Source organism: Triplophysa dalaica, chromosome 24, assembly GCF_015846415.1.
Source record: "Triplophysa dalaica isolate WHDGS20190420 chromosome 24, ASM1584641v1, whole genome shotgun sequence".
Lineage (NCBI taxonomy): Eukaryota > Metazoa > Chordata > Actinopteri > Cypriniformes > Nemacheilidae > Triplophysa > Triplophysa dalaica.
Window position 1 is genome coordinate 13,500,430 of NC_079565.1, and position 131,425 is coordinate 13,631,854.

Below are 131,425 nucleotides of genomic sequence, written 5' to 3' on the forward strand. Positions count from 1 at the left end.
CGCAGCTCTCTGTCTCTCCCTCAGTCACTCAGGTTCGCGCGTCTTTTCCGTTAACGGTTAGGTCTCTTCAGCTTCAGGTTTGTTTATTACTTCGGTTTGTAGCACTTACTTATTAAACAGTAGAGTTTTGATAAACGTGGGGTTTGTTCAGACGTGGCGCTTGGTAGAATGCGACTCACGTTGCGTCTCTGCCTGTGGGAGTTTTTTTTTCTTTTTTAAACACTCAGCTGGCTCTAACCAGTTTTTTTTACTTCACGCAAACTCTTTGTGGAAAGGGGGGCGTGGTCTAGCACGGTCTGCGGCAGAGGGGCGTGTCGGGAGTATGACGGTGAGTAAGCAGATCAAGGCTAGAGTGAAATCACCTGCTTCTTGTTCTAGTAATTGGCGAGGAGACACATTTAAGGCACGACAAAAGAGAAGAGAAGAGAGAGAAACCAGGCTGGGAAAGCGCGCATCGACGGACGGAGAGAGACAAGGTGTCTAGGAGTGTCCGATCCAAAGGAAAGATTCGTCACAACCAAAGAGATTGTGTTATTGAGTGAGCGGGTCTACAACCCGGAAGTATTGTAGTAAATAAAGAGATTATTACGCTTTCCCAGCCACGCCGACTCCGCCTCCTTTCTTCCTCAAGCCTGAACCTTTTTACACTCTTGTTCATTACATTTTACTTCATAATTGCAACCGCATGTGTTGTATTCATTGTTGCAAAACTTGTTCTGTATATAGTTAGTTTGTTATCGTGATCAAAACCATTGATCCTAAGCTCAATGCTGATGCTGTCATGTAAATATTTTTTTTAATCAGCAATAAATATAACAATTTCTGATCAACACATATCAATTGCATGCTTAAAATAACATACCGGTTAAAGCCCCGCCCATCTCTAGACAACCCGACCCATTTTCCGGGTTAAATCCCGCCCACTTCTGGGTTAGGCCCCGCCCAGTCCGAGTACAGATACGGATACAGATAATTCATATGGTTAACAGATACAGATACAGATAATGCTGTACTCGCTCATCCCTACTCATAATGTTGCATTCGTGAGAGTTTCCCTTATTTATCACGCAACCGTTCTCCGCAATTTACAGAGTGCATTAGTTTTTTCCGGTTTTTGTTATACGAAATTACAGCTTTTACAGCGCCATAAACAAGCATTAGTGTTATGCCTGATCATTATTGTCAATCAATATTGACAAAGTCGTTGACCAAAGCACGAAAATGATCTTTTCTCATCCAAAAGCAAACTCCTGAATCTTCAGTTGCTGCACATTAATGGAACTTTACAATAAACTGGGCTCTATGTTTAGATGAAACTACAAAATCAGCTTCTTTGAGGAAAATTCAGAATAGTTAATCCAAAAATTATGATTCTATCATAATTTACTAATTGTCCCAAACCTGTGTTAATGTTTTTGTTCTGCTGTACACAAAGGGAGAAATTTTGAATAAGGTTTGTGACATGGCCACGATTGCAGTGGATTTGAGAAAATGAAAACTTGATCTTAAACAAAGTTCATTTCAAATTTCAAAACCAATGCCTTCCTTCTGCAACAAGTACATTTTGATGCCATTGAAGAAAAAGATCATTGGATGAGAAGGTTCTTCACTGCACATCTCATTGAAAAAAAGGGAAACAGGTAAGATTTTTAATCTCATATTTAATAATTATAAATGTTTTCGTTTGCTTAAGGAAATCTATTTTTATTTAAAGTCATATCTATAAAATGAACATAAGACAATTATACAGCCGGGCAAAGGACTCATTGAGTCCATTTACAATACCACAATATTTTTCAAGAAATGTATGTGATAAAAACTAAACATTATTTACTGAATGTTAAAAAATACATAATTTAAAATGTATTAAGTAAAATTATATCTAGCCTAGTCAGATGATAAAAAGTACACTTACATTATGTATTAATAGTGCTCTCCTTTTGTACACTAATTTTATACTTTTTAGTAATTATACAATTTTTATTAAATGTATTACTACTTGAGATAATCTTAAAAACATAAGTGTACTCAGCCAATCTAAAATCTTGTCTAGGGCACCAACACAGGCTGGGCCGGCCCTGTTTTAAGACACCACGAATATGAAAATGTGATAAAACTGTATTTAGTTAGAGATTTTACTTTCTGTACTAGATCCCATTCTTCTTTCACCCCCCACTGACAGGTTGCAGAATAACAGCTAATAATAATGGATCGTTCTATTCAGGAGAAAGAAGACTGGAACTTTGATATCCTGATACCAAGCTTAAAAGTAAACTTTGTTTAGGTAATATATTAATGTACTTCTTTACATGTTTATTATAATCCATTGTGCTCTGATCAGGCCAGATTCCTTACATTCTTCTCTGGTCTCTTTTCTTGTCTCTTTTTCTCTTTATAGATGAAGAAATTGATAAAGAAACCCTCCTGCTGGACATCCACTTCCAAAAGTGCACACCACACTGTTGTCTACAAACTCCCAGGAAAAGAATCATCTCAGTAAGACTGCTCCGTGGATATGTCAGGTTAAGCAGTACCGAAAGAACTAAAGCTTTTCAAAAAAAATTGTGAGTTTATATGAAGAGGAAAGTTCTCGGACTAATACATTCCTTGCAAATGTCAACCAATACCATGAAAAAAGTTTTTACCAAAGGTTTTACTGTACTAACTGCACATTATCTACATTTGGTGGTTCAATTACCTGTGTGAGGTCACTCTTCAAGTTAAGGCATTATTGCTTCAGGTTTGTACATTTTAGTTCACACTAATCCTACAAAGTTTGTTGCCTCCTGAATACGATGGCCCACTTTCACATCCATAACGCTTATTTATTTCCTTTCTTTAAAATAGAAAACTTCTGCATAGACTGATATTTTATCATATTAGTGCAGTTCTATCAACAAGGGTTTAGTAAAATATAAATAAATGGTTCAGTATATTGGTACATTCTCTGAGTTTTTTTGTCACATCCATAATGCTGGAATTGCCCTAAAGCATTTTACCTATGCAACTTTGTTAATTGTATTTTGTAAACAGTTATGAGTTTCAAAGTGGAAAGTTGTCAAACTATTTATATTTTCTTGTGCGACTTTATGTATATGTTAAAATCTAAACTTATGTAATTTATTGATTTTTTTTTAATATGTATAAACATAAATTGCATCGAAGTGTTTTATATGCCGTTTTATTGTTCATTGAGCATTAAAATATTGCAAGTTTTTGGGAATTCTTTTTGTCTTGCATTTCGATCCTTAATAAAACTTCAACTTTTGATTCATTGACACATCCAAATTGGGTTGTTTTAACACAGCTTTTTTTTAGAGTGTACTTAGACAAGGGAAAAAAATTAATAAGTTTCACATCCTCATCTAACAAGTAAACAAATTTGCTCATTAATTATGTAACCTATATTCAAACATTCACTATAGGTGTAAAGTAAAATTTTATACTTTTAACTTTTAGATGTTTTTTACTTTTCATTGAAATGTTCAAATTGTGTTTTTCTTTTACATAACGAGGAAGAACTGTGTCTCTGCTAAATGAATTTAACATTGTGAAATGCTTTTACTCGTTTTGTCATTAAACTTATTAAAATTTGTATGTAAAATATTGTCTAAATGTGAGAAATATGTCAAGAACTTGCCTTTATATTTAAACAAACAAAACCATAAGACATACATTAGCCTATTTTATCTCTTTCCAAATTATGGGAAATTGTGCTCTGCTCATCTACTTTGTACTGATTGACATGATGATCAGGTATAATAGTAATGCTTTGCAAAGCAAATACTTTGATTTTTATAGTCACACGTGCGTCTTCCATGTCTGGAATGGATGTATTCTTAATGTAACAATAATATAATAAGATAACATTGTTTGAAATGGGTTTGGCTGGAACGACATTTTGGTTTCGTCTATACTACTAGGTGCTATTACTATATTGACAGGGTTAATTATAATTGCATTACTAAAAAGATACTAAAATAACATTTTCATTGTCTAAAACTATACTAAAATGTCATCAGATTTCGTCCATTTAAACTAGACGAAAATAGTTAGCGATAATTCTGACTAAATTAAGACTGAAATGCTTAGACTTTTGGTCGACTGAATATTGACTAGACTAAAAAGAGTATGAACATGACTAAAACAAATAAAAACTAAAATGACAGCTTGCCACAAAGACTAGACTAAAACCAGCAATTTACCTGTAAGTAGTAAGGTTCTTGTAAATGGTAAAGGGAATATACAAAAAACAAAACACTGTTCATAAATACATATTGGCCAAGGGGTAATGATAATCAGGCTAAATGATAAACCAGGATTTTATCTCAACTATACATATGTATTCTAAACATATAAAGCTCTTAAAGGAGTGGCTCACTTCAAAATGTGTCCCGATTGACTTTCCATAGTATGAATAAAAATTACTCAAATTTAAATTTGCTAAATTAACACAGGTAGTTTTTAAAAACTGAAAGTTCTTCTGAACCAGCGTTGTTTACATCTTCTGAAGGGTCGACTGATACAAAGCTGTAACGTTATATTTAAAATCACATGAGTTAGAGCGATGAAGACGGAGAAGTAAGACTTTGGTAGTGCACCTGTTCTAAAGGTGAAACCCCATCGAACTCTGACTGCTGAAGACAATGAAGTAAACCCCTATTTAAGTAGATATGATGACATAGCCACTCGCGGCGTACATTCTGTCTCAAAAATGTGTTCCTAACCGCATGGTACTAAAATGTGTATGTCATTCAATATCTACCCCTGGTGGGAGTATGTTTTTTTCTGAATACGACGGTAACTACATCCCTGAAGCGTTGGACACTTCGGGATATCAGCCCTAATGTGATTTCAGGTCACCTCGGCTTTCAGGGGTGGGCTTCATCTAAGCTTTGGACACTAATGAAAGGTTGATGGACCTAAATCAGTGGCGGTTTTAGGCACGGGAGAACCGGGCAGCCGCCCGGGGCGCCAACTTTACACGACACGTGGGGGGCGGCAAAAGCACTTGAAGAAGAAAAATAATCTTCGCCGCGGGTTTCTATTATCTATAATATAACTGTATGTGTGGGGAATTGGCAAATTGCCGCCCCTGCGTGCTGAGAAGCGCAGAAGCTGTGTAAAAAGTGGAAAGGGGAGGGGCCGCGCCCGCGGTGGACAGTTCGCCTCTCCCAAATGGAGCGGACAAGGAGGGGGATCCACTTAGTGGGCTAAAATCAGTCACACCTTGACTTTCTTCCAAATAACGCACATTTCATTCATAATATTAAAGCACTAACCTATAATTTGCATGTTTTTTTCTGAATTATGTGTGTGAAATGTCTAATAAAAAAAGGTAATCCAAAACGATTATGTGGAGGTGAAGTGGTTTAGTATGGACTTCTGGTCGTGAGTGACAGTATTGGGGCGGGGGGTGAAATGTGTTGATTGTCGAGTGCCAGATAAACACAGAGACAGCGATGGAGAGAAAAAGATTGAAGCCGTCAGATGCCCAAAATAGGAAAAAATAAAAGGAGAAAAGAGCAAAAGATAAAGGTATGCAACTATGTTCTCTCTGTATGATCATGGTAACGTTATCCATGTCATCAGTGAAGGGCTAATGTTAATTGGTGGTATAACGTTAACTCTGACGTTTGTTAGCCGTCTTGCTATGATGCTTGCTATGCTTATACAATAATAATTCGGTTTTAACTCAACAAACACGAGATCTAATTTCAACATTAGATTGTGCATTGCAACAAAACTGTAAAGTTAATATTTATTTCCATCATTGGTGTTAATGTTGGGACCTGTAATTAGCCAACGAAATGAACATATGTGTAGGAAGTTTCAAAGACGAACATTTGCTATAACTTTGTTGCGTGACAAAGAATATAATTCGAGGCAGTAACCAAGGAGCCTTTAGATTAGATTATTATAGCGTCTAATGAGTCATGACAGACATTTGGCATGTAAGGGCATGTTTATTTAAATTTGCAATTCATAAGAGTTATACTGTAGCCTACTGTCTTTTCATGTCAATTTCAATTGCAAATTCAGGGGCAATTCTAAAGTATTTTGGAGAATCCTCTGCCACTGGTCAGCCATCAAAAACCATCAACCTCCTTGAATTTATCACTTTTATGCATGATAAGGATCTATCGGAGATCTACTCCCAACTTTTGGACTGCTCTCAGGATTACACTTACTCTGCCAGTCACTGTGGCTCAATCAGAGGGAAGCTTTTCAAAAGCTGATTAAGTCGTAACTGAGGTCAACCATGTCTCAGGAACAACTCACTGGCCTTGTTATCGACAGTATCAATCACTCAATAGGGGGCAGATTTCGTATGATGACATTATTGATGATTTTGCATCCAGAAAGGTCAGGTTTTAGTTTGTGTTTTCTGTTAGTGCAATAGTGTAATAATTAGATTTGCTTTTGTGTGATTTGTGTGATGAAGGATTTGTGCTATTTAGAATATTTATTCTATATTTTATTTGTATATTATTCTTAATATTTTATATTGTTGTTGTTCTCCGCTCGTGTTATATCATGATTGTACATACGTTGCCACTTTTATGTACATAGAGTATATTTAAGTTCTGATAACTTATACTGTTTTGTGCAGAATTGTGTTTTTAAAATGTTCTGTTGAAGGATTTGTGCAATTTAGAAACATTAGGTTTGTCTTACACTTATATAGTTATGGTAAAACATACCTTTTTTTTCTCGGATGTGTGGGAGTAGGTGGGGGGGCACCCAGAGGGGATCTCGTCCGGAGAGTGATTCAATGTAGAACCGCCACTGACCTAAATACACAGCTTTTATCTTGTTACTGACTAAATTCCATCGAAATCCATGGTGGAGAAAGTATTTAACTAAATCGCGGAAATTGGGTTGTTTTTCTTGACATTATTACCGATGCTGTGTAGTTTAATATGTATATCATGTTTTTTCTGACATACGTGTCAAAATGGTAACATAGTTTACATCACTTCGAGTTAGATTACTGAGGACTAGCCTGTTACTCTGTCTAAAATTAATAGACTGAGAACACTTGATATGACAGTAGGCCTGGGCAAGTGCAATGTGGATATGACAAAGTAAACAAGTATAATATTATTTCGGTCTTTTTTGCATTTTTTCATGTAACCTCAAGCTGAATATAGCAAATCTATGCACATAATTTAAAAGTGGCATTGGATGAATGTGATCAAAAAGTCGTGCTTGTTGTCGGTTAATTTTGTTTACTCTTTCATCCAAAGTATCCTGCAACACATAGCCATGTTGATTAGAACATTTTATGTCAGACTTTCTTTAATCATGTAGATTCTAGACTTACAAACATGTAAGATGATTCTCCATGTTTATTAGGCTTCTGGTGCTGCTTATGATAGAGAAATCCAGTGTTAATCAATGTATGTACAGTTGAGGGGCCTAATAATTGATGTTATGTCTTAACAGCTAATTATGAAAAGGTGAAAGGGGCCCAACACACAGCCAGGTCTAGCCAGACAGCACCTCCTGGAGAGAATGAAAATTTGTTGTGTACTTATGAATATGAATTAACAATTAATATTGATGTGTTTTGCTGCTTTCTCTTGTATTCTGAAAATAAATGTTTATGAATATGAATGAACGCTTATTAATTATAATTGTTTTCAGTGAGGTACCATGGGTCTGATGCCCATTCCACCTAAAACAGTACATTTTCATGATTTCATTTGAAAGAATGAACACAATTCTACCTTCCATTCAAATTTCATGCAAATATCTGATAAAATAAGGAAGTTACAAGCAAAAACGTGTGAATAATAAGCATTTTCGGTCACACGACTTCTATTGTAGTTAATGTTTACTATTTGACTATATTCCTCGGTATTATAAATATCATAGCTTTCGCAATCCTCAACTGATTTTCACAATTCAGGTGTCGTCGTAAAGGGAATTTTCAGCTCTGTCTAGTCATGTGATCCATTTTGAGCTTAGGGGTGTTTGGAAATTTTGTCATCGTACCTAATTTAAGCAACCATTTCAGCTTCAAAACAGGATTATGGATGCTGTGCAAACTAGCATTTTATAAAAATCTTTATGTGCAAGAATGAAGAGGTTAAAACAAATAATATTTGTACCACTAATGCTTGTACCCTTGTTGCATTGGTAACTTATAAGAAGTTTGGACAGTTTAGTAAAAGTCAAAACAACATTGGTGCATAATGCTGTATTTTAACTGTTTAATCCCGTTTTGTAGACACACGGTTCACTAATGTTCTGCTTCTGAAGAAATGTATATTGATTTAATAATTGTTAAGTTAATATTTCTGCTATATGATTCTGCAAAACAAGACAAACAATTCTTTATTTGTTGCATTGCACTTGTTACTTGTTTTCATATATAAAATTAGCCACCATGATTACTATTGCTGGTGTTGCACAAAGAAGGAGAGGTCCCCACCCGCTTTTAAAAAGTAACAAAGTAACTTTCACTTTGATGAAATTGTACTTGAGTACAAGTAAAATTACCAGTTAAAATATTTACTCAAAGTAGTAATATTTTTTAGGGTCCTAGGGCTGAAGTTCTGAAATGATGGGCCATTTTGCCATGGCATCATTGACATTTTTTATGCAGTATACGAGAATAACAAAGCATCACCCAAATTCTAACCTATCAAGTTAATATATTTGAACAATGCAAACCTCAATTAAACAACCATTTATTTCATATGTAAATTACATCTCATGTAAACAAGAGTATACAAAATGTTAAGATTTTAAGAGTATCTATATAGAAAACAAAATCCACTGTATCAAACCAATGAAACTATTTTTTACATGTTTTGAGCAGGAAGCATAAACAGGAAGCTTTACATGCCGTCAAGAAACATGAACTTCATGTAGACATGACTCATCCTGAATACATGTATGACGAGTTGAGGTCAACGAGCCATGAGTTTGTGTCTGCTGCTCTGCTCCACCAACCTGTGATACTCTGCTAGTTTATCTTTGAGATTCTTGTACATCTGTGAACAGAGAAGCCAGAGAATATTAAAAAGATGTCATCAGAACATTTTTCCAAACAGACCCGCCTGACTTTATAACTGTTTAAACAAGAAGCTGATATCATCGACCATTTCAATGTTTTACTTTAGACATTGTCCGATGCCAATTTGGCAGACATCATCCAAACCTAATGTACATCGTTAAAATATTTGTAACATTTGAAAATTCTACAGTTGCATGAACTTTGTTAATTATGTTTTTTACTGAATGACCACAATAAAATAGTGTTTTTCTATAAAAAAATTATTGAAATTGTGAAATTATCAAAGCTGCAGCTTAGCATCAGAGTGTCATTTACAGTGATGGCTGACACAGAAAGCCTCCAAAGAGCACCACCATCTACCACAAACAATGAGCTTTTGTCTTAATAATATACATTCATAAATACCTGCAGACTGTGTGCTGATGCATAATGGCATAGTGTTAGTACGAATGTTTAACACGACTAGGGATGCAGCAATTAGCGAATTTTACAATTTCATTTAGGAAAATATTTATTTGATCCCCTGCTGATTTTGTAAGTTTGCCTGCTTACAAAGAAATGAAGACACTATCAATTTTATGGTAGGTTTATTTTAACTGATAGAGAGAGAATATATTAAAAAATCAGGGGGGAAAATGCTATATAAAGATTATAAATTGATTTGCATTTCATTCGGTGAAATAAGTATTTGATCCCCTACCAACTAGCAAGAATTCTGGCTCCACAGATTGGTTATGTGCCTTTATGGACAGCAGATTAGTCCTGTCACTTTAAGAAAGTACCCCTAAGTCAGCTTGTTATCTATATAAAAGATGCCTGCCAACAGAATCTGTATCTTCCATTTCAACATCTCCACCACCATGGTCAAGACCAAATAGGTTTTAAAGGATGTCAGGGACAAGATTGTAGACCTGCACAAACCTTGAATAGGCTACAGACAGAAGCTTGGTGAGAAGGAGACAATTGTTGGTGCAATTATTTGGAAATAGAAGGAATACAGAATAACTATCACATACCCTTGGTCTGGAGCTTCCTGCTAGATTTCCCGAATGGAGTAAAGATGATCATGAGAAAGGTTAAAGATCAGCCCAGAACTACATGGAAGAAGCTTGATAATGATTTCAAGACAGTTGGGACCATTGGTAGACTATGCCACAATAGATTGAAATCCTGAAGCACCCGCAAGGTCCTCCTGCCCAAGACGGCCCGTCTGGCTTGTCTGAAGTTTGATAATGAACATCAAAATGATTCAGGTAAGGCTTTGGCCAAAGTGCTGGCACTGCTGGGAGACCAAAATTGACTCCTGTTTCTGGAGGGAGAGAAATGCTGACTATGTGCTTCTCTGTAGGACTAGTGTTCTTGGTGTCAGTGTTGGAAACATAATGCTTTAGGGCTTTTTATCTCTGATACGTTTACAGGAAGACTTCACCGCATTGAGGGGGTGAGGGACAGGCCTGTAAAATCTTGAACAAGAACCTCCTCCCCTTAACTAGATCACTGTCATGTTAAAGGCACATCCTAAACCTATCTTACCTAAAACCTAAAACATATTTTCTGGATTTCTTGACGAACAGGCCCCAACTTGTTAGGTTAGGCCACATCTGCTCCACCACCATCACCCTCAACACTGGTGTACCACAGGGCTGCGTACTGAGCCCCTTTCTTTACTCCCTTTTCACACTCGACTGCAGACCTGTGAACGGACCTAACTCCATCAAGTTTGAAGACGATACAACAGTGATTGGTCTCATCAGCAACAACGATGAGACTGCTTACAGGGAGGAGGTCCGGCACCTGGCCACATCGTGCTCAAACAACAACCTGCTCCTTAACACCTCCAAGACAAAGGAGATCATCGTGGACTTCAGGAAAGCGAAAGGAGGCACACACAACCCCATCCACATTAATTAAAATGTGCACTAATGGACTACTTTCAAACCTGCATTAACTCATCTACTGCACTGTAACTTCAGTAACTGCACTAACTTATCTACTGCACTGTAACTCTATTAACTGCATCTACTCATCTATTGCACTATAACTTCAATAACTGCATTAACTCATCTACTGCACTGTAACTTCAGTAACTGCACTAACTTATCTACTGCACTGTAACTCTATTAACGGCATTTACTCATCTATTGCACTATAACTTCAATAACTGCATTAACTCATCTACTGCACTGTAACCTTAATAACCGCATTAACTCATATACTGTACCGTACCTTTAATAACCGCATTAACTCATATATTGCACTGCAACTTCAATAGCTATGTCTATAATTAATGCACACTTAAGTCACTTGCACTATTGTATAGTCTAAATTGTTATCGGTTAATAACCGCCTGTACATTAATGTTCACAGTATATAGCCTTCTGTATATATTGTTCATAGTACATACCGACTCACATATTTTCATAGAACATTCCTTCTGTAAAGTTTTCTCGTAGTACATGCCCATTGTATAGTATTTCCCTAATATTGTATTGTGTATTTATTAACACTGTATATCCTGCACTTGCTAATTGCACTTCTGGTTAGACCTAAACTACATTTCGTTACACTGTACTTGTATATGTGTAATGACAAAGTTGAATCTAATCTTATCATCTAATATTGCCAAGACAACTAAAGAGTGGCTTAAGGAGAAGCACATTAAATGTCCTAGCCAGTCTCTAGACCCTAGTTCTATAGAAAATCTGTGAAGGAGGCTAAAACTTGTTGAGCGACAACCAAGACACCTTAAAGATTGACAGAGGAGTGGACTAAAATGTATCCTGACAAATGTGCAAACCTGGTGACCAACTATCAGAAATGTCTTACCTCTGTGCTTTCAAGGGTTTCTCCACCAAGTGCAAAGTTATTGCTTCTAGGGGATCAAATACTTATTTCACTGACTGAAATGCAAATCAATTTATAAACTTTTTATAAAATTTCCCCTGATTTTATTTTCATATTGTTTCTCAATCGGTTAAAATAAACCCACCATAACAATCATAGTCCCATCATTTCTTTGTAAACAGGCAAATTTACAGAATCAGCAGGGGATCAAATAATTCATTCCCTCACTGTAAGTGCACTGAAAAACCGTCCCGGTTCATAAATCGCAAAGTCTCCGTAACACCATTTAGGATGTATAGAACTTAATAGTCCTGCATGCAGGTGACCCATCAATATTTGTATAACGGGTGAAATAATATTTACGTGTCCGGTGTGGTGTAGGCACGGGTAGGATGCGGGTACAACAGCGAAGACTTTTTTGACTCAGTCCTATGGGAAGCCAAACACACCAAATGTGGAACGAAACGAAGCAGTGTGTGAAAAGCTCGCGCAGCGCTGACATGTTATCTGTGGGGCCCAATGGACCGAGGCATGCGACCGCACAGGGAAGATGAGTTGTTTAGAGCCACCGAATGGACGGTGCGGTGTTCCATTTGGCATTTGGTGTGTTTGGCTTCCAATTTAAAATGGCTTCTTGAATGACAGCCATAGTGGATAGATATCAAAGGGAGCAAGTTATGCTTTTTGTCTGTAGCTGTCCGTTTGCTCAAATTCGTTCACATTTTGAATAAAACTTTTAGTCTTTATTCAGTTCTTGTACCTGGTAAAATGAAACATGTTCATTTCATTTGTATGTTTGCTATATTATATTTGTTTGTGCTTTTGCTCATACTGTACTAATTTTGTTACCTTAGTGATTAACATATTGGACCATATATGAAATGAAGTTTTATGGTATCATTTGGTATCATGGTTGCATCCCTAAGACGTCATACTATGCTATAGCATTAGCCTGTAACTTACAGGGACACAAAATAACAACACAGCTGTGAAACTTATGGTGTGTTTGTGAAATATGAAACATGAACTTCATGTTACACAAAATACAAACAGTTTGAATTTCACCCCCTTTTACCGGAGAAACACCGCGCTGACCGCATTTTTTGTAGGAAAACGATGACGACAAGAAATCCAGTGTAAAGATTGGGAAAAATATAATATTTCTCTGATGCATTACGTTTGTGGACTAAAAGAGTAATGGGTGTTATATTGCAGACATGGCGGATTTAGCATTGCAAGCTGCTCTGATTTAAACTCTTTGTGCAAATTATTGTACATTACATATATATTTTATGAAACAGTGTATGGATATCAATGTAAAACCCTTTGTAATGATATGAAGTATAGGTAATGTATTTGATGTTTAATGAAGTTCTCAAGCAAAAAATCTTAAAATACAGTTTAAACGCAATAAGACGCGACATAAACGAGAACTTTAACACTTCTGCTGGGTTACAGATGGTGTCTTTGACAGGATTTCCAGAGGAGAACACCTGCCATCATCAACACATATTCATACAGACAAAGCATATTGACGTAATTTTCCATTTCGGGCCGATGCTGATATTTAATGCCGACAATACTGTGCATTCCCAAAATCTTTGTTTTATGACATCATTTATTATAGTTGTTTGTTGTATAAGTGATTAAATGTATTAATCAAGAAAGAAATGTGTCACCTTTTCATTGATCTGACTTTCACTGAGACTCCTTAAGAGCTGATCAATAGATGTGTAGGGTAGCCACACAAGAGATGCTGTAGCAGAGAGCGGACGCTGTCAGGAGAAAAATTTGCCCATGAAATCATCTCACACAGGATCAACAACAACAAAAAAACTCTAAAACAGTTAAAACATTATACCTCTATGCCAAAATACTGATATCCCTTCCCAAGCATAGCGTCGACATACTCCAGCACAAGCTCAGATGCTGACTGAAGTTGGTCATAGTTCAGATAGAGACGCAGGAGAGCCGCGGCATCTATGACCTGAAGAAAAGCACAACTCAATCTTACAAATCAGCAGGGATGCAAACTCATCGGGGTGAAAACAATGGTGACATTGATGCGATCCATCAACCCCATTTTCAAAAACTTATCTAGACAAATCACAATAGTGACCCATTCTGGAATGGCAAATTTCGCCGAAAGGTGACAAGTGTGAATCACTTCCTCTGGCATTATAAAGTGAACTATTTGAGGGAACCGCAATTAGCATAATGTAGTGGAAATACAAAACACAGGAAGTGTCACTTATGTATTTTTTGTCTTTGCATCTCATGTTAGGAAAAATCAAAAACTGTCTTTCTCACCTTGTGAGCATTAACCAGCCAGTCAGGCGGTGGTACACTGTGGGACAGTAGCTTGCTGATAACACAACGATGATATTCCGCATTTTGTGAGGGATGATGCTCCAAATAATAGGCTAAAAGTCGCCAAGCTTCATCTGTCGCACTGTGTGGTGATTTAAACAGCCGAGTTTATTCGAACAGCAGAGTTTATAAGAAAGAACAATTGCACAGAGTCAGATTTAACAAACCTGCATTCTTTGGTAGTGATGACAGATGGCAGCTGATTGGCCGCAAGCCAGTTCCACGCCTCCGTCTGGTCCTGATCTCCTTTATACTGTAGGTTAATACACCTACAAAAACACCCACACAAGGACACATCAGGTCTGCTTCAAAGATCTGGAGAAAAATGGTAGTTCTGAACGGAGAAATCTAAACGTACTTAAAGGTGAGTCCCTCAAAGACTGGTGTCAGAGATAAGTTAAAGGTCTGACACAGCATGAGAGCTGTGTCAAAAAGTCCTGTTTGGACCAGCAGAGTCACCATCTCTACTGAAGATGCCCCTCCTGTGAGAGAAAATAAGTTTTACTATTAACAGTAAACAAGCTTTTTCAAAATTGAGAAAACATGCTCTAGCATGTGCAAGACTAGGAGAATGAAAGCATTTACTAAAATAATTTTACACAATTTATATTTCCATGGTACCACAATAATATGTAGGGGTGCAGAGGTCGCGTTAACTGAAAATTCTCCGTCATTGACAGATTTTTTCTTCCAGTGACGGAAAGATCTGATGGCCGTCCGTAATTTTGACCGATTACAATGAGGGCTGTTTGAAATGCCCCTTTTTGTCGAGTTGGTTGCATCCAATCATTTCCTTTCATCAGAACATGATCGTAGGAACGCGTACACTTCCAATTCATTAGGCTACTCAAAATCGCCTCATCCATTCAGGAAAACCCACGCGGGATCAGCGGAGACTTGCGGTGTGGAGCCAGGGGCGTGTATAAACAAGGCGACCATGATGGCCCGTCCCCGTCTAATTTGTTTCGCCATAGTTCCAAAACAAACTGAAAATCTTATTGCACTTTTTATAACAACACGGCGATCTCGAACGTTGTTTGTGGATCTGATTCCGCAAAGCTCGCATCTGTCATGCAACCCGTCTCATCAATCTGAAAATGAATAACACAAGTTTACGCTTTATGACTGCATATAATCCGACCCTCTCGTCGCGGGCTCTCATACACAAACAGGCACGCACAAACAAGTGGTGCGATGTTTACAGGTTTTTTTCCTTCAGAGAGCAATAGCGACCAGCCTCATTTAGGATGAACCTTAACTTTAAGTGGGTGGAAAAATGTCTCTCTTCGTCTTATTTAATGACCTAACAGCAGCTTAAAATTACTTGTGAGTGAATGAATGATTACAAAACAGTGAGTACAAGCACCTGTCATTGTTACTGTCTGGACATATGAACATTTGTCTGTAATTCCTATTTTATTCATTCACCAAACTTCTACAGATGATCCAAAATGCATCAGCAAGAGTTGTCTTCAATGAACCAAAGAGAGCACACGTCACTCCTCTCTTCATTAAGTTACATTGGCTCCCTGTAGTTGCTCGCATCACATTCAAGACTCTGCTCCTGGCCTACAAGACCACCACTGGTTCGGCACCACCTTATCTTCATTCACTTATGCAGACTTATGTACCCGCCAGATACTTACGCTCTGCAAACGAACCACGTTCGAACCATCAAAGAAAACCATCAAAAAAACACGTTCGAACCATCAAAAAAAGATTGACAGATTTTTTATATGCCTTTCCATCAAAATGACAGACAATGGAAAAAGTCTAGCGCAACCTCTGTAGGGGTGAGCGAGGCACATACTAACGCAGGGTTAATACACACAGCTGAAAAGTGTATCATCGATATACAGGTGAAAAAAATAGAATAACATGAACAAGTTCTTTTTCTTTTGTAATTTAATTCCAAAAAGGAGACTTTCTAATATTCTAGATTCATTATGCACAAAGTGAAATATTTCTAGAGTTTTTTTATACCGATGGCTACAATTTCCAGCTCAATATTTATTTTTAATCCACATTCTCAATCATTCATTATGATTGTGTACATAGTGCATTATCAAGTCCAAAGTCAATGCAACTCTCATCTAGAAGGAGATTTTGAAATCCTTGTAGTTTCCGTCTGCTGACTGCCCACAGTGCCAAATCTACTTCTAACTGGTTTGCTGACCATGACATTACTGTGCTTTATTGGCCAACCAATTCATCTGACCTGACCCTCATAGAGATACTATAGGGGATGGTCAAGAGGAAGTTGAGAAACATCCAATCAAATAAAACAAGACGAGCTAAAGGCCACTATTTAAGCAACCTGGGCTTCAATAAGCCCTAAGCAGTGCCACAGGCTGATTACATGTCACTCAGCATTGAAGCAGTAACTCATGCAAAAGGAGCCCCAACCAAGTATAGAGTGCATCATTTAACATACTTTAAAGATCTTGAACATTTCTGTTCTGTACATTATGTTTTGATTCATCTTTTGAGAAACTGGATTTTATGGTGTTCTAGTAGTAGCCACCAGAATTAAAACAAAAAACTATTTCACTTTGTGCCTAATGAATCTAGAATATAAGAAAGTTCGTTTTTTTATTAAATTCCAAAAGGAAAAGAACACATTTTTAAGATGCACCTGTAATGTTTCATACCATTCGATATTGATAATTATTGACACACTTAAAAAGCCTTTATTAAGACCAGTAGAAAATGAAGTTTGAAATTTACCACTTTTAAATGTATAACTGTCAAGTGTTTTGGTAATAATTAGACTTATTATAACTGAGACGGCAACAGGTTTATTACGTTACTGTCACTTTAAGAGCTAAATGCTACACACATCCTCACTGACACACATCCACTGTTAACATTCACCTTTAACAAAAGCCACTGTTTATGTGAACCTTGTGTGTTTTTCACATAATCTTGTTTGCACTTTACAGCTGAATAGCTAAAAAGACGCAAAAGAGAACTTTCTTATGTACCTGCGCAGTTAGCACTGCTTGTCTTTGTGGGCCAGGCACTCATATGTCAGAAGAAACGAGTCAAATCGCTTTAAAGTTTAAACAGTCAAAACTTTAAAATGCATGGTAATAATAAACTTACGTAAGGATGAATAACTGCAATGTATGTGAGATAGATATAAACCAAGTTAAATGTTGAACTTGAATGTGAGTCGCGCTGCATGCACTCATGGAATGAACACTGTATCGCGGTTAATGATCTCCCTGTAAAAGCAAAATCCAAACTTGCAAATCTAATCCTAAAGGTCTTTGCACATACAGTCCGAATGCGTTTTCTGTTGTTACGTCTCTGAATTGTTAAAATGGCCACTCAAAATACTTGACGGATGAGAAAAAAAATTTTTTTTACGTGCAAAAATTTCTGACGCAAATTTTGGACTCAATGTGCAATGGGCTTTGATATGAAAAATTCTTGCACTTATTAAGAAAATAAAAGGCTGATTACGATCCATGGGTTGTTATTAAACAAAACTTCTTGTCTATACATGTTAAGTTTGCAGTGTTATTTCAAACATTTTCGATCGTTATTGATAAGGGTGCATCGTCGATTCATATTGTTATTGTTCAATAGCCCAGCCCTAGTCAAGCGATTTGTGCTTTCAATCTTTTTCTTTCATTTTTCAGATGACAGACATATTACGATACGATTTGATGTGATGTGTTTTCAGGAAGATATTGAAAAATTTGTGTTTTGGCAGGATGAAAGTAAATGTCTTTATCGAATGTTAGTGTTTTTAAGCATTTTTGAAGTAAGCAAATCCAACCTTATATTATCTTAATCACTATCCTGTTGCCTAAACCATAATATCTAAACAGAGACTCCTAGCAACTGTTACCTAGGCTTTATTTTAATTTTAACCTCACTTGACCTCAAGACAATGAGATGAAATAACTGACAATTATGTTTGTTTTGTAACTGTGCATTCACACTGCTAGTGACTCTGCCGCTAGTCTCTTGCTACGAGGTCGTAAGAAGGCTTCCCTAGATTTGGTTGCTCTAGTAACATTTATAAACACTCTGCAGTAACTGATGAGAGACGGATGACGTGAGCTCTACTGCTTTACTAGTCTGCTGTAATTGTACAGGAATGGTAGGTTCTAGAATCAAATGTTAAGTGTTGATTTTGTAGCAGAAACATGTATGGTGTGTACAAATATGATTAATCAATCTCAAATTTTTTGGAGTGAGTTTTTTAAAAGGGGTTATATGGCACCAAAACTTGTCTTTCTGTGTCTTTAGTATGTTATAATTTGCCCATGCATGTATTAGATGAGTACAATTGCATAAATTAAAGTGTGGGAACAAAATATGCATTTTATCTAAAAGCGAATGCCTGCCTGAAATGCCTCGTGTTGCCAAACCCCACAAATCTACAATAGTTTGTGGTATGATTTGACTATGACCGACCAAGTGTATACACAAATGTATATATATGCTTTGGAACCTGATGTTCCAAATATGGTAAGAGGCATTACATTTCTGTCATATGCTTTCAGTATTCCACCAATCACTACTCGCTGGTTAACTAGCCAATGATAGCACACCTCGCTTTTCAGAGCGATGAGCTTTGTAAAAAATCTGTGCGTTTCAGAGAGGCGGGGCAAAGAGGAGATACAAACATGCATGGGATGTGGAAAATACAGCGTTTCTGAACCTTAAATTGTGTATACACATTACATTACATCTGAAACAAACGATAATATTTCTTTAAGTCATGTCATATGCCCCTTTAATGCCATGTCAGCTTCTATGGCTATATTCATGGCGAGTGACGCATTTAATAATAAAAACAAAACAAAAATGAAGTTATTCAGTAAATATTCATTTTTTCTATGCTTAATGGTTTGTCACAAGATTAACATTTTGGGTGTTTTCTGCTAGTGATAATAAAAATGTGTGTAAGGTTTATGTTGTGTAATTGAGGTAAAAGCAAAAAGCATTGTGCCCCCCCAACTATCCAACACCACATACATATCAAATGTTCTTAGCAAGCAGGCCATTTTGGAGCCTGTACAGCAACGTTTCCCAACAGGTGGGTCCCGGCCCACAAGGGGGCCTCAGCGAGCTCTGTGGGGGGGGTCGCGTCATATTTTAAAAAGTGTTGAGCAGTGTGAATTAAGCCTTAATGATTAAAGAGAGCGATCATATTACATTAGATCATTTTATCTACGATCCCCTGTCTGACCAAATATGGACACATTTGTAATTCGTCCTCCACAAAAATGACAGAGTCCCACTGATTCGCCTACAGCGGCTGACAGTAATGACCGAGGCATATTGGACCCAGGTGAGGAAGCTTCCAGCAATTTGGGTCGCAGTGCTAGCAAAACTGAAAACACGAAATGTAGGAAATACCAAGATGGTTAACTTTTTTCTCCCCTTGCCGTTTCAACACAATACATTCTCCAAAGAGAGGCGCATGCTACAAAAGAAATGGAACCCAGTCTTCGTGGAGTTTAAAAGGTGGCCTTAAATAACGTGAACTTTGTGAAAGCAAGAGCCAGAAACTCTCGGTTATTCACTACTCTCTGCGAAGAGGTAGGTGCTGATTTCCATACCCTGCTGATGCACACTGATGTAAGGTGGCTGTCCGAAGGGCTTGTGCTGATGCGGCTGTTCAGGCTGAGAGATAAGGGTATACAGAGCAATGCAAAGGGCAAACATAAACACTGTGGTTCCGCTTGAACGAGTAGAGGCTTTCAAAAGAAAACTGCAGATATGGAAAACCTGTGTCTCCTTAAAACCAAATACAGGGCCAGACTGACATTTGAGGATGATATGCATCTTGTCCTGTCAAAGATCTCTCCATGCATTGACAAAATTATTACTCAATGCCAGCAGCAATCCTCAAACTCATTGATAAAGCCTCACAAATGACTAGAGATGCCTGACAGAAGTCATTTTGAAAGAGCCTACATTCAGTCTTTTTTACCCACTACAGTGTGAATATTGATATTTTTGCTATTGCATTTAAAAAAAGGCCAATTTATAGGCTACTCCTAGGCTTACATTTTTAAATTTCAAAAGGCCTACTGATGGTTTTGTTGTATTTATATATAGGCTATTATTTATGCTTCCATCTATCTTGTTATAGTAATAAACATATTGTTTGTTTGAAAACAACATTTTGGTCATCCTTACTGCAATATTACAACAGTGTTTATATTGTTAAGTGAAGGGGGGCCCTAAAATATTTTCTTATGAAAAAGGGGGTATCAGACGAAATAAGGTTTGGAACCATTGCTGTACACTACTGCGAGCCATTTGAGATAAATGTATAATGTGTCTTTACCTGCAATGGCTGCTGAGGAGGGGTCCTGCTGGGCCAAAGTCAGACGACTGCGAGCTAAAATATAGTCCCTCTCTAAATCCTTCAGCTCCAATATGTCAATCTGCTGATTTACTGTGAAAAAAGTTTAAAATGTTAAAAAAAAATTACAACATATACATAGAATTTATCATTGCTGTCTTAGTGGCAATAGTTTAGGGTGGCTTGTTTACCTGGACCACCAGACATTTCACCATCATAGTTTCTCTTCGGTGATGCACCTGCTCGCTCATACTAGATTTACGAAAAAAAGTATCCTTCTGAGCTCATGATTCATTCAATACAAATTCAAGAAATAGTTTTAGTCATTTTTTCTCACCATCAATATCCAACCCTGATAAGTTTTTCCATAAAACACAAATAAAGATGCAAATAAACATTTGTAATACAAATATAGCTGCGGGGAAATTATAAGACCATTTTAAAGACAATATCAGTTTTCCTGAATTTACTATTTATGTGTATGAGCTTAGGTAAAATTGTTGTTTTTGTATTAATAACTAACAATATGTGTTTCAGAAAATGAAAACTGGTGAAAAAGGTTAAAAAATAAGAAAAAATAATGTTTTAAAAAATTAAAATATGTTTGTGCTATGAATGTAATCTAATATGTTTAAATCTCACAAGGGAGGTTTGCACATTTTTTTTTTTCAATTAAATGAAAATTCTTGCAATATTTAAAATGTTTTTCCAATTTATTATGGCAAAATGTTAAAATTGTCGTCAGAATGTGATCGTCAAAAGCTGCTGATAGAGCTTCTGTTTAAATGTGATTTTATTCTTATTGTCTTGATATTTAAGCAGCAACAACATGATGCAACATCTGACAATATAATGACATTATTATTTGCATTGTTGGAATGACACATTGTGTTTCAGAGAAAAGTCATATAGGCGTATGAATGAATGAGTATTTTATATATGAATCAATTAATGATAAATACTCACAACTGCTCCAGATGAGGGCTGTACAATCCAAGCATAGTCCTGACGAACAAGCCTCAGACAATTGAGGGCTGCCAGGTAACAGTTCACCTGTTTCTGCAGGCCAAGCAAAGTACGAACCTCCCGTCCCAGACGCATCCCATACTCGAACATAACTGTACCCGCTGAAACAGACATCATCTTTCTGTTAGTTCATGTCCCAAATTTTTGTGAAGAAAGCAATGGGCTAGTTGCACAAGATTGTGGCGGTGAGCTTTTGCGACGCCAGGGTCAGCAGACTAATTTCCGTTCGTATAACATCGAGTAGTTTTGGGTTAGCAATGTAAAGAGAATTTGTCATTACTTTCTTGTTTTTTAGGACAAAACGGCAGGTGTAAAAGCGCCATTTTTAAAAAGCACAGGGGTGCAAATTTTAAACAAGTAAAGGCAGCTTGCTGCCAATGTCTGTATAAAGGTTCTGTATCAAAGCCTTAAGCGTAATTTATGGTCGTGCGTAGCACCTACGCCGTAGGCTGTGCGTTACTCTGCGTAGCCTAAAGTGCACCTCTCGAAAAGTGTAACAACGCGACAACTCAATGCTGACCCTACGCAAGCGCTGTTTTGGTCTGTCTGAACCCCTCCCTCAGGTAAAAAACAACTCTGTGACAGCGTCATGTTCACTCAAATGCATTTCCGATGGAATTATCTAAGTAAATTTGTTATTCTGTATTTATAATCTCAAGCTGCAACAAAAGTTTACTTGCCGAGACACAAGCAACAATTCAGTGTCTTAGGTTTTTTTACAGCAATTGGCCACTTGAAAAACTTTGGTGCAGGTGGATTAAAAAACTACTGGGATCATTCGTACCTTTCCTATAGTTATGACGATTGATATGAAAGGCATAGAGCAGCTCATAGTAGTTATGAGTCATGAGGTCAACCGCTCTTGCACGAGACTCAATGATCCCCACCACCTGAAACAAAGCAGAAATTAGAACAAAATGCATTGATTTTATAATGTAGAATATTTAGACACATAAACGTTATCAGGAAGTTTAAAAGCAGGGCTCAACAATGAGGATGACCCACGGCCAGGTAAGCTTCTGGTCACAAACAAGAAAATCTCATTTGCTGGCCAGGGGAATAAAAACACTTATTGTTGAGCCCTGGAGGATGGTGTACTGATGTAAAGATACCTCATCGTGTAAATTAACAAAGGAGAACTGGATGAGATCTCTGAGCTGAGCACGTTCACACAGAACCACCACCAGCTGCCGGAGACAGTCCAGCTGCCTGCAGACACACACATAAAGAGCTCAACACATGTGTGTTACTTTATTAGGGCTGAGATGATGATGATGTCATAGCTCAGTACCTGCTAGAATCCGGGTTCTGGGTCAGAGCTTCATATGCCTGAGTGTTATGACCCAGATCCAGATGATGTTTAAATATACGAGTCCACAGTGCAGCCTACAATACAGTTTATTATTCACATCAAACAGAGATAGTAGAGATAAGCAACACTTTTAACTAGTAGTGTAAAAATGAAAATCTAACATATCACCTAAACATACAGTTATGTTGGTTGTAAGCCTGTGAAAATGTTTACACAGCTTTTTTCATTTATCAATGTCTTTCAGAAGCAATAAAAATACATAAACTGTATTGTTCTCAGGAAATTAAATAAATAATTAACACCAAAATAATTTTCAGGTTAACACCAACCTTACTTTAAAGGAATCGTGTTGCCTTCACGAGCTTAACTGAAGGATCTATCTATTGTAAGAATTGGGAGTCTCTTGATTGTCCTCAAATGTAAACAGATGAATCTCAACATCATACAGTTACTGCTGGACATGAGTCAATTATACAGAAATACTGCAAAGCAAAGATTGGGGAGGACCTAGATCATTTTTCTTAAGATCGGTGGACAGTTTTATGACTCATGACAAACAAGAAACCCTTAAACAACTAGGACAAATCATAAAAACTGTTATTGATTGTGCAGGTAACATCATACAGTATGAATATTCAGGGGAATTCAAACTTTTAACCTAGGTTATTTCTAGAAATTCTGTTATTCTTTGGTGTGAACTTTATGTTAACATTTCTTTTGCAAAATAACTTGTTCAGAGCAGCATTAAATTTAAAATAAACCTTATTTTTTAAATTTCACTTATTTTTCCGAAAAAAATCAGCATTTTCCAGAGTCTGCAAGGGGGATGTTTATATGAAGAGTTTGGTTCCAAAATGAGGTAACATTTGAATAAAAAAAAACATGTTTGTTTGTACAGTTTGATTGATATTAATTGGAATGCACAATAAAAGAAAGAGTTTAGATTTTCTCGTTCTAGAGTTCTCATTTTGGAAATCAACTCTTCATATATATATCACACAAATGTATATCATACAAATATATATGTATATATATATATACACACACACACACTCTCACACACACACACACACACTCTCTCACACACACACACACACACACACACACACAAACACACACACACTCTCTCTCTCTCACACACACACACACACACACACACACACACACACACACACACACACACACACACACACACACACACTCTCTCACACTCTCTCACACTCTCACACACTCTCACACACTCTCACACACTCTCACACACTCTCACACACTCTCACACACACTCTCACTATGGTGGTTTTTCTATTATAGTGTTGAGTTTTCTTATATAAAATAATACATTTAGTTAGTTATAGGTTTCATGTATTCTTAGGAAACAATACTGGGCCTCGTGTATAAGTATGAGCTCATGAACACCTGCATGAACAACAAGCATCTTATCTTAGCTGCACGTACACCACAAATAAGTTTTAATAAGGAAGTTTGGTTTGTCGCACAGAGTCAAGGACGCTGGTATCTCTAAACAGTGAGCTCATTTTAACAAAGCTAATGTTATGAGAGTGAACACTTGAACATCTGCACACACACCAAATATCTTTTAACACTATGATGAACTCCCTACACACTTTTGTAGAGAAGTTTAATTAAATTGCATTCAACCAAGGACACTGGGAGCTCATTATCGCTAAACAATGAGCTCATTTTTAATAAAAACAAGTGTAAATCATCGTCCAAAACCCCCGGAAAAGTGTCAAGATAAAGGGGCACTTTTTTTTGAGAGGCTCACGCTACGTTTAAATCCTAATATGGTAGGCCGGAACTATGAGCGCAGAGAGACGGGCTGATGAAAAAGTGATGTCATATGAAACCTGATTGGAAGAAGACGATGTCATGCACACATGATTGGTTTAAACTGTGATAATAACTTGAAAACGATGTATAAATGATGGAGTCAGATATGTATTCGTTGGATCCCTTCAGATAAACTCTGAATATCCCACTTTGTTTGTCCGGGCAAATAAAGTTTAAACTCTTGGCACCTGGAACCCTTGTCTCTGAGATTTCTTTCTGCGATGGAAGGACGATTCGCCACAACATCTCTCACACACACACACTCTCACACACACACACTCTCACACACACACACTCTCACACACACACACACACACACACACTCTCACACACACACACACACACACACACACACACACACACACACACACACACACACACACACACTCTCACACACACACACACACACACACACACACACAAATGAAGGTAAAAACAACAAAGACAGTTTTTTTTATGTGTTTCTCACAATGAATTGTTACACTGAAACAGATTGACATCACATGCTAATTTGCATCTTCATGAGGTTATTACATTATCACATTTGTATTTAGACTAGTGTTGGCACTTCAGATCCAGAGTCTAAGAGTCAACTGTAAATGAGTCATATCCGCATAACTAAAGACACTAGGTGGAAAGCCTGCAACATTAAGTCAAAAATCACGGCGTCACCGGAATGCAGGAACGGAGACTAGAGGCTGTTATATGATTGGCTAAGGTGCCACACTTGACCCATGTTACAGATACGCTTTCTCCAATTGCAAGGCTCTATAGTGCGAGCAATTTGGTCACAAATGCGACCTTATTTTTCAATGGTGCGACTAAAAATAATCAGAGGTCCCACCGGTGCGACCAGCCGTTCGAGAAAAAAAAAAAAAAGTCTCCGCAACTCTGAATGTCTCCCTGTGATCCAACGACAGACACTCCCTTTGATCTAAACCAATCATAGATAGTGAAGGGCGGACCCCCCTCTGATTGGCCGTGGTCCAGATATTTCTTTACGTGTGTGTACCAGAGGTCGCGTTAAACGAAAATTCTCTATCATTGACAAAAAAAATTACCAGTGACGGAAATATTTGAAGGGCGACCGTCATTATGGCGGATTAAAATGAGGGCAATTTGTAAATCCCCTTTTCCCTTCAGCGTGATATTGCAACCTGTCATTGTTACTGACTAGACATATGTGATGTGATCTGGGAAAACCCGTCGGATGTAGCGCTGAGACGCGGGAAAGACAGTTCACCTATCAAAATAAACCACATAACAGGAAGAATGGAGCTCCCAGTCTGCAGCACCAGGAGTTATCCCCGCTCCGCTGCTCACGCGAGCCGGACCGCGATTGCAAAACATACAAGTGATGATCAAAAGTCAAGAGACTATGCACATGATAAACAACGTAAAACTTGCTTCACTGCTTAGTAGTTGTTGTCCGTAATGTTTGTTAGTTTCCTTGTGTGGTGATAATTGCAGAACTCTCCTTCTGTAAGTGTGCCCTGCACCATTTTCATTACTTTCGTTTTATTCAAACGGTTTTGTACAGTATTTTTATAGACTTCAACACTAGGAAATGTTTTATTTTACTAAATTGTTATAAGAGTAAGTGACTTACCACTGTAAAGTGACGTTTACTTGTGATACTGGACTGTTGTGCTTTTATTTTCATAACTTTAAACACATTTTTCTCCAAATTCCGTTCCTAAAAATCATAGCGCTTCAGCCGACATCAGCCATAACTTTAGTTACATACACAAGATATGAGCAAAATATAAATTGATTTGGAAAGGGCTTGAACATGGTATCAATACTGTAATAGCCTATACAAATTTGCACCATGTGTTGGGTTTTCCCAGATCTAATCGCATATTAACATTAAAAGATTAAATATATAAATGAATATAAACAACAACGGCTTTATTGGGCATGCGGTTTTATTAAAATACAACAAAGTTCCGAGACGCAAGTACAGCGTGATGACGTCACGAACATACTAATTACCACCTAACGCCACCTTGCACCATAGTGACGGGTAATAATAGATTATGATGGATTTTTTACCAGCCTGTCAGTCAAAATGACGGACAATAAAAAAGTGTAGCCAGATTGTTAGTTAATCATTTACAAGTAAATTTTGCCTATATGGACATTTAAAAAAAAAAGTGAACTGGTAAAACCAGTTAAATGTTAAATGCGTTAAATTCGATGCGGTCGAAGATTTGGGTGCACCTAGGCGCAACAGTTCAAGCAGTGCAAAAGTTAGTGTAGAGCCCTGAATTGTAAGTATTACAGAATTAAGAGAAATAAGAAGATATAAACAAGAGATAAAACTAAGATCAATATTGATGACACATTTTCTAGATGGAGAGAGATAAAATGTTTGTTGTCTGTTTAAGCACATGTTTAAAGAGGTAAGTCACAAGTTCTGCCTTTTCAATGACAAATGACATCAAGCGCATCTTAGAAGACCTCAGCAATGATTGGTTGGGGAGGCAACGTCCAAGTCACAAGAATTTAGAAGTCAAAATGACATAATCTGACAGTGGCTAAAAAAAATATTGTGTGGTCTGATCTTAGCATAAGTGACAGCACTAAAAACCAGAATGCGGTTACTAAATAAATCTTAGTAGCTCTAAGTAAAGCTCGGAAGTAGGTGTACAAGTAGTCCATCTAACTGTACATTACTGAAAACAATGATTCACTTACCTGACTTCTCTCATCATTTACAGCTTCAGATATGGCCAGTGTGGCTGAATGAATCACAAGCTCTGGCAAACCAATATCTTCCAATAACCGCAGAACCTTAACAAATGAAAAATCAGAAATATTATATCTTAAAGTAACCCCATTATGTTTTTCTCTTTTTTAGTGAGTAACGTGTGAAATGCCTGAGCCCCGGGGTATATTTACTTCCATGTTTCCTAACTCCGTATAAACAGCTTCTAAATCTCTATTCGGTGTACTGTAAGAGTAAACGAAAAGCTGCTAAATACAGAACATACACATTGAAATTTAATTTGGAACTGAAGATTTTAAGATTTTAGGGGATGATAACTATCATTGGCAGTTAGATGACCTGCCGCTGTTGCTTAAAGTTTTTATTCGCTGATGTCGGACTGCAAATTTGATGCTCTCTCTAAAGGTGCGCTAGTGGCCAGGATTAAAAGCATATATTTCGCCGGATTGATTAGACTACAATATATATTCTGATAAGAACAGAAAACAGTCCATTAATATAGCAAATCATTCAGAGGCTGCTCAGTACCGCAGTGTATTTTTGTCTGCAAACCCCAGAAACTCATTTTAGCCATTCCAGTTCTATAGCACCAAATGCCAATGGGTTTTTAATGGGTTTTTGGTTAAATGCCTAAAATAAGGTCTGTTTTTAACAAAACATCTAAATATTTTTTACATTTTATTCTATGACATAAAACACACCAGTTATAACCTGTTTGTGTTTTTTAAAGCTTTATAGTGTTTTTAAAACAGTTGCTAAAAGCAACTGCATCCTTTTGCGGGGACACAGCATCACACATAAAATCTCACCAAAAATGAACACAGATTAGGGCTGAAACGATTAGTCGACATTGTCGACACAAAAAATTGTTGACAAATATTCTTGTTGTCGAGTAGTCGTTTGATTACGTGACTTAATTTAAGGGCCTGCAATATCACAATTTGACCGCTGCGGCACTGTAGCGCTAGAGTGTAATGCTGCCTTCCCGAATGCTATCGCAGTAGAAGGACACACAGCGAGAATTATAGCAGAGTACAAACAAATGCGAACTAAAGTGTGGGAAAGCTTTACCAAATTGAAAACAAAAAATGCAGTTGTGTGCAATGCATGCAAGGCGGAACTTGCCTTTCATGGCAGTACATCCTGCATGCTGGAGCATTTAAAAAGGAAACATCCCGGAGCAGGAGAGAGGCGAGAGTTCTCCATCTAGAGCTAAATAACTAACTTTGCGGTAAATCTTTTTATGATAGAATGCAATAATAATAGTAATGATAATAGCAACAATAATCAAATAATTACAGTAATGTTATTATTTGTTTTGCAAAGTATACAGCTTTGATCGAGCATAGGAGTCAAGCCTGTTTTGATTATTATAACACTATAAGGTATTACATGAGAGGAAAATGATTATAAGAGAGGGACGTAAAGTTATAGGAGTCTTATATCTTGCCTTTATTTTTTAAATATTCTCTTCTTCTGCTTTTTTTCACTAACTCTTTCACCCCCATTGACGAGTTATCTCATACAGCAGGTGGCGCTGTTACACACCTTTGGGGAAAAGTACAAAATCCCAGAACCTAGAACGTATATTTCTTATTGGTTTTTAATGATGGTTCGGAGTGTAATCTCGGAATCTTTGACAAAAAAATGTTAATTATCTCAGATGTTTAATTAAAGTGATGCATTTTTGAAGAAACCTACCCACAACTAAGGAGTGATAAAAAAAGAACAAATGAAGATAGAAGAATATGGTTTCCTTTGTTTAAAAGCAGAGACTGTTCTTTCATTGGACATATTGATTGTCTATATATTCTTTACAGAAAATGTACTGTGAGTCATTAAAGTTTGGTTAAAATGTTAAAAAACGCTGCCGTAGGCTGGCAACTTAAAAAAAAGGCTGTCGGGGAAAGAGTTAAACTGAACTGTTGTCATAGAAATGCTGCTTAATGCTTCTGTCAAGAGATTTGATTGCATTTAAAAAAAAAATTTGGTCTGTAATGTAACTGATTTATTTTTTTATTTGTATTTAAATGTTTGTAGAGAGCTTTTTGTGTGATTCAAGTTGGACAGATTCAGCAACCAGTTGGTTCAAGTTCAAATTTCAAAAGCTGAATTGATCTTATTCATTACGTAAATGATGTATAATTCAATTTTTTAACTAGTTGCAAAAGCTGAATAATCATTAAAAACGTACCGATTTGTCATCGGAATAATAGACGATTAGTCTATTAATCGGTCGAAAAATCGTTTGATGCAGCCCTAACACAGATATCTAAAAACCTGGATTGAGATTCATTCACGGAGGAACTACTAGAGTAACACAGCAGAATCTGTCAGCGGTTGTGGTGGGCAGGGTGTAAGCCGTGTGACGCCAGTATGCTCGGAGAATGCCAACAGCCTGTTCAATGGGACTGTTGAGGGTTAAATGCGGATATAAATGGGTGGATTTTTATTGATATAGGGTGGTTCTGTGCTCATATTGCCAACACACATTTATGTGTGTTATGCAAATTTAAGTAAAAGTGAATTTTTCACAGTGCTCCCCTTTAAGTGTGCCATTATATAAGTAGGAATAACGTATTTTCTGTATGACTTCTGTACGCTCACATTTTTCTGGAGGAATTTTGGCACACTGTTCTTTACAGTGGTGCTTCCATTCATTGAGGATTGTGGGCATTTGCTTATGCACAGCTCTACTTAGGTTTCGCTATAGACTGTATAAGACATGGAGGTAGTGCCCTTGATGTCACGCATAGGTTTGGAAAGAGTATTTTGAAGAGTGGGCTGAGCCAACAGTCACCATCTAGACAGTGCGTCAACTAAATTTAAGGCTTAATATAATTTAAATGAATGAGTTACAGTATAAAACAATCACCCCGTCACAGTTGTCATGAAGGGTAAATTAGCTACTGTATATAGACCAAAACCACTTTTTGTGACAGGCTATAAACATATTTTTTTCTGCTGTAAAGTTGGGCATTTTTACATGAGAGGCTATTGAATTGACCCCCTTCTGGAACCTGTATCTAGCGGCCAGTCGATGAATTGAAGTTTAAGTTACTTCCTTATTGATTTAATGTGAGAGATCAGAAGGTTGCCACTCAGGCTTTGCCACAGTATTTCACCCAAGATGAGGTCTGGACTTGACAGGGCCGTTATTCTGGATTTGCCATTATTCTTTGCTTTTTAGCCATTCTGTCATAGATTATAGTCCTGTTGCATGCCAAACACTGGCCAAGCTTTATCTGTTGGGACTTATGTGCACAAATTGAGCGATAAGGGTCCTTTCCTTTTAACCAATGGCCTTTTCGTTTTGGCATATTTTTTGTTAAATAAATAATGACCTGGTGTTGTTGTTCATCCAGGTTGTTTTTTCCTCATTTTAAGGCCTGCAATGGACCAGATGTTTTTACTATGTCCTGATGCAGAACAATATAAAATGAAATAGGGCGTCATTTCCTTTTAACATGACTGTAGGTGGTACTCAGTGTTGGGTGTAACTAGATACTAAGTAATTAGTTACTGTAATTTAATTACTTTTCCCTTGAAAAAGTAAAGTAAGGGATTACTCATATGTTTTCTGTAATTTAAATACAGTTACTTTTGATGTTATTAAACTAAATACTTTGTTAAATTTATGCGTGTGCAATAGCGTAATTGACTTCAAAATTCAAAGTCTTACTTTAAAATCCGTGCTTTAATGTATAATTCTCACATTTGTAATACTTTGGTCAGTTAATAATATTATTTGAATGAATTAAATAAGCCGTTTCATGTATATTCTTGAATCACTTAACTAATCAAGGTTGATGTAGGATATAGAAAGTAATTAGTAATGAGTAACTAAATACTTTTTGGACAGAGTAATTCGGACAGTAATCTACATTACACTATTGAATATCTAATGAGTAACTAGTAATTAATTACTTTTTCACAGTAACTTACCCAACACTGGTGGTACTGTATAAATCCATGAACATGTACAGAATCAGAGGGACAGAGAGTCCCTAAAAATCATCAGTGTTATGGATTTTCATCCCACCATTTAAAACATCTTGAAAGGACATTTAAAATGTATTACTTTTAATATGTTTAATCTACAAGCATTTCTCCTGTCGGCATGAAACTAAACTCTTTCCAAACCTTTTTTTTTTAAGTTGCCAGCCAGAGCCAGCGTTTTTTAACATTTTCAACACAATCAAAATGTTCTGGCCGACAGCTGTGACTGGTCATGTGTACATTTTCAGCCAACGTATTTTGAATACCACTGCGCACCCTGTTCTCGCAGATGGAGACAGGGTATGAAAGACGATACCATGGTTGCTCTCTTTCTTTTGGACAAGGTATGTACATGCTTAGAGAGGAATTTAATGGATATAGTTTGTAATTTGTTGCATGGATTTACGAAATACATTCAAGTGTTTGGAGTAGTCGTGACATTGGATAGCAAATTGCATAGAGGGTGGGATTATAATTTCAGTGCTAGCAGGCTAAAATTAGCACCTTTCCAAATCAACCACCCCACCTTTAAGATGCGATCGCTTTCTGTGAAATGTAGGGCTGGGATTGATTTTTTTCCATCTGGGAATTGCTTAAATCATTGAAAGTTAGAAGCCTGTCCACTGGACAGTCAGAATAGTACCACTCCCAGGTCTAGGGACAGTGGAGGTTTTTGATGAAAGATTATGAGGACACATTGAATAAAAAATTGACCTGCATTGACAGATCATTCATAAAAAAAAACATAAAAGAATTGAGTTTGATTTCATGGTGGTTTTATAAACGCACTGGCTGCCCGACTACATCCCCTTAATCATCTAACAGTCCTCACCTTGTTATAATAGAGTAATCGCGGGGCGGTGGTGGCTGTTTCATCATCCGATCCCGCAAGTTTCATTAAAAACTCTTCTTTTTCCACCTCAGCCGCTGCTTCCTGGAAACAGTGCAATGCCTGAAACCACAACAAGCATATATTACACATCTGAAGGTTATACAACTGGGCTCACAATTATTCAACCTCGAGGTAAATATAATCAAGGAAGGCTGTAAAAGTAAATCTGCTTGAAAATCTTTTGGATCTTTTCTTGAAAATTTTTACAAAATTCTAACCTTTCATTGGAGAATAAGAATTTTAAATGAGGGGATGTCATTATGAAATAAATGTTTTTTTTGTCTTCTTTAACAAACCTCTTAACAACTCTGACTAACAACTCTGAGTCTTAACCTATACTGTCTAATGAGTTTGGGGAACACATGACAAGAGAATGCCATTAATAATGGCATTTTGCCAACCAAGACAGAAAATTAGTCCCAAAACATTAAATATACAGTATAAGATTTAATTTTACACATGGGGTACTTTTGGTCCCTTTGTGAACCAAACCCATCTTGAGTGATTGCTGTAAAGAAAACCCTCATTTTTTAAATTCATATGACCAAAGAACCTGTCCTGTTTCAAGTTCCATTAGTGTCAGTTAATTTTCAAATGCTCTATGAATGTCAGATGATTTAAAAAAATAATATTTACTTAGGGGATGAATCATATTGAGCCCAAATGTAGTATATAACACATAGACTCCTTAGCAACAGATAAACAACACTGATTCAGAAGCTCTTCCTGTTTAAGTTGAGTATTTAACGTATATAATTAGGATTTTTCAATGATGCTTGTTTAAAATTTCAATTTAATTTAGTTGGTTGTATATAAAAAAAAACAGAGAAACTGGTCCAAGGGTGCATCAGGTCCTCAAAAGACAATGCTCGACAACCTATAAGTGTGCTCCAGAAGGTGAAAATTCAGTTCAGAAAAATGAATTCTTCCCAGTGAATAACAAGATGTCCAGGCTCTCGCATAAAAATGTAGCTATTGAAAAAGCCTTTATTTACAGGGCTACATGTTTAAAACATCCACGCGTATAAGCCCTTTGTCAGGGTGTAGAAAGAGAGCAATCAGGAACAGGAAGTATTTCAATAGAATCATATATGCCTTAACCTTATTTTTTTTGCTGACCACTTGATGTCTCTTAAAAATTAAAAAGAGAAAAAGGGAGGGAAAAAAAGGTATAAAATGTAAAACTTTCAAAGAAAAAAAATGAATCGTTAAATATTTTTTTTTTCGTTGCTGTGACAATAAAGTACGAATATAACCCAAATAGTAACTCAAGTAACATCAAAATTCCACAAAATTACAAAAATTTAAAATAAATCACTATCTTCATTAAATCCAGGATGTGAAACATTTCACACATCAATCTGTGAATCCAATAACTTTCTTGTTGTTTTATCCTTCTCAATCTGTCTCCACCTGCAGCATTTAGTGACATCTCTTCTTTACCAATTACATTCAAGGAGCTATCTTCCATGTTTAGCCTGTGTGTAATGTTTTGCAATAGGATAACGCATATATTTTTATTTTACTAATGTTAAGATACGTGATTCTGAACTATTTCCAGGTCTTGATTGCTCTTGTTTGAAACCCTGACAAAGTCCTGCTATGGCCAATGCACATCTGTGTTTTTAAATAAAGGCTTTTTCAAGAGTTTTCAACAACCATTTTTCTCAGTTGGTTGTTTTTGGCTTCATGTTTGTGTAGTGGTAAAGAAATGAAACAGGAAGTGCTTCTGGACTAGTGTTGTTTACATCTTGCAAAATGGTCTATATACAGCGGGAAATATTAGGCCAAACCCCATTTGCTTACAGTAGACCGTCGTAAAGACATTTCTGCTTCAGGATATTGGTGTTAATCAATTACAGGATATTTTGTAAAACCACAACAGTTTTTGTCATTTTCTATCTGAGCGGTGTCCATACATTTTAAAAGTGAACATACTGTTGACAGACCACAGGTAGCAAACCACTGTTTATACAGGGAAATTCTTACCTTCTGACCCTCGCCATTAGCCAGATAACACTGACCCAAAACAAAGCGACAGGATCCCACATTCACCTGGCACCACGGCCCAACTAATCGAACATATTCCTACAGAAAGACAGGACATGGTTAGATGTTTTTATTACGTAGGAATGATCCAAACCAAATATATATCATAAGGCATACATATTTAGGCATTTGACAAACAGACCTCAGCGCCAGTGCTTGGGTATCAGATAAAATGGCATTGTGCCTAAGACTTAAATGCATCGGTTATCATCTAAACAGCATCAGGACTAAGCTCTCGCACAATCAGGCATCAGACCAAACAGCCTAAGATTAATTTGAATCATAGACAAAGCTGCTTGCAACCGTCACAATAATGGCAAGGTTACATTATTGCATGTATACATTAGGTTATTTATACATTTATGAGCAAAACCACAAAAATAAGATTATTTTACTGATGTATTATACGACTATGGTTTTGGTTATTTTTTCGTATACTTCATTTGTTGTTGCCTGCGTGTACTGGTTTTCTGAAAGATGATTGAAATAATGATTAATTTAGGAGAGATTGAGATTGTTTCCCCTATGCAGTATTTGACCTATGAATGAATACAGAGCATAATTTCTGTTATTTTGATATGTATCTCCAGTTTGCATTTCCTGCCAAAAAACATAATTTTTATCAGAAATTTTAGAAAAACTTTGTCAGAAGTTCACTGAATATGAACAAAAATGCTAATTTTACCTAAACACAAACCTATAAATAGTTAGTTTTAAAATCAGGAAAAACAGTCTCTGAAATGGTCTCTTAATTTTTTCCACGTCTGTATATTGTAGTAGAGTAGGCGGGGCGAGACCGTGGTTCGAGTCCGGTGAGTAATTGTGAATTAGCGCCAGCTGTGCGCACACCGGGCTCGAATCACGTAGGAGATGGGAGCATAAAAGGAACGAGCGACCGGACCGTCGAAGAGAGAGGACCGGGCCCGAACTTGTGTTTGTATTTATGTTTATGTTATTTCGCCGGCGGTCGTCCGTGAGGGGCCGCCGGCTGTCTTTATTTCTGTTAATAAATGTTTAATGTCTGCCGGTTCCCGCCTCCTTCCTTCCCTTTTATTGAGATTTGTTACATATATATATATAGTAATAAAAACATACAGATATATCCCAAAACATAAAATTACAACGAAAAAAGAAGTCACTTACAGATCCTCTTATAAATGCACTTTGTTATAAACTTAAGCAAAAACAGACATGAAAAGTACTTTGTTCATCCAGCGAAGGTGAGGCTAATCATACATTTATTGAAAAACAACACATATCCGGACAGTTTTTATTATTTGAATGAAAAATTGTATTGACATGCATCCAATTTGTGGTCAATATATAAATTATAAATGAAATCTATGGAGGACAAGAAATGACTTAAGTATAAATACATAAATTAATATATTAATACACGCATAAATAAACAAATATATACATTCATAAATAAATATATTAATTCATGCATAAATGTATAAATAATTAAATAAATGAATCAATAAATATATAAATGCGTAAATACATGTCAAAAATATGAAGTACATTTTTGTAATACTACATTTATTTCTGCATTTCTACATTTATTTCTGTATTTCAACATTTATTTCTACATTGATTTATGCATTTCTACATTGATTCATGCATTTTTAAATTTATTTATGCATTTCTAAATGTATTTATTTTTGTTTTTCCGTTTCCGTATGTTAATAAGGTAGGCTTTCCACTCTCAAAACATGATTGGTCAGCTCTAGTACCGCTGCAGCTACTACAAGCCCTGTTAAAGCTGGAGAGGGTTTTAGAATGATTGCAAATGATTTATGATCTTTAGCATATATCATTGATCTTCAACCACGAAACAGAATGTAGAATGTGTTGCTAGGTTGAAGATCAATGATAATTGCTAAAGATAAATAATTAGAAATCGTTCTAAAACACCCGCCAGCTTTAACAAGGCTAGTAGCAGCTGCAGCGGTCCTAGAGCTGACCAATCATGTTTTTAGAGAGGAATAGGACGCCTACCTTATTAACAAACGGAAACAGAAATAAATAAATGTAGAAATGCATAAATCAATGTAGAAATTTAACACCTGATGCCATTTCTAGACTGAGGATGATTCATCTAAGGCCTGTTTTGCTGAAAACTGATGCTTTATTGTCTAAGGAGCGATGCCGTTTTAGATCTGACAATGTCCTAATATGCATGCTGTTCCATCATCTTTAGACAAGATTGTGAGAGAAAACGATTGATATTTTACATTTATTCAGCAATATAAAAAAAACATACCAGCACTAATTTCATACAGTACCTGACGTTTTATGCCTGAATCAATGAGTACAAAACATAAATTTGTGTTGCATTTAATTTCTATAACATAATTTGATTTATCATTAATTTGATGTATTTACTAACATTTTGATACATTAATAGGGCTGAAACTACTTTAACTGTATTTGCACATAGCACAGGTGCTACAGAGTTTTAAGTTTTTTTTAGCACAGGCCAAACAAGAGCACATAAAAAGGCAGGTAACTGACAAAGGATATTCACGTTACGTACGAAATGTACACATTAGGGCCATCTAATTTATAGATTACCTAATATTTTTTCTTCTTTTTTAATTTTAACTTTTTTTTTTTTTTTTTTTTACTGTACAATAGTAATACCCATATATTTGTCCACATATAATACTGTAGTATGCTATAGTATTTACTATAGTAAGCAGCTGTAAAATTCCTAGATACTTTTGTGTTTTTGAGCCTACTACAGTGTTTACTATAGTTTATCAATTTGCTACAAGAATATTACAATTTACTATAGGAAATACTTTAGTATACTACATTTTTCATCTGGGTTTTCAAGATAGTCGGACCTTTATTGTGGCGGGTCGTCAGGAAGACGTTCGAGTTAAAGTGCATTTTGGACGATAGCTTTACCCAAACTGTGAAATGCTTGTGAAATGAACTTCGTCTCCAGAGTTGCTCTGAGAGTTCATGTCCTCATACAGTGGGATTCAGACAAATCCACGAGCATTACGCATGTAGTACGTTTCACTGTGTAACTTGATCAATATGCAGAACAGGCAGATGACATTTAAATAGCAGGATCCTGCTTATGGACTCGGAAATAGACAATAGTGGTGCGCCATCAATTAATGTGACAACATAAATGTGACAACACATTTTTTTACACAAACAATCGACTTTGTCTAATGTGCTTTACATGTAAAACTGTATCGCACATGTGCTTCACTGGTAAATTCATTTTGAAGACAGACCTTTATTGTCGCACTGTACACCCTCGCATTTATTAAAATTATGTTTTAAATATTTATTAATTTATTCTTATTTTTCATTACTGTTGTTTAATCATATGTTGGGTGCTGTACTGTCTTTATAAGAAGATATGAGTCTTCAATGGTCTCTATCTCAAAGTTCCTAATAATGTCAGGAGACGATGTTGTGAAGCAGTAATTTTCCACTACCTGTCAAATCTGTTTCTAGTTAGACAGAAAGTCAGAGAGAGCATCAATAAATGTAAAATATATATATATATATATATATACACAGTGAGGAAAATATTTATATGATCCCCTGTTTCTTTGGACGTTTGCGTGCTTACAAAGAAATTTAGGGTCTATCATTTTTAAGGTAGGTTTTTTTTTTAATGATAAGAGACAGAATATAAAAACATTCAGGGCAAAAGGTTTTATATAAAGGTTATAAATTGATTTGCATTTAAGTCAGTGAAATAAGTATTTGATCGCCGGGCAAAACCTAACTTTGCCCTTGGTGGAGAAACCCTTGCTGGCAAGCACAGAGGCAAGACATTTCTGATAGTAAATCAGTAAATGTTTCCTCTGTAAATCTTTAAGGTTTCTTGGCTGTCGCTCAGCAAATTGGAGTTTAAGCCTCCGTTACAAATTTCTATAGGACTAGGATCTAGAGACCGGGTAGGACATTTAATGTGCATTTTATTGATCATCTTTACCCCATTCGGGAAATCTTGCAGGGAGATTGCAATTGATAGTTACTTTGCATATCATCTATTTCCAAATAATCGCACCAAAAGATGCCTCCTTCTCACCAAGCTTCTGTCTGTTGCTTATTCAAGGTTTTTGCAGGTCCAAAATCTTGTCCCTGACAACCTTTGATTAGTCTTGACCATGGTGGTGGAGAGGTTGAAATGGAAGAGACAGATTCTGTTGGCAGGCATCTTTTATATACGTGACAAGCTGATTTAGGAGTAGTGCCTTAAAGTTACAGGACTGTTCTGTGATTCATCTAGGCACATAACCAATCAGTGGAGCCAGAATTATTTCTGGTTGGTAGGGGATCAAATACATATTTCAATGACTGAAATGCAAATCAATTTATTACCTTTATATACATTTTTTCCCCTATGAATTTTTTTGACATTCTGTCTTAAAATAACTTACGATAAAAAGCATACACCTAAATAAAAAGGCAACCTTACAAATCAGCAGGGGATCAAATAATGATTTCCCTCAATGTATATATATATAAATATATATATAAATATATATATATATTAGTGGTGGGCCGTTAACGGCGTTAACATGCTGCGTTAACGTGACTCTTATCATCATCTCATGACCAGGGCTTCATTCACGCGATTTGCGTCGCAAGTAGGTCTATCGCGTCTTTGCATGTAAATCACTCACGCTTGACGCGCCATTCGATTTTGTTCTGAACACAACATAAGTTACTGTGAAATTGCCACTTTAAACGTGACGTGCTAACATGGATGCAGCTTGAAGCCGCCGGGTTGCTTCAGGGAAAATATATTTTTAAGAAGCTTCCCAATGGAAACATCGACAAGACTAAGGTTGTTTGCACCTTGTGCAATGGGGAATTGGTTTAAAAAAAAAAAACTTTCTCTCAACAGGTAGTGGTCTAGCTTTAGTTGAAACCAGTAAATTTGTATTGGCACCTAATGTATTATGGCTCCTGTATGACATATCGCTTGTTGCTCCCTCACTCTTTGTAAGTTGCTTTGGATAAAAGCATCTGCTAAATGACTAAATGTAAATGTACTGTAGGAGCTCTTCCAGTCTCAAGTACCACCTAAACGCAAAGCATCCCTTAGCTAATGCGGAAGTAAACACAAGTACATCTTATTGAACATAATTTATTTTCATCACCAATTATCATAGTAGAACAGCTTTCTCAAGCAGTTTGTGATGCATTTTGGAAAAAGAGATGAGCCCTGGTCTTATGCGCCACCTGGCTTGAGACACCCGTTCTCAAAGACTTACTTTTAGTCATTATTTGGGTAGCACACATATTCTGAATGCCTTCGGCAGAATTAAAATGAGCCATTTTAATCTAGATTAGTTCCAAAATTAATCTAGATTAAAAAAAAAAAATCTATGCCCACCACTAATATACAGTTGAAAGAAAAAGTATGTGAACCCTTTAGGCTTACTTGGATTTCTTCAACAATTGGTCATAAAATGTGTTCTGATCTTCATCTAAGTCACAACAATAGAGAAACACAATCTGTTTAAACTAATACCGCACAAACATTATACGTTTTCATGTTTTTATTGAACACAACATGTAAAGATTCATAGTGCAGGGTGGAAAAAGTATGTGAACCTTTGGGTTTAATAACTGGTTGACCCTCCTTTGGCAGCAATAACCTCAACCAAACGTTTCCTATAGTTGCAGATCAGACCTGCACAACGGTCAGGAAAAATTTTGGACCATTCCTCTTTGCAAAAGTGTTTCAGTTCAGCAATATTCTTGGGATGTCTGGTGTGAATGGCTCTCTTGAGGTCATGCCACAGCATCTCAATCGGGTTGAGGTCAGGACTCCACTCCAGAAGGAGTATTTTCTTCTGTTGAAGCCATTCTGTTGTTGATTTACTTCTATGCTTTGGGTCGTTGTCCTGTTGCATCGTCCATCCTCTGTTAAGCTTCAGTTGGCGGACAGATGGTCTTAAGTTTTCCTGCAAAATGTCTTGATAAACTTTGGAATTCATTTTTCCATCGATGACAGTAATCCGTCCAGGCCCTGAGGCAGCAAAGCAGCCCCAAACCATGATGCCCCCTCCACCATATTTTACAGTTGGGATGAGGTTTTGATGTTGGTGTGCTGTGCGTTTTGTTCTCCACACATAGCGTTGTGTGTTCTTTCCAAACAACTCAATTTTGGTTTCATCTGTTCACAGAATGTTTTGCCAGTAGTGCTGTGGAACATCCAGGTGGTCTTTTGCAAACTTCAAACGTGCTGCAATGTTTTTTTTGGACAGCAGTGGCTTCCTCCGTGGTGTCCTCCCATGAAGTCCATTCTTGTTTAATGTTTTCCTTATTGTAGATTTGTCACCAAAATGTTAGCATGTGCCAGAGATTTCTGTAAGTGTTTAGCTGACACTCTAGGATTCTTCTTCACCTCATTGAGCATTCTGCGCTGTGCTCTTGCAGTCGTCTTGCAGTCGACCACGCCTAGGGAGTGTAGCAACAGTGCTGAACTTTCTCCATTTGTAGACAATCTGTCTTACCGTGGACACATGGACATCAAGGCTTTTAGATATACTTTTGTAGCCCTTTCCAGCTTTATGTAAGTCAACAATTCTTGATCGTAGGTCTTCTGAGAGCTCTTTTGTGCGAGGCATGGTTCACATCAGACAACGCTTCTTCAGAACAGCAAACTCAAAACTGGTGTGTGTGTTTTTTATTGGACAGGCCAGCTTTAATCAACACATCCAATCTCATCACGTTGATTGGACCCCAGGTTGGCTGACTCCTGGCTCCAATTAGCTCTTGGAGAAGTCATTAGCCTAGGGTTTCACATACTTTTTCCACCCTGCACTATGAATGTTTACATGTTGTGTTCAATAAAAACGTATAATGTTTGTGCGGTATTAGTTTAAGCAGACTGTGTTTCTCTATTGTTGTGACTTAGATGAAGATCAGAACACATTTTATGACCAATTTATGAAGAAATCCAAGTAAGCCCAAAGCGTTCACATACTTTTTCTTTCAACTGTATATATATTTGTATATAATAAACTTTCCTGCCTGCTGTTCTTCCCGCTCATCTTTGTATCTGCCTTGGTTGACAAAGTATTAACATGCTTTTTGGAGCTTCTACTGAGTCCCATATAAACCAATACAAAGACATGATTTTGTAATAAAAAATGTTTGTGTTCAGCCAAAGAAAGGTAGGCATACATATTGCATTGTAATAAAGGGCAAATCAATTATGGTACGATTTTCAATCTGGGCTGAATTATTCCTTTAAAAAACATATGATCGAAGGATGAAGGGTCCGTGCACAGAGGATGCATTAAAACAGCCAGATCAAGGACTAAGAAATAGAGTTAAATGCAAAGGTTGTGGGAATAAAGAGGTAAAACTAGTCACCTCGAGAGCTAATCTCGGGAACGCAGAGTTGCTGACCTGTAGCATTAATGCATTAAGTCTCACCTGTAGTTGTGCATACTGACAATTCCCCATAAGGCATTCAGGAAACAAGAAGCTGGGATTACTCGGCCAGCTAATAAAATGATGCAAGGCAAATAAACATGTAGTAAACGTAACTAAAATGAAGAACTAATGGAAAAAGTGTATTTCACATGAAAAGGATACAGAAACTGGCAGAGCATTGTGAGAACGCTTGAGATCATCTGTGGCCAGTGCAATACGCTCTCATTGGCCATCATATCCTGATGAGAGAAGATCTGAGACACGATCACTTTACGTGCCACATTCTGGTAGAACAACTCCAGCACAGTCTGGGGACTCAACACTTATGGACAACAAAGAGAGCAGTCAATAATATCATCACCTCATATAAAGCAGAAATCTGTGATGTTACATTCACTTCACCTGATCTGTTGGTTGCAGGTGCTGTAGAGTCTGAAAGCTCCAGAACAGACAGATGCTGCAAATCTGTGTTTCTAAAAAGTGACCAAAACAAAATGCATCAAATCTGTCAATAACAGGAAATATGTGACAAGAATCCTATTATGGAGGAAAGGGTTTATTAGTTAACTGTCTTGAAGAGAATTATCAAGTAACTAGATGTAGATGATGGATATTTTCAGTGAAGTAAAACTGTTCAATTCTGCTAGAAGAGCCCCAGTCAGACCAAAGGCATTTCATATTTTTTCTGTGTTAATTGAAGTTTTTATTCAACACTAGAGTGACAAGCAACAGCACATTCTGACAATAATCATTGTTTGGTTTGTGGAATAACATAATGGGTACAGCCGTCATAAAGAGGGAAGATAGTGGTTAGTGGCATTGTGTAGCTTTTGTGCCATTAATGCCCCCATGCAATCAAAATTCAAGTTATTTTTCTTTTAGTAAGAACATATTGGCCTTAAGTATATCTATAAACTGCAAGGATCTAAAACACTGACAACATTTTGACAAAATCTTTTGAGAAGAAAATAAAACGTATCCAACCTATTTAGAGTTTACACAGAATGTTGTATCAAACATGGAAAATTATTATAACCTTAATTTATAAGAAGCACTTGCACTTCATAATAAATCTGAAATCTATTAAACATACTTTTTTATAAAACTGTTGCTATAACAAGCTGTCATGTTTGGCTTTACCATGCTGTGCCTCAAATGAAACCCTTTTGGTAATTTTAAAAAGGGGATGAGTTATTTGAAAATGTCAACACATAAAATGGCACAAAGTCCTGCCTTGCCCTGAATAAAATTAGTTCGTTGATTTGGGTTGTTCACTTGCTTAAGTAATTTTCATAATGTTTTCTAACCGGTCCAGTTTACAGTCAAGATTAAAATTTTAAATTCAAGTTCAATTCAGTCAGAAGTGATAAGTATCTGTGAGCCATTAAAGGGGTGGTAACATCAGGGATCAAATTTATATTTTTCTCTTGACACATAAGAGGTATTGGTATCATACATATATAACATCCAAGCAAGTTTCATATCTTATAAAGCCCTTCTCATCAAAAACGAACAAATTTATTTTATCATTCTCCGGAAAAACCCAAATGAGAAATGACTGCAAAAGGGATGTCACCAAGGAGATTAATTTTTTATGACCTGCCTACGCAAGATAACAACACTTACTACTTTGACATCATTGAATCGATGGCTACGCCCACTGGCATTCAGTCTGAGATGTGAGTGGATCTGAAGCAGGGTTAGTTTACATCAGAGATGTGCACTACGACTTATTCGACAGTTGTTTAATTGAAAGTTTTGTAACCATCTGGTTGACCAGTATTAAACTAAGAAAGGCCCAAAAGTCTGTGCAAAAACTTAGTGTATATATAATATAATTCAAAGACCGAATGTATTAATAAAGGAGTCGAATCCTGTACTTAATGTCACTAAAAACCTTTGTTGTACTATGATCATTTAAAATGTTTGCATTTGCTGATACGTCAACCCTGCAGCTGAAGTATTGAATACTCGGGTTCAATATGAAGCCCATCATTGTACATTGTACATTGTACATTGTACAGTACATACCCATCTGTAAACTACTAACATAATACTGTTTTTTCCTGCACTTATGTAACCGCTGTATATCCTGCAATTTCTGCTATTGCACTTCTGGTTAGACAAAACTACATTTCGTTGGGCTGTACTTGTACATGTATAATGATAATAAAGTTGAATATAATCTAATACATTTTCAAAAACCTTCTAAAATAAAACTGGAAGTGTGTCTCTTCCTGTCACTTGGAGGCTTCAGTGATCCTCAAAGGGGGCCGCGAGATGGCTTAAAATTACTATAACATTACTATTACTTAACATTACTATAATTCATTAACTTTGTTATTAATGTAATTAAAAACAACATGCTTATCCCCCAAAAAATATTTTCATTTTATCCTGGTAAAAACACTGCTGCGCATCCATAATGCGCATCTCTGATCTCTTCATCATTACTCACCACAACTGTGGCAAACAAAATGGACAAATTCAATATAAGATCAAGTTTAAATGTTCTCCTGAAAACAGTGTTTTTGGAAAGTTATGGCGAATTGTATGAAAATTATACACCATTTACACAATTTTAAGGTAAGTGATACTTTTTCATGTCAATCATGAAATTTCATGTCTATTCCATGTATTCCCTGGAATGTAAATAAGTAGGTGTGGTTAACTCAGTACTTTGCAAAGCGGACGTAAGGATGAAAAAAAAAAACGTGAATTAATACACCCACGACAAATTCTTTCAATCTGTAGTTTCGTGATACACTCCAGTTAGGCGCTTTCTATGAAGGTAAATCAGTAGCAAAACTTGAGAGCATGTAGATTTCAATTTGTGAACTTGTAATGTAAGTATTTGTATCTATACACTTAAATGTACACTCACAGCCCCAATGTGAAGACTTGTAAAATAAAAACCTGAAGTTGACTGTTGAGATTAGCACTCATGAACAAATCTCACAAATTTGTAAGGGGAATATTCAATTCAATTCAAGTTTATTTATATAGCGCTTTTCACAATGTGTATTGTTTCAAAGCAGCTTTACAGGGGCAAACAAGAAAAACAGAAAAGTTAAAACACAGCACAGTGCATGGTATTTATACAACGAGTAAGATCATTCTAATAAATAATATCTAATTTCTAATTAAATAAATAAATGAATGAATGCAGTCTGAATATGAATGAATATGAAGTTAAAGAAAAAGTCATAAATGTGTAAAATGGCAATTACAAAATACATTGGAAGATACAAATGTATTAGAAATATTTACACGTTTCCTAGATTCAGATTTAATTGCAACCACAAATAGGAATCTACAACCTGTAAATGCAGTTTCAAATCTTCTCGCCGTGACTTTTGCTACTACTATCGGGATAAACCCGCTGCAAAACTAACTTGTGCACTTGAAAGCTCAGAGGCGAGAGAAGGAGCGCCATTTGATGATGTCATACGGCTGAGCCACACTGCCCCCTAACGGCAGGAAAATCACAATGAAAGGATCTAGCAAATAATCGTTTAAAAATGCTTAAACAGCACTGTTTTCCACTAAAGTGAAACCATCACACAAATGTATACTACCATGTATACCTATAACATGAATTATACTATCTTGTATAGATAACATTCCTTAATGGATTTTAACGATATCACCCCGTATAGGCCTACTATCAATATTCCATTGAGTAATATGGATAGTTTTAAAATATAATGCCAGGCTGACTACAATGTCACCATAAACAGTATTGTGGATGTGGGTTTAACAGGAAGTTTTTTTTCTTGGAATGTTTGAATTTTTTACAAATAAGTTAAAAAATATTTAATCAATATTTAGTGTACAATTATTTACTTGTGTGGTAATGACTAGCCGCAGGATAATGTATCCAGTCGTTTGTTATCGCAGAATAAACCCGTTCAGTGTGATACAAGAAATGATTCTAATCAGGCAGATATAGGAGCCTTACACAATGACAGGCTGACTGTACGTTTTCTGTCATTTAATATTGATTATTATCATCAGCAAACTTGCTTCAGTTAAATTAGATTGTTAATTAGGTTGCTAATTTATACATCAAACTTATCGGATTCAAGGTCATTATAGTCATGAAAGCGAATCGAAAAATGGAGCGCAACTTTGAGAAAACTAAATTAGAGGTATTTCGTAAAGCATGGAAGGATAGTAATCCAAAATACAGGAGAGCCATAAAAACGTCTAGATCCGCATACTTTTCATCACTAATAGAAGAAAACCAGCACAACCCTAGGGGTTTATTTAACACAGTGGCTAAATTAACAAAAAATAAGTCCTCAGCGACTTCGGATTCTGGATATCAGCATAACAGTGATGAATTTATGAAATACTTCACAAGTAAATCCAAGATATTAGAGAAAAAATTTAAAAAATGCAACCAGAAGTGAAACCTGCTGAACAAACTAACTACATCGCCCCTAAGGAGAAATTGCAATTATTTTCTACCGTAGATCACGATGAACTGTTTAAAATCATTCGATCATCTAAATCAACAACATGCATGCTAGACCCTATACCAACAAAACTACTGAAAGAGATGCTCCCAGAAATTATAGATCCTCTTCTTAGTATTATTAACTCATCTCTGACATTAGGACATGTGCCAAAAGCATATAAGGTGGCTGTTATAAGGCCCATTTTCGAAAAACAACAGCTCGACCATAGAGAACTATGGAATTACAGGCCTATATCGAATCTACCTTTCATATCTAAAGTTCTGGCAAAAGTAGTTTCAACTCAATTATGCTCCTTCCTCCAAATGAATGACATTAATGAAGAATTCCAGTCTGGATTTCGAGCATGTCACAGTACAGAGACTGCTTTGATCAGAGTAACAAATGATCTGCTTTTTGCGTCTGACAGAGGTTGTATTTCGTTATTGGTCCTGCTAGACCTTAGTGCTGCATTTGAAACCATTGACAACTGCACACTCCGACATAGACTCGAAAATTACGCCACCATTAGCAGAATAGGATTGAAATGGTTTAAGTCTTATTTATCCGACCGTTTTTTAAAATGGAGCAATAAACAATGTGGTGTTTTGCAAGTCCAGTACGGTGTACCACAGGGCTTAGTCTTGGGGCCTCTGCTCTTCGCATTATACATGCTACCTCTAGAAGATATAATAAAGCGACACGGAATTAGCTTTCACTGTTATGCTGATGATACTCAACTTTATATTTCCTCGAAGCCTCATGAAACATAGCAGTTCCGTCGAATAATAGAATGCATACTACTTACAGTTGAGTTCAAAATTATTCAACCCCCACTGAAATTGATTGTTTTGGTCGGTTTGACATTGATTATGATCATTCAGTCATCCTGCTTACAATTAAATCAAAGAGGCACGTGTAGGTCAGACAAATATAACATAACATTTATAATGAAATAACCACAAATGTCTTTTCTGAGCTCACATCATTATCAGTTTTATTCAACCCCCAAGTGACATTCAATCTTAGTACTTAGTACAACATCCTTTTACAGTTATAACAGCTTCTAAACGTGAAGCATAGCGTGACACAAGTGTCTTGCAGCGATCTACGGGTATCTTCGCCCATTCATCATGGGCAAAAGCCTCCAGTTCAGTCACATTCTTAGGCTTGCGCACTGCAACTGCTTTCTTTAAGTCCCACCAGAGGTTCTCGATCGGATTTAAGTCTGGTGACTGCGATGGCCACTTCAAAATGTTCCAGGCTTTAATCTGCAACCATGCTCTAGTGGACTTGGAGGTATGCTTGGGATCATTGTCCTGTTGAAATGTCCAACGTCTTCCAAGCCTCAGGTTTGTGACGGACTGCAACATTGTCATCCAATATCTCCTGGTACTGAAGAGAATTCATGGTACCTTGCACACGCTGAAGCTTCCCAGTACCTGCAGAAGCAAAACAGCCCCAAAGCCTGATTGACCCCCCGCCATGCTTCACAGTAGGCAAGGTGTTCTTTTCTTCATAGGCCTTGTTCTTCCTCCTCCAAACATAGCGTTGATTCATGGGCCCAAACAGTTTCATCAGTCCACAGAACACTATCCCAAAACTTCTGTAGTTTGTCCACATGACATTTGGCATACTGCAGTCGACTCTTCTTATTCTTTGGGGACAGCAAGGGGGTGCGCCTGGGAGTTCTAGCATGGAGGCCTTTATTACGCAGGGTGCGCCGTATTGTCTGAGCTGAAACTTCAGTACCCACATCTGACAAATCTTTTCTCAGTTCCTCAGCAGTCACACGGGGACTTTTCTCCACTCTACGCTTCAGGTAGCGCACAGCAGTTGGAGTCAGCATCTTCTTTCTGCCACGACCAGGTAGCGATTCAACAGTGCCCTTTGCCTTGAATTTGCGTATGATGCTTCCTATGGTGTCTCTTGGTATGTTTAACATCTTTGCAATCTTCTTATAGCCATTGCCCTTCCTGTGAAGAGTAATCACCTGTTCTCTTGTCTTCCTGGACCATTCTCTTGACCTCACCATGTTTGTAACCACACCAGTAAATGTCTAGAAGGAGCTGAGTATCACAGTCATTTTAAAGCTGCCTAATTGGTGCTTATTAGGCTTTATTGCTGCTCCCTGATATCCACAGGTGTTTTCAATACCTGATTGAAAACACTTCATTGAACCTCTATTCTTCAGAGTGGTGTCTTTAAGGGGTTGAATAATGTCAATGAAGAATTCACAAAATAAACATTTACTACTGTATTACAAAGCTAATTGATGTCATTTTAGTTGCATATAGTTCTTTAAGAAGTCCTTGTAGGATTTCATTCTGAATACAATTTCAAATGTACACTAAATTCCCTAAAACCATTTACAGCATTGGGGGTTGAATAATTTTGAACACAACTGTATTAGACAGAAAACTTCAGTACATAACGACCAAGAATACTGCTTAACTTTTGCCGGATGCTTCACTGTCAGATGCAGAGAAATAAATGCATGCATGCATTCATGACATCAAGACTAGATTACTGTGATGCACAGTTAGGTGGTTGCCCTGCAGGCTTATTACAAAAACCCTAACTGATCCAAAATGAGGCAGCTCAAGTCCTTACACATACAAACAAGTATGAGCATATTAGCCCGGTTCTGTCAACCTTGCATTGGTTAACTATAAAGCATCGCATTAACTTTAAGATCTTTTTAATTACCTATAAAGCCATACATGGCTTTATAGCCTGCAGGAGACTGCATTCATTCATTTATTTATTTAGAAATTAGATGTTATTTATTAGAATGAACTTACTCGTTGTATAAATACCATGCACTGTGCTGTGTTTTAACTTTTCTGTTTTTCCTGTTTGCCCCTGTAAAGCTGCTTTGAAACAATACACATTGTGAAAAGCGCTATATAAATAAACTTGAATTGAATTGAACATGGTTTAACTCCGCAGTTTTTGAGCGAACTTCTATTGTATTACAGTCCTTCACGTGCATTTTGCTATCAGGCATCCTGTCAGTTGCTAATACCTAGAATTTAAAAATCAAGTGCAGGTGTTAGATCCTTTTCCTATCTAGCGCCTTAACTTTGGACAGTCTTCCCTGCACTGTCCGGTAGGCAGACACACTCTGTCAGTGTAAATCTAGACTAAAGACGCATCTTTTTAATCTTGCATAGACAACACTTCCATAATATAAATTCTTTACTTAGTTTAGGTTTAGGCTGCATTAGTTGGATCAACCGGAACGAGGAAGACTTCCACCAACAACTGATGTACTTGTTGCATCAAAGAGTGCAGAACAGTACTCTACTATCAGCTAGTCTTGTCTCATTGTTCCATGGTTAAAGCAGGATAAAGTTCATGACCAGACCTGATGGCAGAGCGCAGAATGGGAAGCAGTGACCTGACAAGAGCTGAGACGATAGAGCTGGATAAAGGATGCGGCGACTTGACTCGACTTCACTACAAAATTTCAAATGCCATTAGATTCTATTAATAATCTTAAATCTATAATTTACCTTATTAGTAAATTTATTCATTTTTAATTTAGCCTTGTTGTGCAAACACTGTCGAGTCTATGCAGAGGCAGCAGCTTTTGCCAGAGGGGAACTGGAATCCCCTGGTTGGGCCTGGGTTCTCTTGAGTTTTTTTTTTCTCGATTGGAGTTTTGGTTTCCTTGCCACTGTTTGCATACTGAGCACTATTTGCCTGGCCAGGGGCTGCTTTAGAATTCAGAAGTTCTACATAATTAATATTGCATATAGGAATTTATAGTCCATTTAATATTTGACCTGTGTTGTTAATCCGTAAAGTTAAATCCAATGACCAGGCAAAAATGTTATGTTATGTTTTTTTTATTTTTCGCAGATCAAACCTACAACCCTGCTGCAACCAACACAAAACAACTAAACCTTTTTCTCCTTCCAGTCCTGTATCACGTTAACTTGCCACTACAGCGCCCCCTTGAGGAGAGAAGCAAACACTGAAATTAACAATCCCCCTTTTTAATTATTTATTTATTTAATTACAACAAAAGGCAAACATTTTAATAAAGAGGGAGAACAATAACACATTTTGCATTTGGAACTTTTAGGCCTAAAAAAACTAATCCCTTTTATTACTTATTTGTGTTCCCATACTCCTTTACTGGGAACTTACAAAAAAGGGGGCATCTTCATTTCATCAATGCTTTTGAAAGACATTCTGCAAGTTGATCTTTTGTAGCAGACCAAAGAATCAGGTGACTACCTTGAGTATCGCCATCTGGAAGATTTCCCAATGAAGCGTCAGTAAACACAACCAGTTTCATTGAGCTAGCTTTTCGTAGGTTCTGAAACTTTAGAGTCACATCTTCTGACTTAAGTTTTCTGACAAGCTTGTTAGCATCATGCAAAGTCTGACAGTAGCATTTTTTGTAGAAGCAGCAAGGATAGATGTGTCACATATAACATCTGGTCTGCTTTGTCTTGCATCCCACAAAATTTGACCAATCTTGGATCTCAAGATGTCGGTTTCGTGTTCTGTTAGTGGAGCTTCACGTTGCACAGCTCTGATCTCAGATGTGATCTCCATTCCGACATAACTGAAACTGTGGTGCTCTTCTCGCCCAACCTGGAAAGCAGTTTTTAAGTGTGGGATAACCGAAGAGGAAAATGCTTCAGAACCGCCCCATAAAAAATCATCAACATGAGAAGCAAGAATTCCAATGAACTCTCCGGAGACACTCAGCCAGTAGAACACTACAGGGTCAACTTGAGACACATGACCTCCCAAACGCTGCATAGTGTCTTTGACTTTGTTGTACCAGTAGAGAGAGGCATCTGCCAAACCATACACACATTTGTTTAACTTCCAAAGGGATACTTTGCACTGTGCTTCTGAAGGAGGGCGAATGTGGACATTTCTAGTCAACTCTCTTCCCTGCAGAAAAGCAGCTTTGATATCTATGGAATTTAACTGCCATTTCTTCTGACAAATGACTGCCATAACCATTCTCAGACAATCTGAAGCACAAGTAGGAGAGTCTTTAGGGAGGTCACTGACATTCATCTCTTCAAAACCTCTTGCAATTAGCCTAGCCTTAGGTGTTACACCATCAGGTGTTTCTTTGACTGAGCACATCCATCTCGTGCTGATACATTTTTGACCGTTGTCCTTAACTTCCTCGTACACGCAGTTTCTTTTCCAGTTACCCAGCTTTGTTTTTTTGCCGAATCCAAAATGTCATCTTCAGTAATAAAAACATCATTCTCATTTTGATCACAATGTGTTACTGTGGTGTCTGGAGAAACAATCTGTAGGTCATCTACCTGGTTTAAATTAGCAGATCCAGTAACACCAGCAACAGTCCTGGGGTGTGTGTACATTAGATTATACCAGTGTCTGTGTTTGCCTGTAACTTTTCCAGCTCTGCCAAGAATTTTTGCTGTACGAGCCTCACCATTTTCTCTATCTGTATAGGTTATTGTTTGTCCAACTTTAAGCTTGTGCTTATGACTTCTCACATCTTCCTCTGGCTGGGTAGATATATCATTACATTCCTCATCCTACTATGATGTATCATCACATTCCTCATCCTGTTATGCTATCAATATCCACTTCAACAATTTCTGTGAGCTGCAAACCTGTATCTCTCCCAAGATTTTGTTGTTTTTGTACTTCCACCTGGACTGTGTGATTGTCATTTGTCTTCAGAGTATTGAATGGTGCACAAGAACATAAGTTCCTCCGTGCCTCACAAAAATTACTGCCCCATCTTGGCCAATGACGACACCTGGACCTTTTCACTGTGTACTGCCTGCATGTTTGTAGTACACTTGGTCACCCGACTTTCGTCTCTGGGTCTTAATTGTTGTCGTAGGGCTCTTTGAATTCTTTCAGAACACTCCGCTTCTGTAAACGCTCTTCTTGCAGCATGCAAGGAAGAAATATCCTGCCCTGCCCATGTGCTCACGCTGGAACATTCCAAAGCTGGTTGTTTGTCAGTGAAAACTGATGGTAGGTTTGGATTTTGTCCAAAAACAGGCTGGTATGGACTGAACCTGTGTACGTTGTGCATTGCATTTTTTGCCATCAGGGCCCAGTGTAGAGCAGTTCTCCAATCACATCTGTTGTCATGCTTCACTTTCAACAGTATTTCAGTCAGAGTCTGATTGTGTCCCTCTAAAAGACCATTGCTCCATGGACTATAAGCTGCTGTGGTCTTTACCTCAATGTAGAACTTTTCAACCATGTCTCTCATTTCTTCATTGTTAAACTCTCCTCCGTTGTCACTGAACAGTCTCCTTGGTGGGCCATGAACACAGATCCAGCAATGTATGAAGCTTTTCACAATTTCACTTGCTTTTTGATGGCAGAACTGAATCGTGTGAACTGGTCGAGATATATGGAGATACCACACTCCTGTATCTAATTCATGTAGATTCACAACCACCGTATCTTTGTAGCTTGAGGCCATGGGTAGTCCTACAGCAGGTTTGAGTTTGGGTCTGCTGTGCTTTACACATGTTTCACATTTGTCTACTGTGTCTTCAAGGATCACAATTTATTCTTCATCCTGATTGCCTGAACTGGCTAGTAGCTTTTTAAGTCTGTCCACAGAGGCATGTCCAAACTGTTTATGTAATTTTAAGAGTACTCTCTTTTTCTCTTTTGTAGTCGTGTTCTCTGTTACAGTTAGAACTTCATCTTCACACTTTTCAGTATCACATGAGAGATCTTTAGACATTAGATTCACACAGTAATGTCCAGATGATGTGAGTTCAACGGTTACAGGGTGGTGAAACATGATGGCTTTGTCATTCTTAAGATCAAAGACTGCACCTGCCCTTTTTAGTGAAGTTTTGCTCAGAAGTAATGGGATATCTGCTGGAACTACTTCAGCTTCTATGTGGCATTTTGTCTGTCCAATTATGGCTGGAATCTTGACTTTCTTTGTAGAAAGAACAACTTTTCCATCGCCAAATCTGAAAGCCCTTGCACTGTCTATGTACTCCAGTTTTTGTAACTCGGCTGATTTTAGTCCATTGGCATAATGATCAAACCATCTCTGTCCGCAAACCGTTTTGGTACAGGCTGTATCGATTATTGCTGACCCAACGGATTCCACCATAAAGATTTCTGTGTCAGATAAAGTTTCTTTAGAAAACAGTATGATGTTCCACTGCTCTGAGTCCTCTGCTATCTTAGCATGTTCACCTCTGTGAGGACTATCCTTTACCCAATGATATGTACTTTGACAGATGGCACATTTTGATCGCTTACCATATTTACCCAGTGGGTTTGTTCCTGGGTGTGCCATTAATTGTTTTTGCCAATGTGACTTGTTCTCTTTCCTGTTAGCCTCTGTAAAATATGCGGAGCCATCATTAATGTGACCTTCATGCATATGGTTATCGCCAAAAATTTGTTTCAGTGCCGACTTCATGTCAGGGAACGTAGGAGCAGGACAAGCAGTGAACGCTAATTGTTTGTCTTTAACATCGAGTCCTGCGGTGTCAATGAGCTTGAATTCTAATACAGCATCAGGCAGTGTAATACCGAACTGAAGTAGCTTGTTATATTTGCGTTCAAATTCAATGATGTAATCGATCATAGAAATGCCGTGCTCTCTTGTAATCCGATCAAACTCTGTGTATGCCTCGTATTGGTGATCATTCTCCTCTTTTAAAAACACAGTGTCAAGTCTTTCTAGAATTGTTGTCATACCATTATCCTTGTTCAAATCTTCCGCTGATATTTCCAGGGCGGCATCCTTTGCTATCCCTGTGAGCAATAAAGCAACAGCCAAGGCTTTTTTCTTTTTTTCCAGCTTCGTAACACACATCCACATGCACTTAATTTTTCCAACTTTCATACGACTTCTTTTCATCAAACTGTGGGGGAACTTTGCAGCTTCCAGCAGCCATCCCCTGCTACCAATGTTAATCCGTAATCTTAAATCCAATGACCAGGCAAAAATGTTACGTTACGGTTTTATATTTTCGCAGATCAAACATACAGCTCTACTGCAACCAACACAAAACAACTAAACCTTTTCTCCTTCCAGTCCTGTATCACGTTAACTTGCCACTACAGCGCCCCCTTGAGGAGAGGAGCAAACACTGAAATTAACAGCTGTTTCTCTCTCTTTTATCTTAAATGTGTGCTTTCACTGTGAGTGCGTACGTGTCTGTGTGTGTGTGTGTGTGTGTGTGTGTGAGTGTTCACAAATTACTTATCAAATAAAGAATAGTCGACTGTAAGGGGAAAGCCCTAAGCTTAAAGGGCCGCAATCCCAGAAAGTGCACTTTTAAATGTTTATCTACCAAATATTAAGTCGCCAGGGTGTGTGCAGAAACACAGTACAAATCCATCTATTCTTCATTTTGTAATCTTTAAACCAAAACACTGACACAAAACAGGCTGTTGGCAATCCCCTAATAATCTGATGTCACATTGTTTACACCTGCCAATGACCGCTCACCGACTCCGCCTTATAAGCGCATAGGTCCACCTTCAGCCAGAGACACGGTAAAAGTGTCTTAGAAACAACAAATGTGTGCTGTTGTTGGATGTAAAATGGAACATAAAAGTAGGCTGGGAGGAGACCTTTCCTACGAGCCTGGGATAGTCCCGCTGCGACCTCATGGGCCGGAGTTATAACGATCGAAAGTCCCGTGCTGGATGATGATGACTTGGCGTTCGGGAAAAGTTAACTTTTTTCGGATCAACAAAGCATCCTTTACCGGTCCGTATCTCCGGTCCAGAAAGACTTACAGAAACGAGCCAGGACTCGTTGGAAAAATATTTCTGCCAGGGCATTCGAACAACGCTGAACGCGAGTCGATGCGACCCCTAGGTTAGGAGCTAGAACACCCAGTACCCGGAAAAGTTGAAAAATCTAAGCTCCGGGACCCGGTGGCCCGTCAGTATAGCATGGGTTTGGCAACAAAAAAAAGTGGATCAGTACCAGCTGTTCGCGATCAAGCTTCATCTCCGGAAGAAGTAAGTAATACACATTGTTTTTAAATCACCCTTGCTAAATAATGTGTTTAGCACGTTAGTGGCTATTGTTTACATGTTCACCTGAGACTTTACATTGGTCCAAAGACAGGTGTTATGTCATAATTTTAGTGGTAAAACGTATCGCGCCCATCAGTTCATCCAAAAAGCACATGTGTAAGCATTCTACACCATATTTTGCATACGGGGAGGGGCGCAGAAGCTCATTTGCATTTAAAGAGACACACACAAAAACGGTGCATTTCCATTGCACATGTTCAATATATTGTAATTAAAGATATGTGGTGTATTTTGAGCTGAAACTTTTCAGAAACATTCTGGGGATACCACTGACCATTTTTACATTGCAGAAAACACCTTGATTTGCAGCCCTTTAATTGCGTATGTTTTTGTAGCAAAAAAATATTACAATATTACCTCAAACTACAAAACAAAATAAACAATAACTGCATGATCCCTTTAAAAATACTATAAATGTTTACTTTTACATGCACAAACATCAGCATAGGCAACATAAGGTGAAGATTCATACTTTCAAATAAACACTGAAAACAGTCTAATGTCTGTGTCTGACTTTTTCTGGAATAAAATGATACTGATTACATATAAATAAAGTGATAAATATTGAGATGAAATGTGTTCTGGACTGTACTTACAGTATGTCCAGAGGGACGGACGAGGACAGCGTCAGGCTCATCTGTTTGAGAAGGTGATAAGTGCAGAGCAAATGAGAGCATCGAGGAATCAAGTCCTGCTGCAGCTGCAACAACTGAGAACCACCTGCAGGAAATATCTGAAAATACACCACCAATCAATTTAAAGCCTTTCATAAGACCCCTCCCATATGCACACCAGCCCAACCAATCAGCAAACAGACTCTACTGACACCATTTCCTGACACGCGATGAAAGTTATATTTTCCATGTTAATCAGGGTTTTTGTCCTGACCAGACGCAAAAACGAGATATGCAACGGGAAACGTTTATTTTTTCAACTACATCACAACTTAAAGGTCCACTCCCACAGCGATCTCATTCGATAGAAGTTCTGCAATTCATGAATAATAATCATCAAAATTGGATGAGAAATCTGATTATCCATACCTGTCACACACCGCGGAAGGGAAAAAGAACGCTATCTGCCGTTGTCTGCCATGTTAAAAGTGAGGGATATCCTGCGTTTAGCCTAAATACCTAATTGTTGTTGTGCAAAGAAATGCGAGGAGACTAGCCTGAGTTTGTTAATTGTATGCCTTAAACGTGACTCTGTCCCCAGGGAGGGCATTCAGTACTATTTTTTCCTTCAGTGCGATATATGAATGACATCAAAATTATGGAAAAGGCTTGGAATATCCCGTCATATCAGCAGGCAACATCTTCAGTAAAGTAGCGTTCAGGCAGTACAATTCCATTTCCATGCATGGCTTCCTAAGGCACTGGGTCACTGGTGTTTTTGGTAATGTAACATAAGAGAGATGCATCCAGATGAACACTTCACTTATCTTGATGTTGTGAAAGGGTTTTTCTATATCATGGAGAGGATTATACCATCATCCATCACTTTTATCTCGTATAGACGTACAGGACTTTTTTGATAATGAGCTCAAAAGGTGTGTAGGTTTTTTTCGCAGATTGAACCAAATTGATGATTAATTTTGATGGGTTGTAGCAAATGGTGTGAAATACACATCTCCGATCAGGTCTAGAGATTAAGTACTTGTGTTCATGTCATCACATATACCAGGGCTCAAGACTGCCACTTAATGTTATTTTTTGCACCCAGTTTTCGAGACAGCGCAAGCATTTTTTAAAAAGAACTCGTGCATGCGCGACCTGCAAATTTGTAGCTGATTGTTGTGCCACTTTTTTAGTTAGACACATTTATGCATTTGGCAGACGCTTTTATGCAAAGCAACTTACATTTCATTATCCTATACATTTTACATAGGTATGTGCAATCCCCTGGGATCAAACCAACACCCTTGCGTTGTTAACGCAATGTTCATACCACTGAGCTACAAGAAAGCTAACAGACCAACTTTTTATCACGTTTAGGACTTGGACGTTTAGGAAACTCACAGTGTCACCCAGTGTGAGACAGAAGTCGCATTCAAACAAACTCACTTTGTCACCCAGATGCAGGTAGAGTTGCTGGAGGATGAGCAGGTCTCTGCACAGCAGCATCCTGGTCATGCTGGTCTGACAGACGCCTTGACAGATGAGACTGGAGGCCACACTGCTGCCATACAGCTGAGACAAGCTGATCCGCACTCGTAGAGATTGACCTGCGACATTAGAGAAACTCTTGTCTCTCATCATATGCGATCATATGGTTTACAAAGGAAAATTCAAATCTACCAGTACCTGTAGTTGGTCTATTATCAGTCTCTGCGTCTGTCTCAAGGTCCAGCTCTCTGAGCAGCAGATTCATGGCACCAATAGGGTTACGGACATCTAGCAGTTTGTTTGCAATGTCCTGAATTCCTGTCGCACTGTGAAGAACATTTAATTTGAGTCATCAAATTGATCAACAGCTTGTGTGACTATTATATCAGTCATTGAGGTGATACCGACGTGTCACTGGCCAAGAGAGCCTCAAAGACTTTTTCAGATGTTTTCTCTGGAGACAGCAGGTGCTCAAGTGCTTTCTCCATCTCATAAGCCATGTCCTCTGTGAGATATTCATTCAACTGACGCAGACACTGAACGAGCAGCAGGATGTCTCGGCTCATATCAGAATCTGAGAAAAAAAAAAAATTAAAGGTTAGGTTTCAGGTTCAAGTTATAACTTAATGTGCAATTGAAGAAAAATTCTAAGAAATTAAGTGTCTTCTCAATTTTGTCTCCCAAAAACATGTGTAATTTCTTGACACATCTATGTATTTCCATCACGTGTATAGACTGATACTTTATTCAAAGGAAAATATAAACAGATGGTTCAATATAATGGCTGGAGAATCATTCTCTGAGACCTTATATTTCAAGGTTTTAACTGCAAATGTCACGTCCATAATGCTGAAATAGCTCTTATGCAATAACTTAATCCATACAAGGGCAAATCAGCCTCAGCTGCATCTTTTTTCTGTTTGTGGGAGGCCAGAATAACATGCTAAAAGGAAACACTAGTCTTACAGATTGCACACAGTACACTGTACAGACATCTGACTTCCAGAGACTGGCCTCTTACCCTCAGCAATGGGCGTCTCCTCTTCAGAAAAAAAGTATTCATCAGAGGATAGGTAAAGATGGTCGACAGCAAAACAGGGCAACAAGAAAGACACAAATGCCTGAAAGAGAGCAAAGTTTCCTTAACAACCCACATAAGACTTAATTACACTTAATGTATGAAGAAAAATAAACACATGAGTATTTAGGGCAAGACATGGGAATGGATCAGATCATGGAACAATGACGATTTAATAAAATAACACAAAGACCTAAACATGACTTTAAAGGTGTTAACAACAATAAAAATTGTACCTTGCTGATATTAAGATTTGCTGATTATGTGGTGTCTGCTCATATGTTGGGAAGGAGTGCTAGCTATCATGGCAGCTAGGGTGTGGGGTATTATGACATTAGAACATGAACAAAATTAAAATGTCACTACGATCCCCTTTACCAGAGAGTCTACATTTTATTTCTGTGCACTCAGCTGTTTCAACAATCAGCTTGGCACACCTTCACATCCCAAATTTAACATTATATAATGCAAATATATATTCATCACAGTCACTGCAAATAATTGTCTTCAAAAATGTTTATTGTTTACATGCATTTTAAAGCAATTTTGCACAAATACTGTTCCGTTATTTGAGTGTGACACTCTTAGTATGCACAAAGAAAGCCGGCTGTCATACAGCAGATCTTTAAGGACCCATTGGATGAAAGTCAAAACAAATCTGTGTTTAACTTTTTTACCGCCATTGACGGGTTATCTCGTCATTTAAAAAAAAAGCTTCCCCGCCAAATCAGTGTTTGTATGGCAATCAGTGTTTGTACTGTTGTACTGCAGGTGGTGCTATGACACACCACTGGGAAAGAGTACAGAATCCCAGAACGTATACATTTTAGCGGTTTTTAATGATTGTTTATCATTATTACTATTACTATTTATTATTGAGTGGAATCTGGGCAGAATCTTTGACAAAAACGTTAGTTATCTCAGCTGTTTAATCAAAATGATGCATTTTGAAAGAAACCTACCCACATCTACAGAGTGATAAAAACGAACAAATAAAGATAGAAGAATACGGTTTCTTTTGTTTAAAAGCTGAGGCTCCTTTCTTTCTTTGACATATTTTTGTCCATATATTCTTTACAGAAAATTTACTGTGAGCCATTAAAGTTGGGTGAAAATGTTAAAAAATGCTGGAGTAGGCTGGCAACTTTTTATTAAAGAGGCTGGCAGTGAATGAGTTAAGTGCTATAATCGGGTCTCTGGTTCATCTAGCAACCCAGAAAACGTGAAAAACAAGAAACCAGTAAGTTTGTTTTGGTAAGCCTTTCTCTGCAAGTGTGTGAAAAATCAAGCCGTTCAGATTTCTCTTCTGATGTGACGGCTCATTAAAATATAACCGCCCCTTAATCTACTCAATGCCACTCACGGCGCTGCCCCCATTCTTGTTTTCACAAGTGACAGCAGTGTACATGACGCCTTGACTAAAGTTCATCGACAACATGCAATGCTGCACAGAATCCTAACCTCGGAAGAGACAGAAATGGATTTATCTTATTTTTAGTGGAAATCATTCAGAAACCAGAAGTATAAACCTGTTGTTTGTGTGAATCACTTCAACTCGGAGTGCTTTATCAACCTTGGACAGATACTACCAGGATTAGCTTCAAAGTTGTTCCTCAAGAGGGATCGAGACCAACTGAACGAGTCAAAGCTGCCACTATAAGTAATATTTATTAACAGTCTGAATTGAGGTACATGTACCGTATATATAGGAGGATAGCGTAAGCATATGATAACGAAGGGAGCTAAGTCAGTCACGGGTCACTAAAGTGATCAGATAACCATGCTTTTGACAACCACAGAGTATGCCAAGAAACCGCAGCAACTGCAACTGCTCCTTATTTGGAGACGCGCAAAACTTCTGATGCTTTCTAGGTAATATGTTTGTAGAAAAATTAAGAAAACAGACAACGATATCTATAAAATATATTGCAATATTAATTTATTATGTATTTAACTGTTGTATAAAATCTACATGACATGTGCACTCGTAGATTTCTGGACAAAAATAGCAATGATATGATATTGCGCCTGTGTGTTTGCATACATTAACTAAATAAATATGAGACAAGCTCATTCAGTGTCATTTTTGCCAAGATATCTCTCATTTTAAAAGACAGTATTCTGTACGTCATATCATGCAGTAAGGTGTTGCCAAAATCATATTGTACACCAATCAACTGTATGAAATGTAAGATGACCTACTTATGTCTGGTGTCAGGCATGTGATCGGCCAAGGACAAAAAAAAGAGCACATGTTTTAAGCTTTATTATATTCAAGTGCAAAAATAGGTGGTAGAAAACTCAATTTGGTCCTCTGTCCTGAAAAATAATGCATTACATCTTTAAAGTGTAAAGTATTTTATCAACAATTAGCCCTCAAGATGATTGTATCAACGGGTACTCAAATTATTGTCGGTTCAGATTTTTCACGATGGAGACAGCTCCGGCAGGATCTGAAACATGGTTGCTCTCTTTCTTTTGGACATGTATGTACATGCTTCGAGAAGAATTTAATGGATTTAGTTTGCAATTCGCTACATGGATTTACAAAATACTAGTGGTGGGCATAGATTAATTTTTTTAATCTAGATTAATCTAGATTAATCTTGGAATTAATCTAGATTAATCTAGATTAAAATGGCTCATTTAAATTCTGCCGAAGGCATTCAGAATATGTGTGCTACCCAAATAATGACTAAAAGTAAGTCTTTGAGAACGGGTTTCTCAAGCCAGGTGGCGCATTAGACCAGGGGCTCATCTCCTGTTTCCAAAATGCATCTCAAACTGCTTGAGAAAGCTGTTCTACTATGATAATTGGTGATGAAAATAAGTTATGTTCAATAAGATGTACTCGTGTTTACTTCCGCATTAGCTAAGGGATGATTTGCATTTAGGTGGTACTTGAGACTGGAAGAGCTCCTACAGTACATTTACATTTAGTCATTTAGCAGACGCTTTTATCCAAAGCGACTTACAAAGAGTGAGGGAGCAACAAGCGACCTGTCATACAGGAGCCATAATACATTAGATCTCATTACAAAGTTACTGGTTTCAACTAAAGCTAGACCACTACCTGTTGAGAGAAAGTGTTTTTTTTAAACCAATTCCGCATTGCACAAGGTGCAAACAACCTTAGTCTTGTCGATGTTTCTATTGGGAAGCTTCTTAAAAATTAATATTCCCTGAAGCAAACCCGGCGGCTTCATAGCTGCATCCATGTTAGCACGTCACGTTTGATGCGGTAATTTCACAGTAACGTTATGTTGTGTTCAGACCAAACGCGAATGGCGTGTCAAGCGCGAGTGATTTATATGTTAATGCAAAGAGCCAATAGACCTACTTGCTGCGCGAATCGCTCGAATGAAGCCCTGGTTATGAGATGATGAGGCGGCTTCTGCTTCCGCGAATCACGCGAGTTGAAAAATCTCGTTCTCGCCCCGTACAGTGCAGTTAAGCTGGTATACATCCGCGCTAAAATATCAAGGTGAAAGTCATCATAGCTTGCGTAGTATAGACCCAGCTCCCAACCTAACTTTGAGAATAGATTAACGGCGACAATTTTTTTATCGCGCGATAAGAGTCTCACTGCGTTAACGGCGTTAACGCCGTTAACGGCCCACCACTACAAAATACATTCATGTGTTTAGAGGACGTGTTGCTTTGGACGGAGAATCGCATAGAGGGTGGGATTATAATATCAGTGGTAGCAGGCTAAAGTTAGCACCTTTCCAAATCAACCAACCTTTAAATAGCTCAATGGACTATTTTAGTCCCTGTATATAGATGATGTAATAATATTAAAGTATATCATATAGATGTCTCAACTTCCAGAGTCTGGACTTTCTGTATACATTACAAAACGTTGTTCAGTTCCCCTCTTAATGACACCACACGCATTTTTGAGAAGCAAAACCGCTGGGTTTGACTTATATTTTCACGGACTCTCTGGATACATAAAGATAACTTACAAATTGCTGTTCTGAAGGAAGCGGTCACTTTGCATTTATAATAACCGTGTGCATGACGTAGAGAGCGCAGAAAGGATCCTGTTGGGCGGCTGTTAAATAAAACTACACCCCCAATCCCTTCATGAAGAAAAATAGATCTAATTTATGCAATTTACACGGTGATCCAAGCGAGGTAAAAAAAATGGTGAAAAATGTAATCACTTGGGGTGTTCAATGCGTACAATTTTTAATCACGTTAAGTTCCCATAATTCTTTAATTATAACTTATGCGTTAAATACACAGCCCTAATAATAATAGTTTGCTTGTTCTGGATATAGCCTGATTATAAGATTGTTCTGAAATGGTTGCAAAATCTAAAAGATTTTAAAAAAAAACAGAGAGGAAACCCTAATGGATCCCTAATGCTTTTACATTTGCAACATAAAACCAGGAATTTAAACTTGTTGCAATTTTGACTTAAACAAGAAAAACTTGCTACCTTCTTGAGGATGCAGACCATGGCTGTGGTTGGGCTGACGTGTAGGGCGAGAGGGTTGGACAGAACCTCCTGATACTGCAGACAGCATGCGTAAAACTTGGACCAGAACTCTACCTGCAGCAGGCGGTAGTCCTCCTGAGAGAACTCGTACTCTGTCACACTGGCCTGAAGCTAGAGAAAATGTATGGAAAAATGTTAAGCAGAAACCGAGAGGAATCAACACAAGGGATGAACAGTCCCAGCTCACCTCATTCTCCAGTGTGACCACAACTTCTTTCTTTAGCTCCTCCCACGATAAGTCAAAATGTCCCTCAGTTCCCCTCTTGTAAATCTGGGGGAAAAAAACAATTACGCAGAAAATACTAAGAGGTCACCGAATAACTTTGGTTCCATTTGGACCGCAAACAAAAGGTTGCATTTACACATTTGGCAGACGTAGCATTAAATGCATTCAGGCTACAAACCCGTGAATGCATTTAGGCACCAAACACTTCAACTTTTTGTTGCCAAAGCAATACTTTATTAATAGAGCTACTGGAACATCATTTATTTATTTATACTCTGTAAAGCTGCTTTGCAACAAAAGGGACTGATGACATTTAACAAAGTATTTAAAGACATAGATATATTTTTTGCTTTAAACTTTGCTAGAAGAGAAAAGGGTATCTTCTACTGAACCACACTGCTCTAGACAATCCAGCATAGCCAATCAGATTGAATGAAAATAATATTATAAAAAAATATTTTAGACTCAAATGATCATTGTTTTGATGATGGACACTGTCGCCGTCGTGTCCGCTGTCACTTGCGATCTCGTACCCATTCCTAATGTGTTATCAGACCCAGAACAAGTAAATTAAATTGAAAATGAAAATCTTACCTGTAAAGCTTTAACAATGGCAGCGGCTGAAAAGCGTACTGGTGAAAAAAGAATATCCAAATATGTTTCCTGTTAAAAAAGACATCAATGTTTGAGTTGAGCCTAAAGGGCACTTCAGCATTTCAGCATTTAACTGAATGTTCATACCCGTGGGTCTTGATCTTCACCAGTGTGAACTTCCTCTGGTGGTGAGGGCTGAACAAACACCTGGTTCCACATGCCTGCCATGTTACTGCAGTTTAAAACAGTTGAAAGGGTCAGAAATTAACTGGGTCAAGAGGCAAATGTAATAAATGAACTAGAATCTAAAATCTGTAATACTAGATAATGATTGGCTTGATTTTTAAATTCTGTTAATTCCCTGATAACAACCAATGAAAACGAATAACAAAGGGTCGTTGCTGTAAAATTTCACATAAATTAAATATAAATATGCCGAATCAATGACGTAGAGCTGCGGAGAACAAAGAGACAATTTCAGAATTATTTTCAGTTTTTCAGAATTTACTATTTACAGATGTGTTTATGTAAAATTATTATTTTTGGTTAATTCTGTGAACTACTAATAATATTTCTCCCAAACTTCAAATAAAAATGTTGTTTCCAGTTGCATTTATTTGAAGAAAATTAAAATTGAAGAAACAGTCAAAATAACAGATGTGTTTTTCTCTGAATGCTCTTAAATTTTACAGACGTAGGACTGGAATGGTCACAATACATCTAAAAATGCTAATTAAATGATTTTTTTTCACGACTGTATATGAGATTATATTTACAAATAATTAAACCAAATTGCATGTTAATCTTGTTTAAACCAAAAGGAAAGATTTTCGTCTCATAAGGTCTGTAATCGTTACAAATGTTTCCTTTGTCAAATCCTACTGTCCTGTCCACCTCTGTCTCACTATAGCCTATATTTTTATTAATTTTGTTAATAACAAATTTGTTTGATCACTTAACTATTTTTTTTTAATTAACAGAATGTAAAAGTATTCAGGCTAATTTAACACAAACATTTTTGGTTTTGGCCTCTTGTGTGTAGATTTTTCTATATTGGTGCATCAGAACAAAAAAAGAAACTGTACCAAGTAGTACTCACTGTTCAAAGCTGATGTACTTCACCACAGTCTGATTGTCATCATCTAGCCAAAGACCCCAAACATCAGTCGCTGTCAAGACAAAATCCACCAGTGTCTCCTGTTCAACACAGACATATCCATCATCAGTAACCGCACTGTAACGTATCGCGCATCTTCTGTACCAAGCTTTACCTGTGTTGAGAACAGCGTGGAGATGTGATCTAGGCTGTATCGGCTGTTCTCATTGGCCACCAGCTGCAGCACACAGAACTGGCTGCGATTGGGAACAGCAAGGTAAACAGCGAGACACAGGCCAGTTGTGGAGGTGAAGCAGAGTCGGAGTTTATGAGCCTGTCCTGGAGAATTCCTCATTTCTCCACTGCCCACAGGCATGTACTCCAACATATCAGTCACCAGGAGACACATCTGAAGCTGAGAGGCAAATAAGAGCCACATCATCACTACAGTAAACAATCACTTGCATTTCATAGCGCCAGATCAATACATACATAGATTGCTGGATTTTTTTGTTTAATGGGGTTTTGTAGAAATGATTTCAATAATGCAGCATTTAAATATTTTAATTTATAAAAAATACTTTTAAATAATTTGTTGCGATTAATCGCATCCAGAATAAAAGCTTGCGCTTAGATAATATATTACATGTCTATGTACTGTGCATATCAATTTTGTATTTATATTAGTCCAAAGTTAGACAAAATGGAGATGATATGTGTACAGATGTCAGCCAAGACTTACAGGATTCATTAAGGCAGGTGAATACACACTCATGAGTTAACCATATGTAAAAAACTATGTGGCAACATAAAAGCATCATCCTAACAGTGAAGTATGGTGGAGGTTGCATAATGATTTGGGCTGCTTTGTTGCCTCTGTACTTGGACCGCTTGCCATTGTGGAGGAGAAAATGAATTTGTTTTTAGAAAATCCTACAAGATCTGAAAGCTGAAGCTTAGAAGAAGATGGGTTATGCAGCAAATGAATGACCCTAAAAATTAAAGCAAAATCTACTACAGCATGGTTCCAAAGGCATAAAATCCACCTTTTGAAGTGGGCCAGACCTCAATCCAAAAGAGATGCTGTGGAATTACCTCCAGAAAGCCATTCACACCAGACATCCTAAAGTACAGGTCAGCTGAAACAGTTCAAATTCTCCAAATGTTACTCCTTGACCTGTCTGCAGGTCTACAGGTAGTGCTTCCTTCGGGTTATTGCTGCCAGATGTGGTTCAACCAGTGATTAAAGGCCTGGTTCACTTATTAAATTAACCATCACTGTATGTTTAAGAGGTGTGCTCAATGAAGACATGAAAGATCATGACGGTTCATGTTTTATCACATAGAAATATGGTTTTGATGATAATTGTGACTTTGGTGAAGATCAGATCACATTTCATGACAAATTCAGCAGAAAACCAGGAAGAAGAATTTAAACATTCTTGTACCAACTACATGTCAATGTACTTATAATCGTTTTGTGTTTCATATCTAAATGTTTCCCTCTTCATTCCTTAAGAGATGATGAATAGCACAGTTATGTATTTTATACAAGGCGACCATAAATTGAAATGAGCTAGTGAGCCGGACAAAGAAACATGTTTTAGTCCCAGCACAATCAGGAAGCCAATGCAAGTATCTGAACTATTTTCTAAATATCTGCATTTCTGTGTTTACTTATCACATATGAACGTCAATTAAACTGCTTGAATTTGTTATAATTTCTGAAGCAGTACTGCACTACAGTAAGAGTGTTATGTTTCCAAGGCCAGGAAAGTAATATTTCTTAGAGTTGATATACGATCTGCTGATCACTCGGTGGAAGAGTGCATTTAGTTTGTCGCTATTATTAGGTCTGCTGCATCATGTAAAGTGTGTAAAATAGGTATGGTTAATCACCATTAATTATACGTATTTTAATGTGGTTAAACTAATAGGTTTCCCGAAATACACTACACAACTTTATATACAGTGGGTACGGAAAGTATTCAGACCCCCTTAAATTTTTCACTCTGTGTTATATTGCAGCAATTTGCTCAAATCATTTAAGTTCATTTTTTTTCCCTCAATGTACACACAGCACACCATATTGGTAGAAAAACACAGAATTGTTGACATTTTTGCAGATTTATTAAAAAAAGTAAAACTGAAATATCACATGGTATTCAATCACAAGTATTCAGACCCTTTGCGCAATATTTAGTAGAAGCACCCTTTTGATTTAATACAGCCATATGTCTTTTTGGGAAAGATGCAACAAGTTTTTCACACCTGGATTTGGGGATCCTCTGCCATCCCTCCTTGCAGATCCTCTCCAGTTCTGTCAGGTTGGATGGTAAATGTTGGTGGACGGCCATTTTTAGGTCTCTCCAGAGATGCTCAATTGGGTTACAGTCAGGGCTCTGGCTGGGCCATTCAAGAACAGTCACGGAGTTGTTGTGAAGCCACTCCTTCGTTATTTTAGCTGTATGCTTAGGGTCATTGTCTCGTTGGAAGGTAAACCTTCGGCCCAGTCTGAGGTCCTGAGCACTCTGGAGAAGGTTTTCGTTCAGGATATCCCTGTACTTGGCTGCATTCATCCTTCCCTCGATTGCAACCAGTCGTCCTGTCCCTGCAGCTGATGCTGCCACCACCATGCTTCACTGTTGGGACTGTAGTGGACAGGTGATGAGCAGTGCCTGGTTTTCTCAAATGAAGGTGTAGAACCATCTCAAGGATGATCAGAAGAAATGGACAGCACCGGAGTTAAATATATGAGTATCACAGCAAAGTGTCTGAGTACTTGGGACCATGTGATATTTCAGTTTTCTTGTGTTTTTCTGCCAATATGGTGTGCTGTGTGTACATTAGTGAGGGAAAAAATGAACAAATGATTTTAGCAAATGGCTGCAATATAACAAAGAGTGAAAAAAATTAAGGGGATCTGAATCCTTTCCGTACCCACTGTATATAAATGCTTATTCATTTGTATATTTACATTTTTAAACGCATTACACAGATATATATCTTTTAAACACAAACTTTTATTCTGGATTCAATTAATCATCCAACAAACGCCAACCAAGTATAAACATGTATGTTGGATTCGGTGGATCCATGTCAATGAGAATTTAGAACAGGCATCTCAATTTAGAACTTCAGAATAGAGCCACGCGTGGGACTGTTTTTTTAATCCTGCCCACTCCCCCTGAATTTCTGACCGTTACCATTACCATGAGTTCTGCTCCAACGGACATTCTGTTACGTGTGGACCTCTGACATGGTATGCAGGACAACAATACTAGGCTACATTGTGAACACAACATAGTGGGCGCCATTTATGTAACACAAATATATGAGTAAAATCCGAGTAATTTGCACGTAAAACAGACCTTACCCGAAAAATTTCCTCCATATTCACAAAAACTTTGTAAATGTCAATTTCGTAGTTAAATGTGTGTATGTTAATGAATTCCAGTCACTACATGGCGTGCATGCATGCTCATTCACAATTAGTATAATCCCCACCCTATGAATAATAGCAAATTATGTATCTAGAAATGCTGGAATCCTCTGGACTTTATTATTAACACATTTTATTGAATAAATGCAAACAATTCTAATAGGCTTTATGATTATTATAGATGCTGCTCGAGCAAAACTCTCAGAGTGATAACGCTTCAATCTGATGATGACTAAAGTATTGCTGGGCAAAATACATGAAAACGACATTAAATTTAAAATACACAATGTTTTTTTTTTGATACGCATTGTGCCGTGGTTTGCGCTCGTCTGGGAAACCTATATACTTACAGTTAGTGTAAATCGGTTTAGTATTCCATTTGGGATGCTACTACCCTCCTAAAACACATACACTACATATTTGAGTGCATAGTGCATAGTTTAAGGGCATAGTGCATAGTATGTCATTGGGGACACAGCTAGGGCAAAATAACTCACAAAGCATCATTATGATGGGCGTCAGTGGTTTGTCTAAAAGTATACAGAACGTTACGTGCTGTTTTTATGCACTATTTACACATTGTATTAAGCAGTTGTACTAGGGGTGGGCGATATTGAATACTCAAATTCATATCATTGTACTTTTCACTGTCCAGTCGATATCAATATTACGATATGATAAAAATATAAAATCCCATTTTAGTACACCTTAGTTCAATTATGTATTTTAACTAGAGCTGCACGATTCTGGATAAATTGAGGATCACGATTCTTTTGTTTCAAATAGAGATTGAGAGTCTTTTACGGTTCTGAATGATGACTAAAAGTAATACATAATTTACAAGAGGTTCTGACAAAAAAATTGTTCATTTAGCTATGTAATATGTAGGACATTGCTTCAAAATTATTACATATTTCATGGTTAACCTACAATAACTATGGTTAGAAATGTTTAACCACAAATTCCATAAGTAAACTAAAGTGTATTTTCATTTTTCTACTACTGTTAATAGACTAATAGGCGCTCTGATGACGTGTTTTACCATAATGACGGATACAAGCGATTTGTCCACGCTACAAACTATAATCGTTAGTTTCGTTAATAAGAATTTTGCAGTAAAATATCCAAAAACCTTTAGGCCAATGTTATATATTTTTTCAGCGGAGTTCTTACAATATCTCAAATGTTTTCAAATGTCAAACGATCAAAAATCGCCATTCCAAACAGTGGACAGGGGCCTTTAAGCCGCCTGTCAATGGCGTCATATCCGCGTTACCCAATGTTACTGCTTTTACTGACATAGCAACCGCGTCATGCTGACGTAGACAGATGCGGAAGTAGTTTGTATTTTTACTCTCTATCGTTATTGCAATGATGTGGGTACGTTCAAAATAACTTTTACTATGATTGATTTGAACACTTAAAACTGCGCAGTGTAATCACACCATCGAATTGGACAATAACTGTAACATATATGACTAACAATTTAGTTTTAAACCTTACATTACTCGGGTGGAATTCATTTCATCAAACGCAACATTTATAAAACTTTATTACTGTACCTCATTTGCTGACATGATTTCTCGTTCCCATCTGATTGATGTATCAGCGGTACCATCAGCGGTGGAGCTGAAGACAACATATCCCATCATTCCACGCTTCTACACAGCTTACGCGATTGTTGATGTTTTGATCGGGTGCCCTGTAGCAGTGATTTCTACAAAATGTACCTTAAAGTTGTGTCCTTAATGACATTTTTTTTTTTTTCTGTTTTATTCTAACCGGCAGTATATCGGTTTCCCAAGTGAGTGCAAATGACGACAATCGCACATCACATTGCGTGTAATTTTAATCCGTTTTGCCCAGCATTGAACCGTAATTACTCCGCAGGAGAACTTTGCTCAAGTAGTGTCTGATAGTGCCACCTCTCTTACGCTAAAGTATATGTGCATCATGGTTGTCGATCAGTTTTGCTATGCAAGCGAAATAAAAGGTTACTCTCATAACCCCGGTGCTCTGAAACATCGTGTGGAGAGATCCACCTATGGGAAGGGAATCTGTACCTGACCTCTGCAGAAGCATCCAATTGCACCAAATCTAACTAGACAGACAAAAGCGCATAGCCAATGCCAGGTATGGCCCCACCCCCTTACCTGAGAGCATATAAGGTCTGCCTGCACTGTTGTTCACAAGTTAGTATATTCGCTTCTCATGCAGTAAGAGGGGGCAAAGCTGGGGGATCTCTCCACTTGATGTTTCCGATGGTTCCGAGAGTGTGGTGAGGAAGGAATGACGAGAGCTGTGAGGCGGGGCCGGTGGCGTGATTAATAGTTGGAATCTGCTGTGCGCACACCGGTCCCGCATATCTCACAGAGGAAATTTGGAGCATAAGAGGACGAGCGACCGGTCTGCTGACGAGAGAGGACCAGGCCCGGACATGTGTTTAGTTTGTATTTATGTTCTTATTTATTTTACTTCCGTGTTTTTGTTGTCTTTACTTGAATGTTCGCCGGTTCCCGCCTAATTCCTGCCCGAGCTGGAGGTTCTGGAGCGAGGATTCGGCTGGGACGTAGAGCTTGCTGCCGTGCTCTTGGGCCGAGGTGGGGTGGAGGCCGTCCAAGAGGGAGCGGAGGAGTCGGCGCCGTTGGCAGTGAGCCGGAATCCTGCTACCAACAGCCATAAAGGTGAGGAGCAGGAAATGGCGACTGACTCGCTGCCACTGCCCTCACACGGAGGAGCCATCGCCAACCGCCAGGAGGCGGATCGGGCCGTCCACCGGACGTCCAGCACCATCACATAGCACCGCGAGGAAGAGCCTCTCGGCTGGCTGAAGTCCGAGTGACAGTGTGTCGGGGAACCGGACCTTTTTTTCCTCTCTCCTCTGTCGTCCCTGTCACTCCTGGTGCTCCCGTCTCCGTTCCCTTGTCTCGTTGGTGGTACCCCCGGCCTGTAAGGGGCGATGGGGGTATGTGGTGTGGAAGGCGTGACGAGAGCTGTGAGGCGGGCCGGTGGCGTGATTGATAGTTGGAATCAGCTGTGTGCACACCGGTCCCGCATATCTCATGGAGAAAATCGGGAGCATAAGAGGACGAGCGTTGGGACTGCTGACGAGAGAGGACCAGGCTCGGACAAGGGTTTAGTTTGTATTTAGGTTCTTATCGCATTTTACTTCCGTGTTTTTGTTTGTTTATTTTATTAAAACTTTATTTGAATGTTCGCTGGTTCCCGCCTAGTTCCTTCCTCTTATTGAACCTCATTACAAAGAGTAACCTATTGTTCTGTGTTCAAGGTGTGTGCGACAGCCATGATGCACAAGCTACAACGGATCATCTCATTTCATCTTAAGTACACGTTTATAGGAAAATAAGCACAAACAAGTTTAAACAAAAAATGGAAATAGAGTCATACATAAAATTCAGTGGACATTAATAACTGAAGATTATCAATTTAGATGAATATGTCAAAAGCAGGCTTCCAAGCAAAAAGAGTCAAGTAATGGGAGGCCTTTGCCTGTGTAGAGCTTTGAAGATCTTCCATGCTTTGAAGCACATTTAGAGAAGTTATTCTCTCTTTTATTGGTAACGTGACTTTAATATTTGATATTTAAGGTAAGAACAATGTCCTACCCAAAAATATTTTATTCTTATCATGTAGCTTTGCACACTGTTGGCATCTAGAATGATTTTGATCAGCATTTTATTGTTCATACCAGAGTGGTCTCTCAACTTATATCTTACATTTTGCTCTATGTAATATTGTTCATATCGTTAACGGAATTATATCGTATCGAACGAAATGAAGAAATATATTACAATACAAATTTTGGCCATATCGTCCAGCCCTAGTGCTCAGTGACCTGTTGTGATTTAATGTTTGTATTTAGATTATTTTCCCGTTGAAAGATACAAACTTTGCCCATTATGTGACTCCTAGTAGGGACTGTGAGGTTTAGATTTTTTATCTGTTGATACTTTCTAGAATCGATGATGCCTTCATTTTGAACAAGATATCCAGAATCTCCAGCAGAGAATTAGGCCCAACACATTGAAGATAGAGTGCATGTTTTTTTTACAGTGCGTGTACACCAAACCCATCTTAAAGGGGAGATCATCTACTTTTACACAAATGTAATATAAATCATAGGGTTTCACAGAATGTGTCTGATGTTTCAGCTCGAAATACACCAGGGATCTTTTATTATACAATGCTGTAGTTGCCCAGTTTTGCATGAGACTAGAAACGCGCTGTTTTGGTGTGTGTCTCTTTATGTGCAAATGAGCTGGTAGTCTCCACCCCCTTTTCAGCAGAAAACACACCCAGGGCCTGTGCTTCCAACGAAAAAATTAAAAAGAGCTTTCACCTTCACATAAAGTGAATGAGAAACAAGGTCTCGTCTTTAAACACCAAACACATTTTTTTCTATAAGTGAACAGACTCCTATCAAAGGCGTCACGTTTTCTATATACGTGAAAACAAGACAAACCGATTGCCTATTTACAAACCATACACACTGCTTACTACAAGTGAAAGTAGCCTACCCAAGACAGTAGGTTCACAAAGCAAATGAGAAACTACCGTGTCTCGTCTTTGAACACGAAACACATTGTTTTCTATAAGCACTCCTGTTTCCAAGGGGGCAATTTGCAACGGCGCTCCGGTCTCTGTTGTTCTGGTCAAGACCGCTTTCGGGAGGGAGACCTTCATACGCATCACTGGGTTTCAAGGGTGAAATAACAAAACGCGAGGATGGCGGGAAATCATGTTATTATGACAAACCCGTTGCATGTTTACAAACCATAAACACTGCTTTCTATCAGTGAAGTTACTCAAGACATACGTATCGCATTTTCTCTACGTGAAAGTAACGTTACACAGGACTATCCCACAGGTGTTTACAAGCCACACACATTGCTATCTATGATTGAACGGACAAACGTGTCACATTGACATTTTATCTACTTTTAAGTTGCCACAGGTCCCTGATGTCTTACTTAAAAAATATCAGTACTTACAAAGTCTTCATTTGCTGATTTGCATCGTTCAGTGTGGGTGATTTCCATTGAAAACAAAATATATTAGTGGTGGGCCGTTAACGGCGTTAACGCAGTGAGACTCTTATCGCGCGATAAAAAAAATGTTGCCGTTAATCTATTCTCAAAGTTGGGTTGGGAGCTGGGTCTATACTACGCAAGCTATGATGACTTTCACCTTGATATTTTAGCGCGGATGTATACCAGCTTAACTGCACTGCACCGGGCGAGAACGAGATTTTTCAACTCGCGTGATTCGCGTCATTCGCGGAAGCAGAAGCCGCCTCATCATCTTATAACCAGGGCTTCATTCGCGCGATTCGCGCAGCAAGTAGGTCTATTGGCTCTTTGCATTAACATATAAATCACTCGCGCTTGACACGCCATTCGCGTTTGGTCTGAACACAACATAACTTTACTGTGAAATTACCGCATCAAACGTGACGTGCTAACATGGATGCAGCTATGAAGCCGCCGGGTTTGCTTCAGGGAATATTAATTTTTAAGAAGCTTCCCAATAGAAACCTCTACAAGACTAAGGTTGTTTGCACCTTGTGCAATGCGGAATTGGTTTAAAAAAAAAAAACTTTCTCTCAACAGGTAGTGGTCTAGCTTTAGTTGAAACCAGTAACTTTGTATTGAGATCTAATGTATTATGGCTCCTGTATGACATATCGCTTGTTGCTCCCTCACTCTTTGTAAGTCGCTTTGGATAAAAGCGTCTGCTAAATGACTAAATGTAAATGTATTGTAGGAGCTCTTCCAGTCTCAAGTACCACCTAAACGCAAATCATCGCTTAGCTAATGCGGAAGTAAACACAAGTTCATTTTATTGAACATAATTTAATTTTCATCACCAATTATCATAGTAGAACAGATTTCTCAAGCAGTTTGTGATGCATTTTGGAAACAGGAGATGAGCCCCTGGTCTAATGCGCCACCTGGCTCGAGAAACCCGTTCTCAAAGACTTACTTTTAGTCATTATTTGGGTATCACACATATTCTGAATGCCTTCGGCAGAATTCAAATGAGCCATTTTAATCTAGATTAATCTAGATTAATCTTGGAATTAATCTAGATTAATCTAGATTAAAAAAATTAATCTATGCCCACCACTAAAATATATCCATTGCTGGGAACAGTGGTCTGTGCACGCAACGACAGAAGTGTTAGCATGTTTGGCACGAATCTCGCCATTGCGTCAGAACCGATACACTCCTGTCACCTGCGAAAAACAAAATGGCTTGCCGTGGGTGTAAAGGAGCATATTAAGGAGCGATGATATTATAATGAGATCCCTCCACCACGTCACCGAGGGAGCGTATTTTGAAGAGCTGATTTTTTCACATGCTTCAGAGAAAGGTATAACAAACCAAAGCTAACGTGGTGTACTTTTATGAACGTTTTCGGGGTGGTTGGTATATGAACCGGGGAACCGATTATAGCACCTAAACACAGAAAAGGTTGTATCATATTCGTGAAATCGCCCCTTTAAGGGTTTTCTGCTAAAAAGCTATTTTTTCATCGTCCTGTTTCATCTCACCATAGAACATTTGAAAAGTAACACATGCTACTGGAACATAAAACAGGACAGGTTCTTTGGTACCCAATGTTAAAGTTAAATCTATTTCTGTATCTTTAATGTTTTGGGCTTAATTCTATGCTGGAGATCCTGGATATCTTGTTCAGCCATCATGGATTCCAGCAAAGATCTAAACATGACTGGCCCTGCTAGATAGTGGGCCAAGTTTGGAGCTTCCAACAGGACAATTATCAAACAAAACGGGTCGCTGAGCACAAGACCAAGCATCTGCCATGGTCAGCCAAGTTCCCAGACCTGATCCCTAAAGGGTTTAATAACTATAAACGTCCCTCCCATTTAATCAAAATTCTTGTTCTCTTATGAAAGGTTTGATTTTTGTAAAAAAAAAAAAAAGAATAAAAGGCTTAATGAACAATGATGCAGATTTATTTTCAAGGTCTTCTTTGGTCATTTTTACCCTAGGGTATACATAATTTTGAGCACAACTGTAAGCCCCATCCTGAAGTCACACTAACCTTAAATGACCACATCCTGAGCTTATGATCCTGACAAAGGGCAAACACAAAGGTGTCATCTTCTAGCTGGTGAACAACCAGACTAATGGCAAGATCATACGGACTCTGATCGCCCCTGTGTGAAAGAAACTTAATTTAAAATGTGCGTGTTTCTGAAAATTGATATGACAAGCTTTTATTTGTGGGCGACTAAATAACTTCATTCAACTCAAGTATTCCACCTGATGGCAGTGGGCATCCAGCCTGCTATTCTCTGTATCACTGAACTCTGCTTCAGCTCCACCACAGACACAGTCCCTTTATCACAAAAAAAAGTATTTTAGTCTGTACACACTGGTATTTACAGAGAAGAAGTCTTAGAAGGAGAAAAATACCTTCTTGATCATGAGGAGGTAAAGTGATGATCATAATGCCACCCAAAGGTGAACCAAGAGCGAAAAGTGCTTCCCCCTGAGGACTGATCCAAGCGGCCGTAGTGGAGGGGCCTGTCGGCTGTGAGCCTTGAGCGAATGGGAGGACATAACAGTGGGCCGGATCCTTTAGGTTTAGCTTTCCGATATCTGTGAAGATTGACTGCATCTGGAGTTCAGTGACCAGATCCTGTGGAGGGACATATTTCAGATCTTGCTGAACAGTAGGCAGTTAATGTAATATAAGAATGACATGTTACGTAAACAAAGGTGCTACTCACGCTGTGGTACATGTGCGTAGGGTGCGGCAAAACTAGCCGATGGACGGTTTGGCTTGTGGCGATCAGGATCAATATGTTGTTGAGTGTCTCCTGAATGTGAACTCCTCCTGGCAGCAGAGGGCAGTGTGGGATACGCAGTCGTACGGCATTATTCAGAAGGTTGGTGTCCAGCGACTGCTCAACAAACTGAACGGTGTCACCTGAAGTTGACCTGCAGATAAAAATTTTGAAGCGTACATAGAAAAGAGTATATAAGAGAGAATATCTACAGTCACAAACAAACACCATACCTACAGTGAAACATGGAGGAGGTTTGGATATGTTTTGAGGCTGCTTTGCAGAATCTGGCACAGGGTGCCTTGAATCTGTGCAGAGATTCAAAGTTTCCAGACATGAAAATTACCTTAATTTTGCAACCCTATTCCAAAATTACATACATCGAACATCATTTTAACCATACAGAATCAGGTCACACAATTTACATCCCGGAAAAGGAAGCTCTGGTTGAGTAGATATAGCATGTCCTGTATTTATTGTCCATCCATGACTGTGCAGAGGCTTACATGACATTCATCGTATTAAAATAGTCCCTCTCTTTTTGGAATACAGTTAATTTCAGTTCAAGTCAAAACTGTGTAGAACAAAATCATTTGTTGAGTAACAGCTTTCCTGTAGCTCAGTGGTAAGAGCATTGCGTTAGGTTGTGGGTTCGAATCCAGGGGATTGCAAATACCTATGTAAAATGTATAGGATAAAGCAATGCAAGTCGCTTTGGATAAAAGCGTCTGCCAAATGCCTAAATGTAATGTAATGTAAATGTGTAACTATTTTCTTAAGTTGCATCTATTTGAAATGAGAGGATGCGTGAGATGAACACTCACCAGTGTATGTATCTGTTGCTGGTGACAGACAGGAGTTTCCCACTGTCCTCATAAGAGAATCCACCTGCACTGTCTGCATGCTTTGCACCACTTGAGTGACCACCAACACCTGCTGGACATCACAAAAAACAACACACAATAACTACGTATAGCCAGACAGAAATACATATTATACACTAACAAACCAGATTCACATGACAAAGTGATTATATTTTTAGATATGTCAGTGTAAATTGTTTTCAATCAAGACTCCTCTAACATTTAAGTTAGTCTGGGAGCCCTGCCAGAAAAAACAACCCATTAATAATTAGCAGGACTTTCACGGTGTCTACACACGACGCAAAACGACATACAGCTTGTTTCCAGTGTGGACAAAATTTGAAATTATAATTGGTTCTAACGCGTTCTATTGTCTTTTGTCACGTTGCGCCTGGTATAGACAGGGTGTTATATAAACAGTGGCAATACATTTTACATGACCTTACAGTTGTAAAAATATTTAGTTATTCAAGTCTCTAGCATACATCAAATTCCAAGGTGCACTTAATGAAGTTGGTTGAGGTGTAATCTAGGATTTTTGTTTTACCTGTCACAAAGAGACTGCTGGGAAGGTTACTTATATTCATAAGCTTTTCATATGTATCGTCACACAGAGACTTTTGCTCCTCTTCTAAAGTTTATCTTATTCTGTTTATAGTGACTGACTGTTCTTATTAGTATTTTTGTGTAGTTTTATTAATATTTTAAATTATCTTTAATCTTTGTATTTTAAGTATATATGGTAATTTAAGTTAATTTTTTTAGCAATTTTGTTATGTTCTTTATTATTTCATTATTTCACTTACAACTTTTTTCTATTTTAACTTATTTCAGTTTATAGTCAAGGCAACATTTCTCATTTTTGTTTAGTGTAAGTTTTTCAAACAACGGACATCATTATTTACGACTTGATTTAAATGAACACATTTGGATGGTTTTGTTTCCTCCGGATCTAAGACCTCTGTTTGAAAACTACTATGCACTAGTACTGCTTATGTGTGCAAATGGCAAATAAAAGAGTCTTTAAAAATAAAAACAGCATCTTTCTGTTGACTACAGCTGTAAAACAAACATTCTGACTAGCAAAAATTCATTCAAGAAATCAATGAAGCATGTCAGAAAATAATGATTTAACATAAATTTGAAGAGTTCAGAATACAAATGTGTCAAAAATGCCATAGTACTGGAAACTTTTCTCACGTTTTTCTCCCATATAACATTTAACCCTATTATACTGCAATTGTAAGCATCTAAAGCATAGCATATCAGGACATGGATACTTACATGAGTGTTTTCATTGTACTGATAAAATTTTTCTTTTATCTCATGAGAAAAGGTGAAAAATATTAAACAGCTCTGAAACATTGCACGTTAAAAAAAAACAGAAACCAAATCTTACAATTAAATTGTGACTAAACTTAAATGTTTTACGTTAAACAGGGGAAATGCTATAATTTTTTCTCCTCTTATTGGTAAAGATTACCGTGTAAATAAACTCGAGTAACACATGTAGTAATCAAAATAAGAATAATAACAAGAACAACAACAATAACCACATTATTTTAAATATGTCTCGTGTCACACATGAGCTGAAAACAATCGTGTGACCAATAACTTACTTCGCACGCTTCAACGCGCGTGAACACCAAAACACATACGTGTATGAACACAGTGTAATATTTAAAGACTGTACCGATATTTATTGTGATCTCTCTAAACCGTGAAACAGTTTCTCTTTCAAATCCACAAATCTCAATGAAGCTCCGCTCCAGAACACCCGCCATCTTCACGCGCTGCACGATAGGAATTAGCGTCACTTCCGCCCTGCAAACACTTAAAAGGACAGTGCTCAAATTTCTTTGGGGCTTAACGGCAGCTGGCACCCACGAATAAAATACCCGTGGCAAACCCTTCAATGTATATACAGTGAAGAGCCAATGCATTATGTCCTAGTTTCACAAACAGAGTTTAGATTTGCCAAATAAATAAATTTAGGCGGAAGGGTTGGGGTCAGAGGAGTCCCCAACAACAGTCATAAAACATAACTGTCATCAAGATTGACAGACCATAAAAGTCTCCGTTTGAGTGACTGGTTGACAGAACTTTGACAGGGGAGTCATAATTCAATCAAACTTTTGACACACAGTATATGATAATTGATAACACTACTTAGGCTACCTCAGCAACAGAAGAATGGCAATGATGATGGCAAACTGGTATGGAAGCATATTGGTCGCTATATTCAATTTGAAATGCAATACGCAAAATGGCAATGCAGTATGTAAAATGACAATGCAATTGTGTATTTAAAATACATTTTAAATAACATATGTGCAACATTAAGTGCAAAATTAAAATAAAAATGTATTTACAGTTGTGTTCAAAATTATTCAACCCCCAATGCTGTAAATGGTTTTAGGGAATTTAGTGTACATTTGTAATTGTATTCAGAATGAAATCCTACAAGGACTTCTTAAAGAACCATATGCAACTAAAATGACATCAATTAGTTTTGTAATACAGTTGTAAATGTTTCTTTTGTGAATTCTTCATTGACATAATTATTCAACCCCTTAAAGACTACCACTCTGAAGAACAGAGGTTCAATGAAGTGTTTTCAATCAGGTATTGAAAACACCTGTGGATATCAGGGAGCAGCAATAAAGCCTAATAAGCACCAATTAGGCAGCTTTAAAATGACTGTGATACTCAGCTCCTTTTAGACATTTACTGGTGTGGTTACAAACATGGTGAGGTCAAGAGAATGGTCCAGGAAGACAAGAGAACAGGTGATTACGCTTCACAGGAAGGGCAAAGATTGCAAAGATGTTAAACATACCAAGAGACACCATAGGAAGCATCATTCGCAAATTCAAGGCAAAGGGCACTGTTGAAACGCTACCTGGTCGTGGCAGAAAGAAGATGCTGACTTCGACTGCTGTGCGCTACCTGAAGCGTAGAGTGGAGAAAATTCCCTGTGTGACTGCTGAGGAACTGAGAAAAGATTTGTCAGATGTGGGTACTGAAGTTTCTGCTCAGACAATACGGCGCACCCTGCGTAATGAAAGCCTCCATGCCAGAACTCCCAGGAGCACCCCCTTGCTGTCCCCAAAGAATAAGAAGAGTCAACTGCAGTATGCCAAAGGTCATGTGGACAAACCACAGAAGTTTTGGGATAGTGTTTTGTGGACTGATGAAACAAAATTAGAACTGTTTGGGCCCATGGATCAACGCTATGTTTGGAGGAGGAAGAACAAGAAAAGAACACCTTGCCTACTGTGAAGCATGGCGGGTGGTCAATCATGCTTTGGGGCTGTTTTGCTTCTGCAGGTACTGGGAAGCTTCAGCGTGTGCAAGGTACCATGAATTCTCTTCAGTACCAGGAGATATTGGATGACAATGTGATGCAGTCCGTCACAAACCTGAGGCTTGGAAGACGTTGGACCTTTCAACAGGACAATGATCCCAAGCATACCTCCAAGTCCACTAGAGCATGGTTGCAGATTAAAGGCTGGAACATTTTGAAGTGGCCATCGCAGTCACCAGACTTTAATCCGATCGAGAACCTCTGGTGGGACTTAAAGAAAGCAGTTGCAGTGCGCAAGCCTAAGAATGTGACTGAACTGGAGGCTTTTGCCCATGATGAATGGGTGAAGATACCTGTAGATCGCTGCAAGACACTTGTGTCAAGCTATGCTTCACGTTTAAAAGCTGTTATAACTGTAAAAGGATGTTGTACTAAGTACTAAGATTGAATGTCACTTGGGGGTTGAATAAAACTGAATGATGTGAGCTCAGAAAAGACATTTGTGGTCATTTCATTATAAATGTTATGTTATATTTGTCTGACCTACACGTGCCTCTTTGATTTAATTGTAAGCAGGATGACTGAATGATCATAATCAATGTCAAACCGACCAAAACAATCAATTTCAGTGGGGGTTGAATAATTTTGAACACAACTGTATATCAATTACATTTGTCAGTTCCAACACTAGTTTTAATATATTATTTAAATGGATATTCAACGCTCTTTAAGTTTATAAAGAATAATATAGAATAATAAAATGTCAACATTAAGATGTGAACCATTTACAGGTTTCTACAAAGATGTTCAGTTGGGTTCAAGCCCAAACACTGTCAATTTCCTTGAGTGGGCCAGCCAGAGTTATTCATGAAACACCACAGCATGATGCTGCTTACACCACATTTTACTGTTGGGATGGTATTGTGCAGATGATGAGCAGTGCCTGGTTTCCTCTTCAAACATGGTGCTTGAAACTAAGACTCATCAGACCAGAGAAGCTAGTTTCTGGCAGTCTGAAGTTTTTGCAAATTCCAAGTTAATTTTCATGTGTCTTCACTGAGGAGAGGCTTGAGTCCAGCCATTCTGTCATAAAGCCAAGAGCCTTGTGGCACTTCTTTTAATACGACATGATTGACACCCGACTGCAACTCTTTTATTTCTCCTCATAAATGAGCATAGTTAGTTGTGCTCAGCATTTCTAGTATTTTGCACATGAAATAGAAAACTTAAATTACTACATTTCATAACACTGTTTTGTTAGTTTTTATCACAAGTGTAATTTCAGGTGTTCTCATTAATTCTCATTATTGAAATCATACTTGTCATGCAGAAAATAAATATCTGGTTATATCAAACTATGGTTTCTAGTCAATCCGATAAGACCATTTGTAAATAAAGACACGGTAGCTTCATTCCTAGAATAAGCCCTTTACCATGTAGTATGGATCCCATCAGAGAATAAAATGTAAGGTCTACCCACCGAGCAAAAATGATATCCCATTCTCCACGCAGACATTCAGTTGTTCATAATTACATTACCTTAAATTTGTCACAATCTTTAATGTTGGTATTATCGTTGTATTGTTTATCTTTTATAATTGTATATATTGTGATGATCTCGCCATCTTGGCTGTTGGGATGTTTCACATATATCCCATTATGACCTTGTATTGTGAGAATGCGCTTAAATTAAACATTTACCCAGTACAAAAGATTTTGACAAATATTTATATCATTCATATCTCTTGTGCTTTGTAAATGTGCTGTATGTTGTAGATCATTGAGTAAATATATCCAGAATGACATTCATACATAGTACTTGTACTTAACTAAGTACATTAACTACTTAAACTTAGGTTCAAGAAATTTTTACTCAAACATGTCAAATTGCACATGACTACACACAATTCTTCTTGCACATCAGTTAAATTCTTGTTTAATGCAAAAAAATCTAAATATCCACAATAGTTATTACAGACTAATAAATTATATTATTTGGGGAAATTTTTTTTTTATTGTGATTATTATTAACAATAGTACTGATACACAATGGTGTTTGAATGTTGAAATCCTCTGTAAAGTTAGTCCTGTTAACAAAGCTTAAATCTAGCATATTACACAATGTTAAATGGACACCAATAAGTTCAGAACTGGTCATATTCAGATAAAGCTGTTTATACTGGTTGCTTATGGAGACACAATATTTGAAACCTTTTACTGTACTGTGTGTGTGTGTGTGTGTGTGTGTGTGTGTGTAATGCATGCACATGGTGTACAGAATCTGAACAAAAAATATGAATATCACATAACAGACTCTCATTGTGCCAAGAACTTAAATCTACTTCTTTGCAACTTAAAGATGTAAATGTAGTGTGTGACGTCTTTAAATGTGAATTTCAAAAACAACTCTGAAAATTAGCCGAAAAGGAATGAATAAACAACACCATTTGATCAGTAATACTGATTTGTGCCTTACTGAATTATCTTTTGGAATGCTGTCCAACATGTTATTAACATAATAAAGACAAACAGGCATTGTAAAACGAGTGTAAGAAAAGTAGTAGTATATTACCATAGGAATAAAATGATGGTATAAGACAAGCTCCTCTGTTAACTTCTCAAGCGAACATGAGACAGAGAGACACCATTTTAGCTACAGGTAATCTCCATGAGTTACAAAAAACAACAACATTCATAACTGCTTTAAAAACGAAATCAGTTTTAGAAACACCAAAGTGTCTTCAGGCAGTTCCAGGTTACATGGGAAGGTCAACACTGTTATGGCGTGTTTTCCTGGAGGTACCGTCATAGCGGGGTAACGCTTTCTGCAGGCTTGACATGGCAGCCGTGCGCTCTACGTCAATGACTGCATACAGCTCTGTCCTGCGGGTGGGGGTCTGAGGAAGTGGTGAAGTGGGCGTCTTCGGGGTCTGAGGGTTGCTTGAGTTTTCCATCTCAGTCTCGACCTCAATGTAGTTCAGTCTGTGAGACTCTTGGCATGTTCGGCGGAAATCAAAGTTAAAGAAGGTTGTGGTAGAGCGGTCCCGCCAGCGGGCCGACTCCACCTTGTTAGCGCTGAGTGGGGCCGTCACATTCTCTGTGTTGATGTAGTAGTGCGTTGGGTCGGGGCTGTACTGCCGGTGGTTGTGGAAGCCGTTGATAGGCTGTGATTTAAGTTCTATGTGGACATCACTGTCCTCATCATCAGAGTCACCCTTCGGGTTCTCTCGTAAAGGAGGTAGGGCTGGGAGGTTCTCGTAGTCCAATAATGCTGTTCTCCGCTGTGCTGAGTTGTTGACATTGGCATCCGGAGTAAGTGGTGGTGGTGGTCGACCCCTACGGCGTGAGAGAGCTAAGGACGATGAACAGTTGAGTTTATCAGAAGCTGTGGATGTGTCCTCAAGCGTCCTAATGCTTTCAAACGCATCTGTGTTGCCTTCATTCTTATGTTGTGAAATACTGCCAACATAGTTTTGGGCTGAACTGCTCAGCCTGCTGTCTGCACACTGCTGTACTGACACTGATGCCTCTCTCTGCCTCTGCCTCTGCACAGGAGTTGGGCCCAACACAAACCGAACACATTCTGGCTCCAGCTGCACTCGAGGCCCAGGTTCCGGTGCCTCCAGAGGGGGCGCATCCTCTCCATTATGTAATGAAACACTTGTGTCCAGAGGAACATCAGACTGACTCGGGCTGTGCTGCTCCAGTAGCCCGGTGGTGTTTACATAGGTGTGCCCCTGATAAGACATAGCATAAAAGATGCTTTGGCAACCATTGTGTAATTGAACTTCTGATCCGAGCTATGGTGCTTAAACGGATACTTCACCCAAAAATGAAAATTCTGTCATCATTTACTCAGCTTCGAGTTGTTCCAAATCTGTATAAATGTCTTTGTTCTGATGAACACAGATAAAGATATTTGGAAGAATGCTTATAACCAGACAGATTTAGTCCCCCATTGACTACCATAGTAGGAAAAAATACAATGGTAGTCAAAAGCGCCCAAGACCTGTTTGCTGTCCTACATTTTCTTTAAAATGTCGTCTTTTGTGTTCAAAGGAAAACATAAAAAACGATAAAGTAATTTTTTCTACAATGGGAGTCAAGATCTGTTTGGTTTTAAGCATTCTTCCAAATATCTTTCTCTGTGTTCATCAGAAAAAAAGTAATTTATACGGATTTGAAACAACGTGGATTGCAAGTAAATGATGACAGAATTTTCATTTTTGGGTGAAGTATCCCTATAATAAAAAAATTCTGATCAGAGGCTTAATTTATGAAATTTCACATACTTAAACACGACACAGATCAAACAGTCGTGTGTCATATATAACTGACAATGAATAAAAGCATCTGCTTAATTGAAAATAATAAGATTACAGCCGGCCAATTTTACTTGCAAAATATAGCCTGTTTGTCAATAAATGATATACAGGCATTTCTTTCATATTTTTAATCAATAGTTAATAAAAAATCAACTAAACAGCCTCCCTATAGCATAAACACAATGCAACACAACGTGCGCACACTAACAACATACTCTCAAGCATCATTTACTATGCTAATTGTGCACAAGAAAAAACAATTAGCACTTAAAATGATTAGCTGTAACTGGATCTGAATGTTGAAATCGGTTTTAATATTTTAGTTCATGTTCACTTACTCTAACAGCCTCTTCTGCAATTAAAAGAGGGTGTGTAGACTCCTCGCCCAGTGAGGGCTGGCATGTGCTTCCAACAGATGGATGCCGACTAGACGGGTGAGAGGATACATCCCCCAGAGAGGGATACCTTAAGCTGCCATTGGGTATGGTAGGGAGTACGTTTCCAGGAGCTAAAGCAGAAAAAAAGACAAAATAAATCGTACATACATACATACATACATACATAAATAAACATTTATACGTAATTATCTCATAAAAACTGGAATAACACAAAAGGAACTAGGACAATTATGTTCCAATGCATTATATTTTAGCATCTTCGGTGTACTCTCCATTTCTCAAGAATTTGCAGAAATGTTGCCTTGACATTTTATCAAACTGCTTCTTGGGGTCTTACCCTGAGATACTTCAAAAACAATTTTAAGTAGTTTCCTTGTGCTCTTATTTCATTATTCAGTCAAAGTCATCCATTTCAAAATTTCACTTTATAATGAAGGTTTATATTTTTTCCAGACATTTAAGCATACACCTTCAGATCAAACCTTTATTTAGGATAATGTGAAACATTGTACTACTGTGTGCCAGTATAAATCCCAGGAAACAAAAAGATTTCACACAGTTACAACTATTTTGTAGATGAACTTACGACATCTTATTTCATTATGCATAACCTCCATATCTAGATATCATTAATACATTCACGTTCAGGGCTCAACACTAAGGAATTTTTCTACTGCCCGGTCGGGCATGTGATTCCAACTTTACTGGCTCTGCCAAAATTTTCACTGGCCCCGCCAAAATTTTCACTGGCCCCGCCAAAATTTTCACTGGCCCCAACACCAAAAAATATTAAATAATATCTAGTTATTTGTTTGTTGTTTTTTACCTATGTAATTTTTAATAAATAAGGGTATGATACCATAAAAAACTATTAGGCTATAAATTTCAAATATTTTTGAAGACAGCTAATCAGTAAGTAATAAAATAATATCAAGTAATCAAAGTATGTGCAATGGAACAAATAAAGGTAATAAAAGAAACAAACAAATAATCAGTGCATTTCAGGTGCTTTAGGTTGGTCTAATAATAGTAGTTATCAGGTATACTCAAGTCCACATGAACGTAAGGGCTAGGTGGACCTGAAGCCCAAGGGCCCGCGGAAGGAGGGGGCCTTTTATTGGCTGGAGAAAATGGGAGCTGTCCTTACATCATTGATTGACAATTCATACAGGTGGTTGACTATTAAATATCAAATAAACTATTGGAAAATGTTCCTGATTGATTTAATTCACGGTCCAATCAAATCACTTTACAGTTTGCGCCATTACGTCAGAAAATGCCTCTTTGCGTTATGCTCTCTCCTATGTCGAGAATTCCTTTTGACTCGTTGGTGTTCAAAAAAGTGATAGTGGAGCGCAAAAATGAGAAATAAAGTAGAAAAGGAAAACCGTGAGGTCAATCTTACAGCTAAAATTTACCAACTACTTCAGTTCCCTCTGGGACAAAACTTCCATGCTGAGGAAATTCCTAGATGCAGAGCAAAATACATTGCAAATGCTTTTGCTGATTTTTGAAACCTGTTTGTTTGAAGTTCATATCTGGAGTTAATGTTAATGTTTTTTAAATAGCCTAAAAAGTTTAGTAGGCTTTGCAAACTTGTGCATATAGAAAATATAAATTAAATATGAGGTCATTTTCTACAATAATAGAAAATTAGTATGGCTTTTCAAGCATGCAATTCTTATTTTTTTAAGGAAAAATATTTTAACGCAATTAACACAAAATGTGTTTGTTTTACTTTGTCTACCTTTACATTATATAATCACGCATTCTTAAACCTGCTGCTGTGAATCCTGTCACTGTAATGTTAACCAAAGAACATAAGAAAAGAGGAATTACATGTGTTTTGTAGCTTTAATGAAAATTCTTCTGTATTTAATTTAGAATTTAGCATTGAAGACTGGAAAGTGTTAAATAACTTTTTCAATTTCTGTATATTTCCTACCTGTAAGACATGATAGCTCTCAATTATACTGTTGAATACTGATATAAAACACCCGAACAAGCTAATCAGCGTCTTTAGGAATAGATGCTTTCAACTTAATGCGGCGCTGCGCAAATGAGCGTATGAGATTTAAGTACCGCGATAGCGATTCAAGTGCAGATTGCTCAGAACACATTTGGTACTTTAATGTGATGTGCCAAACAATCTGCGCAGCCCAACATTAAATTGAAAGCCTCTGTTCCTGAAGTCACTGATTAGCCTCTTCACGTGTTTTATCAGAGTTGGGGCTAAACTCGGTAGGAAAGTGGACCTCGCGGGCCAGAGTTGAGAACCACTGCTCTACTTGATAAATTCTTTATACACATTAGTATTTATTAAAATTTGAAGATTGAGTGCTAACATACTGGTAGGAGTGTGTGGTGTTACGGGAAGGTCCGATTCAGCTTGTGCGAGGATGGGCTCAAACACAGGTTCCTCTACAACACTGATGCTGTTATTATGCATGATGTCCTGCAACATGTTGAAGATCTCTTCAGCACGTGAACACTTGAAGGCAAAGATCCCTATAGACAGTAAACAAAAAGTGTTACAAACCACTGGTGGACACAAAATTATGTATACTGGCAAAAACACACCTAACGATTGACAAAATAACAGCACATCCGAATTGTGCCATTTATATGATTAGACAATGAAGGAAATATTTCAATTTAATCATAATATAAGAGGCTGCAGTGGTGCATCAAAGTGTTGACATCACAGCAAGCAGACAACCTTACCTGAACAAGCATGCAAAACTCAAGTTCATCCTTTTGAAAGCATTGGGTTCAAAGTTGATAGTCTCACATTAATAACTGTACAGATAGCTGGGTCATTCTCACGAAACCAATGAAACATCATGACAGCAGTGATTTTAAATAGAAACCATATACAGTCATGTGCTATTTTAAGTAAGGACATGCAGTAACGCTTTATTGTACAGTGCCCTTTTTGAACATGTTACATGTATTTACTATAAATTATTAGGTCTGTGTATTGGCAAGGGCCTTGAGATACGATAAATATCTTGATAGATGAGTCACGATACAATATATTGCAATATATTTCGATACGATACATTTTGCAATACTTAAAAAAAAAAAGGTAAAAAGAGACCAGAACTGAAAATACAAAAAATACAACTTGCTGTGGAAGACCTAAAGTATTTTTTAACATCCCACCAATAGAATCTATCACATACTAGTAGACCATTATTGTTTCCATTAAAACCAATACAATTCCCATTATATTAATAAATCCTTTAGATTTTCTATTGTGTTTTTTTTTAAGGGGTCAAGGTTTTTGCATCTTTATAGTCCTGTGCCACATCCCTACCTTATTGTCCGCTCATTTAAAAAAACCTCTGTGCCTTTCCTCTACATTGCAGCGGCATAAGGTAGAAAGGCAGAAAGTAAATAAGCACCTGATGGAAATGACAGGTTGAAGTGTCTTTCGTTTAACTCATGCACAGTACATGTATATAAGCATGTTCAGGATGTTTCAGTGCAGATAGGCAGCACTTGAAAAACGCTTGAAAACATGAGTGTGGACAAAGAGCATTTATTTAAAATGGCATCTCAGTTTTAAAATAAAACTTAGCGATGTGCATATGGTCTAAAAATAAGTTTAAAGTGTGGCCCTGACGTGCATGGACCTCTAGAACAGAGGTTTCCAAACTGTGGGTCACGAGTCATGACCCACGAGTGCGTAGCACATGCAAATAAGATGGGTCGAATGTACGATTCATGTGTGCTCTAAACACGTGGCTGCGCATCTTAAAATCAATCGCACCCTCTCGTCAATATTATCGTGGTCACATGACTGTGTGAAACGATAGGTCGTCTGGGCCAAACAGAGAATGTTAGAAAAAATAATAGATGTTAGCTTTGTCGAGGTGCATCTAGTGCAATTATTTTTTTATTTTATAAAAAAGGATTTTTAGGTCATTTGATCCGTCTCATACTATAACTCGTATCTCTAAGCACCAGTTATGATTAGAGGATAAAGAAAATAGGATGCTTATGGCTATGACAGCAATAAATATCCTTCCGTGAACTTTATATTCATGTACTATCGTTTCAAAGAAGCACATATTTAAAATTACTGTGTTTTTGTTGTTTTTATGTGTAAGTATATGTATGATTACACATTTTTATATTAGGTGCGATTAATTGTCATTTATTACAGAAAACCGTGAGATTTTTTATCGATTGATGGCACTGAAGAACTAATTTGAAATGTTATGCACCAGCTTAGAAATATATTACAGTTGAAAGAAAAAGTATGTGAACCCTTTGGGCTTACTTGGATTTCTTCATAAATTGGTCATAAAATGTGTTCTGATCTTCATCTAAGTCACAACAATAGAGAAACACAGTCTGCTTAAACTAATACCGCACAAACATTATACGTTTTCATTTTTTTATTGAACACAACATGTAAACATTCATAGTGCAGGGTGGAAAAAGTATGTGAAACCCTAGGCTAATGACTTCTCCAAGAGCTAATTGGAGCCAGGAGTCAGCCAACCTGGGGTCCAATCAATGTGATGAGATTGGATGTGTTGATTAAAGCTGACTGTCCAATAAAAAACACACACCAGTTTTGAGTTTGCTGTTCTGAAGAAGCGTTGTCTGATGTGAACCATGGCTCGCACAAAAGAGCTCTCAGAAGACCTACGATCAAGAATTGTTGACTTACATAAAGCTGGAAAGGGCTTCAAAAGTATATCTAAAAGCCTTGATGTCCATGTGTCCACGGTAAGACAGATTGTCTACAAATGGAGAAAGTTCAGCACTGTTGCTACACTCCCTAGGCGTGGTCGTCCTGTAAAGATGACTGCAAGAGCACAGCGCAGAATGCTCAATGAGGTGAAGAAGAATCCTAGAGTGTCAGCTAAACACTTACAGAAATCTCTGGCACATGCTAACATTTTTGTTGACAAATCTACAATAAGGAAAACATTAAACAAGAATGGACTTCATGGGAGGACACCACGGAGGAAGCCACTGCTGTCCAAAAAAAACATTGCACCACGTTTGAAGTTTGCAAAAGAGCACCTGGATGTTCCACAGCACTACTGGCAAAACATTCTGTGGACAAATGAAACCAAAATTGAGTTGTTTGGAAAGAACACACAACGCTATGTTTGGAGAACAAAAGGCACAGCACACCAACATCAAAACCTCATCCCAACTGTGAAATATGGTGGAGGGGGCATCATGGTTTGGGGCTGCTTTGCTGCCTCAGGCCCTGGACGGATTACTGTCATCGATGGAAAAATGAATTCCAAAGTTTATCAAGACATTTTGCAGGAAAACTTAAGACCATCTGTCCGCCAACTGAAGCTTAACAGAGGATGGACGATGCAACAGGACAACGACCCAAAGCATAGAAGTAAATCAACAACAGAATGGCTTCAACAGAAGAAAATACGCCTTCTGGAGTGGCCCAGTCAGAGTCCTGACCTCAACCCGATTGAGATGCTGTGGCATGAGCTAAAGAGAGTGATTCACACCAGACATCCCAAGAATATTGCTGAACTGAAACACTTTTGTAAAGAGGAATGGTCCAAAATTTCTCCTGACCGTTGTGCAGGTCTGTTCTGCAACTATAGGAAACGTTTGGTTGAGGTTATTGCTGCCAAAGGAGGGTCAACCAGTTATTAAACCCAAAGGTTCACATACTTTTTCCACCCTGCACTATGAATGTTTACATGTTGTGTTAAAAAAAAACATGAAAATGTATAATGTTTGTGCGGTATTAGTTTAAGCAGACTGTGTTTCTCTATTGTTGTGACTTAGATGAAGATCAGAACACATTTTATGACCAATTTATGAAGAAATCCAAGTAAGCCCAAAGGGTGCACATACTTTTTCTTTCAACTGTATAACAAACATTTACCTTGACCAGTCTGGCAGCGACGGCCACTCTCAAAGGAAAATAGGTTTGAATCATAGCCATAGCGACGCAGACAAAGGTAAGGCCACTTCACAGCCTCACATTTCCGTGTGCGTAGGACCAGCTCGTCCTCTGTCAGCTCCATGATTCCTGCTCCCAGCTCATTCCCATCATCATCCACGTTCACCACCTAAAGACATCAAACCAATAAAGTTTGTGTGTGTGTGCGCGTGCTTGTCCGTGTGTCAGTCCGTGTGTATGTGTCTATGTGTGTTAGTATATGTGCATATTGTGTGTGTGGATATGTGTGTGTGTGTATGTCTGTCTTTTGTGTTTTCACCTTGTTTTCCTTTTACAGGTATATAACTTTAATCGATTTGCTTATAGTCAATATGTATTATGTACAGCTGCTTTGTAACAATGAAAAAGCGCTATATAAATAAAGTTGAGTTGAGACGTGTCCCTCCTTGCATGCGTCTCTCTGTGCAGCACAAGGTGCGCAGTTTTCAAGTCAGACACGTCCATCCTTGTATGTGTCTCTCCGTGGAGAATCACTGAGGTGCTCAGTTTTATAAGGTAAAAGAACACTTTTTGTACTCGATTGGCCTCTGCAAATGCACAATTCACTTTTGCTCCATTTATCACACAGATATGTGGTGCAAAATGAGATTGTGTGTGAACTTTCTCACAGCAGCAGATTCAAGCTTCACTCTCAGATTTACTCTAGAGTTTAAACTATATAACATTATGAATTAATGAAAATTAGTGGAAATGAGGCGTTAGACTGTCATCAGTATGACAAATCACCAATTGGTGTGTCGCCATAAGAGGTCTATGCAGTAGGGTTGGCAAATTTAAATTTCAAATTCAGGATATTTGTCTAAGTTTACACAAATATCAAGATTCAAATGCAAAAAACAAGGATCCTAATTTTAGGTGTGTCAGGAAGCTGAACCGGTTTGTTTATTAGCTGATCCTGTCAAAAGTGGAGCATGTTGATGCAGTCAAGAAAAAGACAACCAGTTGGCAACCTGTTTCACAGCAAACAGTCAGAACCAGAGCAGTGCAGAAGCCATCATGGCTTTGTAAAAAAATATAAAAATCATAAAAAAATGTTTTACTACAGATAAAAAAAATTCTCCAAAAGCATGGATTAATTAGTGGTTACCATGGTTTACCTAATGTCTGGTATTTCTGATGAATAACATGTAGATGTATAAAAGGATAGTGTTTTGTATTAACATAAACATGATGTTTCTGCGGTGTCCTCAGGCAAAATATTAAATGTTAAAGTAATTTATAATTATTCATAAACTTTTGTTTTAAAGTAATTTATTTTCTTTAAAATTAATTTAGAAAAAAAATGTGTTGCTTGATTTGGTTCATTTTGCGCATTGTGGTAGCCCTTAAGTGGACCTAGGAGATAATACAGTACTTTTTTAGTTGAATGTCAAGCATGCCTTGAGAATTTAAATAGAATTTGAATATTATTCAAATTTAAGAACTAAATTTGAATTTAGTTTTATAGCAACTTTGACAGTCCTACTTTGCAGCCGTTCTTGATCAACTGCGCCGATTGATCTGTGCATCGCCGCAAAAAGTCTCATAAAACCACACCAAACTCAATAAAACCAGCACAAACTCATCAACTAACCCCCAAATAAACAAACCTAAACCCAATCTCAATACAAACCCAATTAATCATCAATTGAAAAATTAATTTTAGATAAAAGGAAGACAAAAGCATGAACATCAACCTCAAGTGGGTGCTTAGCCAAAAAACGAATAAAGAATTGTATATAAAGTCGGCACACCAAAGCTGCAAAAAAAAAAATATATTCAAATATTTTTGAAAATTTGGCGTGGGCACTTTATATGCAATTTTCATCTCATTTAAGATAAAAGTGTATGCTAAATGAATAAACGTGATTGTGTTACTATATATATGTAGAGTTTTGTGTCTAAAACATGTCACCTCCACCTCTACTGGAAATCAAAACCTCAATGAATGTTACATAAAACTATAGCACTATCAGAAAATTACCATTTATAATCATAATGATCAAAATTATAGTAAAAACTCATCAAACCAAATAAATATGCAAACCCCAGCCAAACCTCATCTCACACATCCCAGTAGAAACAAATGTATCAATCCATACTGACCTTAAATTTACTTTGGTGAATATCAGGGATTGATTCTTTATCTGGACAGCTAAAACAGCTTCCCATGGCTTCTTCAAAGGACCATTTGATACCTAGAAAACAAGAGTCACGATACTGGAATTAAAAACTTCGATACGATACCTTGGAAAATAACTATTAAATACCATTTTCAAAAACAAAAGAGAAAAAAAATCATTAAAATTAAGGCCCTAACATTTCATATTTTTTTATATATTTTTTTAATTGTTAAATAGAAGTAGAATTAAAGATTAGACAATGAGGTGTATTTTTTACATTACTTCGTAATTGTTAATCTATGTTAATTTTATCAATTCATTTTTTTACTATTTAAAATCTACTATTTTATGTGCTACTATTAATGGACAAGAGGTCGCATAAATAGTTGTATGTTTAACTAACATTACAACTTTAAACTGAGAAAGAAGTTACAGTAATTCAAAATATTTACACACACAGGCCTAAAGTTAAGACAGGTCTTGTGAGCGTCCGTAGAGTTTTTAAATGACAAACCTTAAATCATGTGCTGCTATTGTTAATATGAGAGAAGAGCAAGTAACAATTTGTATATTTAAGTAATCCACTTAAAGCAAATAGTTAAACATTTAGCACCACTTGGACCAAAGGTCCTTACACCCTTTAACCCTTATATGTTCAATAAGATTAATGCAATCATCGATACAATGTGGGGTCATCGATAAAAATGTTACAAGGATTCTTTAATGTATTTTAACCTCATGTTGTCATATTTCCATTGGTATACATCGCATCCTGTGGACTATATTTCTCAACCAATATGCTTGTTGGGGTTCAGGGTAGATGATACTCGTCAACCTTGGCTTGTAACTCATCTAGGAGAAGGAAAACTCTGATTCCAAACCTCCGCTGCCTTGCGGCACACTTGTTTACGGGAAAGGCTTTAGGAGTAAACCATGAGGAAAAACCTGCGATGACACCAGTGCCAAGCTATACCAGCGTCTGCTTTCCCATGGAATACACTGGTGGAGTGGAGAGGGGAGGTCTACTACATGGGCGACAGCATGTCTCTCAGATTTTAGGCCCAAGCTAGATCTCTTTGGAGTTAACCCTCCAGTATCGTGTCCAGCGACAACACAAGACGGGAAGCAACAGTTTACCGGTTTTAAGTCTCTTTGCTCAGTTGGCGTACAGTGAGACACCAGGGGTTGCTTCTGATGGTGGGAGAGTTCTTCCGACCTCATTGGACAGCTACCGCCCGCCTTAAACTGGGCAGCCCCCAGCCAAATAGGTGCTGTCCCGTCACAGTTCGCCTGCCTACATGGGTCTGTGGGGTTTAGGTCATCCTGTCCAGAACCAAAGGACAAGATTTCCGACAAACTTTTTACTGCAATCAGTGTAATTCCTACGCAGCAACAACTGTATATCCTGGGCAATTTCAATGCAAGAGTTGGTTCTGACCACAAGTCCTGGCCATCCTGTCTAGGCCACTTTGGAATAGGGAGGATAAACGAAAATGGACAACGATTGTTGGAACTTTGCAGTTTACATGGTCTCTGCGTCACAAATACATTCTTTATGACAGAGCCTCAGCATAAAGTATCATGGAGACACCCACGCTCCAAATACTGGCATCAACTGGAGCTAATCATCACAAGGTGCAGCAACTTCAACAGTGTAAACTTCACCCGCAGCTACCAAAGCACTGATTGTGATACTGACCATACTATGGTCTGCTGCAAAAAGAAACTCCAGCCCACGACAGCACATCGTGCAAAACCAAGGGGAAAGCCTCGCATCAATGCAAGCATGACCCACAATTCTGATTTGGTGATGAAATTTGTTGAAGAACTGGAACATGTTATTACTCCATCATCTAGCAGTGATGCAAGTGAGACATGGTCTCAGCTGATAGATTCCATTTACAACACGGCCTTATCTGTGTTTGGAAAGAGGCAGAGCAAGACACAAGACTGGTAAGGCAAATGATGATAGGATGAAGCCAGTAATCAAACAGAAATGTGATGCTTTTGCAGCTTATAAGTGCTCAAGTAAGGAGAACTTGAATGCTCTCCAGGTCGCAAGCAGTATGTACAGAGAGCTGCCCGCCGTTGCTCCCAAAAACAACTGGCTCATTCTCTGCTCCCGCATACAACTCACAAGTGAATCATGGACATTACGTGCACACCATATTAAGAGGCTCCATGCCTTTCACATGCACAGTCTCAGGCGCATCCTAAACATTACGTGGAAAGACAAGTTCACAAACAGTGAGGTCCTGGGCAAGCTGTCATCAGGGAAAAGACCAGCTGGTTGTCATCAGGGAAAAGACTATACAGTTGAATTCGGTATGTTTTTAATGATTATTCAGCTTTTGCATCTAGTTAAAACATTAAACTATACATAATTTACTTAATGAATAAAATCAATTCAGCTTTTGAAATATGTATTAAAGGGGACATTTCATGAAAAAAAGACATCTGCCAATTCCAAAAACATAGAAAAAGAAAAGTCATTAACTTTTTTTATGTGAGCCTATCTCTGCAAGCCTTTGAGAAAACGAGCGCTTCAGAAATCGCGCTCTTACTGATGTAAGTAGCCGTTCTTATTATAATATTTCCGCCCCTTGTTCTGAACGTGTCCAATCGCGCTGCCGCCATTGTCGTTTTCACATGTGTGAAGTTCCAACACCATGGCAAAAGTAGCAAAGCTTACGAACTGTTTTGTATTGTTGGCTGCACAGAACAATGTTCCCAGACTCACGGGAGAAAAGAGAGCGATGGATTTATTTAGTTTTCAATGGAAATCATCCACACTGAGCGAGTCAAAGCTGCAACTAAAGACATTGTAAGTACCAGTATTTTTTAAGTAAGACCCCAGGGACCTGCGGCAACTTAAAAGTAGATAAAATGTCTCTGTGACACGTTTGTCCGTTCACTATTAGAATGTGATGTCTGTGGCTTGTAAACATGCCAAAGACATGTTTGTCCTGTGTAACATTAATTTGACGATGCGTTGTCTCGAGTATCTTCAATTCAGAAAACTGTGTGTATGGTTTGTAAAACACGCAACGCGGATCTCTTTACCTAATGTGGTCGTGACCAGACGGGCTTCGCGAATGGCCCCGGGGGAAACCGGTGTGCTTATCGGAAACAATGTGTTTGGTGTTCAAAGATGAGACCTTGTTTCTTGTTCGCTTATTGCACAGTTTCTGCTGAAAAGGGGGCGGAGACTAGCAGCTCTCTAGCATTTAAAGAGACACACACCAAAACAGCGCGTTTCTCCTCACATGCAAAAGTGGGCATGTAGCGCATGGTATATTAAAAGATCTGTGGTGTTTTTTAGCTAAAACTTCACAAGCACACTCTGGGGACACCAGAGACTTATTTAACATCTAGTGAAACCATTCAAACAACCTCTCCTTTAATCAACTTTAACAAACTGGTTACTCGCTTTAAGTTTGCAGATTCTGTCCAACTCGAATCACACAAATACCCTATACAAACTATACAAACTATTAAATACAAATAAAAAAACAAATCAGGGAATATTACAGACCAACATTTTTACATTTTTTTAAATGTAAACAAATCTCTTGACAGAAGCCATAAGAAGCATTTCTATGACAACAGTTCAGTTTAACTCTTTCCCCGCCAGCCTTTTAAAAAAAAGTTGCCAGCCTACGGCAGCATTTTTTTTTACATTTTCACCAAACTTTAATGACTCACAGTACATTTTCTGTAAAGAATATATAGACAATCAATATGTCCAATGAAAGACCAGACTCTGCTTTTAAACAAATGAAACCATATTATTCTATCTTCATTTGTTCTTTTTTTATCACTCCTTAGATGTGGGTAGGTTTTTTCAAAAATGCATCACTTTGATAAAACATCTTAGATAATAATCAAATAATAATCAAAACAGGCTTGACTCCTAAGCTCGATCAAAGCTTTATACTTTGTTAAACAATTAATAACATTACTGTACTTAAATGATTATTGTTGTTGTTATTATCATTACTATTATTATTGCATTCTCTCATAAAAGGATTTACAGCTAAGTTAGTTAGTTAGCTCTAGATGGAGAACTCTCGCCTCTCTCCTGCTCCGGGATGTTTCCTTTTTAAATGCTCCAGCATGCAGGTTGTGCTGCCGTGAAAGGCAAGTTCCGCCTTGCATGCATTGCACACCACCGCATTTTTGGTTTTCAATTTGGTAAAGCTTTCCCACACTTTACTTGTTCACATTCGTTTGTACTCTGCTATAATTCTCGCTGTGTGTCCTTCTACTGCGATAGCATTCGGGAAGGCAGCATAACCCTCTAGCGCAACAGTGCCCTAACGGTTAAATTGTGATGTTGCAGGCCCTTAAATTAAGTCACGTAATCAAACGACTACTCGACAACAAGAATAAATGTCGACAAATCATTTTCAGCCCTAACTACATTACACACATACATATACACACATGCTCGCACTTCACACAATAGGGAGGGCAAGAGCTCGCACATAGACCCACACTATGCACATAGAGAAAGGGTGTGTTGGAAACACTGGTAACCATTCGTTAAGTCATATAAACTCAATTAGCCATCTTCTATGTCAATAACATCTGTGACTTGAGATTTACACAGAAAGGCAAGTACACATAGGAACGCAAATTGAAAACACCACCACCTTTAAATTTTTTCATTGTCATGTGAAAGAGAGGCGCTGAACGAGATAGTGAGAGAGACGAAAAGCTCACAGCAGAATTAAGCTGTTTCAAATAGTTAAATAAAAATGTCAACAGGAATCATGAAGAATCTATAACTGGCGGCCAGTGTTGGTAGTGTGATTGGCCGCGACGAATAAATCAATGTATGGGAAACAGACAACACATGATATGTTGTTAATGGAAATTAGCCTATTAAGTTTTTTTGAGTCGTTTTGAAATTGGCGTAACACTTTAGACTATGGCAGAAATGTTACATAGTGGCAAGTGGCGCATTCAGTCACTCGTTTTAGTCTCCCCTCCTTCAACCATTCACTTTTCTATAAGTGGACCCATCCCCAAAGACGTAGCCTCTTTACAAAATGTAAACCCTTATCATGCCTTCATATTAAAGGAAATGTGTTAGATAATATGAGATGTTCACAAAAAATTAAGGAAGAAAGTAGCAAACATGTGGAGGAAGGAAGAAACATGTGCTTTAAATATGGTAAAGTGTTGAAATTAGGGATGTTAATGATTGATCGATTAATTGTCGAAAATTATTTACTCGATAAAACTTAACAATGGTCCAGCTAGGTCATGCGCAAAGCACACACAGCCAATACGAGGATAATTGATGCATACCTTTGACTGATTGGTTCTGAAATTTAGTGGCGCCTCAGAGTCTTGCCACAATTATATTGTGTGTCTTAAATAAAATGGCTTTTATGAGTCGTTTTTCCTGAGTTTCACGGATTTTCAGGTGAATATTGTTTCTTTTGCATCAAAGTACATTAAATTTCCTGAAAAGGTTTCTTAAATGAACGCAAGTTACATCATTGTAATGTTTTAATCTGTGTAATCGGCTGTTGAATCAGCGTTATACTGTGCACAGCGAGTTCGTCAGAATAAATCCACATATTGGTCAGAACGACTCGCAAACGATTGAATCCTTGGAACTGATTTGTGTGAACAGTTAAAGCGACCGTGCAATGGTGTTTCATGCATTCTGGTTTATTAACAATGTCAAACGATCTGTCTTCTCATGCTTGACATGGTCAACTTGTCAAAAAACTATTTAACTTAGTTGGCAATTGTTTGCTGAATAGTTAGTTGAAATGATAAAAAGCTTATATTTGATTCTAAGTAACTTTCCTGTTGATTGAATAAATGTAATGTTTTATAAAACTTAAAGTTATATAAATTTTATGTTGAAACAAATTAGAAGGTGGCGTCATGGTCACCTTGTTTATACACGTCCCTGGCTCCGCACCGCGAGTCTCTGCTGATCGTGCGTGGGTCTTCTGGACGAGGCGTTTATAAGTAATGAATGGGAAACGTACACGTCCCTTCTTGTCTCTACCTAACATGGCAGGGGTGCTACCAACTCGACAAAAAGGGGAATTACAAACTGCCCACATTGTAATCCATCAAAATGACAGATGGCCTTCAGATTTTTCCGTCAGTGGTATAAAAATCTGTTAATGACGGAGAATTTTCGTTTAACGCAACCTCTGAGGTTGCGAATCGGACAATCGCAAAAGATAGAAGTGAACACAAAAAACACTAGGATTTTTTTAAGTCAGCTGCAATTGCGGAACCGTCATCAGGGAAGAAAAGGCTACATGTTTTTTAGCACAATTCACAGGTAGTTTGTGTAAACATATTCTTCTTCCCAGCTTTTATCATCGTGTCAGTTGCTTTTTAATGTGTAATGGTCAGAAACCGACATGTTGGACTTCATTCAGCACTGCGCAGCGCAACACATCACAACACCAAATGAAGTCGAACACACACTAGTTTGGAGACAGGGAGAGTGCAATGGCTCTCTGCTCGCTCTTTCCTGCACAAAACATTCAAAAATGCACATTCAAAAATATTTACATTAAAAAATAGAAAAAATTCAACCTCTGGCTGAGTTGACACAAAATGACCCTACCACATTTATTTACAACACATGATTTTGAGTTATGTGACTTCTTTGATGAATTTCAACAAGGTGAGAAAAACATTTTAATTAATTTTTTTGGGTATACGATCCCTTTAAAATTAAGTGTGTTAATACATTTTTACAAGTACCTCATTATGTCTCTCAGTTAACTTAAAACCAGGTACTACAATGTGTGGATAATAATTGGACTAAAATGCGGTATATAATAGTTATAAATTCACATCACACTGCACAATATTGTTTAACATGACACCCAGCTCATTTACCACAACTCAATGAGTCATACATTGCTTAAACAAAATAATTGAAGTTCCTACCTAGATCCAGCCACCAGGCTTCCTGGTTTCATTCCCAGCACAAAGCAAACAGTCATTCTCTTAATGTAGAATGGGTTTAGGGATTGTGACGATTGAATCTGTAGCAACTTTATTATGTTAACCTGTTGAAATATGAACCAAATAGAAGACATTTTATCACACCATTATAAAGAAATTTAAAAAAGGAAGTAAGGTCATAAATAAACACACAAATTGATGAAAGTAACATCTCATTCAAGATAAATACGGAAGTATGTGCTGATGGTGTACTGATGTCTTTAACATCCATCATCCAACCATGACTCGAAAATGTACACAAGTGGTGCTCGAGAGGCCTGGAGTGGTATGTGAAACGACAGGAAATGATAAAATCTCTAAATTCATTTTGTGTTTTAAATACAATTTCAAATGTTAAACATGATCGATAAATACGGAATACATCTCATATTTTAATACAATTTCACACGTGATTTTACATGATCGATAAATATAATTAAATTCTTATTAGAGTAAGTCTCTTACCACTGTAAAGTGACTTTTACTTGTGATACTGGACTTTTGTGCTTTAATTTTCATCACTTAACTTTAAACACGTTTTTCTCCTAAATCTGCTAGTAAAAATCATAGCGCTTCAGCCGACCTCAGCCATAACTAACAACAGAAGGTATGAACAAAATAAAAACTGATTTGGAGTTGATAATATGGTATCAAAAACTTTAATAGCCTATATAAATTTGCACCATGTGTTGGGTTTTCCCAGATGTAATCACATATGAAGATAAACATTAAAAGATTAAATATATGAATGCATATAAACAACAACGGCTTAATTGGTCATTCAGTTGTATTACAAAACAACAAGTTCCAAGACGCAAGTACAGCGTAATGACTTCACAAACAAACTAATTACCACCTAACGCCATCTTTCACCATAGTGTAATAGAGTAATAGATTATGATGGATTTTTTACGAGCCTGTCATTCAAAATGCCGCACAATAAAAAAGTCTAGGCGCAACCTCTGGTGTGTACGTTTGAAAATGCATGTGCTGTAGTCAGACAGAGAGAGGAGAGTAGCCTAGGGCGAGTGGATGTAGCTGCGGATGATGAGAGAAGACGAAAAGAACAATTGACAACTTTTTCGTTAATAATGTTAAGTTAAGGCCTGATCCGTCTGAAAATCATAAGCAATGCTCTGACACGGAGCCATCAACCTCACAGTTTATGTCAAGCTCTGGTCCATTTATGTTGAGATCTTTTAAGTTTAAATTTCAGTTCAGTGAAGGACTTTAAGCACCAACACTTTTTCAGTAAGTTACCTTTCTTGTATATTTGTGCTTCAAATAAAGAACTTTATGTTGACCAGATTGTTAGTTAATCATTTACAAGTCAATTTTGCCTATATGGACATTTAAAAAAATTGAACTGGTAAAATCAGTTAAATGTTAAATGCGTTAAATGCAATGTTTGGGAAAATTTGGGTGCATTTAACTTTTGTGCTGGTGCACTTAAGAAAAAAGTTAGGCGCACTGCTGCAACCAGTGCAAAAAGTTAGTCTAGAGCCATGCACCACATCTTTTTTTATTACTGTGGAGAAAGACTTAAGTACTCCAGTTATTTTGGTCAAATAAATAAGACTAATAGATGATTCGAAACTGTGATTGGTCTACTTTTATGTGCGTACTCATTATCAACAAAATGTTTTGCTTTAGTAAAAGAGTGAAAATATACAGGCTGTGCTTTCAGCCGTCTCTTTCAGTGTGCATCTTTCTGAAACACGTCATTGAAACAGATATAAAACTCTGTGAATACTCACCATCATAGAAACGTAAAGCAAAGCCTATATCTAAAGAAAGCTTGAAGTTTCTACTTTTAAATGATCCAATACTATTCATATTCTCTGATTATGTACCATGTATGAAAGTAAAGACAGGTGGAGTTTCTCCAATATCAGCTCATTATGTGATCGCATCCTTCCGCAGAGTGCTCTATTTAACATGATCTGTGCCAGCCCAAAACAATGGCACAACAAAACAGCAAGAATCTTCGTAAAATATGTTGATTCTACTGCACGTTTGGCCGATATCACGCTCCATATGTGCGGGGGATCTTCAACCAGTCCTAAACAAAGAGGAAAGGTTTACATTCCCTTTAAAATATTGCAACAACGATTAACCGTTTCATTGTAAAGAGCGCCTGCATCAAGTGGAAAGTCTTTCTGACAAGTATTGTTTATTTCTTTCCTTACTGTTTATGGTTTTACTATAGTAAACGTGTAGTAACCATGGTTTTTGGGCAAAGTTTTTGACAGAGCTCTTGTTATTCTTAATTTTTAACATATTTTTCATTTATACACCAGACCTATATATGTGTTCAAAATATCGGTTATCGGTCTACTTGTCCTGTAATAATCAATATCGACATCGGCCCTGAAAAACGCATTTCGTTCGACCTTCAGTTGGGCAAGTAAAATTCTCACTCACTTGCCCATACAAAATATTCACTTGTCCCCGACAAGTGTTACTGTCTAGCCCTGCAAAATATTGCCATATTTCTGACGTACCGTTCTTTTTAGTCACAAGTTTGTCGCTGTCATTTTCCGTGCTCGTCTCTACTCCTGGCATATTTATTTTCCGCTCTCTGCTTTAGCCGCTATGTTCACCTTTGGGCCCACGGTCTAGCAAATAGTATAATAGCAGCTACTTGACGGGTATAAAGATAGTAAGGCACCTTCTGATTGGTCCAATTTGGAAAATCTAAGCATGCAACACACAAATGATTGACACATGGAAAAAAAATCATTTATCGCAAATCTCTGCGATATGGATATCCTATATACTATTAGCAAGTTAACGATAACTTTTCGATATATCGTGTAGCCCTAGTGGGTATGCAATCTCTGCACTGCATACCTGTTTTTTTAATAATGTGTGAGGTAAAATTTCATAGGGTGGCTTCATTTGGTGTTGCGCAGAACGAAAGGCATAAAATCATCGCGGGATGGACTCTGCTCCATAATGCTTTTAAAGTGCTCTGATAGAACATTGATGTCATATTTCTTTCTTTCAGCGTGGCGCTTTATGAAGTCACATCGGTTTCAGAACTATCTCTCTCACTCACACTTTCAGAAGGTCAGAAGACAGAATCCACGTGGTGCATTCTGAATATTTTTTACCTGGGTGTGAATGTGCTTAAAAACATATGTTGCCCTTTCTACCCTGACCAGTGTCGAGGTCATTATGATTACTATAAAATCATAAGTTGGTGCAACCAACAGAGAAAGTGGGTCGCAACAGTGCGACCAGTGGGAAAAATGAGTCTAGAGCCCTGCAAGGAGTTGTATAACCATTTACATTTATGCATTTGGCAGACGGTTTTATCCAAAGCGACTTACATTGCATTATACTAAACATTTGTTTATAAGTATGTGGTGTTCTGAGTATTTGTAATGAGCAGCTGGTTTCTTAGTGGTCCTCCAATTACACATTTTACCATTATTATGGAAAGCGGGATATTCACATAAACAGTTGAGTTAAGCCTGGCTCAGACTATAGGATTCTCGGCCAGATTTTACCCCGATTTCCCCTCCCGAGAATCTTTGAAAAAAATCGGGCCTAGAAACGCGATCGGGCCCGAGAATCGGCCCAGATTATCACGTAATGTGAGGCGTTCACAGATCGAATCTTAGAACTCCCGATCTGCTCCGAGAGAAATCTTAGCCGACCCGATCATATCAAACATGTTTGATATTTAGGATTTTAAATCGGCTGATGACGTTGGTACTTTCGCTACAGCCAATAAGAGACAGATCGACAAGTGACGGAGGTAAAGCTTCTGCAAGGGTACGTTGTACAGCGGAGATGGAGGATCGTCTTTATAATGTATCCTCAAAAATATACCACAACCGCACAGATAAGAACAAGAGCTGCAGGGACAAGTCACGTCGGTTTTAAATGTACCGCGTAATTAACTGCTAACGGTCAACATTTTTATAACTGCTTGTAGTTTCGGTCAACATATTGTTATTTAACTATATGCGCACATATAACATGAGTTCATGTGTTTGTTTTTATCTTATAATCACATTGGCATTCATCTTAGTTCGGCAGCGACAATTGTTTTCTTCCGTTATCTTTTAACATTAAACTTAACCGGCTCGCCTAAAGCACAGTCATAACTTCAGCCCTAGCAAAAAAGCATTATAGCATCACCTGCTTAAAATACGTCTCAACGGCTTTGGACTGACAGACAGAGAATCATTCAGAGTGCGACAAAGACACAGAATTCCAGGATTGAATGTTACACACCTTGCTACAGTTTTGCTACAGTAACGTATAAATACCTTACTTTTGAATTGCTACCGAAACATCTGCTTTTCACCGCGGATAAGCCGTAGTACAGTTAAACGGGTACAGTTACACACTCAAGACCTGTTGCATAGCCGCTGCATTTCCTTCATCTATCGTGGAAATACATTTCTTTTCATAATAGGACAAATAGATCACGTGAAATTAACTGCGACGTCGCTTTGTTTACTTCTGTTTCCCGGTGAGATGACGTAAGAGCCCTCTGGTATGATAATCTTAATATTATCCTGTATTTGGGTGTCTTAAAATGTCTTTTGATGTGCAATTATGATATAATTAATAATGTTAATAATGTTAAGTTAAGGCCTGATCCGTCTGAAAATCATAAGCAATGCTCTGACACGGAGCCATCAACCTCACAGTTTATGTCAAGCTCTGGTCCATTTATGTTGAGATCTTTTAAGTTTAAATTTCAGTTCAGTGAAGGACTTTAAGCACCAACACTTTTTCAGTAAGTTACCTTTCTTGTATATTTGTGCTTCAAATAAAGAACTTTATGTTGACCAGATTGTTAGTTAATCATTTACAAGTCAATTTTGCCTATATGGACATTTAAAAAAATTGAACTGGTAAAATCAGTTAAATGTTAAATGCGTTAAATGCAATGTTTGGGAAAATTTGGGTGCATTTAACTTTTGTGCTGGTGCACTTAAGAAAAAAGTTAGGCGCACTGCTGCAACCAGTGCAAAAAGTTAGTCTAGAGCCATGCACCACATCTTTTTTTATTACTGTGGAGAAAGACTTAAGTACTCCAGTTATTTTGGTCAAATAAATAAGACTAATAGATGATTCGAAACTGTGATTGGTCTACTTTTATGTGCGTACTCATTATCAACAAAATGTTTTGCTTTAGTAAAAGAGTGAAAATATACAGGCTGTGCTTTCAGCCGTCTCTTTCAGTGTGCATCTTTCTGAAACACGTCATTGAAACAGATATAAAACTCTGTGAATACTCACCATCATAGAAACGTAAAGCAAAGCCTATATCTAAAGAAAGCTTGAAGTTTCTACTTTTAAATGATCCAATACTATTCATATTCTCTGATTATGTACCATGTATGAAAGTAAAGACAGGTGGAGTTTCTCCAATATCAGCTCATTATGTGATCGCATCCTTCCGCAGAGTGCTCTATTTAACATGATCTGTGCCAGCCCAAAACAATGGCACAACAAAACAGCAAGAATCTTCGTAAAATATGTTGATTCTACTGCACGTTTGGCCGATATCACGCTCCATATGTGCGGGGGATCTTCAACCAGTCCTAAACAAAGAGGAAAGGTATACATTCCCTTTAAAATATTGCAACAACGATTAACCGTTTCATTGTAAAGAGCGCCTGCATCAAGTGGAAAGTCTTTCTGACAAGTATTGTTTATTTCTTTCCTTACTGTTTATGGTTTTACTATAGTAAACGTGTAGTAACCATGGTTTTTGGGCAAAGTTTTTGACAGAGCTCTTGTTATTCTTAATTTTTAACATATTTTTCATTTATACACCAGACCTATATATGTGTTCAAAATATCGGTTATCGGTCTACTTGTCCTGTAATAATCAATATCGACATCGGCCCTGAAAAACGCATTTCGTTCGACCTTCAGTTGGGCAAGTAAAATTCTCACTCACTTGCCCATACAAAATATTCACTTGTCCCCGACAAGTGTTACTGTCTAGCCCTGCAAAATATTGCCATATTTCTGACGTACCGTTCTTTTTAGTCACAAGTTTGTCGCTGTCATTTTCCGTGCTCGTCTCTACTCCTGGCATATTTATTTTCCGCTCTCTGCTTTAGCCGCTATGTTCACCTTTGGGCCCACGGTCTAGCAAATAGTATAATAGCAGCTACTTGACGGGTATAAAGATAGTAAGGCACCTTCTGATTGGTCCAATTTGGAAAATCTAAGCATGCAACACACAAATGATTGACACATGGAAAAAAAATCATTTATCGCAAATCTCTGCGATATGGATATCCTATATACTATTAGCAAGTTAACGATAACTTTTCGATATATCGTGTAGCCCTAGTGGGTATGCAATCTCTGCACTGCATACCTGTTTTTTTTATAATGTGTGAGGTAAAATTTCATAGGGTGGCTTCATTTGGTGTTGCGCAGCACGAAAGGCATAAAATCATCGCGGGATGGACTCTGCTCCATAATGCTTTTAAAGTGCTCTGATAGAACATTGATGTCATATTTCTTTCTTTCAGCGTGGCACTTTATGAAGTCACATCGGTTTCAGAACTATCTCTCTCACTCACACTTTCAGATTCAGAAGACAGAATCCACGTGGTGCATTCTGAATATTTTTTACCTGGGTGTGAATGTGCTTAAAAACATATGTTGCCCTTTCTACCCTGACCAGTGTCGAGGTCATTATGATTACTATAAAATCATAAGTTGGTGCAACCAACAGAGAAAGTGGGTCGCAACAGTGCGACCAGTGGGAAAAATGAGTCTAGAGCCCTGCAAGGAGTTGTATTACCATTTACATTTATGCATTTGGCAGACGGTTTTATCCAAAGCGACTTACATTGCATTATACTAAACATTTGTTTATAAGTATGTGGTGTTCTGAGTATTTGTAATGAGCAGCTGGTTTCTTAGTGGTCCTCCAATTACACATTTTACCATTATTATGGAAAGCGGGATATTCACATAAACAGTTGAGTTAAGCCTGGCTCAGACTATAGGATTCTCGGCCAGATTTTACCCCGATTTCCCCTCCCGAGAATCTTTGAAAAAAATCGGGCCTAGAAACGCGATCGGGCCCGAGAATCGGCCCAGATTATCACGTAATGTGAGGCGTTCACAGATCGAATCTTAGAACTCCCGATCTGCTCCGAGAGAAATCTTAGCCGACCCGATCATATCAAACATGTTTGATATTTAGGATTTTAAATCGGCTGATGACGTTGGTACTTTCGCTACAGCCAATAAGAGACAGATCGACAAGTGACGGAGGTAAAGCTTCTGCAAGGGTACGTTGTACAGCGGAGATGGAGGATCGTCTTTATAATGTATCCTCAAAAATATACCACAACCGCACAGATAAGAACAAGAGCTGCAGGGACAAGTCACGTCGGTTTTAAATGTACCGCGTAATTAACTGCTAACGGTCAACATTTTTATAACTGCTTGTAGTTTCGGTCAACATATTGTTATTTAACTATATGCGCACATATAACATGCGTTCATGTGTTTGTTTTTATCTTATAATCACATTGGCATTCATCTTAGTTCGGCAGCGACAATTGTTTTCTTCCGTTATCTTTTAACATTAAACTTAACCGGCTCGCCTAAAGCACAGTCATAACTTCAGCCCTAGCAAAAAAGCATTATAGCATCACCTGCTTAAAATACGTCTCAACGGCTTTGGACTGACAGACAGAGAATCATTCAGAGTGCGACAAAGACACAGAATTCCAGGATTGAATGTTACACACCTTGCTACAGTTTTGCTACAGTAACGTATAAATACCTTACTTTTGAATTGCTACCGAAACATCTGCTTTTCACCGCGGATAAGCCGTAGTACAGTTAAACGGGTACAGTTACACACTCAAGACCTGTTGCATAGCCGCTGCATTTCCTTCATCTATCGTGGAAATACATTTCTTTTCATAATAGGACAAATAGATCACGTGAAATTAACTGCGACGTCGCTTTGTTTACTTCTGTTTCCCGGTGAGATGACGTAAGAGCCCTCTGGTATGATAATCTTAATATTATCCTGTATTTGGGTGTCTTAAAATGTCTTTTGATGTGCAATTATGATATAAAAAAAATCCAATAAATTAATTTTTATTTTTGCACTTGCTACATTTAGTCTTATTTAAGCACAACTTTACCCCTAACGTTCTCTTCTTTGGACATTTCACATTCATAAATGCAAGTTTACAAAGGGCAAACCTATTTTTGTAGTGCTTGAAAAAGAGATTCAAATATAGATGTAATGCCAGGTTTAAGATTTTACATAAGAGAATCTGATAAGATTCTCCTTATGTGTGAGCTGCAACCAGAATTTCAAATCTGTCAGGATTTTAAAACTCCTGTAGTCTGAGCCAGGTTTAGGATTTTACATAAGAGAATCTGATAAGATTCTCCTTATGTGTGAGCTGCAACCAGATTTAAAATCTGTCAGGATTTTAAAACTCCTGTAGTCTGAGCCAGGCTTTAGAGTATACAATTATTTGAACCTCATAATTAATTAACAAATTAATTTTTTAAGGTGGGGGAAACGACAAAAAGGTCCACTTTATGAGAAAAAGAACCACCCCTTCCACAAGGCTGGTTACGTTCCTGCTCTCCATGTTTATGCATATATCTATATTTATCTTCTGTGTTAAATATTCTTTCCACTTTTTCTGGGTTTAATATAGGTTTGTAGTCTTTCTACAAGTCACCACAAAGTTAATAAATCTCCCATAAGAGTAATTTAAACAGTCCTGTTTACGGTGCACTAAAGGACAGTGTTTCGAGTCCACTATTAATGCTGACTAATTTGAAAAAAATGGAAAAGAACAAGTTCTTTATTTTGAAAACAGCTTGTAAATTAAACATGTTTTTGTTTTATGAATACATTAGAATTGGTGTATCTTATCATAAGGCAAGTAAAGATTCACATCTCTACTAATAATTAGATTTTTTATTCATGCCTTTTCTATGGCGGTCATTAGGTGGTACTTGGAACAACTAATGTGTATAAAAGGTGGTACTTGATCTGAAAAGTTTGAGAACCACTGGACTAAACACTAAAACATTAATGGGAGAAATCATAAAGAAGCTACTTTCATACTCGAATTTATGACAGCATCATACTGTATAATACCCTAAAACGACATTTCAGGATTAAATCGTTTTCACATACTCTGACATGATCTGAAAGATTATCTGCATAGAATTATCTTCATAAACAAATAGAAAACGTGATTTATGTTTTTTGTTTGTTTACACTTACTCCCCTAACAATATAGTAAACTAACACAATAGTACACAAACTCATTACTATTTCTATCGATCAACATTCTATTTACATTTAAGACATAAAATTAAATTAAATTTATACATTTGAAACGTCAAGAAAAATGTGTCCGTTTATATTGAAAAACAAATAAGTTACATGCTATCAAACCAATCATGTAGTTTAATAATATAAACGTTAACAAGTATAACGTTTTAACTGTATTACCTGACATGAATAACCACAGTTTATTTATTTCTTTTGTTGAATTTTGGCACATAACTGCATTCCTCATGTTATATACTCTCATCAAATAACTCCGTAACACACGGCGCTAATCAAATGAAAACATTAATACATTTCACATGAAACAAAAAAATAAGTTAATACTTACGGTATTTTTGCAATCAGTGGAAAATATTTCGCAGTATAATGTCCCACATATTTATGTGTAAACTTTGTTGAAAGTAAAACAAGCATCAGCTAAACTTTAACAGATCCACCCGACTACAAATACAGCAAAAATCAAAAACTTTCACCCCACATTTAACGGATTTTAACTCTCCGTTTTTCGCGTGGGATGATGTAAAGTTACAGATTAAAAACGGAGTTCAAGTTATTTTATTTACTGTATTTGTTGTGTTGCTAGCCTCGCAGCAGTAGCCTATGTGATAGCATTAGCATTTCGCTCATGGTGTCAATGCGCATGCCCACATTGCAAATCATTTTACGTGGGTGACGTTAGGCACTAGACTCCAAGTGGGACGTCAAGAGGAGGAGCTACACAAAATCTCCACCCATTTGCTCTGCAAAGAGCGGGACGTTAGACATTCAGAGAGCCACGGAGTCTGTTTAGTCGCAGCGCCATGCGTTACTGTAACTTCCGGGAATTATTGAAACTGTGAAAAAACTGTTCCATTGGAGTCAACGAAGAAGACGCGACTCTATCTCTCTCAGTAGGCTTGTTCGACTTGATGCGGCGCCGCAAGATCCGACAAGGGTATGACATCAAAGCATAGGCGTAGGTTTGGTCTCAGCTTTGGTGGGGACATCCCCTCCTCCCCCTGGAATTCTTTTTTTGACAGAAGTTAATCTACTTCATCTCATTGTATTGTATCCTGACCCTGATACACCATCATGTATAGTGTCCCTAAAGAGCTAGTATAACTGTATAATCTCAAAAATGCATTCTCAAAAAATAAAAACCGGAGACTGTGTAATGCTGAACAACCAAACGTTTTATTAACAAACAAACATAATTTACTATGTACGTTAGTAGCCTATTTATACTTACAATTTCCTTTAATCACGCTTTAATAATTCATAGTTCATAAAGACATTACCTAAAGCCCTGAAGGTCCAGCTACTTCATCCTCAACATGCTCTATGACATCTTCACAAGATGTCTGAGTTTCCTATATGTAATTGAATGAACTAATGAATAAAATACACACGTATCATAGTATGCATTCGACACATCATGTTTATACTAGATAGTGTTATCTGGATATTATCAATCAAATAATGATTCATTATATTTGAATAACCAACAGTGTTTACTTTTGCCTTTTTAACATTGCCAACACGTTTTTCCAGCACATGTGTCTAGCAATGACAGTCCTTCATTAAACTGTGGGTGATTTCCTTTTTATTTCTGTGCATGTAGGGTAGGCTACTATGGAGGACCAGGAGAGTCTTGTGTAAAGTAATTAAGCATTTCATTGTTTAATAACTAATTCTTCAATAAATATAGGCATTAATCCATTTATTTTTAATTTCATTTTTTAATTCAAATATAAATAGGCGAAATGATAAAGTAATTTATTATATATTGTTTTAATGGGCAATACAAAGCGTGATTGTATAAATAATTAATAAATGAAATATTAATCCATCAATAAATACTTCAATTTAAAAAGGGACTTTTAAAAATCAACATAAAACACGAAATAAATAAATCATTTTAAAGCACATTAATGAATTCCATTATAAATAGTGGAATTTCAAAATCTATTTCAAAATGCGATTTAAAAAGAGGAATAAATTATTGGATTAAAAATTAAACTAGATATAAAAGTTTTAATCCGTCATTTAAAAGACTATTTCTTTTAGCATTTGCATTTCCATTTCCCCTCTGCATTTCCTTTTCAGATTTGCTATTCGATTAGCTTAGTCATTTATCTTTTCCTTTAAGCCTCTCTATTTACCATTTCCCTGAAACTCTGGGGCCATGCATGCTAAAACGAGGTAAAACAATGCAAATTAGCTACGGAGAGAGACATGTTACAAGCTCTCTGATTGGCTAGTTCATTTTACGTCGTGTTCAGAGGTGTGTCAGATGAGCAATGGAGAGAGGATAGTCTGTTTTTCACTACACATTAGTGATGGGAAGTTCGGATCATTTCATTGACTCGGATGATTGATTCATTCGGAGCATGTTGCGCAATGCGCATGCGCGACTGAACCAATCACTTCCCATGACGACTCGTTCTTCCCGAGTCATATTTAAGATTCGTTCAAAATGAACGAATCGTTCACGACCTACCCATCGCTACTAGACATGTACCTAGCGCGTTATCAGCTCCTGCTTATTCTCCAACACAAATCATAGAAAATGAAACTTATTGTTAGAACATTCATACTGCACGTGGAAGCAGCAGTGCTGCGCTCATTTTGGCGCTGAGTCTATTTATGATGCGATGCTTACATGGAGTTAACGTGACATAAGTTACGGTGCTTATGGCCAAAATGCTTATAGCGAAATGTAACAGTTTTACCATTACAGCATGTAACTGATGTCAGCTGTGTTTTAATCCGCCAATATCTACTTTTTATGAAACCGCAAACACACACCATGGTGTGTATTATATGCATATAGTAGATGCAGTTCCGGTGTTACAAATGTTCTGTTACTCGTGATATTTTGTGACCGCAGTAGGCGCTGTTGTCACTGTCGACAATTCTCTACGCAAGCTAAAAACAATTACCATGGCAATCACAATAATTCCAAACGTCACCAGTACACAAATTAAATGATCCTGCTTTGTACAGTTCAATCTGCGTGTTCAGCCACTCACGTCACGTCAGCACTCTTAACAGACTTTCCGAAAAGCCCGCTCACAGTAACGTGCACGAGAACACAGCGCGTTATTGCCCAAGATTAAAAAGCTGCGCACGAGCACAAAGCGCATCCTCGCCCGAATTTGCGCTCTTTGCGTAGAGAATTGTCGACAGTGACAACAGCGCCTACTGCGGTCACAAAAATCACGGGTAACAGAACATTTGTGACACCGGAACTGCATCTACTATATGCATATAATACACACCATGGTGTGTGTTTGCGGTTTCATAAAGAGTAGATATTGGCGGATTAAAACACAGCTGACAACAGTTACATGCTTTAATGGTAAAACTGTTACATTTCGCGTGAATCTATAAGCATTTTGGCCATAAGCACCGTAACTTATGTCACGTTAACTCCATTTAAGCATCGCATCATAAATAGACTCGGCGCCAAAATGATGTATTTATTTCGTGTTATATGTTGATTTTTAAAAATCCCTTTTTAAATTGAAGTATTTATTGATGGATTAATATTTCACTTTTTTTTTTTTTTACAATCACCCTTTTTATTGCCCATTAAAACAATATATAATAAATTACTTTATCATTTCGCCTATTTATATTTGAAATCAAAAAATGAAATTAAAAATAAATGGATTAATGCCTATTTTTATTGAAGAATTAGTTATTTAACAATGAAATGCTTTATTACTTTACACAAGACTTTCCTGGTCCTCCATAGGCTACACTCACAAACACATAAAAAGAATGTTGAAACGAAAAATGTCTCAGATCAACTGTTTATGTTGACTGAAAGGTTCTAAGTTAAGGTAGGCTAATTAACATTCAGTGACTTGCTAACGTAGCGTTCTATCATCCTGGGAAACACATACTATCACCAGTTAATACTATTTTCCACAGTAGCATTTAAAAGCTTGGTCAGTCACTACTACTGCAAGTTTATTTGTGTGGCTAGTTATTTTGCCTACTTACACTCTGCTTTATGAAAAAGCTTTGTATGTCCCCTTTCTTCTTCTTGGGTGGCATAGCTGATCTACAAGTACAAAAATGGGGCAAAAAAACGGAATATAAAAATGTTTTACTCTAACCCTTGTAGCTTACCGTCGGCGTGGTCAACACGCACAGACACAGTCACACACACCAACCGCTCGCTCGCTGCCAGTGCAAGCACAAAAGTAGTCCCGGCCCGCGCGTGTAGCCTGTCAGATACCCCGCCGCCAATCAAATTATGGCGTTTCTTGTACTGTCGTCGTCCTGGCCGTTGGAATCGATCCAAATAGCAGCGCAAAGATCCAAATAGCAGTTAAAAGGAGCTTGCTAAATATTGGTGGGGACAAATGTGTCATATCAAAATATTGATAGGGACTAGTACCTAGCGTCCCCCCCTAAACCTACGCCCATGCATCAAAGTACCGCGAGAACCATTTTAATAACCATAAGGTTTGGTTTTGAATTGCTCTCGCGGTACTTTGATGTCATCAGCCTGTCGGATTTTGCAGTGGCTCATCAAGTCGGTCTTGCCTCACAGAGAATTTCCTTATTGCGTCACAGAGCAGATAAGGTTTCTGACTCTAAACAAATAGAGCCAGAAAAATTATATATAATTTTAGAGAATATGACACGTTTATGTAGACTTAAACAGCCACTGAAATTGACATTTTTTGAGAATTACTCACCTTTTATTTAACTAAAGTTTTGGATGATTATATAAAAAATTCAAGCCGTTACAGGCGCGCAATGAATCTCGGGATAGCCAAAGCTGTAAAGGATAAATTCCTTATGTTCTTAAAAACATGCTGAAATAAGGTGGCATTTTGGGCCTGCATTTGAAGCAACCTTTGAAATGGGACAGCCTTACCAGCCTTCAGTCATGCTGTTGTGACGCAATCAGTCTTAACATGCAGCCTTCAAAGAACGCAGCCCCCGAATTGGGACACAGCATATGGTCTCCCAACATATGTGCATATATGCACGTATATGTCCACCAATATGTTTACCTATATATATTAGTACAATTATTAAAATCCATAGCTGCTAGACAACATAAATAAAAGCCCAAAATGTTGACATTTACATTTTTTATTTACTTACAAACAATCAAATAGTACAAGAACAAAAATAAGACAAAAAATTATCTTGATGATCTTCTCAGCTCCGTGAGCTTCGAATTGATAGACGTGCCTATCTGCCCTCGGGTGGCTGCTGGCCGCTTCTTCAATGTAGCATCTAGAGAAGACAAAAATAATAAGACAGTATAATAATAATAATATAGTGCTTCAACAGGAACCCAAAGTGCTTGCAGTACAGCTGCAATTGGCCACATATTTTGGATAAAGGGCTGATCATAATAAAAAATGCGTCATGTAAACACGTCAATTGGAAGATTCTGATTGGATTCTGCTAAATCTGAAAGAAATTCTAATTGGAAACTTCACCCCCCTTTTTTTTGCAGCATCGTTCTTTCATATGCACATGTCCGTCATGGGGACTGCATTGTTAACAGTCACACGGTCAATCATGTGCATCCAAAGCAGAGAAAATTCTTGGATAAGAAAATTTTGCCACTCACACGTCTTTTGGTTTGCTTAAATCACAAATAAAGAACAACTTTTGCAGTTGTTGGCAGACTGGTAGTGTACCTTGTTTGTTGCCTTCTCCTCGTGGTTGCATTTAGAAGAACATCTCTTCTTCATGCAAACCTTCGGAGGGAGGGGGAGAAACAGAGGAAAAAGAAAATGCAATTTAATGGCGACAGTGGCACAGATGGGATTGGATTGGATTCAATTTATTGTCAATACACATATAACAAGTACAGTGTAACGGGAGAGCGGATCGTCCCATGATGGAAGGTCGGGGTTTGAATCCCGGCTCCTGCAGGTGCAAACAAGGCACTTGGGCAAGACACTTCACCCAATCCCTATGTGTGAATGGTTGGTGGTGGTCAGAGGGACCGTTGGCGCAGATGTTAGCAGCCTCACTTCTGTCAGTCTAACCCATGGGAAACTGTGGCTACAATTGTAGCTTACCACCATCAGCATGGAGTGAATGAACCTCCCTTTCATGTGTGAAGCGCTTTGGGTGTGACTTGTGTGTCTCGTGAAAAGCGCTATACAAATAAGATTCCCTTATCCCCAATAAAAATCATACTCATCATGAATGAAGTGTAACACCACACACACAGGATGCAGACTGGTAGTGTACCTTGTTCTTTGAAAGTATGTCATGACCCTCCTCCTGCTTCTCACCCTCCTGGTGCTTATATTTTGAAGCCCCTCCCTTTTTTATTGTCAACCTTCTGAGACAGAGAGAGACAGACTGACTTTTAGCCCAACTCTTATTAACTTAAGTTACACCACCTTGCACATACATCTTGTTAACAAAGCACATGAAATCATCATAGATGACACAACAAACCTACACACATGCCTACACATTAAGAAACAAGAGAGAGAGAGGGGGAGATAACTTTAAGTAAAGCATCAATTGGTGCAGTCAGTTACCTTTTCTTTGAAGCCTTCCCAGTCTGCCCCTGCTGCTCACTGTACTTTGATTTTGGGATATGAGGACGTTTTGTTTGCCCTTGTGTGTCCTCCTTCTGCATCTCGATTGAAAACAGTTTAATTTGGAGAGTTTTTTCAAATTCTGGTGCAATGAAATTGAAATGTTATCATGAACTGCAAACGTTTGTCTAATCATGTTTAACGTTACCAAATCTAACATTAGTCCCAATTGGACTTCGCTAACATAAGCAGATTAGGTAGCTAACATGAGCCAGAAAGCACTGCGGTCAGGCCAGCCTCCACTTTGAAAACGTCGGTCAAGCCAGCCCTCACATTGGTTTTCTCTGCGCGCATATATGAAAGATTGCGGTAGGAGCGCGGGACGACAAATTTCAAAATAAAAGCGGTTTCGACTCTCTCATTTGTAAGTGTTTTAACGGTTGCAAGTGATGTTGCTAGGGCAACGAGAGACGACGTTAAAGGGTTAATATTCAGTTTCTATAATGTTTTGATTGATTTCTAGGCAGTTGATTAGGTATTTTGGTGGTTATAAGAGTGTTGCTATGCAGTTTGTGTGGCGTTTTGGCTGGTTGCTAGGGCGTTGCTAAGGCATTCTGGTGGTTGGTTTTGACCTAGTGGGCCAGTTGTGGCCTAGTGTTTAAAGAGACAGACTCATATGGGTGACCATAACTGACAAATAGGTAATTTTTCATACACCATATCAGGACTTTCTGATGTGGAGTTTTTTTAATAAAAGTCCCCTAAATATCCTATATAGGAAGTTTTTTCTCTATCTTCAGATGAAAAATAAAAATAAACTACCTGTTTCTAGAAAATGATTTCACCTCAGAATCATAGTGCACCATTTCAGATTGACACTCAAACAATATCAGGACATTCTGATGTGGAGTTTTTTAATAAAAGTCCCCTCAATATCCTATATAGGAAGTTTTTTCTCTATGTTCAGATAGGGATTAAAAATAAACTACCTGTTTCTAGAAAGTGTTTTCACCTCAGAATGATAGAACACCATCTCTGATTGGCACTCAAACAATATAAGGATATTCTAATGTGGAGTTTTTTAATAAACGTCCCCTCAATATCCTATATACACTGTTTATTCTCTATGTTCAGATAGGGATTACAAATAAACTACCTGTTTCTAGAAAAGCATTTCACCTCAGAATCATAGTACACCATCTCAGATTGGCACTCAAACAATATCAGGATATTCTGATGTGGAGTTTTTTAACAAAAGTCCCCTAAATATCCTATATAGACTTTTTTTCTCTATGTTCAGATAGTGATTAAAAATAAACTACCTGTTTCTAGAAAGTGACTTCACCTCAGAATCATAGAACAACATATCAGATTGGCACTCAAACAATATCAGGATGTTCTGATGTGGAGTTTTTTAATAAAAGTCCCCTCAATATCCTATATAGACAGTTTTTTTCTCTATGTTCAGATAGGGATTAAAAATAAACTACCTGTTTCTAGAAAGTGATTTCAGCTCAGAATCATAGTGCACCATCTCAGATTGACACTCAAACAATATCAGGACATTTTGATGTGGAGTTTTTTAATAAAAGTCCCCTCAATATCCTATATAGACTTTTTTTCTCTATGTTCAGATAGTGATTAAAAATAAACTACCTGTTTCTAGAAAGTGACTTCACCTCAGAATCATAGAACAACATATCAGATTGGCACTCAAACAATATCAGGATGTTCTGATGTGGAGTTTTTTAATAAAAGTCCCCTCAATATCCTATATAGACAGTTTTTTTCTCTATGTTCAGATAGGGATTAAAAATAAACTACCTGTTTCTAGAAAGTGATTTCAGCTCAGAATCATAGTGCACCATCTCAGATTGACACTCAAACAATATCAGGACATTTTGATGTGGAGTTTTTTAATAAAAGTCCCCTCAATATCCTATATAGACTGTTTTTTCTCTATGTTCAGATAGGGATTAAAAATAAACTACCTGTTTCTAGAAAGTGATTTCACCTCAGAATCATAGTACACCATCTCAGATTGGCACTCAAACAATATCAGGATATTCTGATGTGGAGTTTTTTAACAAAAGTCCCCTAAATATCCTATATAGACTTTTTTTCTCTATGTTCAGATAGGGATTAAAAATAAACTACCTGTTTCTAGAAAATGATTTCACCTCAGAATCATAGTACACCATCTCAGATTGGCACTCAAACAATATCAGGATATTCTGATGTAGAGTTTTTTAATAAAAGTCCCCTCAATATCCTATATAGACAGTTTTTTTCTCTATGTTCAGATAGGGATTAAAAATAAACTACCTGTTTCTAGAAAGTGATTTCAGCTCAGAATCATAGTGCACCATCTCAGATTGACACTCAAACAATATCAGGACATTCTGATGTGGAGTTTTTTTAATAAAAGTCCCCTAAATATCATATATAGGAAGCTTTTTCTCTATCTTCAGATGAAAAGTAAAAATAAAATACCTGTTTCTAGAAAATGATTTCACCTCAGAATCATAGTACACCATCTCAGATTGGCACTCAAACAATATCAGGATATTCTGATGTGGAGTTTTTTAATATAAGTCCCCTCAATATCCTATATAGACTGTTTTTTCTCTATGTTCAGATAGGGATTACAAATAAACTACCTGTTTCTAGAAAATGATTTCACCTCAGAATCATAGTACACCATCTCAGATTGGCACTCAAACAATATCAGGATATTCTGATGTGGAGTTTTTTAATAAAAGTCCCCTCAATATCCTATATAGACTGATATTTTCTCTATGTTCAGATGGGGATTAAAAATAAACTAAATCTGTCACGGACGGTGTGAGCAGAACCCAAGTGCAGGCAGGCAAATGGCAGACACAGAAGGTTGAGGGGTTAACACTGATTTATTAACAAATAACGAGACTATAAAATGACCAAAACAAAAACCCACGAGGGGGCAAACAGGACAGGAATATATATGTATAAATAAAGACAAGAACAAAGACTGACTAAACTACAAAAGCAAACACTAGGAACAAACACTAAACTAAATTTACAAGACAATAGGAAAACGAACCAGGAACAAGGAACATCCAGACAGCAAAATGCATACAGGCTAAGGTGAGACACGGGCAAGGTAAACGTATAGCAAACAGACAAGGTACAGTTTACAACAGCATACAAGTACAATGAACGCGCACAAGACAAAGAAACATGAGGACTCTTATAGGAAGAGGTAACAAGAGGGAACAGGTGCAAGGGATTACACTCAAGGAAAGCTAATTAACACAAACTTGGAAACAGGAGGGTAGGAACGATGACGAGACAAGAGAGAGATGAAATCGTCTCTCTCCCACATGAAACAGAGGATTCTGTATGATTCCACCTCTAAACCAAGAAATACCTGACAAGGAGAGGTGAAACCATGACAAAATCAGATTGCCACTCAAACAATATCAGGATACGTTTTTAAATAACCCCCCCCCAAAATTTCCTATATACAGTATGCTGTTTTTAGAATTCACGTACACAATCTTTTCTTGTTGCTCATTAAAATATTCAGACAGTTTTATGACAATCTTATTGGTTTCAAAGACATTTAGAAGAGCATAGCTTTCAATTCCAGCTGTGTGCTCAATCCAAGACACTGTTCATGGAACCACCTGTCACAACAGTCACATTGGATCTACAGTGGAATGGTAAAATTTCAATGAAATTATAAATATCTTCAGATTACAAATTAATTTAATTGTATTAATTTATCCTTCATATTCAGCCTTTACTACACCAGCACTGACTAAAAAATGAGACCAAAATGTGAAATGACACTGAAATGTGAAAGGAAAAAAAACTCACCCATGTGTAGTGGTTTTGCCAATGAACACATGGCACAGTTATTGGCCTCATCGAACCATAAAAAATATGTAAAAAATTAACCCGATATTAGCTTAACATATTTTAATTTGGTGCAGCAGATACGGCATTCAAATTTATAAATATTTTAAATTATATTTAGCATGCATGTATTTGTTATTTATGTATATTTTTATTAATACTAAATGCATAATTTAAATTTGACCCTACAAGGAAAATTAAACACCAAATGTTATTAATTCACCCTAAGGGCCCTATTTTAACGATCTGAAACGCAAGTGTCAAAGCGCAAAGCGCAAGTAACTTTGTGGGCGGGTCTCGGCGCTGTTGCTATTTTCCCGGCGGGATAAATGGCTCTTGCGCCCGGCGCAAATCTAAAATGGGTTGGTCTGAAGTAGCTTCATTATTCATAGGTGTGGTTTGGGCGTAACGGGGAATAAACCAATCAGAGCGTCATCCAACATTCCCTTTAAAAGCAGGTGCGCAAGTTCCATTATGGATTGCTATTATTATGGCGTATTTACCAGGCGCACGCCATGAGCGGTTCACAGCCGAGGAGACTGATGTTCTTGTAAGAGCAGTGAAAGACAGAGAAGTTGTGTTGTATGGGGATGGGAGAAACCCACCCAAAATAGCGTCGGTTAAACAGACGTGGGAGGAAATAGCCACAATTGTTTCATCAGCTGGCATCCCCAGGTCGTCGCACCAGTGCCGCAAGCGCTACGATGACATCAGAAGACGGGGAAAGTCCAAGCTTGCCAGCATCAATCGGGCACGCCGTGTTACGGGAGGTGGATCTACTCAGGAGAGACGCCAGCAGAGGACACCACAATGATTTCCGTCATCTCATGTGTTAATATTTTTTTAGTGACACAATTTATGATTTCCAAAAATAACTGTTGCATCTGTGTAGATTACATGAGCAAAGTGTATGTGCGTTGTGCACGCTATACATTATGGTCAAGCATGCGCCCTTAAAATAGCATAATGAACAACGCGCAACGCGCCACTGACTTTAGACTAGGTTTTTTCTGGTCAGTGGCGCAATTTTTTAATGGAACAGCAAAATAGCACCAGGGATTGTTTGCGCCGATTCACGCCTCCTTTTTTGCGCTGAACCGCCCAGGGAGCGCAAGTTCATTCACTAGTTTAGCGACGTGCTTCTGTGGAGGGAAAAGCACGCTTTGCGCGGGTGCAAAATAGGAATGACACATGCGTCGGTGTACAAAGTCAATTGCGCTGGGTGCAAGATAGGGCCCTAATTGTCTTTGAAAACTAAACACTGAAGACATGTTTTGTCTTTGTACAGTCCATTGTATTATCCATCCATCCATCCATTTTCTTCCGCTTATCCGGGGCCGGGTCGCGGGGGCAGTTGTCTAAGCAGGGATGCCCAGACTTCCCTCTCCCTAGACACTTCCTCCTGCTCTTCCGGGGGGACACCTAGGTGTTCCCAGGCCAGCCGGGAGACATAGTCCCTCCAGCGTGTCCTAGGTCTTCCCCGGGGTCCCCTCCCGGTGGGACATGCCCGGAACACCTTCCCGGGAAGGCGTCTAGGGGGCATCCGGAAAAGATGCCCGAGCCACCTCAGCTGGCCCCTCTCGATGTGGAGGAGCAGCGGATCTACTCTGAGCTCCTCCCGAGTGACCGAGCTTCTCACCCTATCTCTAAGGGATCGCCCAGCCACCCTGCGGAGAAAGCTCATTTCAACCCAGACCGCTGAAAAGACAGAACGCGCGCATGCCTTCACCATGCCACTTGGACTCCGCCATTGGGTCAGTGGTTGGTGATTCTTCTTTTTTAACATGTTTTCACCACCTTACAGTTCAATAATAAATTCAAGATATTAGACTCTGACATAGTAATGATTATAAGACCCCTTTGTGTTTGTGGCAGAAGCTGTCTGTAACTTATATGTGGATAAAATTTACCAGACAACCTTCAGTGCTAATAGAGATATTATACTAACCAATGTGTAGAAGAATTTAGCCAAAAAGGGTCATAATAAATTCTATTGTTAATATTACTCTCTTTGATTTCCTGAGTTTTATTTACTGTTTTTAATGTTTGATTGCGTTTGCTAACCTGGAAATATTGATTAGCCCAGCCCACAACATATTGTGTTGTCCGGTATGTAATTTGCTCTAAATTTTGACATTCCTGAAATCTTTCTTATTTAAATTAATTTTACTAGGTGATCATAATGAATAGGTGTTTTGTCTGAAGATTAGTTAAAAATGATTTTCCTCAACATGTTTTGTTAAAGCTACTTTAGAATACACTCTTTGAAAAACAGGTGCTTCAAAAGATAATTAAATGTCATAGAATAACCTTCTGGTTCCACAAAAATCTTTCTATTTCACAAAAGGTTCTTTGTGGCGAAACTAGGTTTCTCAGATTATAAGAAGTAAGAAACGTCTCGGTTAGGTCTGTAACCTTCGTTCCCTGATGGAGGGTTAGACGTTGTGTTGAGAGACAGACTTGCGTTTGATTCTGAGAACCTATCATCTCCGAGATAAAAATAAAAATGCCAATGGGGATTGACGTATGGCCTGCCTACGCCAGTCTCCGCCCCTTACATACGGGTATAAAAGGAAGATGGCGGCAGTCATTTATCAACCTTTGTGCTGAGGAACCTGAGCGGTGCTCCTTCCAGCGGATCGGCAAAGCGTTGTGGCATGAAGACATCCCTCCATCAGGGAATGACGGTTACAGACATAACCGAGACATTCCCCTTCAGTCGGTCTCTCGACGTTGTGTCAAGATACGGCGCTGAGCCGTATTACGACCTCGAGCTGAGCGACACTGACTAGGCTAGCGAGTCACAAGTGAGCGGTGCAGCGAGATGTAACCTTCCAGTGAATAGTAGTGGACATACTGCAAAGCCTGTACTGACAGTCATCACCGACAGGGAGTTCGGCTTGTAGTGAGGCGCCATCTGGAGCCGTCGCACTGGGAAAGAACACTGCTCTCCTCTTGGAGAGTGCGTTACGGAGACCACATCCTGCCGTACGGGAGGTAACATGTGGAATACAGACATGGTCTCCTGTAGGAGATGACAGGTTATAGAACCACGCGAAGGTGCTGGGCGTAGCCCAACCCTCAGCTTGAAAAATATGTGCCAGAGAGGCATCTTTGGCCAGTGCCCAGCAGGAGGCCATACTCCGAGTGGAGTGGCTCTCACTGCAAGAGCGCACGGGCGATCTTCGGAATGGTATGCCATGGAGATGGTGTCCACGATCCAGTCTGCCAATCTCTGTTTGGAGTCAGCCATCCCCTGGTGCTGTCTCCCGAAACAGACAAACAGCTGCTCGGACCTTCTCAGGTCCTGTGTGCGGTCTAGGTAGAGGCGCAAGGTGCGTACCGGACACAGCACATCGGAGGTTGGGTCTTCATACCAAGGGGGAAGCGCCTGGAGGTTCACCACCTGGTCCCTGAAGGGAGTAGTGGGAACCTTGGGCACGTAGCCGGGCCTGGGTCTCAGGATCACGTGAGAGTCGCCAGGCCCAAGTTCTAGGCAATTCTGGGACACGGAGAATGCCTGGAGGTCCCCAACCCTCTTGATGGAAGCGAGCGCCAACAGGAGCGCAGTCTTCAGCGAAATAAGAGGAAGAGTGGCGTCACCGAGGGCCTCGAAAGGGGCCGTACCAAAGCCCTGAAGGACCACATTGAGGTTCCAAGAGGTGCGGTCGAGGTGGGTTCACCCTTCTCGCGCCCCTGAGGAACCTGTTGACCAGGTCGTGCCAACCCAAAGACTTACCCTGCACGAGATCGTGATGTGCGGCAATAGCGGCAACGTACACTTTCAGCGTGGATTTGGAGAGGTTACTCTCTAGTCTTTGCTGTAGAAAGGCCAGCACGGACCCGATCCGGCAATTCCGTGGGTTCTCCCCGCGGGAAGAACACCAGGACGCAAAGAGCTGCCACTTATAGGCGTACAATCACCTGTAGTGTCGAGAAGAGCTTACAAGCCTTGGACGGGAGTCTAGTTCGACTCCTCCAGGTGGCCGCCGTATGCGGGCACAAGTGTCCCGCGACAGCCCGCTCCACCTGGGGGATGTCAACATATCCTCTAGCCGCTCCGCCCTCCAGGGAAGTGACAGCTACAGAGCTACCGAGTCTAGAACGCGTAGAGAAGGGCGCATTCCAGGACTTCGATAGCTCCTCATGCACCTCCGGGATAAAAGATACCCGGGCGGGGTGCGGCCTTTGGTCTCGCCCCAACCCCAGAAACCAAGAATCCAGCCGCGAGTGCTTGGGTGAAGGTGGTGTACCGCACGACAGCCCAATGCTCACGGCCGCTCGGGTTAGCATGGCTGACATCTCAGCTTCGGACTCCTCTTGACCTCGACCGACCGAAGACGGGAGATCGGAGGAGCCTTCTGCATCTGATGCCATAAGGTAGCTGTCCGACGAATAGACAGACACTTCGTCCTCATCCCTTTTCCAAGCCTGCCCGCGATGGGACGGTCGACCGCCATCTGACTCAGGGATGAGTCTTTCGCAACCCAGGACACAGCTACAAGACATGCCCCTGGCTATGGGAAAAAAGCGGCCCTAAAAGGGGCCTTTACTCTATAGGTTTGTGGCTCTATGCCGAAACGCCGAGGGGAAGCCCGCTCTCAATGGGGGAAGGTCCGCTGCTCTGCGTTGCAAATCAAGCAGTGAAGTCACATTATATTTCACATATTACTTTGCATTACTTCACATATCATGGTGACAATGACGCCACAGCTACTGGCATCCTGCTGGGTTGGAAGGGTCAGCACTCCTCTCCATTTTCCATTTTATTTTCCATTTTATGTTCTGCCACTCTGTTTTCCTATGGCACTTACTTCTTATTTTTAGGTACTTGCTGAATGTGATTTGTTATGTAAGTTATTGAAATTGATATTTAGAACACAGAAAAAAATAGATACATTTGATACAAATTATAAATTATCGGGGAGTAAAGAGTGAATAATATAAAAACATAAATAGCAATTTAATAATAATATGATTTTATTGGGTAATTTATTTCCCCCCAAAAAGTGTGAGCTGCAAAATCGTGGACAGCCAATATTTAATAGCTTGTATAACTGTTTGATATCTGTCAATATCAGTTTCATTAAAATATGCTTAATAATATAAAAAAAATCTTCTGGATCAGCATTAAACCATCTGAACATGTGTAGAGCATGGTACATCAAGAATGCACAGAAAAATTAAAAAAGACTATTTGTGATCAATTGGCTTTAATGTGTAAATCAGAATAATTTCTAAAACATTGTAATAAGATGTACATTCATATAGCCAGGGAAAGCTGTTATGTTCACATACTCAAGAGCAAAGAGTCAACACCTACACTAAGAAAACAAAAACAAATGACAGATGCTTAAACTTTTTACCATCTCATAGACTTAAATATTTAAACGTAAAAAAATTACATCTTTGTCAAAACGTAGTCATTATTTTTAAATAATTTATCCGTATAAGCATCACAAAAAAGGATATAATTGAAGTGAGGTGGAGTTAAGGAATCCAGCAGTGAATAAAAACTAGTGGTGGGCATAGATTAATTTTTTTAATCTAGATTAATCTAGATTAATCTTGGAATTAATCTAGATTAATCTAGATTAAAATGGCTCATTTAAATTCTGCCGAAGGCATTCAGAATATGTGTGCTACCCAAATAATGACTAAAAGTAAGTCTTTGAGAACGGGTTTCTCAAGCCAGGTGGCGCATTAGACCAGGGGCTCATCTCCTGTTTCCAAAATGCATCTCAAACTGCTTGAGAAAGCTGTTCTACTATGATAATTGGTGATGAAAATAAGTTATGTTCAATAAGATGTACTCGTGTTTACTTCCGCATTAGCTAAGGGATGATTTTCATTTAGGTGGTACTTGAGACTGGAAGAGCTCCTACAGTACATTTACATTTAGTCATTTAGCAGACGCTTTTATCCAAAGCGACTTACAAAGAGTGAGGGAGCAACAAGCGACCTGTCATACAGGAGCCATAATACATTAGATCTCAATACAAAGTTACTGGTTTCAACTAAAGCTAGACCACTACCTGTTGAGAGAAAGTGTTTTTTTTAAACCAATTCCGCATTGCACAAGGTGCAAACAACCTTAGTCTTGTCGATGTTTCTATTGGGAAGCTTCTTAAAAATTAATATTCCCTGAAGCAAACCCGGCGGCTTCATAGCTGCATCCATGTTAGCACGTCACGTTTGATGCGGTAATTTCACAGTAACGTTATGTTGTGTTCAGACCAAACGCGAATGGCATGTCAAGCGCGAGTGATTTATATGTTAATGCAAAGAGCCAATAGACCTACTTGCTGCGCGAATCGCTCGAATGAAGCCCTGGTTATGAGATGATGAGGCGGCTTCTGCTTCCGCGAATCACGCGAGTTGAAAAATCTCGTTCTCGCCCCGTACAGTGCAGTTAAGCTGGTATACATCCGCGCTAAAATATCAAGGTGAAAGTCATCATAGCTTGCGTAGTATAGACCCAGCTCCCAACCTAACTTTGAGAATAGCTCGCAAAAACGATGTCAGACACTGTAATATTCTCTGGCCCCCTTACTGCTTACCGTGGTGATGAGATTTATAGCAGATTATCATCATTAAATGGCTGGCTGTCTGAGTGGTGCCTGCAGAATAATATAGATTTTATAAATAACTGGAAGAGTTTTGAGGGCAGACCTGACCTGTTGAAACGAGATGGTCTCCATCCCTCCTGGGATGGGGTTTCCCTCCTCTCTAGAAATTTGGCACACAGTCTTAATAATGCTAAAGTCTGACTGCCTAGGGCCCAGGTCAGGAAGGAGACAGAATGGCTTAACCAACTGTCTGCTTGCCGTCTCGCGTTACAGAATACACAAAATATACAACATGTAATAATCCCTTCTTACAAACAACATAAAATAGAGACTGTGTCTGTCCCCCGGATTAGCAAACATAAGATATTGCGTAAACCTCTTGAAAGTAATTTAATAAACGTTAAACAAATCAAACATGAACAAAATACAGATAATCAGCTGTTACGACTCGGATTGCTTAATATTAGATCTCTCTCAAATAAAGCACTTTTTGTTAACGATTTGATAACCGATCATAAAATAGACATGCTTTGTTTGACAGAAACATGGCTAAAGCCAGATGATTTTATTACTCTAAATGAATCTGTTCCCCATGATTATTACTATAAACACGAGCCTCGTCTAAAAGGTAGAGGGGGAGGTGTCGCTGCACTTTACAAGAATTCTTTTATTACCTCTCAGAAGTCTAATTTTAAATACAATTCTTTTGAAGTCATGGTACTTCACGTATCGACACCTAATACTAAGGACAAAACATTTTTAAAATTTATTCTAGCTATTGTATATAGGCCTCCAGGGCACCACACAGATTTTATTAAAGATTTTGGTGGGTTCTTATCAGAACTAGTACTGGCCGCAGATAGAGTCCTTGTCGTCGGTGACTTTAATATCCATGTAGACAATGATACAGATGCCTTGGGACTGGCTTTCAAAGACACTCTTAACTCCATGGGCGTTAGTCAACATGTGTCAGGACCCACTCACCTTCGTAATCATACTTTAGATTTAATACTTTCTTATGGTATAAATGTGGACGATGTTAAAATCGTTCAGCAGAGTGAAGATATTTCGGATCATCATCTGATATTATGTTTGCTTCACTGGCCTACGGCTGCAAATCAAACTCCTTGTTACAAATATGGTAGAACGATCACTTCAACTACCAAAGATGCGTTTCTCGATAATCTGCCTGAATTGTCTAAAATATCTAGCATGAGTAATAACGTTGACGATTTTGACACTACTATTGAAAATTTTAACTCTACTTTCTCGGAAATATTAGACACAGTTGCTCCTCTGCGTTTAAAGAAAATTAAAAATAGCAGCCCAACACCGTGGTATAATGAACACACTCAGACTCTAAAAAAGGCATCCCGTAAAATGGAGCGCAACTTTAAGAAAACGAATTTAGAGGTATTTCGTATAGCATGGAAGGATAGTACTCGAAATTACAGGAATGCAATAAAAACGTCTAGATCCGCCTACTTTTCAACACTAATAGAGGAAAACCATCACAACCCTAGGTTCTTATTTAACACCGTGGCTAAATTAACAAAAAATAAGTTGTCATCCACGTCAGATTCTGATTATCAGCATAACAGTGATTAATTTATGAACTACTTCACGAGTAAAATCCAAGATATAAGAGAAAAAATCATAACAATGCAACCTGTAGTGAAATCCGCTGAACAAACTAACTACAGCACCCCTAAGGAGAAATTGCAATTATTTTCTACAGTAGATCACGATGAACTGTCTAAAATCATTAGATCATCTAAATCATCAACATGCATGCTAGACCCTATACCTACAAAACTACTGAAAGAAATGCTCCCAGAAATTATAGATCCTCTTCTTAGTATTATTAACTCATCTCTGACATTAGGACATGTGCCTAAAGCATTTAAGGTGGCTGTTATAAGGCCTCTTTTAAAAAAACCCAAACTCGACCCTAAAGAACTAGGGAATTACAGGCCTATATCGAATTTACCTTTTATATCTAAAGTTCTGGAAAAAGTAGTTTCAACTCAATTATGCTCCTTCCTCCAAAGGAATGACATTAATGATGAATTCCAGTCTGGATTTCGAGCATGTCACAGTACAGAGACTGCTTTGATCAGAGTTACAAATGATCTGCTTTTAGCGTCTGACCGTGGCTGTATTTCGTTATTGGTGCTGCTAGACCTCAGTGCTGCATTTGACACCATTGACCACAGCATACTTCTACATAGACTCGAAAATTACGTTGGCATTAACGGAATAGCATTGAAATGGTTTAAGTCTTATTTATCCGACCGTTTTCAATTTGTAGCAATAAACAATGAGGTGTCCCGCAAATCACAAGTCCAGTACGGTGTACCACAGGGCTCAGTCTTTGGACCCCTGCTCTTCGCATTATACATGCTACCTCTAGGAGATATAATAAAGCGACACGGAATTAGCTTTCACTGTTATGCTGATGATACTCAACTTTATATTTCCTCGATGCCTCATGAAACCCAGAAGTTTCATCGAATAAAGGATTGCATAGTTGACTTAAAAATGTGGATGAGTAACAATTTTTTACTACTAAACTCGGACAAAACAGAAGTGTTACTTACTGGACCGAAAACTGCTATGCGTAACAACCAAGAATACTGCTTAACGATTGACGGATGCTCCATAAAATCCTCGTCATCAGCTAAGAATCTTGGCGTTGTATTCGACAGTACTCTCTCATTTGAAAGCCATGTCGCAAACACCGGTAAAATTGCATTTTTCCATCTTAAGAATATATCTAAATTACGTCATATACTGTCACTTTCAGATGCAGAGAAATTAATTCATGCATTCATGACATCAAGACTAGATTACTGTAATGCACTTCTAGGTGGTTGCCCTGCGGGCCTATTACAAAAACTGCAACTGGTTCAAAACGCGGCAGCTCGAGTTCTTACACGTACAAAAAAGTATGAGCATATAACCCCGGTTCTGTCAACCTTGCACTGGTTACCTATAAAGCATCGCATTAACTTTAAGATCTTGCTTATTACCTATAAAGCCCTACATGGTCTAGCGCCGCAGTATTTGAATGAACTTCTATTGTATTACAGACCTCCACGTACATTACGCTCTAAGGGGTCCTGTCAGTTGGTAATACCTAGAATTTCAAAATCAAGTGCAGGTGGTAGATCGTTTTCTTATCTAGCGCCTAAACTTTGGAATATTCTTCCCTGCACGGTCCGGGAGGCAGACACACTCTGTCAGTTTAAATCTAGACTAAAGACTCATCTTTTTAATCTTGCATACACTACACCTCCATAATATTAATCCTCAGAGGATTTAGGCTGCATTATCTAGATCAACCGGAACCAGGAACACATCCAACAACAAATGATGCACTTGTTGCATCAAAGAGTGCAGAACAGTACTCTACTCTCAGCCAGTCTTGTCTCTTTGTTCCAAGGTTACCGCAGGATGCAGTTCATGCCCAGACCTGATGGCAGAGCTGAGAATGGGAAGCGGTGACCTGACAAGTGCTAAGAGGATAGAGCTGGATAAAGGACGCGACAACTTTGTTTTTCCTACAACATTTCAAATGCTATTAGATTGTTAATGATAATCTTTAATCCTTAATTTTTATATTTTTACTAAGCCTTGTTGTGCAAGCAGGGGTGCCGCCAGAAATTCTGGGCCCTATGGAAACCAAAATTTCCGGGCCCCCTACATTTTTTACAGATAAAATTTAACCCAATAAACATGCCCTGTATAGTTAAAAAAAAGATAATTAGCACATTGCATAGTTAAAATGTTTAACGATGAGTACAAAGCCTACAAAAACAAGAAAAAAATATAGAAATATGTACTTGTTTACATAAAAGGGAGAACATTTATTATCTCAATTGCATTTGCAAGCACAACAGAACATTATGTACACATATTGACATATACTTTACATGAACAAGCTTCAGCTGGGTCAAACTGCTCAATCAGGAAACATCAGCTACAGTAGAGACACATTTTATTCAATTTTATATAATTTTTTTCTGGGGCATTTTATTCATATTAAGAATGTCAAGTTTGACAGCATCGATCGTAGCAGCAGCACTGTCACTTCACAGAACACACGACACACACCGGCAAACTGATTTTGTAATTTTTGAAGCGTGTAGATTACTTTTTGTTTTGCAAAGTTATCATCATGTGGCGAACACAGTAGATAAGACGTGTTTAGAGGCTAAAATTTTCGCGAAGTTTCGCGCTCAGGCTCACCTTGTTCGGCTGATTAAGACGGGGACGTGGGACGTGGGGGAAGGAGGACGTGGGTGTGCAGCAGCCGCTGATTCTGTGTTCATAATTCAGTAATTATTTTACTAAGATAGCTAGATAAAAGCAGGTCATGTAGCAACAAAAATAAGTTTTGGAATACAGGATTAGGTCAAGCTACCTTTCTTTTTGAAAAACTGTGTGACATACTGTCGACTTTGGCGTTCTCTGTCTTCTCTTTCCTTCTTTTCTTAACGTTTTTGATGCCCTGACTTTTCATGTGACATGTCTGCGTGTGTCACTGTCTGCGCTGCATCATAACAAGTCCAATTAACAAAAGACGCTACACTATTGATCGTAGCTCGGACAGCGCAGGTGGAATGAACCATTGTGAGGGAGCAGGGAGGGGTGTGACTGAAACAGTAAATACATTATTTGTTTTTTAAATATTAAATCTATCGTCAAAACGGACAAAATACACATTTAGTGCACGAGGGCCCCTAGCACATTTAATGTATGTATAAAAAAGAAAAGAAATAGGAAAATAAAAAGGGGGTCTGCTCATCTGGGCCCTAAATCAGGCTGGGCCCTTAGAATCGTCCTAACCTTCCACCCCTTTACG

General features: G+C 38.1%; 2 protein-coding genes across 4 annotated transcripts; both read right to left on the reverse strand.

The window, feature by feature from the left end:
• Positions 1-8,682: 8,682 nt before the first annotated feature.
• On the reverse strand, positions 8,683-78,932 carry nup160 (nucleoporin 160). 2 transcript variants are annotated; one of them, XM_056739877.1, is made up of 35 exons: positions 78,835-78,932; positions 77,103-77,211; positions 76,222-76,432; positions 75,905-76,130; positions 75,752-75,827; positions 75,531-75,645; positions 65,175-65,414; positions 65,003-65,100; positions 64,051-64,135; positions 63,904-63,972; positions 63,271-63,354; positions 63,024-63,194; positions 58,520-58,619; positions 57,907-58,072; positions 57,697-57,824; positions 57,457-57,617; positions 55,990-56,126; positions 42,273-42,343; positions 42,033-42,192; positions 41,871-41,940; positions 34,377-34,475; positions 32,328-32,447; positions 27,466-27,561; positions 22,894-22,988; positions 22,715-22,811; positions 22,387-22,492; positions 21,543-21,703; positions 20,768-20,828; positions 20,559-20,669; positions 14,601-14,724; positions 14,410-14,511; positions 14,183-14,324; positions 13,734-13,859; positions 13,552-13,647; positions 8,683-9,005 (listed from the first exon to the last, which is right to left on the reverse strand). In XM_056739877.1, exons 1-35 carry the CDS (start codon positions 78,923-78,925, stop codon positions 8,922-8,924), a joined length of 4,188 nt encoding a protein of 1,395 aa, XP_056595855.1. In that variant the 5' UTR covers positions 78,926-78,932; the 3' UTR covers positions 8,683-8,921. The 2 variants fall into 2 exon arrangements, with proteins under 2 accessions (XP_056595855.1, XP_056595854.1); XM_056739876.1 differs by having other exon boundaries at positions 77,103-77,214; positions 78,835-78,926.
• Positions 78,933-82,437: 3,505 nt separating this feature from the next.
• frs2b (fibroblast growth factor receptor substrate 2b) lies at positions 82,438-110,206 on the reverse strand. 2 transcript variants are annotated; one of them, XM_056740279.1, is made up of 7 exons: positions 109,900-110,206; positions 100,178-100,299; positions 93,222-93,313; positions 91,059-91,245; positions 87,521-87,679; positions 85,112-85,281; positions 82,438-84,185 (listed from the first exon to the last, which is right to left on the reverse strand). In XM_056740279.1, exons 3-7 carry the CDS (start codon positions 93,285-93,287, stop codon positions 83,205-83,207), a joined length of 1,563 nt encoding a protein of 520 aa, XP_056596257.1. In that variant the 5' UTR covers positions 93,288-93,313; positions 100,178-100,299; positions 109,900-110,206; the 3' UTR covers positions 82,438-83,204. The 2 variants fall into 2 exon arrangements, with proteins under 2 accessions (XP_056596257.1, XP_056596259.1); XM_056740281.1 differs by lacking the exon at positions 91,059-91,245.
• Positions 110,207-131,425: the final 21,219 nt, after the last annotated feature.

Excerpts from the sequence above, each read along its gene's own strand:
- frs2b (XM_056740279.1), bottom strand. The coding sequence starts at position 93,287 with ATGGGAAGCTGTTTTAGCTGTCCAGATAAAGAATCAATCCCTGATATT. Across the intron at positions 91,246-93,221 it reads TTCACCAAAGTAAATTTAAG|GTGGTGAACGTGGATGATGA; the intron begins GTCAGTATGGAT and ends TGATGTCTTTAG. Across the intron at positions 84,186-85,111 it reads TTGCAGAAGAGGCTGTTAGA|GGGCACACCTATGTAAACAC; the intron begins GTAAGTGAACAT and ends ATGTCTTATCAG.
- nup160 (XM_056739876.1), bottom strand. The coding sequence starts at position 78,925 with ATGGCGGGTGTTCTGGAGCGGAGCTTCATTGAGATTTGTGGATTTGAA. Across the intron at positions 75,828-75,904 it reads ACCTCCTCATGATCAAGAAG|GGACTGTGTCTGTGGTGGAG; the intron begins GTATTTTTCTCC and ends TTTGTGATAAAG. Across the intron at positions 22,989-27,465 it reads TAAATGATGAGAGAAGTCAG|GCTGCACTGTGGACTCGTAT; the intron begins GTAAGTGAATCA and ends ACTGTATTGTAG.